Source organism: Dermacentor variabilis, chromosome 9 (assembly GCF_050947875.1).
Source record: "Dermacentor variabilis isolate Ectoservices chromosome 9, ASM5094787v1, whole genome shotgun sequence".
NCBI lineage: Eukaryota > Metazoa > Arthropoda > Arachnida > Ixodida > Ixodidae > Dermacentor > Dermacentor variabilis.
In genome coordinates, this window is record NC_134576.1 from 43,367,723 (window position 1) to 43,511,901 (window position 144,179).

The 144,179-nt window shown below is 47.1% G+C and overlaps 1 protein-coding gene and 1 non-coding gene across 2 annotated transcripts; both read right to left on the reverse strand.

Annotated features, from left to right (window-relative positions):
* Positions 1-57,525: 57,525 nt before the first annotated feature.
* TRNAS-GGA (transfer RNA serine (anticodon GGA)) lies at positions 57,526-57,600 on the reverse strand. Its single transcript has one exon. It is a non-coding gene; the product is annotated as a tRNA-Ser (tRNA).
* An 8,694-nt stretch (positions 57,601-66,294) lies between these two features.
* Positions 66,295-117,070, reverse strand: LOC142558318 (uncharacterized). Its single transcript, XM_075670467.1, has 6 exons — positions 116,739-117,070; positions 108,893-109,300; positions 100,086-100,311; positions 80,301-80,559; positions 68,544-68,685; positions 66,295-66,444 (listed from the first exon to the last, which is right to left on the reverse strand). The coding sequence occupies exons 1-6, from the start codon at positions 117,045-117,047 to the stop codon at positions 66,295-66,297; spliced, it is 1,494 nt and encodes a 497-aa protein (XP_075526582.1). The 5' UTR covers positions 117,048-117,070.
* Between the last annotated feature and the right edge of the window lie 27,109 nt (positions 117,071-144,179).

A 144,179-nucleotide genomic window follows, 5' to 3' on the forward strand; every position in this document is an offset into this window, starting at 1 on the left:
CAAAAGCTTTGCATACGTCGAGAAACAAAGCGCAGCTAAAAAGATTGTGTTCAAAAGTGGATTACAAATCATCTGCAAATTACTCCAGGAGCGAAATGGTACCCCGGCCTTGCATGAAACCAAATTGTCGGTCAGAGAAAATTGAAAACTTTTGAATGATAGAAGTCATAACCTCAAGCAAAACTTTTTTATAACCTGAGATAATGGGGGCAACATGGATATAGGCCGGTAGTTTTCAATAATAGATTTCTTTCCTGCCTTATGGAGTGGTCTAACTGACGCAGTTTTTAGATTGTGTGGCATAGTTCCAGTATCTATGAAGCCATTTAACATGAGAAGCACAATATCTGAAAGCGCCTCAAAGTTTCTTCTCAGCAAGCTTAAAGATATGCCATCTCCTCCAGGTGGTTTATTCGTTCGAAAACTGAAAATGATCCGGGCAAGGTCAGAATAAAGATGCTGTCAAAGAATCACCAAGCGTCACGCCATGCCGAGGCCTAGATAACGCCTCTGTTGAAGCCTGACTGAAGAAGTGATTGAACAAGTCAGCTGTTTCAACAGGGTTTCCGGGAAAATGTAGTATCAGAGATTTTAGACTCGGATTTCCCTCTGAGATGGTTTATCAGCGACCAAGTTTCGCTGGCACTTTTGGAGGATTGATTAAATTTTGTAAGAAAAAGCGTCGTTTTGCAGCGCGGAGAAGAGCAACTACTTCATTTCTCGCAATCTTATATTCTAATTGGAGGTCTTTATTGTTAGGAGTGCGTTTGCTTGTTTTCCAAAGCCAATCTCTGTGAGATATGGCTCGCATAATATCGGAATTATTGCATAGATAGCTTTTCCTGCATTTTTTATTTCTGAAAAATGTGCAACACCTTTCGAAATATGCTAGACGATAACAAAAGCTATCGTACACTGGGACTGGGGGCCTACCGTCAATCAAGGAAGACCAGCTAAAATTCACAACAGGATTGTCAAGTTTCTTTTGATCCACAAACTTAATCTGACATTCTGACGTGGTTCTGACCTTATCACTTGAATGCTGCGTGCAAACGAACGATACACTCAGGGATACACGGCTAGCAACAGCATAGTGGTCAGGTGATCTATGAGTGATAACGCAAGAAGTGGGTGAATGATTAGGCGCTCGAACCTCAATATGGTCTAAGCAAGACGTTACAAAACGGCTATTCAAAATTTCCTCTCTTGTCGGGGCAATCACCGTTGACGTGAAACCATAAGATTCTTAAACGGATAAATAATCTGACACTAAGGTGTTTGTCGGACATATAATGTTAATATTGAAATCCCCTGCAAGGCGAACTTGATCCACTGATGACCTGCTCTTCCATGCTTCTTCCAGTTCCAACACAAAACGAGTAGCACTATTACTGGGGGACTGGTACACCGCTAACAATAACAGGTAATTATTTATACAATGAACCTTTATGGCGAGGCATTCAGCATGCCTGAACGTAAAGTCTACCAGTGAAGTGTCAAATTTTGTATTTACAAATACAGGAATGCTACTGCCTCTACGGTTAGTCCGTGTTATACTGCAACCCCTGCAACCATTTACCGACAACATGTGTAGGAAATATTCTGACACGTTGGTTTCTGTGACCACAAAAGCATCTACAAAATCAAGCAAAGATTCAGGTAGCACTTTTATTTCCTCCCCGTATTTACGTAGACTCCTAATGTTTATGTTCACGAGTGTAAAATCGCGTGGTGACGTACGCCCAAACGATTTCTTGAAATAGGTGAAATCAGATAACTCACTGACAGTAGCTGCCATTCTCCTTAAGCGATCTTAACCAATAATAAGCAATATTATAAGCAATAATAATAATAATTCATGGCACGCACTGTCTGGAATAGCCTTGTTTGAGCTTCGTTTGTGATATGTTTGCGTAACCGCGATTGCAAGAGCTATCTTACAAATGCGTAAGGTTAGAATAACTGAATTGTTGGCTTTTGTAGGCATTCACATTTGCACGTTATGGCTGGCAGAGCTGTTGAATTTTACCAAGTGTGTCTTAAGGGCCGGTATATTGTTCCTGCCAAACAGTGCCGTGCTGTTGTGCCAATTGTTGTGCCGATTGTTCCTGCCAAACAGTGCCAATTGTTGTTACTGGTTTGTGGCACCGGTAACAACGATCGGCGATTGACCATCCCTTCCGCTCTCGCAATACTGCGTTTGGGCGAATCGGACCGCTCTCCTGCAAAATTGCCACTGTTCTTTGTGCTGTCGATCTGCATCGCTAAAATCCGCCATAAAGAAATTACAGATGCCGAAACTTTAGGACCGATAACTCCTCCTATGGTAGCCCACAGGAAGGGTCTTGTGGCTTTCTTGAACAGTGGCGAATAATAATAATAATAATAATAATAATAATAATAATAATAATAATAATAATAATAATAATAATAGTAATAATAATAATAATAATAATAATAATAATAATAATAATAATAATTCACGGTACGACCTGTCAGGAATAGCCTTGTTTCAGCTTCGTTTGTGATTTGTTTGCATAACCGCGATTGCAAGGGCAATCTTACAACTGCGTGGGGTTGGAATAACTGAATTTTGGCTTTTGTAGGCATTCCCACTTGCACGTTATGGCTGGCCTACCTGTGGAATTTTACCACGTGTGTCCTGAGCGCCGGTATATTGTTCCTGCCAAAGAGTGCCATGCACGTAATTTGGAAAAAAAATGGAATTTTGGAAAACTTTTGCGCGGCGTGTTTACTTCTTACTTCCACGCGATCGGATGCTGCTATGATGGTGACATTAACGTAACGTCTCAGCTGTCCGTAACGATAAAACGTTTGGGCTGACTTGTTTGTTACTTCGAACGTGGTCGTGTTTTTCTTATTAGGTAATAGCGAGTTTCTCTGACTTGACTGTTTCTCTCAAGCGCTCGTTGTGATTAACCATGTAGCTTAAGCTCCATATGCGTGTTCTTGGCGTTTTGTTCGCGTAATCTCGATTCGAAAGCGATCGTAAAACTGCGTAAGGTTAGAATAACTGAACTTCTCTAGCCGTTTGTATCATAATCAGACCACTAGCTGAACGTGATGGTCAATTGGCCGGCCACGTTGCTGAATTTTACCGCGCTTTTCTTTAAGGCTGGTAAAATCATCATCGTCGTCGTCGTCATCATCATCACAAGCTTGTTTTATGGCCACTGCAGGACAAAGGCCTTTCCATGCAAATTATTATCCCTGCCCTGCGCCAGGCGATTCCGAGTAGCGCTCATGAATTTCCTAATTTCATCGCTCTACCTAGATTTCTGCCGTCTTCGACTGCGTTTGGTACCCATTCTGTAGCCCTAATGGTCAAACGATTATCTAACAGGCGCATTACATGACCTGCCCAGCTCCGTTTTTTCTCTTAATGTCAATTAGAATATCGGCTATAGGTGTTTGCTGTCTGATCCAAACCGTTCTCTTCCTGTCGCTTAACGTTATGCATAGCAATATTCGTTCCATCGCTCTTTGCATGGTCGTTAACTTGTTCTCAAGCTTCCTTGTCAGCCTCTAAGTCTTTGCCCCATAGATCATCACTAGTAAAATGCACTGATTTTATATCTTCCTTTTCAATGATAATGGTAAGCTTGCACGGGGAGCTGACAATATCTGCCGTATGCGATCCAACCCATCTTTAGTTTTCTATTATTCCTTCTCATGATTAGGGTTCCCTGTGATTAATTGACCTAGGTTAACGTACTCCTTCACAGACTCTAAAGATTGAATGGCGATCTTGAACTCTTGTTCCCTTGCCAATCTATTCATGATTATCTTTGCATTCTGCATATTATTCTTCAACCCCATTCTCACATTCCCTCTGTTAAGGTCCTCAATCATTTGATGTAATTTCGTCTGCAGTGTTGCTGAATAGAACAATATCATCGGCCAACCGAAGGTTGCTGAGATATTCGCCATCGATCCTTGCTCTTAAGCCCTCCCGGTTTAATGGCTTGAATACTTCTAAGCACGCCATGAATAGCATTGGAGAGATTGTGTCTCCCTGTCTGTCCCCTTTCTTTATAGATATCTTCCCGCTTTTCTTGTGTAGAATTAAGGTAGCTTGGAACTTCTGTAGATATTTCCCAAGGCATTTACGTGAGTGCTCTAAACTCCTTGATTACGTAATTTCTCTATGACTGCTAACATCTCTACTGATTCAAATGCCTTTTCTTAATCGATGAAAACCATATAGAGAAGCTTATTGTACTCTGCCGCTTTCTCAATAGCCTGATTAATAACATAGACGCGATCCATTGTAGATTATCACTGAAGCCAGCCTGTTCCCTTGGTTGACTGAAGTTCAGTGTTGCCCTTATTATATTGGAGATTATTTGGGTAAATATTTGATATATTACTGGGAGTAAGCTAATGGGCCTATAACTTTTTAAATCTTTGCCGTCTCCCATTTTGTAAATTAGTATATTATTTGCATTCTCCTAGTTGTATGGGACCCTAGCAGTGGTCAGACACTTCGCATTAAGAACCGCCAGTTTTCCAAGCATTAGGTCTCCTCCACCTTTGATTAAATCGACTGTTATGCCCTCTTCTCCTGCCATTCTTCGACGTTTCATGTCTTGCAAGGCCCTTCTTACCTCATCGCTAGGTATAGTAGTTTCTGTGTCCTGTTCATTACTGTTTCTAATTGAGGTATCCTGACTCCTCTGAGCACTGTAAATGTAAGCGTACAATCTTTTCGCTGATTTACTGTATCTTCGAGATTGCTGATGATATTACCCTGCTACTCTTTCAGCGCACAAATCTTGGTTTGCCTATGCCAAGTTTCTTTCTCGCTGATTCCAGGATGCGTCCATTTTTAGGGCTTCTTCAGTCTTTCTAACGTCTGAATTTCGAATATCACTTATTTCCGCCTTGTTGATCAGTTTTGACTGTTCCACGTATTCTATTCGATTTCATGAGCTGGCCAGCTGGACACTTTCATTCTTTGTCGGTTCTTTATTAGGTCTGTAGTTAGTTATGAATGCTTGCCTACTGGTTGCCTTGGTGCCTTGCCTCCCACTTCAATTGCTGCCCCTGAAGCCAGTGTAGTTAGGGTTCCGTTCATTACCTTTATGTCATCTTCGTCTCTATGTTCTAAGGATGCATATTTTTTGCAAGTACCAGCCTGAATTTGTCTGCTTTTACCCTTACTGCCTCTAGGTTGACCTGTTTCTTCTTGACCAATTTTACTCCATCTCTCTTCAAATTGAGTTGAATCCTAGCACTTACTAACCTTTTATCACTGCCCTTTACCCTACCTAACACTTCTTAACCTTCACTACGCTGTGATCAGCAGAAAGTATCGAATGAATTTCATTTCTCGTTTCGCCCTTAGGGCTTTTCCAAGTGTACTTTCTGTTGCTACGCTTCCTGAAGAAGGTGCTCATTATACGAAGCTTATTCCTTTCTGCGAATTGTACCAGCATCACTCCTCTAGCGTTCCTAGAATTAGCACCGCAGTTGCCAATTGCTTGTTTACCAGCCTATTTCGGCCATCTTTTGCATTGAAGTCGCGGATTACTATAGTATACTGAGTTTGCCCTTTTCTCATCGCGAATTCAACATTTTCATAAAGCTGACCTACTTTATCATAATCGTGGCTGGATGGTGGAGCCTATGTTTGTACTACCCTTAATCTATGCCTCTCATTATGTTGATTACGACTACAGCTACCCTCTCATTAATGCTGTAGAATTCGTCAATGTTGCCCGATACGTCGTTATGGATTAGGAATGCTGCCGCGCATTGCTTCTTAACTGGGAGGCCTCTATAGCAGAGGACATGTGCATTCTTCAGCAATGTATAAGCCTAACCGGTTCTTGTAATCGCACTAAGGATGATATCTCAAACAATGTGTTATGGTTCCTCGAAATGCAGTGCTAAGCTAGCCTCACTCGACAGAGTTCGCCAATTCAAGGTTGACAGGGTCGGTTTCCATTGGCGGTCTGTCCGGACCCGGAGATATTTAGCACTCTCTGCAACGTTACAGGTCTGACCGCTACCTTGGTCAGGTGCTCCGCAGCTGCTGGGGGCTGAGGGCCATGGGTTAATTGTAGAAATCATTCGGCAGGTAGACGCCGAATACTTCACCAGGGAGGCAAATTCCTGTTCTGGTGAGGGAGTGTCTTTTTTGAAGCTTAGTGCAATTTCCTAATTTAGTTGTACCTGGGTTAGTATAACCCCACTGACTCTCGGCAGCTTTCGCCCGTGTCACGCGTCACTCCAAGCCTGCAGGCCTGACATATCGGTGTCAAAAGCGCCGTGCAAGCTTCATGCAATAACGAAACTATAGGGCGGCTTGTTATAGTGCTGCCTATTTGCACGTAGTCCGATGCATGCTATTGACACAATGATGTGGGGCTCCCGCACCGCGGGACGGCGCGCGCAAAGGCCGGCGCCATGAATGACGATGAAGCTCGTAAGCTGCACGCTCTTCTTCTGGCCCGCCATTAAAGCGAAGTGTCTATTTTGTAAGACTCCGCCTTCAATCTACGTTACATTTTTCTGGTGGAGGTGCGGGGTACATGCTACCACTCCCAGACCGAACGCCGCCTACAAGCCCAGTACGAAGTCCGGTCGAGCTGATTCCTGTTCACGTACGGACAAGCCGTCGACTTCGAGGACTGCCACCTGAGCACGAGCGTCTACCCAGTCGAGTCGGAAGGATGAGTACATCAGTTACGTCTTCTTCCTCAACGGCACCGACCGAGGTCGTCCTAAACCAGCCACGAATCCCCATATCCTTCCGTGGGGACACCTTCGAGGATGTTGAGGACTGGCTCGATCACTTTGAGCGTGTCGCAGAATTCAACGGCTGGGCTCCAGAGCACAAGCTACGCAACGCCCACTTTGCCCTCGAGGACTACGCGCGGACATGGTTTGAGAACCGTGAGGCGGCCTTATCGACATGGGACGAATTCCGACGCCAGCTAATCAACCCATACCAATACGCGCGCCTCGATCGCAAGGTGCGAGGTGAATCTGCAATTCAGGCGAGAGTACAGCGACCGAACGAAAGCGTCGCAATGTTTGTCGAAGATATGTGCCGACTTTTCAGACGCGTGGGTCCATCCATGCCGGAAGAAAAGAAGGTCAGGAGCTTGATGCGTGGTGTCTAGCAAGAGTTATTCGGTGGCCCAATACGCAACCCACCAAAGACCGTTGCAGAGTTTCTCGCGGAAGCCATATCAATGGAAAAGGCACTGCAGCAACGAACAAGGCAGTACAACCGCGACGTGTCGACCCTATCGCGTGACCCTCTCGCTGTACCCTTGGACAATACCGACGCCTTGCGGGAGCTCATTAGGCTTGTTGTTCCAGAAGAGTTCCAAAAACTTCAGGTGGCTCCGGCATCGGTACCGCCACTCGCTCTGGCTGAGGTCGTCCGGGAAGAAATCAGGTAGGCAGTACAAGTCCCGGAACGCAGCCAGACACCACAGTAGGACGTACGGCAGCCACAGCCTCGCATGTCGTATGCGGAAGCTGCGCGAAGTTCTTTGTCTCCGACTTTTCACGATGCGTGCTACGTCCCGAGCTATCATGGTGTGGGCGCCGTTGAACAAGCAACTGCCGACTTCAGGACTCGCCGCACGCCATTCATGGCTGATGATGATGATGAAAAACTTTATTTATCCCTCTTTAAAGGGAAGGGGGCAATGGAATAGAGGGTGGGGGGAGGAACTACTTGAAGTAGGCCTCCTTTATCCTCTCAGCCCACTCCAGGATGGCCTCTTGAAGATCGTGCCTGGAGCTGCGCAAGGCAGCCTCCCACTGCTCCTCACTAGATATTAATTGCTTGAGGAAAGCGGGAAGGGGGTGCTTAGGGCACCCCCACATGATATGGTTTAAGTCTGCTCTGGGAGATACACAGAATTTACAAGAGGGAGAAAGGTAAATGGCGGGATGAATGTGGTAGAGGAGGTAAGGGGACGGAAAGGTGCGAGTCTGCAGCTGTCGCCACAGAACTTCACACCTACGCGGGGATTTGCCCATGAGTGGCGGAAAGGTTAAGCGGTCTAATCGGTAGTGTGTGCAGATTTCGTGGTAAGTAATAAGTCGATCCCGCGCTGTAAACGGCGCCGCCTCCGTGGCGAGGTCCGACGCATCTGATGCCTGAGCCCGGACTGTAAATCCTCGGGCACTGGCATGAGCCGCCTCGTTTCCGGCAAGGCCCGCATGCGCGGGAGTCCAGAATAATGCCACAGTTTGATTGAAAGGATGAGCCAAGAGGAGAGAAAAAGCTGGCTTAGAGACCCTACCCGCTCCGAAGTTATATATGGCTGCTTTGGAGTCGCTAACGATAATTGATGAATTTGGAATTGTGAGGGCCAGGGCTATGGCCGCTTCCTCCGCCTCCTCCGAGGAAAAGCCAGGAATGGAGGCGGCCGCAGCGACCTGCCCGTGAGAGTTAATGACTGATATTGCGTAATGATTTCTGTTCCCATATTCGGCTGCATCAACATAGAGCACGTCTTTAGAGGTGGAGAATTGTTTTTGGAGGGCCTTTGCTCGCTGCCTCCTGCGCTGTTTGTGATGCACAGGGTGCATGTTTTTAGGAAGTGGGGGGATGCAGAGGTTCTCGTGTATGTGATGTGGAATGGTGTATTTAGTCTTGATGATGGGTGACGGAGTGATAGAAAGAGTTTGTAGAATGTGTCGACCTGTTGCGGTGTTAGAAAGTCTGCTATATTGGGATCTGAGGTGGGCTTCTGTGAGTTCAGAAAGTGTGTTGAAAGTTCCAGTAAGCATTAGCCTTTCAGTGGAGGTACGTATGGGGACCCCGAGAGCTAATTTATATATTTTGCGTAAAAGAGTGTCGATCTTATCTGATTCTGATTTAAGGAAATGTAGATATGGTGTTGCGAATGTAATCTTACTGATAACGAAGGCCTGAATCAAGCGGAGAAGTTCGGCCTCCTTTAGTCCGCCATGTTTATTGGAGACTCGCCCTAGAAGACGCAGGGTGTGATCGACTGTGGTCTGGAGTGTATGTAGAGTATATGTGTTGAGCCGGTTGCTTTGAATGTGTAAACCGAGCACCCGGAGCCTGTCCACTCTAGTAACGGGGATGTGGTTTAGGATTACCTCTATGCTAGACATGTGTTTTCCGCTCCCCCGGTGGGATGGCAGAAGTAGCAGCTCGGATTTTTGAGGGGAGCATGTGAGATTCATAGCCCCGGCATGAGCCACGACGGCGTCTGCTGCGGCCTGTAGAGTGTCTTGAATCTTTCCGTCGGAGCCGCCAGTCGTCCAAAGAGTGATGTCATCGGCGTAAAGTGAAAACTTGAGATCGGGAATAGACCGCAATGCTTGCGCCATCGGCATCATAGAAAGATTAAAAAGAAAAGGGGACAGCACTGAGCCTTGGGGCGCGCCGTAGCTACCTAAAGCGTATGAAAGGGATTGCTCTGTGCCTATGTGTATCGTTGCGGTACGGTTGGATAAGAAGGTACATATGTAGTCATATGTCTTTCCGCCAACCCCAATGAGATTAAGCTCCCGGAGGATGGCGGAATGTGAAACGTTATTGAAGGCGCCGTGGAGGTCCAGACTGAGAATTGCTTGCGTATCTAGACTGCTATTGGGTGTAATGATGTCATGCTTCATTCGAAGCATGATATCTTGGCATGAGAGAGATTTTCGAAAACCTACCATTTCTGAAGGATAAAGATTGTTGTCCTCCATGTATTTACTGAGTCGGTTGAGGATGACGTGCTCGAGTGTTTTACCTAGACAAGAGGTTAGGGATATAGGCCTGAGATTAGAAGTGTTGAGGGGTTTGTTTGGCTTTGGGATAAAAATTACCCTGGCATCTGTCCACGAACTAGGGAGGGTGCCAGTGTCAAAGCAGTGATTGAAGTATGCCGTGATGGCTGTGACAGAGTTGTCCTCTAGAGTGCGGAGTATTTTATTGTTAATAAGGTCGGGGCCTGGTGCTGACATTGTGCGCAGGGTGGCGAGGGCATGGCGAACCTCTGCTTCCGTGATAGCGGCGCTAAGTAGGTCGGTGGGTTCGCCAGTATATTTTGGCATGTCAGACTTCTGAGCGGGAGGCAGATGTTTATGGCGGAGGTCGTCGAAGAATCCGTTGAGATTGTTTTTGTGTGCATGTAGCAGTTTGTTTATGCTATGGTTGTGGTGTGTGCGCGATGTGGTAGGGTCTAATAAGTGTCGCAAGAGTTGCCATGTGCGCTTGTTATCGAGGTTGTCATGCATGCTTTCACATACCTGGCCCCACTGCTGGCAGGCCAGTTGTGTGGCGTACTCCTGGATCTGGAGGTCTAATTTGGCAATTCTGAGTCTTAGTTTTCGGTTGAACCGTTGCCTCTTCCACCGTTTGAGAAGAGACTGTTTGGCTTCCCACATGTGTAGAAGCTTGGAATCAACTGTAGTGAGAGCGGTTTCGGGGGGCAGAGTGGTAGTGTGCGTCTGGGCGTCAGCGTGTAGTTGCTGAACCCATTCGGAAATGTCTTGAATGTTTGTGGGAGCTGATATCTGGCGGGCCTCTCGAAAATTGTCCCAATTGGTAAGGCTGAGGCGTTTGGGTGCAAAGGGTTTGTGTTTGAATTGTAGTGTGATGGTAATGATGTAATGGTCGCTGCCGAGGTTAACTTGTGAGTTGTGCCATGTGACGTGTTGGATTCTGTGTGTAAGCGTAAGATCGGGGGAGGTGTCCTTAGCTACGCTATTGCCTAGCCTGGTTGGTGCATCGATGTCGTTATTTAATGTGAGTCTGTGGTCTTGTATGTGGATCCATAGGGCTCTGCCCTTAGGAGTAGAAACGGAGTGACCGCACAAATAGTTGGGTGCGTTGAAATCTCCAAGGATTAGGAGGGGGTGGTGGGTGGCAGCGGCAATAGCTTGAGCGAAAAGGGAGTCAAAGCGGTGATGTTTGTCTTGTGGACGACTATAGATATTGAGAATGTAAAGGCCAGGAGCATTATTTTTGCGAGGAATAATTTCTAGAAAATCGTGCTCTATATCGACGCTGTCAAATTGGGAGTGATTGGCAGTGAGGTGCGTTTGCATAAGAATTGCCGTATCGGGCCGGGAGACCTTATTGTTCTGATAGACATTATAACCTGGGAAGCTGATTAGTCCGTGAGTTTCCTGAAGCGCAATGACAGCTGGGAGATTAGAAGAGGAGGCTAGAAACTGCTGGAGGTGTGCTTTCTTTTTTCGAAACCCCCTACAGTTCCACTGCCACACTTCAAACTCGGAGCGGGTCGGGTTATTGGCCATTGTTAAGCGGAGCTGGTGGGGAGGCGGATCGAGCAGGTGCAACTATGTTAGGATGATTCGCGGTGACTCCAGCTATCCAACTTGTAGTTTGTTGGATGTGTGCTTGTACGAATTCAATAAATTTGTCGAGCTTTTCATTCCTGGCTGTGTAATCTGTATTGATTTTTTCAATTGCAGTGAGTAAATTATGGAATTTAGTCTCTAAAGCGGTTAGTCTGTCGTTATAATTTGAGATTGTCTCGTCTAGGGTGTCCTCTGATCGCGGAGTGCTCGGAGTTTTACGTTTGCTGGGGGGAGGGTGAGGTGGTTCCCGTTCAGTGGAGGGGCTAGTGTCCATGGGGCGGTGTGAAGAGGTTTCAGGTAGGGCTGATGGATGATGAGTCGAAAGGGTCGTGTTAGAGAGAGGGGCTTCAGAGGTTGAAGTAGAGGGGTGACGAGATTGGAGTTCTAATTTAAGTCTTTGAATTTCGGCTTTTAGAATTGTATTTTCTTCAAGGAGGGATTCGTTATTAGCAGTCTGGTTTGAGGAGCAGCTGGAAGAGGCTACCTTGGCGCAGCTTACCTGGGGTGGGTTGCGCGAGGAGTTGGCGAGAGTAGGGCTTGATGATAGAGCTGGCCAGGCGACGTCTTGGGTTGCATAGCCAGGCCCGCGGTCCTTGCTTTTGCTCCGACTTCTTCGCCGGCTTGAGTCGCGAGTGCGGTCGAGACTGGGAGTTCGGTTGGTGGTTGAAGTGTCTTGTTTATGCCTGGAACGTTTAGGACGCGGTTTGAACCTTTGTTTGCACAGTGAGGAGCCGGTTTGATGGTTTCCGTTGCACACAACACATATCGGGTCACATTCGTGGTCCATGGGTGCGTCTTTCATTCCACACTTGGGGCAGAGTGTGTCCGTGGCATTAGTGCAGACGTCCTGGCGATGGCCAATCCCGCGGCATCGGGTGCAGGCTTCTACCTTCTGCCTGAAGGGGCGGCATCGAAGTGAACAGCCGTCGTAGTTGACGTAGAAAGGGATGATTTCGCCTTGGAATATGACCATGATGGTTTCAGTATTGCCCAGGCGTCGTGCACCCCCAATAATCAATGTTGGGTTGCATCTGCGGAGGGTTGAGGCGATGTCATCGTCTGAGTAATCTGGGGGCAAGTGAATGCATCCTCTGCAGTTATCGATGGGATCGGCCACATGGGTGGCGACTTCGTAAGGGTTACCATTGAATTGCAGACTCTGGATGTTGTGGTAGAGATCTGCACGTCCCATGTCTGGTGTGCTGATTAGAACGGTATTGTTGATGGTGTTGACACGAATTTGGTCAGAACTGGTGCGGTCGGTGATGGGGAGCCCAGCAGCCTTGAGGATGACTTGTCTGAGGATGCATGCATGGATTCCAGCGCAGTTGAGGCCCCCACGAACTCTTAGGATGATTTTATAATCGCTGAGCGGCAGCGGCGGGGGCTTCGGTTCTGCTCTTGATTGAGTCCTATGAGCCACTGTGGGGTATGCTGGTGGCGAAGGATGCTGACGCTGTTTCGAGAGGTTATTGTGCATCTCGCGCCAGGTGCGCGCGCCATCGCGCTCCGTCCCTGCGCCCATGCTAGGCGAAGCTAGGCCCAGCAGCGAGACAGTCAGCCGAGAGCCCTAAAAAGGGCTGCGGCTCGCGTAAGGGACGTCGGAGTTGCTAAAGGAACTGTCAAGAACTGCCGATAACACTCACATAGGTCCAGGCAGGGCGTGTCCTTACCGGCAAGCTGGGCTCCGTGGATTTTCACTGAGTGCGCCGTGCCCGCACAATGGTGAACGCCCCCTTGAGATTGAAGCCTACCTCGCGGACGCCAGGGGCTCGTTTAGCCCCCGATTCCGTGACCCCCGGTCACCGTCACCTGCGCAATACAGGTCTTCCAGCCCCGTCTTCACGCGAGCGCAACAAGGCATCGCTCAGCCAGCTCTGCTTCCAGGGAAAACTGAGTCCAGCTACCTGCGGAGGTGAGGTCGCTGACGTTGCGAACGCTGAAGATCCTCCACTACGGCCACCGCGAAATGACGTAATTGAGACGCAGAGAAAGCAGTGTAGTTCGGTGTCAGTATCTTGCGACGTACCAGTTACCATATATGACCACGAAGTCACGACGTTAATCGACACGGGTGCGGACAAGTCTGTTATGAGCCAGAATCTCGCGCGTATACTGAACAAAGTTTTGACGCAATGGACCGAAAGGCAGATTCGTACTGCAGGAGGGCACGTCATAACTCCTATGGGCAGGTGCACAGCACGAGTCCATGTTGGGAGCTTCACGTATATTGGCGACTTCGTCATTATTCCTGAATGTTCAAAGTACCTTATACTCGGTATGGATTTCCTTCAGGCGAACGGTGCCATCATCGACCTGCAAGAGTCCAGAGTCAGCTTCGCTACTACGCAAGCCATAGCGAACAGTAATGACAACGACCGTGACATCGCGCTTCGCGTGGCTGACGATCACGTCACGTTGCCACCCAAGAGCAGCGTGCTTACCCTTGTCCGATGCGACATGGAAGACGACGCCGCAGGAATTGCTGAGGCCAACATCCCCCTGCTTCTTGAGCGCCACATTTGAATAGCCAGAGGGTTTCTTCAGGTGCGGAACAAATGATCAGTCGTTTTGCTAACAAACTTTAGCAACGAGTATCGGCATGTACCGCGAGGAACGACAATCGCATTTCTTCGCGAAATCATTGATGTCACTGACATTGCCACATTGGAAATCGCATCGTCTCAGCAATCGGAGTTACCAAGCCTAAAAGAACGGATTCACGTTAACGCTGCTCTGCCAGACCATCAGAAAGACCGCCTACTGAGTCTCGTCAATGAGTTTGCGGACTGTTTTTCAACGTCGTCCAAAGTACAGCGCACGTCCATCACAAAGCACCGCATTATTACGGATGAGTCTGCACGTCCTGTTCGTCCTCATCCTTACAGAGTGTCGCCAGTGGAAAGGGAAGCGATCAAGCATCAAGTGAAATAGATGCTCCAAGACGACGTGATACAGCCGTCCACAAGCCCGTGGGCCTCCCGTGTAGTGTTAGTCAGAAAAAAAGACAACACACTACGCTTCTGTGTAGATTATAGAAAGTTGAACCATGTCACCAAACGCGATGTTTATCCATTGCCACGCATCGACGACGCGTTTGCCAAGCTTTTCTTCGTTGGATCTTAAATCAAGGTATTGGCAAATCGAAGTTGATGAACAGGATCGTGAAAAAACAGCGTTTGTGACACCTGACGGGCTTTATGAGTTCAAAGTTCTCCCCTTCGGCCTGTGTTCCGCACCTGCCACCTTTCAGCGGATGATGGATACCGTGCTTGCTGAACTCAAATGGCAAACCTGCCTCGTATACTTGGACGACGTCGTCGTGTTCTCGAGCACGTTTGACGAACATCTCGCACGACTCGAGAGTGTCCTCGCTGCGATCCGTACCACCGGCCTTACCATCAAGCCTGAAAAATGCTACTTTGGGTTCCACGAGCTCAAATTTCTTGGCCATGTCGTCGGTTCTACAGGCGTCAGACCAGACCCCGACAAGTTAGCTGCCGTCGCCGAGTTTTCGCCACCCACAAACAAGAAGGCTTTCCAACGCTTCCTTGGTTTGTGCGCATATTATAGGCGCTTCGTCGAGGGATTCTCGAGAATCGCTGAGCCCCTGACACGGCTTACACGCGACGATGTGCCTTTCATTAGGGCGAACAAGCAGCAGCAGTCGTTCAATGAATTGCGCAAGCGTTTGCAAGCGGCCCCAATACTTGCTCATTTCGACGAAGAAGCTGACACTGAAATCCATACTGACGCCAGCAATACGGGTCTCGGTGCAGTTCTTGTGCAGTGGCAAGCTGTTGCGGAACGCCCCATTTCTCATGCAAGCCGCAGTCTCACCAAGGCTGAGAAAAACTGCTCAACCACTGAAAAAGAATGCTTGGCGGTTGTGTGGGCAATTGGTAAATTCCGACCCTACTTGTATGGTAGACCCTTTAAGGCTGTCAGCGATAACCACGCCCTATGCTGGCTTGCCAACCTCAAGGATCCTTCAGGCAGACTAGCCCGTCGGAGCCTGCGCTTACAAGAGTACGACATAACAGTTGTCTACCGATCTCTGGAGGAAGCACAGAGATGCTGACTGTCACGTGCACCAATGCCTACAACGTCATCGGACCCTAACCATGACTTGCCCTCTGTCGGCGTTATCGACGCCATAAAGATGGCTGAGCGCCCGTGCGCTGACCCTGAGCAGCTGCCGCTGATCGAGCACCTTCAAGGAGTTGAAGGTGTTTTACCCCGCTCGCTCGTGCGCGACTTATCATCGTACTACTTGTAGAACAACGTCCTTTACAAGAAAAACTACGTAGGCGGTCCCAATACGTACCTCCTTGTCGTGCCATGGGTGCTGCGCCAAGAGATTTTGCAAGCCTGCCATGATGAGCCATGCGCGGGGCACCTGGGATTCGCTAAGACATTAGCAAGGATACGACAGAAGTATTACTGGCCCCGGCTTTACTCTTCTGTCAAACGGTATGTGAAGACCTGCCGCGATTGTCAGCGCCGCAAGAAACCACCAGTTAAACCGGCTGGCTTTCTCCACCCTGTGGACCCTCCTCAAGCACCGTTCCAGCAAATAGGAATGGATCTACTTGGGCCATTCCCAGTGATCTAATCGCGCAAGACAGAGATAGTCGTCGCTACCGACTAATTAACCCGATACGCCGAAATCGAAGCTATTGCGCACGCAAACTCGTATGAAATGGCCAAGTTCATTGTACGCCACATCGTCCTACGACATGGTGCACCGTCTGTTGTCATCACCGACCGCGGTACAGCATGTAAAGCCGAACTTATGAAGCACGTCCTCCAGCTGACGCATTGCTCTCACCCTAGGAGCACTGCGTATCACCTTCAAACCAATGGGTTAACGAATCGTCTGAAAAGAACGCTGGCTGATATGCTCTCCATGTATATTGACGTAGAGCGCACTATGGTGGGACGATATTTTATCCTATCTGATCTTCGTGTATAACACTGCTGCACAGGAGACTACACAGTTTACGCCATTCGCACTTGTATACGGGCACCACGTCACGTCCACACTTCACGCCATGCTACCTCTGGCTGATAATAGCCCGACCAGCGAACACGTAGAAGAGTCTGTACAAAGAGCCGAAGAAGCAGGTCAGCTTGCTCGGCATCGTATCCGGAGCCAACAGCATACCGACACCCTTCGATACAATCAGGGTCGACGCGACGCCCATTACAATACCGGCGCCTTCGTGTGGGTCTGGAAGCCCATCCGTCGCCGCGGACTCTCAGAAAAGTTGCTCCGCCGTTATTTTGGTCCCTACAAGGTTACACGCCGCCTCAGTGACGTGACTTACGCAGTCGTCCCCTGCAGTTCTGACCCCGGTTCGCCCTGTCATCGTCCTCGCGCTGAAGTCGTTCATGTAGTGCGCATGAAACCATACTATGCGCGTACGTGAACGCCAAGATGCACCTGAGGAGCTCCATTTCTTGTCGTCGCTGAAAGAACTTTTTCATGCGACCGAGACGGTCGCTTTTCGCATAGGGGGCAATTGACACAATGATGTGAGGCTCCCGCACCGCGGGACGGCGCGCGCAAAGGCCGGCGCCATGAAAGACGACGGAGCGCGTAAGCTGCACGCTCTTCTTCTGGCCCGCCATTAAAGCGAAGTGTTTATTTTGTGAGACTCCGTCTTCAATCTACGTTACACCATTAAGGTGGTAAGATCAAAATTACCTCTCAGGTTCAGGTAATGATCGAAATATTTATGCTCGAAATATTTAGTAAGGAGGAACGTTTGTCTGTGTTGACTGTTGAATTTGTGCTTCGCATCCGGCCTCACTGCTTCACCATGCCGCTTAGGTATAGCCTGCGGTTTACGTTTTGTTTGGCGGACTGCCTTTTGCGATAGCCATTGTGAAACAGGATAAGGTTTGAATAACTAACCCTTTGTAGGCATTTCTATCACGATCGGAGCACTTGCTGCACGTGAAGGTTGGCTGGCCGCGCTGCACAATTTCCCACGCGTTTTAAGCGTGAAATGCTTTTAGCTCATGTTGTGGGCGACCTTCAAGTGGCATTGAGCCAAAAGCCCGTGCCGTTATCCAGGCCATCAAAAGAGAACATCCGGGCAAGTTGCGAGAACAAAACGAGATCATCCGTACAACTAGCGCGAACTTATGAAAACTCGGTCTGTGGCCCTTAACCCTTTGTACAGGCCCGCGTACCGTTACATACACTAGCTACTTCCAAAACAAATTACAAAAGAATATTGCTTCCTAGTCCTTCCTAATGTTTCTTCAGAATATCCTTCAAGCTGGAACGTGTAGTACGCTGAAATTTTATTCGTCATTTCCAATAGCGTTACTCAAAAGGCAGATACCATACATTTCATGATCATCTTTTGGCTCATTGTGATACTGTGCTCTGTGGAACGTCAGCGGTTCGTTCGTTCCGTGGCGTGGGTCTTGCGTTGCCTCGAGAGATGGCATCACGCTGCGTGGCGCCTCCTTCAGGCGGTTTTCTTCTAGCTGGACAGTGCGCTCTATCTCGCTGGCGTCTTTCACTTCCGGTCGTGCCGCCAACAGCGGGTTTTCTTCTAGCCGGGCAGTGTCTATATAGCCAAATGCACAGTATGGCCTAGTGCAATGTGATGGTGTATATCCTTGCGAACATGCACTACACCCATTTAAGATTTTGGCTAGTATCCTATGGAACTAATCTGTTTTCCCGGTTGCCATTTGATGCTTACATCTACCCTCGATAACGCGAGAGACAGCAATTTCTCTTAGGGTGGCGTATTCCTCGTGCCAAACAATGCTGTGCACGTGCATTTATCGGAATAACGAAACTTTAGGGCGGCGACTTGTTAAAGATCTGTTTATTCACATGTTGCAGGGTGCATGCTAGCATGGGGGTGAAGTCATGATTATGTCTGAACTGTCTGTAACGATCGCAACAGTTACGCTATTTGGTAGAGTATTGCTCGTTCGCAGGTTGTATATTTAGTAAATGGGAACGTTTGTTGCTGTTCACTTTTGATTACATATCTGTCACGTGCCTTCGGCAATTAAGCATGTCGCTTAAGCTTCGTCTGCGGTTTTCGTTTTCTTTGCGTAATTGTGATTGCAAGAATATTCGTAAAACACGTAAGGCTCCAACGACGGAACAATTGTACGCATATCTAACTGAATGGCAGTACCTGCCAAACATGGCGGACCCCAACAAGCTGCTACTGTGTTCTTTTTTGTCGTATCATTTGGGCCAGCGTATGTTCTGACATGTGTGCGCGACGTGCTGTACAAAATTACGAGATTCTTGCATCCCCATATCATGAGAAGCCAACAAACACTCATACCAGCGACAACACAGGTGAAACTACTTGTGCGTTAAAAATGAAATACAGCAACGATAAATCAATGGAAATGAAAGTGGGTGAAAAAAACTTGCCGCAGGTGGGGAACGATCGCGCAACCTTCGCATCTCTCGTGCGGTGCTCTACCAACTGAGCTACCGCGGCGCCGTTTGTCCATCCACTTTCTTGTCTATTCATGTTTCCTAGTAGAACCCTGGGGGTTATAATTAGCCAGTGCCACCACTCGCAGACCTTGGCGGTAGATGTGGAACATCCTTTCTGCCACAGGTGTCACGTACCTGCGACTTATGTACCTGTGAACCCTTCAGTTGTGTTTCTAGGCTACCCTAGGCGCATGATGATAAACGTTATTTTGCGTTCACGAAAGCTAAAGAACAGATTTCGTAGGTAATATTATAGTATATTACTAAAAGTAATAATTACGGACTATCTGTAATATAATAAAAACCGTATGATAGGCTTCAGAGAAAGTTTATTGGTGGCTAAATTTGTGCTTGATACGCGCCTCTAGTGGGTAATTGTGCGCTCACAACGGCAGGCCTGAGTAGTGTAGTTAGTTTTTTTTATAGCGGGCTCGATGTTTTTCGCCCTATGCAGCGATTCGCTGGAACTTAAGATTTTGCAGGACAAACAAGAAGGTGTTCTGTGTGCAAGCACCATGCAGCTACTGTTGGTGTCAAGGGCCGACCGTCATGGCGACACGTACATTTTGTTGCTGCGGGTTGTGCCAAAAAATTGCCCTAGTCGAACGAGAAAATGCATATTAACCTAAAGGAACAAATAAAAATTGCTAGATTTGGCTACAGTTTCTTTTTCCTCTTTTTTGTATTTGGCTACATTTGGGCTACAATTTCTCTAGCTTCGGGCTACGCCACCTAGTCAGACCTGGCAACACCGAGCCGAGCGCGCTCGTAGCAGCTTCTCTCCGGCTCAAAAAATGGGTAGGCCACGCATCATACGTGATCCTGAGGAGCAGGCAGCTTTCGATCGGCAAAGCGGCGTGCAGAAACGGGAAGGAGCTATTCTACGCCGTGCCGACGCTGCAGCCTTGGCACAAGAACATGCTCGTTCAGCCGAGCGCAAGCAGCAACTGTGTAGCGAGTATCCGACAGCCTACCAGCCTACATCGTACATGTCTCAGCAGCAAGTCATAATATGCTGGGTACCTGGACACAGGAGCATTGTGGGTAATATGCTGGCTGACCAAATTGCCACATCAATAGCTTCACAAGATATACATTCTACCACTGCACTACCTGCATTAGACCTAAAGCCTTTCATCTGAAAGAAACTCAGAAGCCACTGGCAGTGCTTATGGGAAGCTGAAACAAATAATAAGCTTCACTTGATTAAGCCAAAACTGGGTTATTGGCCCCCCGCACCAAAAACACGACGAACAGAAGTCCTATTCTGTCGTCTCAGAAAAGGGAACACATATGCCACACACAGTTTCCTGCTACCTGGAAATGAGCCACCATCCTGCGGTAGATGCGGTGAAAGGCTCACCGTCCTCCACGCCCTCCTGGAATGTCGGGAAGCCAAAACACTTTCTGCTAGCATACCGGCACCACATGCCCTTTCATGTCAACGTTTCTTGGTACAGAACCATTGTTTGACACCAGAGCAGTCCTAAGCTTCTTAAACGATGTTCCCTTACATTTTGTTAGCCCTACGAATTTGGAGCACATCCTCTCTCCAGAGGATGCCGCTGCGATAATTTATTTTTGTACAGCATATGCCTTCAGGCCCTTCCGTTTCAAGGGCTCTCTAAGGCATTAGTGCGTCTTGCAAACGTTTGCCTACATGTATTTTAAGATATGATCAATCTATCACAATGTATCTCTTGTATTCTTAGTAGTACTCACTAGTCATTGCCATAATTTTATTACATATAGCTTTTATGCACTTTACAGAGATCGCTTTTAGGCCCCTTTACAGCTACATCACAATAACTCACGGAACTCATCTACCCACTGCAAACTCATCAACACTGACCTGGCGCTCTTTGGCCATAATGGGCCCTTGCGCCATAAAACAACAAATTCATTCAGCCTACCAAGCCGTACTTAAATGAACCGTGGGGAGTCACCCGGTTATAAACACGGGGGCCGCATGTTTGAGCTTCGCTGGGTAACCATCTGTACGAAGTGCTTGACCCGTAAGTTTTTTTACTGTCAGCGTCTGCTTCTGTGCGAAAGGTTTCAAGGGTTGTCGCGATCACTGGCAATATACTTGTGTTGCACGTGACAACTAGACTGAAGGAACGGTGGGCGAGTCCCAAACATGTAAATATGAGTGTGAATTAGAAAGCAAGGAAGTGTAAAGCGCACACTAACTGAGACTTGGAGTACGAAGATGAGGGCGGTAGTTCATTTCACATGTAGAGTTCATAGTATGCGGTCTGTCAGATTAATAGGAATGGTATCAAGGAGCTGTCAAGTATGGCACGTGATTAAATCGTGCGATGAGGTTCAGTAATTACCGTGCATAACATAGAGCCTGCTTTTAATGGCAGGACAACCGATATTGCGTAATTAGACATCTGTCCTGCAGTTGACACATAATAGGATGAGAATGATAAAAAACACGATGACAGTAATAGTGCCAATACTTGCACGTAATTTTGTTTCTTATTGCAAATATGAATACCAACCCGCGTCTGGACATTGAAAGCGCAATTTAAGCTTAGCTATCCATTGCAGTCAGGATCAGTTAACTTGTGGTGAAAAGGAAAGGAACACACTAACAATAGTTCTTCGTGGAGAATAAGCACCAACGTAAAACAGCGCAGTTGATTGTTCAAGCAGAACTTTATGTTGGACTAGTTGGTGCATGCTACTGAAGTACTAAAGTGCCAAATAGACGACAAAAGAAGAGACACGGACGAGCGCTTACCAAGAACTGATGCTTTATTGTCAGAAACAGATGATCTTGTGTCGTGTGTTTGGCGATTTAGTGCTTCAGTAGCAGTTGATTATATTTACACCACGAAAGTATGAATTCTTCATCATCCTTGACAATCTAACAGAATACTCATATTGTAGATTATATGAATACCATGCTTGTTGTTGAATTCATTTAAAGCGCGTAAAGCGGCCAATGAAATTTTTGGCGTAACTTGTTCAAAATTCATAATGCCTGCTTTGTCTGTTGCGCAGTGGAGATTGGTTTCTTCTCTGGCTGAGCGATCCTGTTAGCTAGGACGACGGCGCTCTGCGTAGAGCCTTCTTTGTATTGTAGCAGAATCGCCGACAGCCCTTATTTACGGGGCGCCGCCGTTCGTCTACACTTTCTTTATTGCATAGCGCACACTTTCTTTATAAGGCTAGTCCACGCAGAGCAGGCGTGTGCAATAATTTTGCGATAATTCTATAGCTGCACCGGTAATTTTCCTTCACTGCCAGTGCTAAGACTTAGGGGAAATGTTACGATATCTAGAAAAACGAAGCACTCGGTCAATATATTGAAATATATTATTGCTATAGGAATTATATGGACACTGCTGGCGCATTTCTGCCGTAGCCGTTGCCGAAGCTGTCGCCGTGAGGTTCCGTGTAAAGTCCCAAGGCGATAAAATGATCGCCGCGCGTCGTATGTTTCATATGTTAGTTTAATCGTCGGAGGGTGAGCCGGCAAACGCAGCTCAATCTCGCGTGTACGAGAGAGGTAGGCCAGAACCAGCGACACTAGGAGAAGGCCTCGGCACTCCTCCCGCGACGTCACCACACTCAGCTCGTGAGCCTCGGCTTGAGGTGCCATCGAAAGAAATAGAAAAGCACAACACTGCAGCATATTCGAGGTTATACCTCGGGAATTTATTTACATCCAGTATAAATTGAGCACTGACGTGATTTAAGGAACTAATATAAGTTCTTTCCACTTCAACTTCGGCGTTTGCAGCAAAGCTGACAATGGCCCCCATACAACAAGACGCACTACACAATTTGGGTCTAGAAAGACGATGCGCCGGAAGGACACCTTTCTTTTTTCAGTCTGTCACCGACAGCTGTACAATTCATAACACAAATTTAATTTGGCATTGGTTTCCACTATCACAGAATGACATTCGAGCACACAACACTCACATCAATAATGATACCAATCCCACAAGCTTAATAAGAAAAATCTGCTGAACTTCACAATGCTGAATAATTTAAGAAAGTTTCTAGAACAGTAAAGAGAACATACCACACAATTCATATATTGTATGTATTGCAGAATACACATTTGCGAAAACCGCACACATAGTTTTCACATGTGGGTGATCAAGTTTCTCTTTTTCCCATTATTTTTTTCTTTACTTTTCTGGCCGTTCTTGAAGACTGCATAATTCTTCAGCAGAGTGTTTACTGCTGGATTAAGGATGTTCTTGAAGATTGACTCTTGACGGTGACCAGTTTCACCAGTGTCGAAACCTTCACTGTCACAGAGCAAATACTTCACCACACTTAGAAGTGCAGCTCTCTGATTACTCTCTGCATGAAACATGTTCTCATTTTCTTTGCCTGTAATATGGTCTAGCACAATCTTGGTGCACAGCATTACATGAACGACACATGGCTGTGAAAATGTCAAGTCGCCTCCGCTCATATTATCAAACAGCACATGCTCACTGGGTTCAAGCTCTCTCTCAGTAATTGTGAATAAATCACAGCAGTCATTGCAAGGCTGGTGCTTCAAAGAAGTATAGGCGCAGTAGCCAGCCATGTGCACCAATGTCGGCATGTCTTCCCGGGGCTTCTTTAGGTCACAGATTGTTAGCTTTATGTTATATTTGTGAATCAGCATTTCTGCACACGGATCTTTGCAAGTGTCACTGGATTATCGCATATCTGGGAAGATCAGTATTCCCAAAAAGAAGCCAAACAACAAATTAAAGCATGGTTACTTCATTCTCAAAATACTTGACAGGTATTGTGTGCTTGTTTATTGAACAGTTCCTATCATTATTTGCACTATTGTCGTGTAAACAAAAAGATTGTGATTATTATTTATGTGTTTCTTTACCTTTTCCCAAAGAAATAGAGGGAAATTTTATTTTTCAAATTAGTTTTTTTCTCATGCTACTAACACAGTAAAATATTCCAGTTCAGTGTTCTCTTCAAGCTGTTGCGATATGTAACATGTACGTCATACTTCTTTTGCTAACAGCGAGCTAACACCTCATGTCTGCTGTGACCCGCCCACAAGTGACTTGCGCTTATGCGGGCATGATATGTGTAATAAGTTGTGAGCGGCTGAAATAAAGATGTATGTATGTATGTATGTATGTATGTATATATGTATGTATGTATGTATGTATGTATGTATGTATGTATGTATGTATGTATGTATGTATGTATGTATGTATGTATGTATGTATGCATGTACGTACGTACGTACGTACGTACGTACGTATGTATGTATGTATTTGAGGAAATCCAACAAGGTCCGGGTATACGGCAGGAGTGACTATGACTACCTTGAGGGGCGGCTAGAGCAGTGCGGCTTTGCACTGTCCGGTGTGCTTCAACTGGCATGGACCGGGGCAATCCGACTCACCAATTAAAACAAAGCATTGCGAGGGCCGTTGACGATGACTAGAACAGTGCGGCTTTGCGCTCTTGCGTGGGCCGATCTTGTTACTGTTTCGAACTCTTAATCTTTCATTATGAGAATAGCTAACATAAAGGACATGAGCTGTCGGTGTTTTTTTATGACATTTGTTTGTGGGCTGCCGCTCTCAAGATTACGAGCAATAAGGTTGTAGTGAGTTAAAGACAAGGTGTGAGCAAGTTTGGTGGTAGATAAGTGGTTGCGTATGCGTGGTCCGGAATTTGGTTCATAATTCTGTTTGCCGAGGCCATGTCCAACGCTGTACGCGGGACGCCAGGTTTTCTGCGACACGGGCTCCTTAACGCTGTCGCGTCAGTATGTGACTAAGGAACTGCCATCGATCTTTCGCTCACCTTGTGACCAGACAGCTCGTAGTCACGTTAGATTTGCACTCAATAATAATTTCCGTCTACCTATAGTGCGTACTAACTATAGAAAACAACTGTAGAATGGTCCACGATATCGCTTTCGAAAACTCTACCACCCATAATGAAAAATGGAAAAAATGTATGCTAATTTAAAGGAGAACCTAAGATAATGATAAGAAATACCTACTGATATTGTCCGTTTTTTCTAATTTTGTTCAGTTTCTATACTGTCATGCTGTTAACAAATGTCATTATTCATATGCTGCAAACATGTTTTATAATTCCTCTTAGCCCTCATCTGTGCTACTGTTGCTTTAAGCATTGTATACCACCATAAGTATCTTTAAGATGAGGTCCCCATAAACTCTTCGACTATGGGACCTTTTTATCTGTAGTACGCACATGTAATGATTTGTATGTTTACCAACAAATAAGTTATGAAATGATGTTGCGACCTTCATTTTGATACTTGAGATTCGCTACGGACCTCTGAAGGCGCGAAAGTTCTTTTTTCTTTCGGAAGAGGTTAAAGACGCCCATACCGCAGATACGATTAACCCACGTGATGTCAGCTTAGAAGACCTTGTCTCCAAAAATTTTGCAAGCGTATTGATCGTTAGGTATCGTCAAGCAATCTATGTGTGCTTAAAATGTTCCCTCAAAAGGAGCTGTCGGCCTTTTTGTGGGGAGATTGAATATTCTGCGCCCAGCCGCATATCGAGGGAACACGCTAATTATGTGGCAAAATGTGTATAGAGTGTTTCAGTTTAATCTTCTGAAATCATTGGCGAGTGTAGGCGGCACCAGAATATTTTTCACTCACGTTAGAGCAGAACACGAATGAAAACATGTTTGAGAAACCGTTCCGAACCGTTTCGGCCAAAAGTTCAAGAAGGTGACATTGTTGCCGAAATTGTATCACATAGGCTGAAGCATCCTGCTTTTATTTCCCGCCAGATTGAGTGGAGTGGCCGCCTGACAGACACAGCTGGACAACGATAGTGTGGATCGTGTGGATGCCGCGTCGCGTTGGCTCCTATTTGCCTCTCGCTTACATGAGCGCCTACGGCGCGCACATCTTTAAGTATGTTCGGTGGTTGTATCGCAGTCCTCAATGGTAGTAGGCAATTTTTTTTATGAAGTGGAGACTAACTCTTCTTTGTGCTGTAGACTTTGAGCTGCAATTAAATTAGTGACGGAACATTTGCAGCGTGCGATGCATGTTGCCGCACTCTGAGTTCGTCACACTCATTTGAATTTTACGGCCGCATTCCGATTAAAGCAGTTCACTAAAAAATTACACGGCATAGTTTTAAATAAATCAAGTGATCGTTGGTATACCTCAACACAATAATCAGATATTACCTGCATCAATGTGTTGATTATTCCGCAATCTTTCTCATAATACGAAGTGTATCACACCGCAGTAAGGAAGAAAACCTGAAACGCTGATATGACGATGTAAGTTAGAATTAGTGTCAGGCATATGATTGCACTACTATCGCTTAGCGGTCATGCGACAATCCTTAGTTGTTTAACAGAGGGCGCTTTTATTATGTGAATATTCCACTGCGGAGAAATAATCTTGCTTCGCAAGTGAATTTTCACGCCTTGGAGCAACAAGATTATTTCTTGCTACAAAAGCGAAGAGTAAAGGAAGCATTAAAAGAGCATCACGCGCAATGCTTCAGTCGCTAAAAACAGGACCTCTTAAATCTGAATTGTTTGAGCCTAATAGGGGGAGGAAGAAGAAGTCGCCAGTGGTAGCGGAAGCTTCTCGGCTCCCTCGATTTATGAGTGTTTCCGCAGTTTTTGTGCGTCCTACACCCGAAAGCGGCATATCATCTGAAAGATCAAGTCATCGCGAACCCAGGGATACCAACTTTTTGGGTGAGCGTGAACTTTGCGAGTTTTTTCGGCACGAAAATCACACGAGTCCCGTGTGAGCGAGGCCAGGCCTAACGACAGTTGGGCCTGGCGCATCCTTCGTTGGACTCGGGGTTTGAACGAAATACCACCGAGATGGAGATAGACGAGGCAAGAACTGGGGAGACCCCGGATAACGGACCCAACGACGCAAAACGCGTTTCCGTGAGAGAAGACGCTGAAGGCGTTGCGGACGGTTGGATCGAAGTTACACACAGAAGAAGGCACCGCACGAACGCTGCCCAGATGGCGGGAAAGGACGACACCCGCTCGCGAAGCCCGATGCCCCGAGGCGGCCGAAGCATAGTGAACAAAGTTCTACGAGCAAGTAGGATGCCCAGACTACCCAGGGATGATATCAAGATAATTGTTCGACCGAAAGACGGGCTGAATATAAGGAACACGTGCGGAACGAGTCTCGACGAGGCGATACGCAAAGAAGCGGTAGTGGGCGACGACGAGATGATCACGATCTGTCCCAATGCCATGCAAAACATCCTGGTGATAAGCACACCGGACGAGACAACTGCGACGAAAATCGCTAAGATCAAGTCTGACGATTAACGGGAAGAGGCACGAGACCAACGCGTACGTTTCGGTGCCCGAGCGAATGGCAAAAGGGATTATCCGCAACATTCCCCTGAAGTATACGCAAGACCAGCTCATGCATGCTCTGGTGAACTCGAGAAACCCCTCTTTAACATACGCCAAGCGGCTTGGCAGTACGACCACCGTGATATTGCTGTATGAGGGAAACAGAGTCCCCACATGGGCTTACTTCAATAGCATCATGATAAGAGTATCATTGTATCGGAAACAGATTGACTTTTGCAAAGAGTGCGGCAGGCTCGGCCACAGACCCGACGTATGCCCTAGACCGGAGATCAAACTATGCCCGGCCTGCGGGTCGAAGAACCCGAGCATCGAACACGAGTGCACGCCCAAGTGCCGGACCTGCGGCGAGGCGCACCCAACGGCCGACCGAATGTGCAAGGCCAAATATAAGTTGCCACACATTGTGAAGGAGAGAAGGTGGCGGGCGAGAAGCAGAGAAGAAAAGGAACACACATTGGAAGAAGGAAAGACCCCTCAGCGGACCCTATCACCATCGGGGTACAGTATGGCGCAGGGAAAAGGCCAAAGTCGCTCGAGATCCGGATCCCTCTCGCCGATAAGAAGACGTAGCCGAAGTCGTAACAGACCTAAGAACAGAAGTCGAAGCCGGAGTCGGAGTGGAAGCCGCAACCGAAACCGAAACCGCCCCATGCCAGACGGCGTGCGGGCCACACATGGCGAGATACAGACAGGGCCGCACAAGGTCACCTGGTCCGACATAGTCGCGGAAAGAAATGGATCCTCTGTAGAGAGCACCCCACTTTCTGGCAGCACGAGGGAAGCCCCCGACTCCCTCCTGGCGGCGAGGATGGCGAAAATGGAGCGAGAGAATAAGGAACTTCGAGAAGAGCTGGGCAGGGCCAGAAAGCAGAACGAACAATCAGCGAGGAAAATCGACGAGCTACAACAGACGCTCAACGAAATCTTCAAGGGCATGAGAGAATCCCCTCATGAGAGGATCTCCTCCTTCACCTCCCGCGAGGCCGCCGAGCGAGGCGATGCGACCGCGACAGGAGGCGAAGTAGGCCAGATGGACATGTGTTGCGTCGAAGAAGAAGCGCCGGCAGCAGCGGGCTCCAAGCGCAAGGGCACAAGCGATACGCCACCTACGGAAGACACTTTGGACCACGCACAAGCACTGAAGAGACCCAGGTCAGGAGCCAGAAAGATAGACGCGATCGAAGAGATGGTGAACAAACTGACGGACAAGACGGAGCGAATGTTTGACATACTCCTGACAAGGCTGAACGAATCCGACGCGGGACGGAACGCGCAGTACGCAGTGGTTAACACCCAACTCGCGGCCATGAATAAGCGAATCGAAGATCTGGAACACGGGACGATGCAGCTGAGTCAACAGCAACATCACCATCACCTTCCTGGAAGGGCCGGGGTATCATCGTCAAAAGCGGTAAACGCACCGACCATCCTCGCCTGCGACAACAGCGCCAACGCCACCCGCACCGGGGCAGGAGGGACGCACGGACAGTTGTGTCCACCCAACACCTCTGCATAACCATCATGGCTGTGTCCCGCAAGTCCGACAATAGCCGCATAGTCTGGCAGTGGAATTGCAGGGGCTTCAAAAACAAGAAAGCAACGATGGTGCAATACATGAAAACGCTTGCCAATAACAAACTTCCTGTCGTGATTGCCTTGCAAGAACCTTTCGATCGGGCCCAGCTCCCGGGTTATGTGACGTGCGGTCCCCCCTACGAATCCATGGGGAGGGACGTCAGGGTGTGCACCCTGGTTAAGCGCGGGACGGCCTTCATCGAACACGAACTCGTGCTCCACGAGGAGTCGGGCATAGACCATGTACTGATCGAAATCGTGCCGAGTATTGGAAGCAGGAAAACCGGCCTTTTCGTGCTCAACGTATATAGCTCCCCCTCGCAAAGATACCGCACTCACACTTTCGACGCCCTCTTTCGCGAAGCGATGGCCAAGGCCGCCTCTAGTCCCTTGCTGATATGCGGAGACTTCAATGCGCCGCACACGCAATGGGGATACGGAGCCGACTCGACGAAAGGGATGAGGCTAGCCGGACTGATGGACGAGCTCGGCCTGACAGTACTCAATGAACCTGCTTCGCACACCAGGATCGGACAGGGAGTGTGCCGCGACACGTCCCCCGACCTCTCCGTCTGGTCAGGCGCGGGCGTGGTCACTTGGTCGAACTCCTTCGAGGACCTGGGGAGTGACCACAGGATCCTGTGCGTGACCGTGGGAGAGGATGAAAGCGAAGAGGGCGTCTGCCGAAAGGCGAGAATCGTAGACTGGGACAGATTCCGGAAACATAGAGAGCAAGACAAGAAGGAGGGCCCGATCGAAGACATCAGCGAATGGTGCCGAGTACTACTCGCAGACGTAGAGAAAGCAACCGATGAGGTCGAATGGACGGACTGGCGACAAGAACCACCCAAAGGAGAGGCAGACAGGTCCCGCGGAGCCGTGGGCGACGGCGCTGCCCAACCGTCCAGAGTGGACAGCCGGCTGGCACATCTTGTTGCGGCCAAGAAATCCATGCAACGGAGAGCGAGTAGGCAAAAACTCAACAGGAAGATACGCAAGAAGATCGCCGAAATCAACCGGGAGATTGAGGTGCATTGCGCCCGCCTGTGCGAGCAAGAATGGCAGGAGCTGTGCGACACGATGAACGGGAACATGAGCGCTGGACGCACCTGGAAGATTCTCAGGCACCTGCTCGACCCGGGAAGCACCAGAACGGCGACCCGTACAGAGATGGCCAAGCTGCGACACAAGTACAAGGACGACCCAGAGGCCTTCGCGGAAGAGATCGTGCAGGCGCACCTCGCACGCCCGGAAGGGCAGAGTCACCCAGAGTACTGCGGGGCTCCCAACGAGGAGCTGGACGCGGACTTTTCCGTGCAGGAAATTAGAACGGTCCTCCAGCTACTGAAGACCAACTCGGCGCCCGGTCCTGACAGGATCACCAACAAAATCTTGAGGAACCTGAACGACGACGCCATCGAGAAGCTCTGCGAGTACATCAACGCGTGCTGGAAGGAGGGCCAAATTCCGCAAGAGTGGAAGACCGCAGACGTTATACTGATACCAAAGGCGGGCAAACCGCTGGAGGTCCGAAACATGAGGCCGATCTCCCTCACGTCCTGCGTCGGGAAAGTGATGGAGCATGCCTGCCTTAACAGGGTGACGACGCTGCTCGAGAAGCAGGACGCCTTCGGCACCCACATCATCGGTTTCCGGAAGGGACTTTCAACGCAGGACGCCATGCTGCAGATCAAGGAACAGGTCGTGAACGCTCCGAGCACACACGTGCGCGCCCTCCTCGGGCTAGACCTCAAGAGCGCCTTCGACACTGTGAAGCACATGGCCATACTGGACAAGATCAGCCGACTTGATCTCGGGGCGAGGTTCCACCGATATGTCAGCAGCTTCCTGAATGGGCGCGAGGCGACAGTCAAGATCGACGGGGCCCCACCACGAACGGTCCGCATGGGTGGTGCGGGAACGCCGCAGGGCTCCGTACTTTCCCCCATGCTTTTCAACCTCGTCATGATCGGCCTGCCGGAACGTCTTGACGCGATAGAGGGCATCAATCATACGATATACGCAGATGACGTAACGGTGTGGACCACGGAGAACACGAGCGTCGGAGAAATGGAAGACCGACTGCAGCGGGCTGTACGGGAGGTGGAGCGGCACCTCGAAGACACGGGACTCGTCTGCTCACCCGACAAGTCGGAGATCCTGCTCCACAGGCCGCGCAAGAAAGGGCCCCTTCCGCAGGCCGTGCTGGACGCTCGTCGTTTGGGCGTCCGCGTCACGACGAGAGAGGGGACCCGAATACCGACGGTGTCCAAGTTGCGAGTGCTCGGCCTGTGGCTGGAAGATAACGGTGCCAACCGCGAGCTGGTTGCCCGACTGCAGAAGAAAGTGGCCGCCGCCACACACCTCGTGCGGCGGGTCGCGAACAAGAGGAAGGGAATGAAGGAACACAACGTAACGAGGCTGATACAGGCGTACGCGCTGAGCCACATAGCGTACGTCGCCGCATACGCCGACTGGAACAGGAGCGAAACCGACAAGCTGAACGTGGCCATCCGCAGGGCGTTCAAGACCGCCCTGGGAGTACCCCAGTACACGCCAACCCACAGGCTCCTCGAGTTGGGCGTACACAACACGCTCGAGGAGATCGCCGAGGCGCAGAGAATCGCGCAGCTGGAGAGGCTGTCGAGCACCGTAACCGGAAGACGAATACTAGACTTGCTCGGGATTCGATATCACGAGCTGCGTAGACTGAAAGAATCACTGCTACCGGAAGTTAGGGACGCCATACAGATGGAAAACATGCCGAAGAATATGCACCCGCTGCATGACGTGCAAAGACGTATACGCAGGGCGGTAGCAATTCTCGAGAAGCATGGAAGACAAGAAGGCGTTCTCTTCGTCGATGCAGCCAAGTACCCGCGGCCAGTCGGTGACTCTGATGGCGACGAGGAACGTCGAACACCACCGCCGCAACAAGGGAATGTGCGAGACGAACCGCAGTTACCAGCTCCACCACCACTACTGCTACTACGACAAAAACGGCAGCAGCAACAACGGCAACATCGACACGGCCGGCCGACGGCGGCGGCGCCCGCCTTCTCCATGGCAGTCGTAGATACAAAGGGAACGATCCGGGTCACGGCATCAGCGAGGCTGCCGTCGGCCGAAGCAGCGGAAGAGATGGCCATAGCCCTCGCGGTACTCCACGGAGGTGCGGAGGATAACCTGATCATCAGCGACTCCAAATCAGCGATTCGGAATTACACCAAAGGTTGGGTGTCCGCGGATGTGGCACGCATGCTCAACGCCCGGGCCGGGGACTTCGGATCCGGCACGATTACAAACAAGTCCCTCAAGTGGTTCCCCGCGCACGTCGGGGAGCTTGGCAGTACAAACAACAGCCACGACAATAATGACACCAACAATGCTAACGACCGAAGACGCAACGACACTCCACCCAACCACAACGAGCGCGCCCACCTCGTCGCGAGGCAGCTTACCCGCCGCGACGCGGTCACCCAGAGGGCAGCCGCTGCCGTTGTTGTGCGAGACCCCAGCGGAGGAGTGACGGCGACGGCGGCTGCCACCCCGTCTGGCGCGGCCGCTGTTGTTACCAATACAACACAAATCGCGGCGCACGGAGCTGGGGATCACGAGGACGCCGACTGCGCTGTCAAGGAGTTTCCGGCAACGTACCGGGAGGTGCTTGGTCACTACAGGAAAGAACGTAGAAAATATCCACAACCCCACGGGCGCCTAGACAGGTCCCAGGCGGTCGACCTGAGACGGTTGCAGACGGGCACTTTCACCAACCCCTACCACCTGCACCGCCTGTGGCCCGCGCTGCACCCGTCGCCCGGCTGCCCGTGGTGCGAGCACGAACGGGCCGATATGGCCCATGTGCTTTGGGAATGCCGACGCCACGTGGACCAAAGACAAAGAGGAAGGGGGAATACAACAGCAGAACCCTCTGAAGCGGGGCGCCTCGCTGAGAGATGGCAAGCCGCCCTCCTCAGCGAGGCACACGAAGACCAGGAGTGGGCCGTCCAGCGGGCCAGGGCCGTTGCCGAGGATCTCGAAAGATTTTCCTCGGGCGATGGAACTCTGGCAGCCTAGCCCCGGGCACCAACATCAACAACCGTTGGACAAATAAAGTTTATTCCTATCCTATCCTTGAGCCTAATATAATAAATTCTTTACCGGGGTGGTGTGAGCTTGGCGTAAGGCAACGGCCGATACTTAAAAAAAAATAGCACTACAGGGCTGCCACCAAATTAAATGAAAATTGTTCGCTTCATTCTCACGTTTCTAATTATTCAAAAGCAATATTGCTGCTAAAAGGCAGTATATTTAACGTTACCGCGTGGAGAAAGCTTTATGAAGCCGCCTGATGATACATACAGAGCGCACTCAGTTCCATAATTGCGCAGTTTGTAGAACGAAACGTAGTCAATAGCTTGTACTTTAGAGACAAATAAAAATTGCAGTAAAACGCTGCTATGCATGCGTACAAGTAGGTGTTGAAGCAGAATCACAAGAACTTACTCATAGAGCACCACTGCACAGCAATACAGGCATTTTCATAACCACTGCAAGAATAGCACAAAGTTGAGTAGCCTAATGGCTGTGCCAACGGAAAGGGCCGAACGCAAGCTGAACACAGAAAAAAAAATACAATATATGTAATAAAACAAACTTCCTTTAGCGCTCCGTTGTTGAGTAGTAGGTATTCTCCGTGCGATGGATGCAAAATAATGTTGCATTCAAGGCCAGCATCTGCACATTGACCGCATTCAGTGCGTTTCATAAAGAAAAAAAAGTTGGCCCAAATTGCGAACAGCGAAGCGCCGCCGTGTACATTTTAATGGGTGCCGCCGAGGGTCCGTCCAGACTAACGCAGCGATTGTTCTGCCACCTATAGCACGATCTGGTGGCCATTTCCGTGGAGCACGCGGCGTAATTACCTCAAGAATGATCGCATGGCTCACCACGTAAATCTCCCAGGCTGCGTCAACCGTACGCCAGACCGCCTTCCTTCTACACTGTCTGCATAGTCACCGATGTACGACGTCATCAGAGATACTTATTGTGCTCAGGTCATTTATTGCGTTTAGGCCAAGCGGTGCGCGGCGTGGGCTGTCCGCTACGCGGTTTTAAATTGGTAATGTACGTCCCGTAACTGTTGCAGCTTCTGCAGCACGATAAGCGTTTCGTGAGAGAGAGAATAAACATTTATTTCGTAAAGCGAGTAGAAAATTTCCTCGATGAGTGGGGCCCTCAGTCCAGGGCTCCATTGCCATGCGCGACTTCGCGAGCCCGCTGGATCAGCCGTTGCTGTTCCTGCTGGCTCGTGCTGAGCAGCGCAGACTCCCAAGAGGAAAGGGTAGGGTTGGGTATAGGAGGAACACCTGAAGGGTTAGGGCATTCCCATATGGAGTGATACACCGTGGGTTTGGCCCCACAGTGGGGACAATAGGAAGGGTACAGGGTGGGATGAAAGATATGTAGCATGTGGAGACAAGGAAATGAATTGGTCTGCAGTTGCCGCCAGACAGCGGCGTCTGCTCTATTAAGCGAAGGATGAGGAGGGGGATAGTTATGGCGACTTTGCCGGTAGTAGTCGAGCGTCTCAGTGTACTGTAGGGGCTCTGGCGGTGCGTCGTCTGGGTTGGACAGCACCATCGGAAGAGCTGTCCAATGAAATTCTCTTCGTCACAGCGTTGACGGCGGCAAACCAATATAGAAGTAAGGCGCAATTAGTTTTGCGGTACTCTGACATACATAAACGAATCGCAAATTTATGTAATTACAACCTCCCTCCGCAACTCATGTCGTTTCGATACCGTCTGCACTAGCTTTACTTTTCTCAGATGTTTTCTCTGACGTCTCTTGTTAAACTGTTTAGCAGACTGCCTGTGGGTCAACGATGTCAGGTTGCGCTCGTAACCAAAAAGATATAGAAATCTCTACACACTTTTTGAGATCATTTACCTTTTCTCATTTAGAAGAAACATTCGGTCCGAGCAATGTCAACGAATCCGCGCGACGAATTAAAGCGCGTCGTCGTCCTTATTACCTAGGCAAAACACATTTTGTGGGATAAGAGAGGCAATGATCCCTACGAAAATATCCTCTAAGGGGTGAAATTGCCCCCAGAAAGTAGACTCATTTACCTCTGGGGACATTTTTGTTGTAGAGCAAACGCGAGAAAGAAGCTCTCGTGGAAAAAGCGGTGCGCTGGCCTCAGAGATCTGTTTGCTCATTGGCCACACTCGTCGAAGCCCTAGCGTGAAGTGGTATCTCAGTATATGGGGGTTCGCAATGACAACATGCCTCCGCGTCGGTAGACGGCTGTCGACGCTGAAGAGATAAACCGGAAACCCGGAGGCTGCGTGGTTTCTTCAGGCAAACAAGACTTTCCACATCTGGTAAGGCAAAAATTACGCGCCAGCCATTTCATGAAGGCAGGCGAAGCTCCCGAGGCCCGCTAAGCAGGGAGGTTAAAAAATGAATTCCTTGCCGTCTCGTACAAATGCGTGATTTGTATTGTGCCCGCCAGGAGCCGCAGGACGCAGAGACACGTTTGTGGTTCGTGACGAAAGAGAGTCGCCCAGCGCGGATGCGTGGCTCTCGAGACTTCTCAGTTATACAACGAGCATATTCTACGTTGCAGAACGGTCAGGGGGACCCGATGGGGCCGATCGTAAGTGTAAATGCAATAAGATACTATTAAAGTACAAATTAGGCCACCAATAAAGAATAAAATATTGCGCCTCCATTCGACCCTGTGAAAGTGGATGTACAGAGAAGCTGTTGCCGATGTTACACAAACACATTGACCACAAGGTGCGACACCGTCGAGATCAGTGTGGCACCAGCGACTGCGTTCGCGCCTTTACCTCGGTGCTTCAACGTCACAGTGTTCGCTGTGAATGTTCCCGGCGTGCATATGCCTACGCGTAGCCGCGTTCACGAAGTAAAGTGTAAGCGTAACTTTTTAGCAATGTTTACCCTAATATCTGTTACGGTCGCCAAACATGATGTGCAACAGATGCAACTGGCAGAGCGCCAACGCATCAAGACAAATTTTGTGCATGCGTTCGTCACGTGCGCACGCAGGTTGGTGGAAGTGCTGCATATGTCCTCATTCTATTAGGCATTCCGCCTGACCCTAGTGCGTTCTTGAACTTATGACATTTTTCAAAGTTGGCGCTAAAGTTTGTATAGTGCGTCTGACACACAACCTGCAGACATGATAGCATACGACTGTAATTCGAATGTACGAAAAAACATTATTTTGTTTCCCGGAAACTCAAGAAGCCCTTTTTGAACTGCTGTCTCTTGTTCTGTGAGCACAGACCGAGAACTTCTCGCCAACTGGATGCTAACACCTTCACCACAGAGCAATAAATTTAACAAAAGCGGACTTTCGCGTGTAGCCCTCTGGCGCAATTGACTGCAGCCCACCAAGCGGATGGGATTAGCACCTTCCGATTTTGGAGACGCGTGTTTTGAACGATAGCTGGCACGCGCTACGCGCCGGCTACGTCACTCACAGCTTTTGTTTCCCCTTTTGCTTCTCAATCGCGTGTGGTCTTACTGCTGAATGATTTAGATAGCTAAAATGATTGAGAACGATGTTTACAAGCCTCTATCCAATCTTTGTCAAGTGCAATTTCATAAAGTAGACGCAAGACGCCTTGTAAATGAGGAAATAGTTATTTCGCTCTATATAATGCTCGTTCCGGGCTTTTTGTGCCTTCATCCAACGTTGCGGCATCAGGTTAGACACAGTACTTCCCGTACGAAGCTCCACCAGACGGCATCAGTTTCAAAATGGAAATTACAAGCATGTGTCATTTCGCTATTTAGACCTGATGGGAATAGTGCGTGTGGATGGAAAAATTGCGATACTGGTGAATTGGCGGCGTTACAAACGTAAGCAATTCGCTTTTACGTGCATGACGTCGAAAATTTGAAGAAATTATAAAGGACACATCTGATTTCCAAGCATTGCCCAATTCCGGGGCATTACTTCCTGCACTTTAAGAGCACAAATGCACGGGCGACTGCGCGTTTGCAAAACAAATTCGCTTCAGCCGGCGCTCTAGTACTGTGCATACACAGAGGTGGCCACAACACAGGCTCTCAGCCAGACAATGCTAGAAGCTCGCAGAATGTCTTCTATTCACGCGCAAGGAAAATGCGGGGATGCAAAGCCAGTTTTCAGTCACTCAGAAGAGAGAAATTTCGAGTTCTTGGTTTCTGCGCTCCCCGGTGTTATATTTTGCGCAGTGTGCCGGCGCATGCAACACAATCCAGCGCTGTCACTCTTGCTAATCGCTCGTCACGTCTTCGGCAACCATGGCTATCGAAAGAAGGTACAAGTGCGGGGCCGTAGGAAGCGTCACAAGTTTGTCTTACTAAGATTCAGTATACAACACACTTACTGTCACCACGGGCGGCTTGCTTTCTTGCTGAGTGTTGTTTTGTTTTTTTTGCTGAGTGTTTTTTTGCTATCGTGTTCTGGTTTATAGACCAGAACACGATAGCCTCGCACCCAGACTAACCGAACGCATACTCTCGCACCCGGGTTACCCGGTCGACCGGCGCCATTTTGTGCTGGGCTGCCAAAGTGTGTTCGCCGGCGACCGGTAGACATGGCAAGCGTAAGCTCTAGGACTCCAAAGTGCGGAAATGTGCCCGTTCACGCGGATCCAAAGTACAAGAAGTCATCTGGGCATCATTGCGTCGTGTTTGGATGCCAAAACAACCAGCGCAAAAGGAGCAGGTTGCTTAGCGCTGTTTGCGAAGAGCACAACACACGTAGGGAATTGTGCCGGTGCGGTGTTTTCAGCCTGCACCGATTTCCATCCGCAACGAAGAATGCCAAGCTACGCCACCGGTGGATAGCTGCAGTGAATAGGAAGAACTACCAACCCAGTGAAAACGCACGAGTGAGTATTCGATCTGTGTATATTTTGGTGCCACTTTCAACTTTGCGCCCTACGAACGTAATATGTGTAACACGCAGGTTTGCTCCGAGCACTTTCTGAACAACAAGCCTACAGCGAAGACTCCCGTGCCGGTGCTTCGCCTTGGCTATAACAAAAAGGCAAGCCTTTTCGTGTTTTCAGTCATACAGAGCTCCCGACTGTTAAGCGGAACAGTTGAGTTTGCGGTTAGCGATACTTGCAGCTGGTGCACGGCATGACCACTAAGCGTGAACGACAAGTTGTAGGCAATAGAATGTTGCCCTGCTGGTGAGCGTTATTGCTATCAAAGTAAACCGAAGTCTGCTCGTCACGTAGCATGCGTCCACAAAAACGTAAACGACGACAGCTCGTCGCCGAAGGTGTTCTTGCAGCGCGCCTGTCTTTAAGAGCTGGTGTTCCAGGTGTCATTCGTAACGAATTCATTTGAGCCTCCTGAGCTATAAACTGCTTGCGGGCTGTTATGCGGGACAAAGCGCAAGATTTTCCCGTTTTTACAGCGAGGAAAATAAGGTGGTTAATTAAATTATTGTTGTATTTTGTAACAAAATTTTTCACGTTGTCGCCAGTTTTCTTTTTTCTTTAGTGTTTTATTTTTTAAGGGAGCGCCAACAATCCGATATGGCCTCGTACAAGGGAAACAGGTCTGATACCAGGTAGCTGCAGTTGATGGGGCTAATTTCTTGGAATGCAGGTGCGGTTGTTGTCTTGTACCAAAGGGGTCCCTCATAATGCAGCTTTCAGTAGGGATGGTAATTTTATGTGCCCTGTCATGGTTTGTGCAATAACTGTACAGCACCTGCACCTGTCATGCTCACCCTATTATACGGGCTTTGACTGCACACGTAGTTTAACATTATAACTACTGTAGTTCCTCATTTTCCAGTGAGTGAAGGTTTAGCATCATATGCTGCTTGTTCGAGTGCTGTAAGCTTTTGTTCTGAATGTCGTACGATAAATTGCACGATACAATTGGCCTGGTGTATTTTCTATTTCAATTTGAGAGGACTTTATATCTTCGCAAAAGTGATGGCATGGGAAAGAACTACAGCCATTCTCACTATAATATATATTTTGTTTTCAATGTGCAGGTGGTGAAGGGCAGGCATCTGCTAATCAGGCAGGCTATAAGCCCAGTCAAACGACCTCGCCAGTTGGTTGCCAAACGCGGCCAACCCAGTAGTGACCATGACAAACAAGACCAAACTGAAAGTGCAGAAGACAACGTGCTGCGTGCTTTAATAATATATGACACCAACACAGTGCTCTATATTGCTTCACAGGTTACGTGCCAAAAATGCGGAGATATAACAGCTCACACGTGTTCTAGCTTATAGCGCGCGGTTTCTACAAACGTAAGAGCGTGCTTGCCCGATGTATTCGCTTCTGCAGTCTGCAGAGCACTCAGTGTGGCCATTGCGGACTTGCATGAGGCCTTGAAGTTTGATTGGATCGAGACAGCGAAAATGACAGGTTAGAAAAACCGCGAAACACGCCTTCCCCCCAGCTAAAAAGCCCAAGTTTCGCTTTTGCGACGGGTCGCATCTCCCGGCGTGGCAGCCCAGACCTGCTACTTCGCGGCGCTTGGGACAGATGGCGCGACCAGCGCTCATCAATATGGCGGCGCGCTGTGAATTCACGGTGTTCTGGTGTATACGCTCGATGCGCCCTCCTCGCGCATGCGCAGTGCCGCGCGGCGCCGCAATCGTAAAGGCGCAAAGGTCCGACGTTATCGGCGCGCGGGCGAGCGTCGTTAGACACCGTGGGCGTCGGAGCGCGTTGGCCTGGTTGGCCGCGTCTGGTTACGTTGGCGGCGGTCGAACCATGGGTCGAACTACAGGCGCTGTTGTTCTCGCCAACGTGACGTAAGGTGTGCGCGCGTTTACGCTACATCAGACTATATTTAGGCCTTAAATGCAGCAGCAGGCGCACACGGCGCCGGCGCGTCTGCGGAGGCTGCGAAGTCACACGTCTGGAATGCGCCACAGTCGGCGGCAGCGAGGGCGACGCAGCTGCGCCTCTGGTAACGTCCCGCGGCTCTCGCGCATGCGCAGTATGGCAGGCGCAGAAGCATGCGAAGCTCGGCTCCAACCCGCGTTGTGTAGCTTTACGCTACGCCCTCACTATGAAAAAAGGGACAGAAGAGATGCGCACAATCAGCATTCGTTTATCGAATCATCGGACCAACCCTGCACGTTGACCTTACCAGCCATTGCTTGGACACTTCGTTGACACTTTCCCTTTTATTGCGAAGCAATACTACTTTAGGTCGCACTTCAGCCCGTTCCGTGGCGAGGCGGTGGTAGGCACCATTGACCTTTAGCGTGACCTCGCTGCGTGACGTCACACCACGTGACCTAGAGTGACGTCACACCAGCTGTGTAAAAACGGGGCCCCATCTGACGCCGTTGCGAGGCGAGGCGGTAGCCACCAACGGCGGCCTAACTCCCGCTCCTCTCACCAGGGGCGCGGCGCGGCGCCCGAGTCTAGGGTGCCTCGATGCCAGCGCCGCCGTTCAGGGCGGAGACAACCTCAACGGCGCCGCCATATTGAAGCACACAGGATCGGCTGCGCTAGCGTTCGTAACGGCGCCGTTCATGCTCTCGGCGCGCTTCGAGTGCTTTGATTTGAACAATCTTTTTATCAATATTGCTCTGCGCATCTTTTTACTCATAATAGCCATTTTAACATCCGAGGGTCGAAGACGTAAAATTACGAATTAATTTTAGGGCCCCGAGTGGTCGAGGTTGAACAATTAATGTGCCGTCAGTTGACTATCATTTTAAACACGCTATCGTTTTAAAGATCCGTTGCCCAGCAGGTGCTACCGCTCCGTGCGAGTGGAAGAAATTGTTTGTTTTTCTACGTGGTTTTTGGTTTTTCAATTCCTGCGCTATGATAACAGCCGCGCGGCGGTTGGTTTCGCTTCTGTTGCGCGAGCTGTTTCCGTTTGTTTTGCTCGCAAAGACAACCTGTCTGCTTTTTAATCTTTCAAAGTCTAACTGCGAGTTCCTCGCCTGTTTATTGCCCGCAGGGGTGCAATCACATCTGTTTACAGGCTGGCGCTGGTACATACAAACGATGCCGCGTATACCAACGTTGCCACTGCGCCTGCGTTTTCTTTCACGAGGCCCATGAAAACTGATTGCACCTCATTGGCGGTAGGTTAAACCACTACTGCAAGTTTTCCACTCGTTTTATTTTTCTGACAGGCGCACAACCACCGAGCGTTCTTGCGTGCGCTCATATGCAGGCTTTGCTTGCGCTCTGGACACGGACACCGGTTCTTCTGCTACGATTACTCAGTTTGTGAAGCGCATTTCTGCATATATTTTTCATTGTATTTATTTTATTCATGCCCATCTGTACTCATATATAAATCATGCTTGTACACCTACACAAAAAACGGTGAATTTGAGGTCATTAAATAACTGCAGTAATTCTTTCCTAACAATTTTAAATCCGAAATAAAAGTAGCAGACTGAACATTTATGCTTTGTGAAAAACAATCGACGAGATAAGGTTTAGTAAAAAGCTGTAGTTTTGACGATGCCTGTGCATGCAATTCCCATTTTGCCTGCAAAATTGGGTGGTGATGGGCTAGGATGTTGAAAATAACTGCTCCCTAAAGGCTCAGCTTCTAGTGCTGCAGAACAATATGTAACCTATCTTGTCAACCTCACACCTTACAGACGGCAAAGGCAACAAAACAAAAAAGAACAGCGCAAATTATTTATTTAATGTCAAGTGCAGTCGACCATGAAAAAACGCAAACTACAATACAAGTAAGCAAGACAGAGGGACAGATAAGTGGGGTATGTAAAGGGGGGTTTAACCTTAAAAGGAAAGCATAAAAACAAAGTATGGAAAACGATGCAAATCTCCACATAAGCGAGCAAGACATAGGGGCAAAAAGTTGCTACGTGCACTGTGGTGTTACCTTTGCAACAAACATGAAAACAAAGCATGAAGAAAGATGCAAACTACAAAATAAGCCAGTAAGTCAGTAGTAAAAAGGCTATTTACGGAGTGGTGTAAGATTTAAAGCAAGGTACTCTACGACAAGTTCACGCCAGCCACAGTCTTGCTGCTATAACCGTCGTCTGAATAATCAGGCTCGTTCAGCCAGCGGAGGTAGATACGCAGTCGCATGACAACAAAACGGCACATCAGTTTTCTCATAACGCTTGGGTGGTCAGCGCATTCACTAGGTGGCAGAGAAACTGACCGCTCAATAAGGCTCGTCAATGTATTGATTGGGTGATCCAAATGACAAACATCATTTTCCTGTGAAAATTTCTTAGACACATTCACAGGAAGAAACAAAGCGCAGTACCGTATGGCTTAGATACACCAAATTTCTAGAACCTTGATTGTACTCCTTGAGCTGCACAAGAGCATGCTCATCGGACGCCTCATCAGCAATCAGGGTCTCAGTAGAGGTGGAGCATGGTTTGTTAGTAGATATAAAAGACTTCACCAAATACCCTGCCAAGTGAGCAATGATGTCATTTTCTACAAGAGACAATGGCTCGCCCTCTGTGCATTCATCATCGTACGAGGGTTCTTGAAATTCTTTCTGCACTTCTTGAATCTCTGCAGAGAAGAAATCCACTAAGTAGTTGCTGTCGTCAGCTTCATAACCAGAATTCTTAGGTAGCTTGAGGAACTGGCTAACTGACACAATTCTGAGCGCATTTTTGACATCATAAGCACTGGGCACAGGAGAAATCATCCTGATGACCGAAGACAACTTCACCAGGCAATCTTGGGCCAATCGTCCTGTCAATAAGAATGCATAGCCACATTTCTTTAGCAGAAATTCATGCAGTTGAAGCACTACAGCAGTGGACATTAGCACCCCTGCCTGGCATGGCTTCCAGACCTTTTTGATGCCAATGCCTAAGCTATCAATGACTTCAACAGCGAGTTTCAGCGTTGCAATAGCCTCTTCATATTTGCTTTCATTTGATAAGCTCAGAGCAACAACAGGGTGCCGTGCAGTCATGATTGTGTACCACTTGAAAATTACTTCACAAAACCAGGCTGTTGTTTCAGCCTCGGGCGGCAGCTTCATACGCTCTACAAAGTACCTTATAGCTGCAGGTGCTTCCCGGAATAACTGAACAGCTACCCCTACCTTCATCTTTGTGAAGTGGCCGTTGGAAATATGCACGGTACTCAGGTTAGGTACCACCTTCAGTTGTTCTGAGTCCATCTTTAGGACTGCTTCTATGCACTCAATCGACATGTCACTGCTGCGTAAATTGTACTTTGCCACTATTTGTTCACTAAGTTTCATGGGATCTTTTCGCACGAGGTGCCCTCTAATATTTTTTAGTACATGTGAAGGATCCGGCATAAAAAACAATGACATAGAATTGTCACATGGGTGGGGAACAGTGCATCTAGTGACAGTGTAGCGGGAGCTTGACAGGTTTAAGCTCCGCTACATAGCACGGTTGGAGCTCCCCATGTCGCATGTCACGCACAGCGCACGCAAAGAAATGTCTGCACAAAGGTTGATTAAATGGACGACAAAGTCTCTCAGCTTCTCTCCATTGACAAAAGCACCTGTGTAGTGATAAGCAATCACCTGCTTCCAGCGGGTGTTTAGGCCCCCAACCATAAAGACGAGTACATGGTTTGCTGCTCGGTCGGTTTCAGGGCGCGTCACCTTGCCAAGGAAGCCGTCACCACTGCGGTCTAGCTCGACACCCTTGCGAATCTACATTTCATCGAGAAATATGACGCAGTCTTTTTCAATGTTTGACATTGCGGCCACTTTCACTTTCATCATATTTACTAATCAATCAAGACGCCGGGCTTAAATGACAGGTGCTGCAGTCGTCTGCAAAGTGTTCTTCGTGAGGGAAGAGGATTGCCCTGTTCTAAAAGTAAGTCGTAGCCTGCAGAGCCACAAGCAAATTTGAGTTGCAGCGCTTTCTTTATGGTTTCTGCACTCCATACACTGCCTTTCCGGCTCTTTCTCTTCAAGGCAGCCTTCTGGTCCTCGTTCAAGAAATCCAGATTTTTTGTGAGCGTTGAGAGGTCTTTTTCTAACCGCTTTGTTTTCCTGGCAACAGTCTTTAACTTCTTTTTTGATGTCGACAAGTTTTCTTGCAAATCAGTGTTTTTCTTTTTCGCATCTTGCAGAGCCTTTCGTAGCTCACATACAGAGAGCGAGGAAATATCTTCATTGCTCTCATGCTCGACTGCATTTTCTTCGAAACAAGAGGTACTATCTCGACTCAGTTCTGCGGACTCTTCTTGGTCAGCGTCTGTAGCAAATGTGAGGAGGACTTGGTGCCTTCCTCGCCAGCAGGTCCACATTCGTCAGCCCGTCTCATAGGGAGTTCCCTTCGTTTAGGTTGAGCTGAATAATAAAAATAAAAAAGACATGTCACAATGCTTATTGAAATGACTGCAAATCGCGGAAATAATACGCTCCACTACAATTATTACTCACGTCTAAAGTCGAACAGCGTGGGCAGAGCTGTAGACTTTAACAGGCGGCGTCCATCCTGCCGATTTTTCTCAAACTGGTCCTCTTCAAAGTGGAGCTAAAAAAATAAATAAAACACCAACTGTGATTATTCACGTTTGTTTGGGCTGATACGAAAATACTTGTAAAAAATAACCAGTTATTTAAGGTGCTTAACAGAAAATGTTCATAAAAAATGTTGCTGTATTACCGAACCTCGCACGTTTCCAAACAACGCGCAAGCTACGACGGACGCCGAGCCAGAAAGCTCAGGAAAAATTTGACCCATAATGTGCGTTAGCTGCACGTTTACATGAGTGCATCCTGCTTAGGTATTTAGCTCCGTCACGGAATAGCAACCACGATCGGGAACGCACATGCAGCGATAAGGTCTGCTTACGAACAGCGTAGTGCAAATATGCCCGCGATCATAACATCGGCTACGTCGCTTTCGAATAGCACCCCCCCCCCCCCGATGCAATTATATACCAATAAAAAAATCCTGTATGCACTTTGACATGAGAGCCGCAATTATCTATTGAGATCTCAAAGAAAACCGCAGGGCTTCGAGTGGCACCAGCACAACAGCTGCACTCTCCAGATCAAGCAGTGTGTGCCTTCAGTAGCAAATAACGAGCACTTAACTTTTCGTTCGTCTATTTTCGCTTAACTTAAAAATAACTCTGCTGTCTAAACAATAGCGACGCGAACTTGGCAAAGGAGACGCCAGTGCTTTCTGTGAAAATATAAAACAGGTGTGTGACGTTACGATATTTTGCTAGTGTTAAATATTCCGCGAATCAAAATCCCCGTCGTCCGACTCTACAATCAGGGCATTACTCGCGTAGAAAAGCTAAGTTCAAAACGAAAAACACGCTCGCGCCCGTACGTATGCGCGTACCTATACGCTGCCTATGCAACAGCGGCTCACACGAGTTTGCTTTAATTGCAAAATACGGACCAATAAGACTTAACTGTTTTGGAACTCACCTCGCAGATATATGCGCTGTCAGTCGCGTTCCATCGATCCCGCTTTACTTGAGCTTCCCATTTCTTTCTTCGCTCCTAGTCCCGGGGGAAGCGAAAACAACGCAGGCCTTTACGTGTTGACCCGGAGCACATTGGCACACAACAGCCCGTCATGATGGCTCAGTGGACTTGACAAGCTTGTCAGTCATACAGTCGAACACTGTTAAACAAGTTGAACCACCAGCGAGTGCCTCCAACAACGCAAGCTCAGCTGTTAACACCGATCAACTACGACCACTCTGACTGCCCGCCGTGATTCAATATGGCGTCCCAGCGAGAAAGAGGCGGCGTGGGGGTGGTCAAAGAATGGCACCACCCTGAACGGCGGCGCTGGCATCTAGGCACCCTACCCGAGTCATCCTCGCGTGTCGCGACATCAGCAGCGGCCTCCTCGCAGCCGCCGACGTTCGGCGGGTGTCGAGCATCGAGAACGTCGTCATGCGCTACTTGGACCTCTCGTCCTTCAGCTCGATACGGGCGTTCGCCAACGGCGTGGTCAAGTCCGAGATGCACCTGGACGCGCTGGTGCTTAGATGATTCACTGTAAGCCGTAACACTAGCACAACCCAAGACTACCACCAGCCATACTACCAGCTGATCCGAGAATAACACACTATTGCTTCGCAATCACCAGGCTTAACCAAGCTAAGCCACGGCCGTCTTTTTTTTCGTTCTTGTTACAAAATATACTTGAATAAAAGAACTCTGTCGTATTCAAATTTTTTCGTAGCTTTTATACAAGTACCGACACATTATTCCTTTCTTAAAAATATTTTGCAGAAAACTGCCTCGGCTTCCAGAGTAAATTGTGAGGCTGTTAATTGTGTCGTACTGAATAGCTGTTAGTTTTCTAGACTCCATCCTCATTGATTTAGAGATCGTAATTTCGCTGCGTTCCAGCTATTGCCACGCGGGAAGAATATTACCATCATGGAGGAAGGAAACTGAGGAGAGGCCCTACCCCCTCCGCAAGCTAGGAGAAAAGTGTGGAGGAAGTGACGTAGTAGACTCCTCTTTTTTGCTGATTTTTTATTTCTTTGCTGTAGCGACGACGCCTTTCGGGCCCCAAAGGCGGCTCTCTTTTGGTTCTGTGCGCTCACACGTGTTGCTCCGTAGGTTTCGTACCGTGGCAAAGGCGCCGTGCGGGCAGATTTGCGTTGGTCTCCGCGTTTTGTTGCGCTGCGTTATCTGGACCGTGCTCTCCCAGATGTTGCTGTCGCCAGGCGGGACAGGAGGAACTAAAGTTCGTGAAATGAACGCGCATGCAACGCTGTACACAATGTACAGCGCCATGGGAATGGCAACGGAGGAAGGAATATCCGCGGGAAATTTTGCCCTCTTTGGCCGAATCATGCTAACGTGCTAACGATTGTTTAGTATTACTGCGGAGCGCGCGGGTACGAGAAGCACGGTTGCGCGCAGCACGGCGTGGTTTCGCGAGAATTGTAAATAAGAGAGGAGAGCCGGCCCGATAGGCGGAGCAACGCCATGAGTAACGCCAACTTCCGGTTTCACTTTAGCTTCACAAAGAGTGACGTCAGGGCCTCTCCTGAATTTCCTTCCTCCGTGATTACCACAGAGAAAGAAATTCAACAAGAGTGGACACTCAGCAAAAACTGGCAACAGGAAACACGTCACGCCTAGTTTCAACTCCATCCGTTAGTTGACGCGAGCATCAGAAAAAAAGAATGTGAAATGAACTTGCAGACAACGTTTTATATTTTTTATTCTTTCCCACTAAAACTAAAGAAAGTTTTGCGCGTAAATGAACTTATCATCATCATCATCATGATCAGCCTGGTTACGCCCACTGCAGGGCAAAGGCCTCTCCCATACTTCTCCAACAACCCCGGTCATGTACTAATTGTGGCCATGCCATGCCTGCAAACTTTTTAATCTCATCCGCCCACCTAACTTTCTGCCGCCCCCTGCTACGCTTCCCTTCCCTTGGGATCCAGTCCATAACCCTTAATGACCATCGGTTATCTTCCCTCCTCATTACATGTCCTGCCCATGCCCATTTCTTTTTCTTGATTTCAACTAAGATGTCATTAACTCGCGTTTGTTCCCTCACCCAATCTGCTCTTTTCTTATCCCTTAACGTTACACCTATCATTCTTCTTTCCATAGCTCGTTGCGTCGTCCTCAATTTGAGTAGAACCCTTTTCGTAAGCCTCCAAGTTTCTGCCCCGTAGGTGAGTACTGGTAAGACACAGGTATTATATACTTTTCTCTTGAGGGATAATGGCAACCTGCTGTTCATGATCTGAGAATGCCTGCCAAACGCACCCCAGCCCATTCTTATTCTTCTGATTATTTCCGTCTCATGATCCGGATCCGCCGTCACTACCTGTCCTAAGTAGATGTATTCCCTTACGACTTCCAGTGCCTCGCTGCCTGTTGTAAATTGCTGTTCTCTTCCGAGACTGTTAAGCATTGCTTTAGTTTTCTGCAGATTAATTTTTAGACCCACTCTCCTGCTTTGCCTCTCCAGGTCAGTGAGCATGCATTGCAATTGGTCCCCTGAGTTACTAAGCAAGGCAATATCATCAGCGAATCGCAAGTTACTAAGGTATTCTCCATTAACTTTTATCCCCAATTCTTCCCAATCCAGGTCTCTGAATACCTCCTGTAAACACGCTGTGAATAGCATTGGAGATATCGTATCTCCCTGCCTGAGGCCTTTCTTTATTGGTATTTTGTTGCTTGCTTTATGGAGGACTACGGTGGCTGTGGAGCCCCTATAGATATCTTTCAGTATTTTTACATACGGCTCGTCTACACCCTGATTCCGTAATGCCTCTATGAGTGCTGAGGTTTCGACAGAATCAAACGCTTTCTCGTAATCAATGAAAGCTATATCTAAGGGATGGTTATATTCCGCACATTTCTCTATCACCTGATTGATGGTGTGAATATGATCTATTGTTGAATAGCCTTTACGGAATCCTGCCTGGTCCTTTGCTTGACAGAAGTCTAAGGTGTTCCTGATTCTATTTGCAATTACCTTAGTAAATAGTTTGTAGGCAACGGACAGTAAGCTGATCGGTCTATAATTTTTCAAGTCTTTGGCGTCCCCTTTCTTATGGATTAGGATTATGTTAGGGTTCTTCCAAGATTCCGGTACGCTCGAGGTCATGAGGCATTGCGTATACAGGGTGGCCAGTTTCTCTAGAACAATCTGTCCACCATCCTTCAACAAATCTGTTGTTACCTGATCCTCCCCAGCTGCCTTCCCCCTTTGCATATCTCCCAAGGCTTTCTTTACTTCTTCCGGCGTTACCTTTGGGATTTCGAATTCCTCTGGACTAATTTTTCTTCCATTATCGTCGAGAGTGCCACTGGTACTGTATAAATCTCTATAGAAATCCTCAGCCACTTGAACTATCTCATCCATATTAGTAATGATATTGCCGGCTTTGTCTCTTAACGCATACATCTGATTCTTGCCAATTTCTAGTTTCTTCTTCACTGTTTTTAGGCTTCCTCCGTTCCTGAGAGCATGTTCAATTCTATCCATATTATACTTCCTTATGTCAGCTGTTTTACGCTTGTTGATTAACTTCGAAAGTTCTGCCAGTTCTATTCTAGCTGTAGGGTTAGATGCTTTCATACATTGGCGTTTCTTGATCAGATCTTTCGTCTCCTGCGATAGTTTGCTGGTATCCTGCCTAACGAAGTTACCACCGACTTCCATTGCACACTCTTTAATGATGCCCACAAGATTGTCGATCATTGCTTCAACACTAAGGTCCTCTTCCGGAGTTAAAGCCGAATACCTGTTCTGTAGCTTCATCTGGAATTCCTCTATTTTCCCTCTTACCGCTAACTAATTAATCGGCTTCTTATGTACCAGTTTCTTCCGTTCCCTCCTCAGGTCTAGGCTAATTCGAGTTCTTACCATCCTGTGGTCACTGCAGCGCACCTTGCCGACCACGTCCACATCTTGTATGATGCCAGGGTTAGCGCAGAGTATGAAGTCTATTTCATTTCTAGTCTCGCCGTTCGGGCTCCTCCAGGTCCACTTTCGGCTGTCCCGCTTGCGGAAGAAGGTATTCGTCATCCTCATATTATTCTGTTCCGCAAACTCTACGAATAACTCTCCCCTGCTATTTCTAGTGCCTATGCCATATTCCCCCACTGCCTTGTCTCCAGCCTGCTTCTTGCCTACCTTGGCATTAAAGTCGCCCATTAGTATAGCGTATTTAGTTTTCACTCTACCCATCGCCGATTCCACATCTTCATAGAAGCTTTCGACTTCCTGGTCATCATGACTGGATGTAGGGGCGTAGACCTGTACAATCGTCATTTTATACCTCATATATAGTTTCACAGCAAGACCTGCCACCCTCTCGTTAATGCTATAGAATTCCTGTATGTTACCAGCTATATTCTTATTAATCAGGAGTCCGACTCCTAGTTCTCTTCTCTCCGCTAAGCCCCGGTAGCACAGGACGTGCCCACTTTTTAGCACTGTATAGGCTTCTTTCGGCCTCCTAACTTCACTGAGCCCTATTATATCCCATTTACTGCCTTCTAATTCCTCCAATAGCACTGCTAGACTCGCCTCACTAGATAACGTTCTAACGTTAAACGTTGCCAGGTTCATATTCCAATGGCGGCCTGTCCGGAGCCAGTGATTCTTAGCACCCACTGCTGCGTCGCAGGTATGACCGCCGCCGGGGTCAGTTGCTTCGCAGCTGCTGGGGACTGAGGGCCGGGGTTTGATTGTTGTGTTCATATAGGATGTTGTGGCCAAGTACTGCACCAGGGTGGCCAATCCTGCTCTGGTGAGGGAGTGCGTTACCGGTTCTGGTCACCGGGATCAGGCGACACTCTAGGCCTGTTTGTGCAATTTTATCAACACGTGGATTTTTTTTTTAACCCGGTGGAAGATTGTCGGCACCGGGATTCGAACCACGGACCTCTTGCACGCGAGGCGGGTGTTCCACCTCTACGCCACCACTGCAATTTAAATGAACTTATGCTTTGCGAGTTATTTTTCTTGCGTTGCATAGCAACAAGCTAGCGGCACGCCAGACGCGCGTGCATACGTCATGCGCCAGACATGCCACAGCTAGGAGCGAGTGATGCCGCCAGCGCATGGGAAGCTCGCGTACTTGGCGACCCGTCTGTTTCGGATGTAGCTCGTTTTTTGGGCTCCTGGCGTTCCTTTGTGCTCGGTCTGCATTTCGACACGGCGCTGCTGCACTACTGGACTACAGCAATGTGAGCAATTTTGATTGACCTTCTGTGACGCACTTCAAGCAAATTTAGGCTTACCGCACAAAACGCAACCTATTTAGTGACGCAGTTATAGAAAAACAGCTTCGCCGTCCAAGCGTAGTTAATTTGAGTTAATTACTCGTACTGGGATATGTCTGCGACGCTTTCTATGTGCCCAATCATTATTATAACTTGTTTCGGTAGTTTTTGGGCGCGCTCGCCGCACCAGACTTTGTGACGAAAAGCACCTCGGCCGTGTGACGCAGGTTCGTTTGTACTGACTCTTACCAGGACAAGTTTTGGCGCTTTCTCTGACCTCAGACGTTATTGTAACTAATTTCGCTACTTTTTGGGATACTTTTTTTTTTGGATACTGGCGGAGACTTGAGTAGGTGACGAAGAGTCGTTAAGGCATCTCAGAGGCTTCCGACCAAGCAGAAAGTTCATTGTCGCCTTGGAGAAGTTCGTTAATTGGTGCGATCACAGTAGCGAAATTGCGAACGAAAAGTCGAAAGTAGGAGCATAGGCCAATGAAGCTGCGTAGTGATTTCAAGTTAGTGTGCTTCGGAAATTCGGATACGGCGCGAAGTTTATCAGGATCAGGAAGAATGCCTTCTTTGGAGACAACGTGCCCTAATATAGTCAGTTTTCGAGCTGCAAATCGGCACTTTTTTTAAGTTAAGCCAGAGACCAGCATTCCGGAGACAGGTCAAAACTTAATGTAAACGCCGAAGATGGGTCGGAAACCCAGGAGAAAAGACGACAACGTCGTCCAGGTAGCAGAGACAAGTATGCCACTTCAGGCCGCGTAGGATGCCGTCCATCATGCGTTCAAAGGTGGCGGGCGCACTGCACAGACCGAACGGCATTACAGTGAATTCATACAAGCCGTCTGGTGTTACAAACGCGGTTTTAGAACAGTCAGCGTCAGCCATGGGCACCTGCCAGTAGCCAGAGTGGAGATCTAAGGAGGAAAAAAACTCCGCTTCTTGCAAACAGTCAAGTGCGTCGTCAAAACGTGGCAACGGGTATACATCCTTTTGGGTGTCCTGTTAAGCCTGTTAAGCCTTCGATAATCGACGCGAAATCGTATGGTGCCGTCTTTTTTTATAACTAGGACGACTGGTGACGCCCAGGGACTACTAGAAGGCTGCATGACACCGCGATTGAGCATATCGTTGACGTGGTCATTGATAACGCGTCTCTCAGTCGCCGATACTCGGTAGGGACGCTGTCGGATTGGTGCATGGCTCTCAGTGTCGATGGTGTGCGAAACAGTCGTTGTGCGACCGAGTGATGTTGCTTGGGAATCAAAAGAGGAAGGGCCATGGAGCAAGCGAAGTTCGTCGCGCTGCGTCGTCGTAAGGTCACTGGCAATAGCTGGCGTAAAAGAACGCGGAGTGACTGAGGACACGATGCGTCGAAAGCAGCAATATAAGTGGAGTCGTCCATGGTGTCAAATATTGAAGATGAGGTCAGTGGCTCTGCTCTGCCAAGGCTTTCACGGCGGCATGCAGTAATTGGTTCAGCCGATGGGTTTGAGACGCACATGAGCGATGCGCCAGCTTTGAACTCGAGGATGGCGAACGGCAGTGGTAGTGAACGGCGGCGAACTAAGAGTTCAGACGGAGCGAAGAGTACTGTGCCGTCAAATACATAGTCACAAGAGATACTGACAAGAGTGGAAGACCAGGCAGGTATAACGGTGTCTTCTGAAACAGAGATTTTGCGACAATGGTCCTTATGGTAAGTGGTAATATCGATCGAAAACTGAAACAGCTCGATTTCGGCGCGGGCGCAGTCAATGATAGCGTGATGTGTGGAGAGAATCTCCCAACCTAATATGACGTCGTGTGAACATTATGGCAACACGACGAATTCTATGATATAGAGGACCTCCTGAATTACGACACGAGTAGTGCAGGCGCCGGAAGGCTCGACGTGCTGCGCGTTGGCAGTTGACAGTCCAGAAAGCGGCGCCGTCACTTTTCCTATCTTGCGGCAAATACGGGCATCTATCGCTGAAAGTGCAGCGCCGGTGTCGACAAGTGCTAGTGTCAATGTTCCTTCTATTGCGACTTCAATAACGTTCTTCGGGGAAGTGCGATGCTTTATACATTTCGCTGGCACCGCAGTTCTCGCCTCCTGAACTGCGATATTTAGTTTTCCTGGCGCAAAGGGCTCCGACGATGGTGCATCGGGGAAAGCGAGCGACGGCGAGCAGAAGGTGAATTGCGAGCGGCGGAGAATGCGGTGTCAACGACAGGAGGAGATTCAGAGGTGTCCGAATAGTTGCGGCGTTGTTGGAAACGTGGCGCATTGGACGCACATTGTTGGGGACGTTCGGTGTAAGGACGCAACAGTGACGTGCTATATGTCCAGCACGGCCCCAATAAAAACAAATAGGGCGGTTGTCTTCCGTGAGCCATTGATCTTGAGGCCGTGCATACTGCACCAGTGGCCGGACTGGAGCGGATAGGGGCGGCCGCAAAGGAGGGCGAAGGGGACCGTAGGTCTGTGGTGCAGGCCTCGAAGCGACTTCGGCGTACGTCAGGGGAGCGGCAACCGGAGCCTGCTGGAGAGAAGGCGGAATGTGGTCGGCTACCTGCTCCTTGATGACAGATTGGAGAGCGGGCGCCAACGGAGAATTTGACTGGCCGTGTGTAAGGGGAATCAGAGAAAGCTGACGAGCCACCTCTTCACGGACGTACTCCTTGATCTGTAGCAGTAGCGACGTGTTATCCGGGTAACAGCCAAGCTCGACATCGAAGTCGCCTGAGGAGGAGATTGGCGTGTGGCTATGCGTTGTTTGCGGAGTTCGTCGAAGCTTTGGCAGAGACTGACGAGTTCAGAGAGTGTAGCCGGATTTTTCGCCAACAGCATCTGGAATGCGTCGCCTTCAATGCCTTTTAAGATATGGCAGATCTTCTCGGCATCAGCTGTTGTGACGTCAACGCGGTTGCAGAGGTCGACAACATCTTCTATATAACTTGTAAATGTCTCCCCGCACTGTTGCGCACGACTGCGCAAACGTTGCTCGGCGCGAAGCTTGCGAACGGCGGGGCGCCCGAATACCTTCGTCACGTTAGTTTTGAAATCTGTCAACGTCGTGAGATCACGTTCATTGTTGCGGTGCCACACGCTGGCGACACCGCTCAAATAAAACGATACGTAATTCAGTTTTTTTTGGTGTCGTCCCAGTGGTTGTGGATGCTCACCCGGTCGTAGTCAGCGAACCAGTCTTCTACGTCATGATCTTTGGTACAGCTGAAGATGGGCGGGTCGCGTTGACGAAACGGGCCGGGGCAGTCCACGGTAGTCACCGGGGCTGCGGGTTGTGGTTGCGGTAGTCCTTCTTCCGGCATAATGAAGACAGGCTGCAGTGTCCGGTTGCGAAGTTCCAGAATTCCGTTTGTACCCAGCACCTCCACCAATTGTAAAGGTGGTTTATTCGGGTCGTGGAGGAGCACCGACCAACGCGGCAACAGCAGGTAGGGCGCAGCCAGCGAACGAACTGGGTACGAGCCGCGCGATGGCAACGGAGCTCTTCAGCCTGCCGATCTTCGTCACAACCTGTGTATTTTCTGTACAGACTATTGTATATATTACGCTTGTGTTACCCTACGAAAATCACCGCATAATGATTGCAGTATTAAAAAAATTGAAATAAAAAGCGACAAATATGCCTCTGCAATTCCACGCGTTCTCTCCCCTACCATTTGATAAGTTTATGGCCATTGGAATCCATAGCCTGTGGAAAACAAACATGTATGCGTTTGTATCAAATTAGTTTAGCGACAAAACGGATTGCCATCATCGGAACGCGTGTACTGCAGGCGGGTACTGCAGCGGGAGTACTGTTTTGCGTTTTCTTATTGACAGTTTTTGGCATCTAGCACAAAGGGTGGCGTCATCGAACCGGCGCGTGGTCTCAGAAGTGCACAAGATAAACAAAGTAAAAAGCGTGCACACATGCATACATAACAGCTGTAAAGTACATGAAGCACCCTAAAAATGCTAACGCATTAAAAGAATAGGGTGCAATTGTTAATTTGCCGAACCACCACATCAGACCGTGTTTGGAACGTTAACGTACAAACCTGGCCTCTGGGTCGCTGACGGGGCTTGGGAGAACCAACGGGCCAAATTATTTTCTTGTTGCGTGTCTTTGTCTGAAAAGACGGTCGTCATTTGCGCGGCACCAAACCCGTAACACCTTTTCCCACCCTACGTCACTCCTGCCCATATTAATACCTCGCACGTTGATCTGCTTGTGTTAATCTGCTCCTGTAAACAAAATGCTTCACCCGATCCTGGCAAAAGTAACCTGCACCGTAGAACATGCCATAAGTCATCTGCTTCTGAAGGAAGAAAAAAGGCCAACGAGCTTACCTGCCATAGTGTAACCCAGAAATCTCTCTGCTCCAGAATCTGAGTTTTTTCGGCTTGGCTTGGTCAGTGGCCACACTTTCATCCTTATGAAACAATGCATTAACAGGTTCAAACTCGGGTTAATGTTTTAATCTGTATGATTTTTCGGACAAAAACTGATGAAAGGAGAGCCACAGTGACTTGTGAACCTTTACAAGGGCCTGTGTCATCAAGAAGTTTGAAACCATTTGCATAGGCTAATGATCACAATGCACACTTGTGCTGTCGCTTGAAACAATACCATGCACTTCATCAAGGAATGGCATAAATCTTTTTGGCTGTATTCACCACCATGGATGTACGCTGCGCTTATAATTTTGGTTAAAGGTAAAGAAGGTAGGGCAGAATAGACAATTTAAAGCTGGTGGGAGTAATCTTGACTTTAGTAGATCGTTGCTCAAAACATTTGAGAATTTCTTGCTTTGGAAAGTATCAAATTATTGTATATTTAGCTGCATTCAGCTTATTTTCTATAAACATTTTATCTTATGAATGTAGTATTTGTATTTAAAAAATTTCAATCGTTGAGTTTTGCATGCTAAAGTCACAATATGATTACGAGGCATGCTGTAGCGGGGACTCTGTATTATACATTAGACACTTCTGAACTCAAACCCTGATATCTCGAGATATCAGTCAATTCAATTTTTTTCCTGGCCTCTTGTTAACTCTATGTACATTTCACTTCTTATTACAAAATTCGTTGGCACTGTGCTCCTGATATCTCGAAATCTAGACTTCGAGAATGTAGGGGAAAAGTCATCACCCAAAGGTTTCCATACTTTGTGCGCAATTGTGATATTGCCAAAAAGTGGCAATATTGCAAGTTCGTAGAAAATTCGACTTCATTCTACGCCACTCTTACCTACTGTTCACATGCGGCTGCGATATCATTGATAATCTTGGCGGAGTGTTCCTCTCACCCCTTAGAATGTGCGATGAGCACAAGAAGGCACACGTGACCTCCGAAACATTCATGCTCGCATGTGTGCGGCGAGTTGTCAGTTTGCTGTGCTCTGTGCGGACCGGCACACTACGGCATGCTTTGCGCTGCGCCAAATGATTGGTATGCTATAGGTATTTCCTTTATTAACGAGTTCAGGGCTGCAGTTTTGTTACAAAACATTTTTCGATGCCGTTTCTAATCGCACTTCGCAAATTGTCATAGCGATCTCCACCCTTGTTATCAGTACAAGATAAGCCAGCCAAAGCAGTGAAAGAAAGAGTGGCGCATAATCAAGCGAAAGGTATGGCTACAAAATCTCGGCCCTTGGGCAGTATTGCCAGTCGATAACTTTTTTGTCATACGAGCAGTCTCGTGATATTTTGTGTCACTAGGATTTGGACGTGTCAATACCTATGTGTAAGAGTGTTTGCTATGATCTGTGAAAGAATTGCTGCTGCCCGTAAATGCCCAACATGTCGGGTGCCAACTTGTTCAATACCTCGCAAAAGTGATCTACCGAAAGATACCGCTTCTGCTATACTGAGCATTTGCAAGAAATTTAGCGGCTGCTGGTACCTACCATGAAAGGCTTTATATGGTCTTCGCATGGCCAGCGCCTTCTACTTTTGTGAGTTTCCTTATCCCGATATTTCCTCCAGTTTTTATAACTTCAAGTTGACGGGATTCCTAGTCTTCTTTAACGTGTACCCAATGGAAGTTACATAGGGGTTTTTGCATTTCCCTGTCATCGAAATGCAGCCATTGTGGCCGGGATTCGATCCCATGCCCACTACTTTAGCAGCGCAATGCCAAAGCCAGTACACTACGGTATTTACTTTTCTGGCAGAAGGATTTAGTTTCTGAGTAATTTATTATCTCAACCTGTCGGTGTTGTTTTTAAAGGTATTTTATGCTTGTGTTTTGCTGCTTCAATAGTAGTAATCATTGTTAATCAGACAATATATCCATCTTTTTCCTATAACACTTGTTTCAGTAGCCTGCTAAATATGACAGCTAATTCTCCCACAATAATCCATGTTCCTTTGAAACACAGAAATTGCATGAAACTACATATTTTTCAATAAGATTTGTTCATTATCTCCTATGTTCGCAATGCTGACGCTTCCTTATCTTTATGAACATAAACAAATTTGACGCCTATGGTTTAACCTCTTGCATGAGTGAAGATAAATTATTGGCTTTACTTTTTTCAGATGCCCTGCTTGCTCTCACCGAAGCAACACATTCCAGCGGTCTTCTCTCGGCAGACTGGGTGCATCGAAGTACCATCAGAAGGTCCAATACAGTGCTTGTGACATGCTTTTGCTTAAACCGGGGTACTTCAGCCCTAATGAAAGCTCAAGTGGGTGTACAGAAATACCTACGCAAAGTATACGTTTCTTTTTCACGTACAAGTACATGCCAATACTTTGCCGACATTTTGCACCCCAAAATCACCCTTTATTGTACATGTGTGTACAAACCATTACAGCAACAAAGCACTGCAGTAAGACAAGTACACGTAATCAAACAAGTACTAAACTTGACGTAGTAGTTCTGCGGAAACCCGCAAGGTGGAGAGAAGTAATGAATAAAGGGAGAATCACACATCCACCCGTTCGTAGCAATTGCTACAAAGGAAACCCATACGGGTTCCTCGAAAGAAAAGCCTCATAGTTGAAGAAAAATTCGTCCTGGTCCGGGACTCGAACCCGGGACCACCGCCTTTCCGGGGCAGCCGCTCTACCATCTGAGCTAACCAGGCGGCTAGAAGAAGGCAGGGCGAAGTCGAATTTGTCGACAACACGAAGCAAAGGCAAGAGTCTTGACGTAGCAGTTCTGCAGAAACCCGCAAGGTGGAGAAAAGTAATGAATAAAGGGAAAATCAGACATCCACCCGTTCGTAGCAATTCCTACAAAGGAAACCCATACGGGTTCCTCGAAAGAAAAGAAAGGAAAAGAAAGGAAAAGAAAGCCGGCCCGATCACGGGCCCGCTGGACGGCCAGCATTTGGTCCTCAAAGACGGGACTTCCCAGGAGCGAGTACCACTCTTCTTTGGTGAACTTCGGGCCCAGGGACCCGCACTCCCTGAGCATATGAGGCAAACTAGCAACCTCACCACAGGCCACGCAAGAACAATTAGTATAATCTCGGGATATATGCTGCTAAGGGACGCCGGATTTGGGTAAGAGTTCGTTTGCTGTAGTCTGAGTGTGCCCACTTGCGGCCTGCTAAGCTTAAAGTGAGGCGGGGGAAAACCCTTCTCTCTAAGTAAAATAATTTAGTAAGCTCATTGTGCGTTATAGGAACGTCTCTGTGTGCGGGGAGATAGTCGCCCGATCCGAGCCCTTACGAAAATGGGTGTTGAATTTCCATTGTCGATTTGTTGTACTATAACTGAGTCAAGTCAAATTACATGGAATTTCAACACCAGTTGACTGACTACAGTGAGAGCTCAACAGAATTTACATTGTGCACTGCCAGTGATTTTTCCGTTGAATGAGTTCCCATTGATTTCTCGTTGTATTTGCACGTTGCAATTATACCGGTGCCACACGGTCACTTCAGTCGTGATCTTGCTCCATTAGGATAAAGAATGCGTGCATCAGGTTTGAGCATCTTTATCGCGATCGTAGGCTGATGACCATTTGTTTGATACAATGCATGCGTAACACTGGCTCGATGCTCAGCCAATGGTTAGTATGAATCCACGGAATATGAGTAGCATTGAATTTTTTTGAGGACACATGTTTACATACTGAAGACTACTGAAACCATAAATATACAAATGAACCAGAAAACTGAGAAAATTAAGGAATAGGATATTATTACACAAGTAAACAAGAGCGACTCGTAAAGAGAAGCAAGAATATGTCGGGAAGAGTTGTATACAAACAGCTGACGATAACGGCCCTATGCTCACAATGACAAACGAAATATTTTCCTTAAAGAGAAGATAAGTTTATATTGAAATTTTTACAGCACATTAGAAAAATTTGACAAGTACCTTGGACCTGCAACACCTGAAACTCCATCCAAGGATCGCTTAAGTCGACAGTGTTACCAGCTATCACTGTCGATTGCAATCAAGAAATGTGATCCGCATCAGGCTTGACTGCAATCAAAAGTGGCTTTGCGACACCAGTATTAGATGGAATGACGAAAGCCAGGCATTTTTCATAATTGTGGCTGTTTGGGCTTGCTGCTCGGCATGTGGACAAACTGAGCAGAGAAAACAGACCGAAAGAATTAGATGAGTGCTCGTTTGTCATCTGGTTTCTTTTCTTAATATTCCAGGTGTGAATTAGGATAATGTACAGACAGACTGCAACAAGGCAAAGGCAGCTATCTGCGAATTACTGACACTACGTGATCCATCGTGATCGTTGCCCGAGGATCAGCTAGGTCACACTCGTTACAATATGAGAGTATGCATCGTATCCTAAAGAGAGCCAGGACAGCCGTCTCCTACAGTATGAAAGAACATACAGCTCTCGCTCCATTGTACTGCTTGTTTCTTATTACATGTATGTGTCTACATGCAGATTTACAAGCAGCCAGCATGTATTGACACAAGTACAATGCTGTTTAATGACATTTGTTAGCATGCTGCAAGTGCACATTTCAATTACCCTATTTCACGCAGTGAGTGTTGAATGAGAAACTTGTTTTTGTCTTCAGAGGAAAAAGCTCATTCGAAATATGTCACACTGTTAGGGCTGAAAGTAGACTGGCTTGTAAGACTAATATATGCCCCAATAGACCTATAATTTGCAAGTTCAATCTGGCTTGCAATTGAAGACTGCTGTTGGTCGCACAGTGTTGCGGCACTAATTTCCAGATTTGTAGACGTGGATCAGCAAATGAAGAGAAAATGAAACATTGCATGTTTGGTGTCACCCCATGATTCCAATGTATTACTTGCGATAATATGAGGGGCCACTCGTGAAGCTGTATGCTAAGCCCCCAAGCAATGGTCACTCAAGGAACCAGTCATAAAATGCTCTTTATTATTTACAGGCATCATAAAACAGTGTACAAAAGCATACTATACATGAAATACATGAATACATGAAAAAATCTGTATCACTTTTTGCTCACAGCACACATCATACTAAAGCATAAAAATGTGGCACGACATCACTTAAAAGCAAACATGGATAAATAGGATGCGCTTAATGCAAAAGAGCCCATAAATCCTTCTAACTGAACTCTGTTGGAAGGTACCACGGTGTTGGAAAATCAAAACGCAGCTGCAGTAGTCATTTTGTAAGTGATGAAATTGACTTTAAAGGCTTGTGAGCAACTTCAAGACAATTAATGGCTAAAGCAAGCCTAAAGCCCTGTCACGGCATCTCATATTACTCATGTTTTAATATTTAAAGGAAAATGTTACTTCACCATGCCATTTGGACAACTATCACTCGCTTATCTAAAACGAAACACTACGCAAACATCTCACTTTGAACTAGTGCTCTATGTTTTATGACAAGGGCACAAGGTAGAATATACCGCATTTATTCGAATCTAGGCCGACAGGTCTTTTCAAATAATCATATAACAAATTCTAGGGTTCGCTTAGATTTGTAGTTTAAAAAATGCGCTGGCTTTTAATTGAAATTTATAAAATGGTGCGCAGCTAGTGCTACCTAGAAAAGTCAGTACTGCAGCCGCTACTGGCTATGCCAGTAGCGAGCTGAACTATACAAGCCTGTGTTTTGACGTGTGTCGTGGACCTGGTTCTTTATTCTGTGGTATCGGCGTGCAGCATGACATTATTGTAATGGCACTAAAACGTCGATGCTACTATAGTGCTGCTTTCAAATGAAAAGATGTGCTAGCCGCACAGGCACGATCAAATGTTTAAGCCGGGCGGGACTTCGGCATCGATGAGAAAAACGTCCGTTGATGGAGGGGGCAAAGGGAGATGTTTCTTTGCCTGCGCCGTAAAAAGGGTGACATTTACTGCTTGAATATAGTGCAGTGTTTGAAGATAACAGCAATAAGAATGACAGCAACGAGGCTACAGCGATGACAACGTAGAATGAGCTCGGCATGGTCATCATTCAATAAATTCTGTTTTCATTTTGTGAGCCCTGTCCTCGCTTTTTTATGCGGCCTACATTTGAGGTGTTTCTTTCTTTTCCTGGGTTCAGACTTCTAGGAGTCGGCTTCGAATCACGGCCAGCCTATGTTCAAGTAAATATGGTAGTTAGAAGTCTTACAAGCTAAGCTTGAAAGAGACAATGGTGCATCCATTGTAATTTCTCATCATGCACATCCTCTAAAGTGAAGTTTTCTGCAAACAATGACACCACACATATCGAACTGCTGTATTGAAAGTTAGCAAGGGACTATTTGGTACAGCACACTGTTAACGATTATGTTCACCTGCAGCTTTTCACAATGGGCAGTAGTCCCCTTCTAGCTGATGCAGTCATTATTAGCACACAACTGTCACAAAAGCACTTTTAGAGCTACTCTATGTACCAGCTTGTAGGACAGCTTTCATGAAAGGAGGAAATGCTGTGGAATGATACAGATATGGCTAGTGGGATGCAGCTACAGTTGTGCCTCAAACAACATGCAGCAAAGAAGTTGAGAGATAGTGGACAACAACCAAAATGCAGTCAGTTTTGTGAACAGTAGCCCTTTTTGAAGACATCTTTTGGGGATATACTTTTTAGAAAATGCTATGCTGACCACAAAATACTTTCACATTTGCCAAAAAAATATTTCACGACACCTTTATGACTTGCTTTAGACTTCTGGTTTCTCTTTCTTCCTCATTCTTATAGAACTTCCTGCAAGGCACACACTAGTGTCTCATAAAGGGCTTAGGGCTTTAGCACACCTATTTCTGCTAAAAAAATGTGCGTGCATGAATTTTTTATTCTCTGAAACACAGGTGCCTTAGGAAAAGCACATAGCAGCTCCCAAAGTGTGGCTCTCACTAACATGTCTAAAGCAGAACATGCTGATAAGATTACAGACACACAGCCTCCGACCATGGCAGAATAGCTAAGAGTGTGCACTATTTAAAAAGAAAGTCATTGACTGTGCCAATTAAAAATGTCCAATTATATACTGTACTAAACCCGAAAAGAAACTGGTTTTATTCTAGAGCAAGGCCGCATTACTCAAAACTTGCAAGGACCAAAGTCAAGTTCTCTCGGAGCCACACACCCGCACTTCAGTGAAAAACACTATACATCATGCTTGCAACAGAGCAGTTGCATGTTTAATGTCACAACACTTCCTGCTATTCTCAGCAAATTTTATGTGGCAAATACAGAAGGCTGCTCTTGTTTAGAGAGATTGAACAAAATATCTGGTCACTGATGTAGGTGCTCTCACAGAGATGAACTTAGGCAATTTTCTTTTTACAAATATAAATACGTGGCTGCTTGTGCAGCTCTAGCTGGCGAGAAAGGGCGCAAAAAGAGAGGGTCACTATATTTATAATCTTCAAACGAAGTAAGACGCTGTTGAAACTATACACGGATGTCTACACACTCTGAGGGCGAAAGCCATTCTCATTCAAGTTTTCCAAGATATGGACCAATGCCTTCAACCTTTCATTGTTACAATGGATGATAAGTGGCTATGTCTACATTTTAATCCTGACAAGTCAGGTTACAATGATGTCAATAGCCTTGGCCACTTATTATGCAGCTCACTGAAGTCTGTAGAGGGGGAGATTATTTGTATTGGCCTAGCACAAAGCCTTGAGTGATGTTTGCACCACTATTACTACATTAAAATAACCTTTATTTGAAGGTTAACCCTGGTGTGGTGATGTGTGAGCAATTATTCGGAAAGGCTGAAAAGAAAGCACATGTTGAATTATGGATGCTGTCAATAACAGTCTCGACGCTGGTAGTTTGAGCACCACTTCTGATGATTGCATGCCTTCCTTATGCGTTCCCGAAAGATTCAATACTCCCACATAATTTCTTTAAAATTTCATGGGCTCTGCCAGTGGTTTGTAACACATATCATGCCAAGAGGCAAAAGTATCATTTTTCTCATCATATGGCTTTGTTCTAATTGTGGCACCAGTACAACATAGAGTCTGAACTTAGGTGTAGGTTGCTAAAAATCTGTTCATGGACTCTAGGCGACCTAAGGGCCATATGTTGGGCAGCTATGTTCTAGAACAAAATATGTACAGTCAAACTCGGCCTATATCGAACTTGCAAAAAATGCCCATGAGTTCGATATAGGGCATAATTCGATATAGACATGCTAAACAATTGGATGCCATAAAAGCACATAAAATTTATAAAATCACTTTACTGATGAAACTAGCTTAGCTTTGCATAAAATAGTTCTGTATTTTCTTCTGCTTGGGCAATTTCGCTACCTGCGACGCACGTACTTCGCCACATTGTCTGAAGAGTCGGATCAGCTAAAGCCGCAATCTTCCGCATTCGCGCATAAGCACCGGACTAGTGCATGTGTACCAATCACCTCGCAGGATGTGGGCAAAGAACCATCGTTGCTTTCCCCATTGTGCCCACTTTCACTTGTGCTCGGTACAATGTCGGCAATGTAGTCTTCGTCTTTGAGCGGCTCTCCCGTGGTTGCTACACCATTATCTGCACTCAAAGACTGGTCGACTGTTGATTCGTCAACGGCTTCTGGAAATACGGACAGCTCGCTCCAAACTTCGGCGACATTGGCAACGGCTTCATCGCACTCATCAGTATTCAGAGTCATTAATGAGCACGCGGAAGCCATTCTGAAGCAATTTCGGATGAACCACTTGTACACAGCCGCGTGTACGCGTCGGGTGCCACGGGCACCGGGTCATGAGTTTGTACGCTTTAGCCCTAATCTCCCCCTCATTCTTCAAGATCGTGCTGAGAGTGCTCCTCAGAATCTTGCACGCTGTGGGGACATTCGACCTCTCACCGCGGTTGACCCAGTTTATGATTTCAAGCTTCACGGCGAAACGCAAATTCTGCCACTTCATCACGGCAACACTGCGGGAGAAGGCCTACAAGGCACAAACACGGTGAACCAGAAAAGTAGTGAGGCAACTCGCACTTGTGCCATCTTGCACGACGAGGGCGCAAGAGCCTCTCATTAGCTGTTCGAACAAGCGCTGCGGGCAAACCAAGATCATTTTTTCTAGGGGGGTGTCGACGGCTCGCCCCACGCTGCGCGGTCAGAGTGAAGAGAGTGGTTGGTTGGAACTGCGCCACTGGGGGGACAGCCAACTTCTGGAGGCACTATTGCGCCGCTTGTCCTTCGATATATCGGGAGCCACTGCAATTTTTGTTCGATGTAAGCATAATTTTTTATATATATGCTTACTTTAACTATATCGTGTTCGGAAATTTTTCGATATACAGAATAATTCAATGTAAACGGGTTCGATATAGTCGGGTTCGACTGTATACAGTACAGCATTTCAGTTTAGCATTTCCAAGCTTATGATCCTTCAGTTTGACGCCCCTACTACAAGCTTACACAGATTCTATAACCAAGTTTTCATGCATTGAACACAAGTAAACAGACTGTTTATCATTTAAGGCAATGCACTTCTTCAGGATTCTTGCGCTCATGACACAACGCTCCATAGCAGGAACCACCTCCACAAAATGCAGAAATTTGACTTCAAAAAGATTTGTTAACAATTCTGATTTCATTGTGAAAACCTCCATACAGACTTGTACGTCATGACTATTTCCACTTGTTGAGCAATTACGTCTTTAAAAAAATTCGATTATGCGACCAAAAATACCGTTAGCTTGTGCATAAGAGTTATTTCTCTTAGATTTATCAAGATGAGCTGTGCAGAACGTAAATGGCCCGACCATCATTTTTTGAAATTCTGTTCTGTCCGCTTTCTCAACCCCTTTGCCTATGAGCAGTACAGACCCTACAGAGCAAACATTTTTCCGTAGGGAGTAGCCTTTCATGAGAGTCTTAAAAGAAGACCCTAAAGTGCGATGGATGGGTTCCACACATCTTGACGCCCAAAGCTTTCAGAGAGCTTGCAAAATCGCAAACTTGTTGGCAATCTGAGACTGTGGCTATATGGTGCCATTGACATATCGTCCAAGTGTACCATTCATAGATTCAAATGGAAAAAGGGAGTAACCCCACAAAGGACCCCAATTTATGGCACTGTCAACAACATGCACAAGAAGGTGAGCATTATATGTCATGTACTCGATACCGTACAATTCCTGGTACTCAAGAAGAAATTTTTTCATCTCTCTCCTAATTGTGGCGAGCTGCTGAACGCAGATGCAAGGGCCAAGAAGGTAATGCATGATCTCAACAAATTTCAACCAATGATTGTAATGTCTTTCTGGAATGCGGCCTTTTAATACGACTGGGGACTAAAACAGCAGCCAGTTCCTCCAATCAGCAGCCTTCCATTCCTTTATGTCCATTAAAGACCTTGGCAGCCTCGAGTGCTCCCATGTGGGGGTGAGGCTCAGAAGACATTCGTCTGCATCAGCAAGATGTCGGTGTAGATGAAATCGGCGGCACTGTGTGGACTTCAGCCACATGTACATTGTTGTCCGAACAAAACCAGAACACACGGCATGCGTGTAGTCCACTACAAAGCCCTCACCAAATGAAAAATGTGAAAGAAATTTCAGCACACTTGCTCCTCTGATGCCACAAATAGGGGCCTGCATGGCCTTGGCCTTACGAGCATGGTGCAAAAATGACTCATGCGTTCTGAGCGTGTTTGTAGAAGCACTTGGCGGATATACACGACAAAATCCATTTCCTTTTGGAACAACCTGCCCAGAGTCCTCACACCATGCACAACCATGAGCACCGTTGAACTGTGTCATGCTAGCTAGTTCACATCTGGCAACACTGTCTACTGTACAGGGAGCAGGAAATGCTTTTGACGTGTGCGATATACCACTGCTGTCCCTCTAAACAACTCCAGTGGATGATAGTTCATTCATTGTTTTCACAAACGGTATTAAAAAGGTGTTCATTGATGGTTTCCCTGTGCCAAACCACAGCCCAGCCAAGAAAAGAGTTTGCACACGTTCTTTGTATGGAAGCTCATTCACCATCAAAAGAAGAGGCCACATGCTCGCATTAGAACTTTCAAAGAGGGGCACACCGTCAGTATTAAATGTCAGTGTAATGTCATTCGGTGTCACAGGCAACTCGTTGTACTGATAGCTTTTGTGATGTCGCACACATCAAAGGAAGTGCTTGTTCTACTGCACTGCAGCTTTCCTGACTCTAGCACATATTGAATTTGGCCCTTCAGGTCCATTACAAGAAAAAATGAGCTTTTCAGTAACCTGCCACTTGCATGGTTCACATTGCACAAACTGCAGACCACATCATTTCCTGGTAATTCTGGTAGTTCACCAATATACCAGAGCACACACTACAGTAGAAGTGCTTAGCATACTGCTTTTCGGCTCCTGCAAAGTGTCGAAAAAAAGTATACTTTGATGATGGCTATGCGACACCTTTTGGCAAGTGAGCACTAAAAAGCTGGAGTAGGTTCTCGGTGGCTTCTTTTGAGCAGCCATGGCTCAAGCTGTGGGCCATGACCATTAGGAGGCTTTCAGCTTTCGTAAGCTTGGCTCCAGGAAACAGGTCTTCATCCTAAGCAGAGAGGAATGGTAGTAAACATTGGTTGTGTTAGAAAAAGTACAACAGTACAATCATACACTTGTAGATGCCTGTTTTGTTGCCTACACAAAAAGTTGACAGAAAATCCTGCCATGACAAGGGCTTCATGAGTAATTTTCTGGCGCAGGCTTTATACTGGCTAACCTGTTACTTAACCTGGCAACCAACTTTAATGCACCATTTTAAGCTACCCCTTTTACATTGCGAACCTGCCTCAAGATAATGCAGATGCCAACTCTGCATGGTGAACACCAGATGGCCACCAAAGAAACCTCTTTAGAGTAGTCATTGTACTTGCAGCACAGTGAGACCAAGCGCTGTCTTGCCATGAAATGTGTGCTTTGGGACAGCAAATATTTTTAACATGTACTTTTGGAGCACTATTCATCATCATCAACCTGGATTTACCCACTGCAGGTCGAATGCCTCCCCCATATTTCTCCAACTACCCCGGTCAAGTGCCAATTGTGGCCATGTTGTCCCTGCAAACTTCTTAATCTCATCCAGCCACCTAACTTTCTGCTGCTCCCTGCTACGCTTCGCTTCTCTTGGATTTAAGTACATAACCCTTAGGCCCAAACAACGAAATGTTCCTTTCCTTCGAGCGCTTCCTAACCTTACGTGAGGCCTCCTTGCGCGAAAGACCGATGGAGGAAGCAAGCGTACTCTGAAAGCGCCCTTCACCCGCCCTCACGTAAGGAGCGGTTGCCGCATGCCTGGGTTCGAGATTATCTCTTAAAAGCTTTACGCGAACACCATTATTCAATAAGAATATGTCGTATCGTCGCACAATCTTTAAATTGAAGAGCTAATATAGAGACGCGTGGACGCTTTCTTTTAGTTTTGTTTACTAAACTTTAAAAAAGTAGCGCATTACGGTGCAAAACTTGATGTGCTCCATCAACGCTGGCACGCCGGCGTCGTGCAACGCCTAGCGACGACTAGCAACGCTTTCATGCCACACGCGTGACTGAAACGAACATGCCTGGCAAGACATACCGTGCTGGCGCTTCTCCGCAGGTGGGCGACAGCGCGCATGCGCAAGCAAACGTCACGTGGTTAAGCAGTGAGGTGAAGCGCTCGTTCAGGGCCAGGAGCGGAGTAAGGACGCATGAAGGTAGCTTTGGAGCTACCTTATGCTGAGGAAGCACCAAGGAAGCCTTTACCGAGGGCCCCTCAGTAAGGAAGCTTTCAGAGTGACATAAGGCAGCCTCACCGCAATGAAGGCTTCCTTACCTCAGTAAGGAAGATTTCATTGTTTGGCCTTTAGTGACCATCGGTTATGTTCCCTGCTCAATACATGCTCTGCCCATACGCATTTATTTTTCTTGATTTCAACTACGATGTCATTAACTCGCGTTTGTTCTCTCACCCAATCTGCTCTCTTCTTGTCCTTTAACGTTACACCCATAATTTTTCTTTCCATAGCTGATAGCGTCGTCCTCAGTTTAAGTAGAACCATTTTCGTAAGCCTCCAGGTTTGCCCCGTACGTGAGTACTGGTAAGACACAGCTGTTATACACTTTTCTCTTGAGGGATAACGGCAACCTGCTGTTCATGATCGGAGAATGCCTGCCAAATGCACCCCCGCCCATTTTTATTCTTCTGAAGTTTCCAGTCTCATGATCCGGATCCGCGGTCACTACCTGCCCTAAGTAGATGTATTCCCTTACCGCTTCCAGTGCCTCGCTACCTATCGTAATCTGCTATTCTCTTCCAAGACTGTTAAACAGTACTTTAGTTTTCTGCAGATTAATGTTTACACCCAGCCTTGTATTTGGCTGTCCAGGTCAGTTAGCATGCATTGCAATTGGTCCCTTGAGTTACTAAGCAAGGCAATATCATCAGCGAATCGCAAGTTACTAAGGTATTCTCGATTAACTCTTATCCCCAATTTTTCCCAATCCAGCAACTATTAGCACTATTAAGTTACAATAAATGTTCAAGGAAGATTTGTGAACTTCATTTGCAAATGACACAAAAAAGCTGGCTTTCGCCCAATCATACTGCGTTACAGCACAGGGTCTCACTCCTGTGTTTTGTTTCGATGTCGATGTCACAGGCGCCCTTACCTGCAGCAGCGGTTGGTGTTCGCGGCTGGAATCGAGCATCGTCTGCGCGCCGCCGTTGGCAGAGTGCGCCCGTGACGCCAGCAGAGACGAGGTGCCGTCTCGCCGCGGGCCCACGAATGCGGGGTGGCACTCTTCCGCACGACTGCAGGGGAGGCATTCACCAGCAGGGCTCGCCACAAGTGTCGCTCCATGAATGCCGGCGAATGTCCTAGACAGCGGTGCGGGCCGTTGGGTGCCATCAGCAGTTGACGGCGACGTTGGCCGCGGCTTAGACGTACGCAGGGGGCTTTGGAAGGACTCCGTCGCCATCTTGTCTTGTCTTGTGTCCCAGACAGTGGCGCGTACTCAGTATGGGGGATTGGCCAAGAAGCAGGCGGTTTTCCGTAAGGTTAGAAGTATACAGAAACTAGATTTGAATAGTGGAGCGTGGGACGATAGAACTGTAATTTAGACTTGCAGTGAAAATATTGTTAAGATTTTTGATAAAATATTTTAACGTAAAGATATGAAATAATAGACACTACGGATAATTGTACAAATTCCTGCAAGGTACTCTTTTTGTCCCTCTAATAAAATTGTAAACTGCAAGAAAAGCATCCCTGTGGCTGGATCCCAGTGAAGTCGCCCCAAAAGAAAGAATGTTTGTCGAGGTTAGCGATAGGCCAAGTTTGGTAAATGAGTATTCTAATATTTTTCTTTGTCTTAGAAAGCGGAGGCATGAGAGAAAATAATGTTCGATAGTTTCAGGTGCACTGCAAAAAGAACATAGAGGGGACATAGCGAGACCAGGCCTGTGTAAGTAAAAATTTAGAGGAGGTATACGACATCTCAGTTTTGTAAAAGATACTTCCAATTGCCTTGAAGGACACCAATTAATATTCCGTGGGAAGCCAAGATGGTGGAATTCAGAATACGGTGTTAGCATGGATATTGCAGAATTTTGAGATATAGCGAAATTTCTGTACCTAGCCGCGGTGACATAAGCTGATGTCGGCAAAACATATGATAGAGCCGTTCAGGGATGCTCGTGCGAGTGAATCGGCCATTTCATTCAAGTGCAAACCATGACTTCCCGGTACTCAAAGCCAACATACTTTTCGTAAGTACGGAGGCACCATCGAACGGAATGTTCTTTGAATTGCTGAATTTAAAGATGCAGTTAGTGCTGTGCATACAGATAGCGAGTCTGTCACGATAACAGCTAATGGGTCTTTTTGGAGGAGTTTTCGTAATGCTAATATAATCGCTAATAATTCTGCCTGAAATATCGGTGTGAAGTCGGGAAGGCGAAGGGAGTAGGACCATTGAAGAGATTCAGAGAAGATCCCCACTCATGCCTTCTCATTGCAAACAGAAGCGTCAGTAGCTATTACGTTGTCAGTGGTTAGCTGCTGTAGATGGCCGTGTAAGATATTAATTAAATCTCGCCTTGGTAATAGTTTAGCATTATTAGGAAATATGTCCTCGAACTCAATTTTGAGGTCTGTAATAGCATCATTTGAATGGTAAACTTGGCGTATGGATACATCCAATTTTTGCAACTGTGCTTGTACGAATACTATCTGGGGACTGTGGAATCTCGACCACGATACTCGGAAAAACTCAGCAGGTTTGGTGATAAAAGCATATTGCGTACGTCTTTTTAAATTGTCATAAATTTTTAAAAATGTCTGAACCGTAAGTAAACGGAATCTGCAATCCAGGGTGGGTATATGAGCTTCCTGATATAAAACAGCGTTGGCAACAAATCTAGGTAGCCCAAGGCATGACCGTAGAGCTTCTCTTTCTAAAAGTATAAGAGGTTTTATTTTGTAAGCGCGGCCACCGGAAAATATCACGCAGCCGAATTCCAATATGGGCCGAACATACATTTTATAGATCATGAGTAAGGTATGCCTGCGTAGTCCAGAGCGACGGTGGCTGAGCCGGCGGAGCATAGCTACGGCTCGTTCTGCCTTTGTTTTAATGTGTTCAATGTGGCTGCGCCAGGTGAGTTTGCCATCGCAAATGACATCAAGGTACTTGACTTCCTCAACTTGAGGAATGATTTCCTGTCGGTATTGTAAAGATATATGCACCTGTGCAGTTAATGGGAATACTAATACCGCACTTTTGCTAATATTTAACGACATGCATAACCCCTCTAGCCATGTCTCCAGCATTCCTAAGTAATTCTACAATGACTGTTGTAGTGAATGTATATTATTTGCGGACGTAAAAAATGCGATATCGTCCGCGTAAACATAAACATGTGCTTCCGGACATAAAGGAATTGTGCTTAGCAAAATGTTAAATTATATAGGGGAAAGAACGGAACCCTGCGGTACACCTCTTGTCTGCTTGTGTTTGGACGTCGAAATACCGTGTTGGTAACAATAAAACTCTCTATCTCTTATAAATTCAAAGATCCAAGCGGTTATATATTTTGGGAAATTCGTAGACCGAAGTTTATCGAATAGAATACAATGTTCTACAGAGTCGTATGCTTTTGTTACATCTAGCGCCGCCAAAGCTGCGTACTCTCGTTTGCGGCGAGCAAGTTGAACGCAGCTCTCTAAGTCTACGTGGGCGCACCATATGAAGTGGCCGGTACGAAATCCAATCTGGCAAGGACTGAGAAGGGTGTCACCCTGCATAAAATTTGTTATGCGGCCGTGAAGAACTCTTTCTATTAATTTGACGACATTGGAAGAAAGAGAAATTGGACTTATGTTGTCTAAGTCAAGTCCAGCTGATTTTTTCTTTAACAGTTGGATAATTTTAGCTACTCTCCACTCTTTTGGAACCCATGCATTCTTGAGAGAGAAATTTATTATGTTTAGGAGGTCCTGAGGTGCATAATCAAATAAAATTTTTAGCATTCCTGCTGTAATTCCATCTGGACCGGGGGCTGACGCTGGCAACCAACTAATGATGCGTTCAATCTCTGTTGCTGTTACTGTTTCAAAGTCGTCTGCCAAGGGAGGTTTCCTTGGGCCTAAGGGCAATTTATGTTTGAAACGTCGCGCAAGTCCTTGAGCAATTTTCTCAAGTGATTCTGATACTTCGTTTGTTGATAGAACGACAGAATCGACATTCACGGGCGCCGGTATAACTTTACGAGATCTAAGAAATTTAAACAGAGCCTTTTTATTGCAAGACTTCGAAAGGTATGTGTAGTGCTTGGAATCATAATCCTCCTTAGCTTTTGAGACTGTTCGTTTAAATGTAGTAGCTATATATGTATAATCAGCCCAATTAAGAGGACTTTGGTTGAATAAGAGTTTCTTCACGCTGCTTTTCTACGTCTAAAATCTCGCTCACAGTCAAAATTCCACCAGGGACAATATGATCCACCCTTAGTAGAATACACAACAAACTGAGCTTTCTTTGATGACTGTTTTAGAATGGAACATAGGCTCATTGCTTTAATATCCCTCTCCATGCCCTCCTGAGCGTGTAAAGTTTATTTTAATGCATTTTTAAATTTTTCGTAATTAACAAAATTCCGCACATTACTATCTAAACTAGTTAACGGGGTGAGCAGTTCAAAAAGTATAGGGAGGTGATCACTGTTAGCTCCGGAGTCTACAGTCTTCCAAGAGGTGACAGACATGCTCGAGGTAGCAAACGTAAGATCTAGGGCAGATCGCGACTGACCCCGAACGAAAGTATGTGCTCTCGAATTTAAGCAAGAGAACTGATTCGTTAAGACCCAATCGCACAAGCGTTTGCCACAAGTGTCCGTTTGGAAACACCACGATACATGATGAGAATTAAAATCTCCCACCAGTAGGATGTTCTTCTGACTGCGTGCAATAGAGGTATCCAGATAGCGGGTATCTTGTACTGCAGCGGGGAAGTACGTGTTAATTATATAAAAAGGTCTGCAACCAGGGAGGATTATATCCAGTGCTAAGATTTCACAGTCTGGGGACATTATCTGGTATGTTATAGTAGCTCTATGACAGATTTTTGATGAGACAAACAAAACTAAATCGCCGCCTCGGGAAAGGCGATCCAATCGAAAACATCAGAATATTTTTTGGATGAAAAGCCTGACCAGCATCAAGCCAAGTTTCCTGTAAAATAATAATATCTGGAGAATATTTAGAAATAAGATATAATAAATCTGTTGCAGGGGAAGTATGGAACGACAGTTCCACTGAATTACTGTTAAAGTTCCTATGGTGAATAAATCCGAGCAGTAGAAACTGCTTGGTCTAAAACGCTCTCTTTTAAGAAGTTCTTCTTAGCAGAAACCCCGCTATCTTACTTTTTTGCCTTGGACTTGGTGGGAGAGCTAGGTTTTTTCTCTGTCGGTGACCTTGTTAGTTTAAGAGATCGGGGGTCCATATCTACAACTTGATTTTTCATCCCATCTGTGTCAGAAAGACAGATTTGGTCGATTTTCCTAGAAGTTGATGGCTTTGGTGAATAATTATTTGTGGATGACTGCGCGGTCGATATTTCAATTGGTCGACTCCGCGGCAGATCTGACACCTGGTCCTCAATATTTGCTTTATTAGTTAGTTGAAACCATGGAGCTAGTTGTGAGGACAGCACCTGAACAAGGGAGTCGGTGAGATTTGTCATGATGCGCTCCATTGCTTTCTCCAGCGCCTTTTCTACGGAAGCTGCCACAGCCTCAGAAATAGAGCTTTCCATACACATCATTTGACGGGCCGTTATACCCGCATACCCCTGAGTCCTACTCTGAATTTCTCCAATGGCCTCACGACGAGAGCATCGACGTCTATCAATTATTTCAAGGATTTGAACTTCTCTTGACCTTGCAGGGCAATTAGGCTCATCTGCGGGGTGGGGACCACTGCAAAGGCAGCAGAACTCATTTCAGGAAGAACAGTCATTTGAGTGATGGCGTTCTCCACAAATTCGGCATCGTGTGTTGGATCTGCAGCCTTTTATGGAGTGCCCGAACAGCCAGCACTTTAGACACTGAAGTACGCGAGGTGATAGACGCTCAACTCGGTATATCAGTGGCCATGCCTTGATTTCCGATGGGCGGTTCATTCCAGCGAAAGTAGCAATGACTGTTTCAGTGGGCATGCGCTTATTATCAACGACACGGCTGCAACGATACACAGAAATCACACCTGCCGCTGAAAATATTTCCAAAATTTCTGCCGGACATAGACTTATGTCGACACCGCGGACTAGGCCTTTGGTACATGCAAGGTGATGAGGAATGAAACTGCTCACCGGATGTGTCGCGAAAACATTGCACTTCAGTAAATCTTGAACACAAGCCTGGTCTGACGAGCAGCAAAGAATCCCCCCTCGGCCGAACTGTCGAACCTCGGTGATTTGTTGAAAATTGGCCGAGACCATCCGGAGTTCGGTTTGAATTGCTTTGGGATTCTTCATCGAATCACAGTGCCATCACTCGGAACAAAAGCCACAGGTACGCTGCTCGTCCAACTGCATAAGAAAAGCTCCACCAGCAAATCAGAGTTAGGAACAGAAGCCGACGAGGAGGAAGCCTCCTGGCCTGGCGATGAGAGTGACGTTGCAAAGAAACAGGAAATTACTCTGGAAGGTTAGCAGATATTGAAAGAAAAGGTCAAAAACAAATACGTAAAAGACACAGATTAAATGAAAATTGGAGGACGCTTAAGCTTCGCCTTCAAGGGTGGAACGCGACAGCGTTCCCGTCGACCCGCCAAGGGGTATTGGGCTACGGCGCAGCGACTACGCGCCCCGCATCGGACGCGGTGAGCGTCGAGCAACGCAGCGTTCAACGCGACAACGAAATGTGCGCCTCAGCAAGCGACGCACGCCTGAGCCTTAGAAACAGCTCGTTTCTAAGGTAACACCGCGTTCACTAGAGGCGCTTTTGTACCGCTTTGAAGCATCGAACTCGTGGCTCAGTGGTAATAAAGAAAAAAAAAACTCGTGGCTCAGCGGTAACGTCTCCGTCTCACACTCCGGAGACCCTGGTTCGATTCCCACCCAGCCCATCTTGGAAGTTGCTTTTTATGTATGAAGTGTCTGCCGTGATTTATCGCTCACGGCCAACGCCGCGGACGCCGACACCGGCTTTTCTGCGACACGAGCTCCTTAACGCTATCGCGTTAAAACCGCCAGCTACTTGACCAGAACAAGTGTTCGGGAGCTCAGGAGCCAGGCCACCTCGAACTGCGTGACCACTTCTATGGCTCGCGGGCATGGGCGACACGAGCTTTGCCTTAAGCCCGATATTTTGCGGGTTCGTATAGTATTCGAATAGCGCGAGACACGGGACAAGGAAGCAGTAAATTAGTCGTCTGCTTTCTTGTCACGCGTGTCTGCTGCTGTTGAAGTACTATGAGTCTGCGCAACCTAGCCGAAATAAAACGGTACTTGCTGCATCGCAGTTTTGAATAATTTAATTTGAATGAACTGTAGCGTAATGAAGCCGTCGTACAAGTTAATGAAAAAGACGAAAGAATAATGTGGAGTTCATTTTCTCAAGTTGATTGTAACCTCTTCGACAGTTCACCTTTCAGTAATTCTCACTGCTCACTGACATACTAGTCTAGTTATTGCCAAATCTTCTGTGTTTTTTTACACTGCGGTTATCATATTTAAATAAGTTTCTATAGCTGCCTACGGGGGTTGCCCGATTCTTGGTCTATCCCCTTTACTGGCTAGGAAGAATGAAGAGGTTCGCCACCACCACCATCATCATCATAATCAACATCATCATCAAGATAACTACGTACAGCCCTCTCATTTTTAGGTCACTTTCCATTGTAGGTACGTGAGAAGTTTTAAAGCCGCATCATCATTATCATTGTCATAAGTAGTGCATGCCTCAGTATACAGACAGCGCAAATGATCTCAGCGTCAGCACATGCTCACGATGGATGCAAAGCTTATCAGCGCTTGCACGCAATCGTCTGATGCTGCATTCAAAGCGTGCGTTGAGTCAGCTCACCCACGAAGCAACTACCGAGTGCAAGAGTGCAAAGCGTGTCTTCAACACGGCTAATATATATCTGCACTTTTTTACGGAGTGCAGCATTTTTCATTCTCGGTTGGACTATTCAGCGTCCACCGCCTCCAGCACGCCCTTCATTTTCAATTTGTGCAGAAGTAAAATAACTGCTAGATTCCGTGTCTCCTGAAGTCGCATGGAGGCATGACGATAACTGTGGTATGACGCCGATGCAGTGACGATGTAATCAGCAAGAAGGAATGATATCGATAGAACGACAATTGCATATAACGACTATCCGATATGACTACGGCGCTTGCACCTTTTTTAAGTGCAAGCGCTGTGAGCAAATGGAAACTTGATTCGTGATGCGGCAATATAACTATTACCGCGTTGTTTGACGCGGGGTTTACTGATTGCTCAGACATAAAGCGGTTACAATTTACCTGCTTTATGCTTTGGCAAAGTGCTACAAATCATGTGGTTGTGACCGAAATAGCGGCTTCATTTCAACTTGTTGAGGATTCAAGTAAAATAGATTACATTTCTCCTAAACTCGCACATGGGCATGGAGGCATCACGAGAACCGTAGTATGATGCCGGTGCCGTGACGATGTACGGAAGAAGGAACTATATCGATGGAACGACAAAGGCATATAATATATTAATGGCAATATATTACATGACGACGGCATGGCGACAGCGCTAGCATATTATAAATACAAGCTCTGTGAGCAAACTGAAAGTCTATTCGTGATGCGGCAATGTAACTAACGCAGGTTTGCAAATTGCACGGACCTACGGCGGTTACAATTTACCTGCTTTATGCCTTGCCAAAGGGTTGCAAATCATGTGAATGGGACGGAAATAGCGGCTCACGCATGTTTTTTTGCTTTATTTAAGCCTAGGCTGCTTTGTATATTTTCCACGTTTCCTACGTAAGTGGGCTACCACGGATGTGAATCACGGTCTCGCAATTTATTTTATCCAGACTGCGCGCATAGCTTGTTCCGTAGCCTCACATTCACTCACCGCACGAGTCCTGCCATATTCATGGGCCACATTCCTGATAATATTGTTCCGTTGTAGTGATGGTGAGAACCCACAGTAGCACAGCGCAAATCCCGAAAAATGTTTATTGGGAGAACGTCTGCCCATGACAGCTATGTACGCACACACGTTGATCGTCGAAATATGATCTGCGGGTCAAGCGCGTCTATTTTTATACATAACTTGTTGAAGGTTCCAGCATAATCGTGGTGCTACCATGGCTCCCAGAAAGTACAACACTATTCGCCTCGCGCATACAATTTCATTACAAAAAGTTCGGTGCAAACATAGACAACAGGTAGCATCAAAAATGAGTTTCAAATCATGCAGCCACGCGTACTGCGCTGAGTTGTAACTTTATTTATTTATTTAATTATTTATTTATTTATTTATTTATTTATTTATTTATTTATTTATTTATTTATTTATTTAGCTTAATTATAAGGCCCGAAGGCTTTACAAGGAGTGGTAAATAAAAATAGTTGCAGATTAAAAGGGAGAAAGAATACAGTTATAACAAGTTAGGAAAGACATATTAGCAAAAGGCTTCATGAATGGCACTCTTGAAGCTGCCGATGTTTGTGAGCGGGAGTAATGCGGTCCCCGAAAATATGACAGACGAGTACACATGTCAATGCCCCCCTTTTAAAGAGCACTTTCCCGATGCTGCGAATAACTGAAGAGTTAAAAACCAGAGCCCTGGTGGTAAAAAGAAGAAAATGCGGGCTTTTCCGTAATCGAGAGTATATGTAGTCATGAAATGGCTACCGGGAAAGCAGATTGGTTCGAGTAATTATTACGATCACTCACGAACATTTACGGCGCACCGAACACTGCCGGCCTGGTCACGTAGCGTGGCGCCATCTCTCGAAGAGGCGGCGCAAAATCCACGCCGGGGCAACTTGCGGACTGCTGGCGTTGAAAAGGGCACAGGCAACACAGCGCCAAAAGATGACAATCAAATGTATGGTGCACTGTATCTGCATTCTGAACGTCGCTACTGGAAAGGACAAATTAAACTTCAACGTACAAGAAGTTAGAACTTGAGGGATTTTGTGAACTGCCATTAGGAAGAAATCGGAAACAGTATCTTTTTAACTTGTTTGGCAGTAACTAGCGTATGTAATGCGGTCCTGTAGAAGAGGTTGGGGGCGACAGACCGCGTTTTCCTCAGGTTATACTGGTTGCCCGGAGGCTTTCGTTTCGTTCTCGCCCAATTCTCGTCCCGTTCTCGTCATGGGTGCCCGGATAACGGCTCTGATTTTGGCTCAAGTTGTCTTGAAGGTTGCCGACAACTGGAACTAAGAGCATTTGATGCTTGAACTTACAAAGCAGTAAGAAAATGCAGTCGCAAATGTCTTAGCGTGCGTAGAATGGCTTTGGACGCACCACGTGGACATCACGACGCTCTCAGCGACCTCGTCATTGCGTATTGCCGACTGGCATTATTCATAAGCAGAACACTCTTCCGCAACCGAATTTCACGAAATTTCATATTGCGTTCGAAACACACTGTTTAAAATACGTACAAAGCTGGTTATTCTACAGCCATGCCTTGCCGTCATCAGATGCGTGAGCTAGGAGTCCGCTCAAACAAGAGGTAGCAGTACGTGCCATAGCCCCTTTCGAAGGCAATAAGCTCTAGCGAGGCGTACAGCGGTGGCGCATATGTGACGTCATGGTCCAGTTGCGGGCTAAATTACCCATCGCGACTTGCATTCTCCATCAGGTACTTTATGCGTTGCATATTGCAATCACTCAGTTCAGCCCTTGGGCGTGGCCGGGCAGCCACCATTGAGGGTATGAGCCATTGTTCATTGCAGCGCGTCCCATATGTGTGTCTATTCTCTTTTAAGTTTGCTATGTTTCTTATTAAGTTGCTTCAATTTTTATGCGTTGCATATTGCAATCACTCAGTTCAGCCCTTGGGCGCGGCCGGGCAGCCACCATTGACCTTTAGCGCAACCACGTGACGTGACGTCACGACAGCCGGAGGAAAAGCTGGGCCCCAACTCGCGCAATATGCAACGCATTCTTGGCTTAACCAAGCTAAGCCTGGCCATTTTTTCTTCCGCTTTTTCCTAAATAGTTTCTTCGAAAGTCTTTTAGACGAGCGAAAAACAATTTCGCCACTTCAATCTGATAGTTGCAAATGACTGCAAGCAACGCGTCCTCATGGCTGCTCGACAGGCACTTCTAACGCGCCGTAGGATCATTCGTATAAGGACATTTACTGCGCTGTTTTTTACGTGCGCTCTGCAGCACATCTAAGAACAGCGCAAGAAACTTAACGCGCTGCCGCGATTTTTTAACGCATGTGGCAGTGCGGCAGCAGTGATAACCCACTGTTTCCTGCCTTCTTGCCCTGTCAGAGGTAAGTGGAATAAGGGCTTTTGCCACGTAAGGCCAACTGCTGAAGGGGGGGAAAAGCTGAATTACTATGCTGCTCAACCATCCAGCACAGCAATCAGATTTTAGCGCAACGCTAACACTGCAGCCGACTTGCGAAAGTTTCTGTGCTTGTAGTTTTAACCAGTCCCTAAAAACTCTTCACTAAGCTTGCGTCCTTATGGTATTTTTTTTATTTCGGCTTTTCTAAAAGCCGATTCTTGCGCTACTTACGCACCTTGCATTCTAATTTTTACTGTATACCGTATGGAACATAAACTTCCACGGCTTCTTTCGTTGGAAAAGCAAGCCATCAGCCGCGTTGGCACTGTATACCACCACAGCGAGCTACTGCAAGTGACTGTAGACTAACTGCTTGTGCAGAAACCCGTGCATACAGCATTGAGTCCTTCAAGCAGACGAAACCGCACCAAAGCATTAGTGTGTATTTTCTAGTGACATGCCCGAAAATGCTCTTAAAGGCATGCAGAACCGACATGACTTATGTGACGCCCTGCATCGCGCTACCGATTTTTATGGTTTCTTGGCGGTCTGCCTGGGGATATAATAAATGAAATCTCCCGAAGAAGAGCCAAAAAAACTTCAAGAGACAAAGCCAGCGGTACGAGTGGGGTCACTCGCGCCAGTTGACGAGCGATAACCGAAGGCGACATAAGTCGTCAACGGAGTTAACTATAGGAAAAAAAGTTACGCGTCTCTGCTTTCGTTTGTTAAAGATTTTGTTAATTTGTGGATAACAGTTTCGAGTTCAACATATTTGTCAAACGCCGAAGCTCGAACGGATTTCCACCAATCGCTTAGTGGATAAATAGCGAAGGCTAACTGCAGCGTTACTCTATCTGCGATACGCACACATTGTCATTGTAGCCCGTGGAGGGACACAGAATTAAATGAAGTTTTCTTGCTGTGAAAGCGTGCAATCACGCAAAGGAAGAAGACGTAACAGTTGTCACAATGATGAGCACACCGATCTACGCGGGCTGCGCCCAAACAAGCATGCTGCACCATAACACACACACAGTAAGTTCTGACGCGGGGGAAAAATTATTGACCTGTTCAGTATACATATGCCCGACATAAACTAACGTGAAACCTAAATATACCAACCAGGATCGTCGGACGTACTTCTACAGAAATACTGCAGCCTCCGTATAACGTACCTGTATATCAAGTTGAAGGGAGGAGTCGGACATACCTGAAGAGATAGCCTTTTTTATTAACGTGTGTGAAAAATTTCGTCCTACACTAAACAGAATATTGCCCTAATATTTCGGCCTCAATATATCATTGGCCTCTACGCTGGCCGCGAGTGGGTGGAAAGGGGTGGATCCAACGAGGCAACGCCGGCAAAAAGTGTCACGGAAAAGGTGTTGACACACCTCGCCCTGCCTTGTGCCTGTGCACCCAAAAGAAAAGGACTTGGCAGGTGCTTCCGGCGGCATGCTTCGGCTTCCAGTATACTCCGGAACACTTGATGTCGAGGACCACGGCCAGACTCGATTCCTTCCCAACGAAGCGCGAATTCGTGGTACGTCTTGCAGACGCCACAATGTGTCCATGGGCTGTTCTCGGCGAGAGATGAATCGGGGCTGTCACGCGCCCCAGCCGAAGAACCACATGATGGTGGTGAGGTCTCGCCTGCAAAAGGAAGCGGGGCTTCTGTGTGTCCGGTTATAACTTACATCGACGTGTTTTGCTTGGCCGAATTCACAAGCCATGATGATTGAAGTATGATCTCGAACATCTTAGAGCACATAGTTCATGGTCTACAGCGGGAAGATGCACATTCTACAGAAAGGGGAAAAAACATTTATACGCCGAGCATGGCCCACAAGATCTGCACAGAGAAAGGACACGCAAACACATTTTCTCGCGTGCCACTGGACCTATGCTTACGATGAGGTTTTTTTCAAACCCTCTAAAGTAACTTCTCGTTTATCGCTGTTCGCACGTTATAAAAAAAAAAGAAAATTCGGGAGAGGAGCCCGGTTGGCGAATGTAGCGTTTCTCAGCTTTCGCACGTACCCTACGCGCCATGCATTTCGCAGGCCACGCGCCCGATTCGCAGTGGCTGCGCTAGAAGACGCCGCATGTTCATCGGGAAGCGCGAAAGAGAAAGCCCACTGTAGTACACGCCCAATACTTAACTCGTTTCGACAGTGGAAATACGTTGTGCTTCTGTGTTAATTTAATGCTATAGGCATTACCATTGATAGTAAACGTGAAATAGGTTTCACCACTGCCACGAAAGTGCGCATAATCAAAGCACGCGCAGCGTATCACCCAAGCCAGCAAAGCAACGCGTCGGCCCCGCGACAGCTTCGACAGAGGGAGACAGCGCATGCGCCACAGGCAGCTGAAGCGATCGTTCAATGGAGACTAGAAGCTTTGACAAGATACGCGATGGTTACGATCTCGAAACGGAGAGGAGAGAGAAGGAGCACGTCGAAACACCCTCTCACACCTCGACACACGGCTAGTAGAGGGAAAGGAGGTGACAGCCCCTGCGTGCTCGAACGGTTGAGTCAGCACCCCTCTCGGAGACGTTTCAGTGGTCGCGGCCAAAAACGCGAGAAATTTCTGGAAGATTCGCAGGCTTTGTTCATGCTTTGGGAGCACAACTCCATCAGAAAGTTCCAGAAACGCAGGTGAAGGCAATAAAAGCGCCGTGCTGGAATCAGTGGAGATCAGACCGCGCCGGTGAAAAGACGTAACGCGAAGGCCGGCCGTCTACAGAAGGAGATACCCCGGCAAGCTAGCCGATGAATTCATGCGGCGTCTGCATTTCTGGAATAAGTCCGTTCTTAGAGATCTGCCTCTAGTTACGCCGAGGACATCTAGCAGCACAGATAAATACGAGCGGACATTGCTACTCCTCTTCATTCTGCATTGTACGTGAACTCTCAGTGCTTGTCGTTGCTTATTTTCTATAGTTTTGTGAACACCCTACTGAATTGCATTCCGATGTGCCTATAGTCGAGGTGTGCATGTGCGAATGTAACCACCTCATTTCAAGAATGTATTTCCTTCAGTTTCGACAACTTTGGTTTGTGACTTGGTCTTTGGACTGCAACCAGCGTTTCCTGGTGCCCCAGAAGGCCTATTAAGCGTCCGTGCTTTGGTAGTGTTATTTTCGGATGCTGATATGACGGCATCTTAATTTGACCCCGCCTTGGCGCCTCGTTCACGGTGTGTATGACAACCACTTGTTACATTTCTTTTGTAAATGAGCTAAAACATTCAGGCCGTATGTGAGCGATTTAGGTAGTAGCCGTCATAAAGTTCCCTACGTAATTTACTTATGGGAACTCTGGCAATATGGGTCTCAGGGAGCAGCAATAATGGCTTTTCAGCCAGCACGAGTATCAACATTGGCAAATACATTTGCTAGAATTTCGTCCTTCTCGCTTGCAACGAATTTGTAAATGAGGAAATTAGTCATTAAACAAAATATTGCCTGATAGGTCCAACCATCTTCAATGATGACGTGGGCGCACTGACCCTTGTTGCCTGCTGCAATTAAAAAAGATAGCATTGCCCCAGATCTCAATCCAATAAATGCAGCACAAGTGTATAAAATACAGCCACAAGAACGTTTGAAGCGCCCAGCACACAATAACCACTTTACGTGCTATGCCTTACTCCCATGCTAGCTGAACGATCCCCGCGCCCGAGTTCTCTCTAATAATTAAGAAAAAAGTTACCGGCGATTACGATACTCCCTAAAACAAAATTTGAGCGCAACCCTCTGCGTGTTTTGATTCCGTGATTTCAAGTTTTCCAAGCTTCCAAAATCTTCTGGTACCACTGGGATCAGCGGAATATATTTCTAAACATCAAGGGGATTCTACGGGACCGAACTTCGGTGAGCCGCAGTTCTAAGACCAACGAGAGCCCTATTCGTTCGGCCACGCCGACGGTAGGGTTAGCCCTAACACCGAACGCTGGCGCGCGGGAGCTCGGAGACCCGCAAGCAGCCACAGTTTCTACGGTGAGCTGTGGGGGCGACCCAGCCCAGAACGCTACGATCGCGGGAAACCCAGGCACCATTGCCCACCAACCCACCGACACTGAAACCATGGAAGTCGTATCCGAGAGTCACCCGAGACCCCTGCCTGACCAGGCCTTGCCTGGGCCGTCTCCTGTCCTCTCGGAGCAGCTCCACAATCAAGAATCTCAGTGGCAAACGGTCGTTTCCCTTCATCGGAAACGCCATCTTCAAAAACAACAATCCACTGGTGAACAAGACCCAGTCGGGCAAACCCCGCCATCGAAAGCCACACCGTTAGGGCTAGCTCTAACCCAGGCGCCGCCGCCGCCTCGACAGCCACGTCGCAAGCTACCTGCGAAGAGCGCGGAGCCGGAACACCTATTTCTGAAGACGCGGCTGCAAGGAGCAGGCCTCGCCGACGCGCGCCTCCACTCCCGCGCACTGACATGAAAATCATTATCCGCCCGACCCCGGGCCTCACAGTTCGAAAACTACAGACCCACCAGGTGGCCAAGGCGATCGTCCAAGCCACCGGAGGTGCGCCGACCTGCAAGGGGGATGATTTCATCGTCCGCCTGCGACACGGCTCGAACATCATCATCGTGAGCACCCCTCACGAGGCCACGGCGGCCACCCTCATGAAAATTGTAAGCCTCACCTTTCACGGACGATCACACCCTGTGAAGGTGTATCTCTCAACACCCGAGGGCCTGCTTAAAGGTGTCGTACACGGCATCGACGCAGGCACCGGCGAAGAAGAGCTTATGGCGAATCTTCGGGTCCGCACACATGGAGTCCGCATCGTGCGGGCCCGTATGCTCGGACAATCCCAGACAGCCCTACTCCACTTCGAGGGACCTCAGGTGCCTAGATTTGTGTATTACTACGGAGGGGAGATGCCTTGCCGAGACTACCAGCCGACAAGGCAGTTCTGCTCCATCTGTACAATCACCGGACACCGACCAGACGTCTGCCCCAACCCAACGGTTCGTGCGTGCAACGTTTGCAACCACATTAACCCAGGCGCCGGACACACTTGAGTTCCGAAGTGCGCCCTGTGCGGAGGGGCCCATCTCACGGCCGCAACAGAGTGCAACAACAAGCTCAAGCGCATTCCACCCAGATGGAAGCCTACCTCCACGACCACACCCAAAACCCAACGACAGCCCCGCCCGGTCACTCAGTCGACCAAGGCGGCTGACCTTCGCCCGCGATGGTTCAGCTCCAAGCGGGAAGACTCCGACTACTCGGAGTCTCCGAGCATCTACGGATCCCGGTCCGGTTCCAACCCAAGGTCCAGGTCCCGCTCCTGCTCTCGCCCCCGGTCTCACTTTCGATCGCCCAGACGGCGATCTCGGTCGACGTCCAAACAAGGAGAGCAGGCAGCACCAGCCACCGCGGCACTCAAAGACAAGTGGTCCCAGCAGCACCACCGAAAGACCAAGGAAGCCTCACCCAAGAGGACTATCACCAAAGTACACGAGGTAAGCTGGGCAGCAGTAGCCTCCCCCTCGTATAAAAAACCACAGACGCCACTATCTGTTAAATTGGAACAGGAACTCGCCACCATGCGCGCACAGATACAAACACTCACACAAGAAAACAGACAACTCAAACAACAAGTGATACAGCTCACACAAATACCAGAAGAGATGGCTCCGCACAAGGACATCATCGACCTACAAACCCATGTCGATGCCATCCGCAACCAGATGCAAGCCTTCATGGACGCTACACGCGCCCAGTTGGAACAAATAACACAGACTGCAATACAACGCACAGATGCAGCAATAAAACACATGGAATCCACTGTAGATAGCAAGCTTAGGAACCAGCTTCACTCCATAAAACTACGAAAGACGCTACGACAGAACTTTTACAAGGCCACACCTGTAGCAGCACCGAACCAAATCGTAACGTCACCGACCACAACGTCCAACAATGCCTAGACCATACAGGCAAGTCAAAGAAAACTTAGAAATTTGGCAATGGAACTGCCGTGGGTTCCGGAGGAAGAAAGGGCTGCTGACACAATTGATCGCCCATTCCTCAAAGCCACCGGGGGTCATAGCCCTACAAGGGCCCGGTACCCGACCAACACTACATAGCTACGAAGAATACCACACAAGTCAAGACGACAAGTGGAAGGTAGCCACACTAGTAGACAGAAACATCACAACCATACAACACAAACCCATAGACGACGTGGACATACTACATGTACTTCTCGAAATAATATACAAAGGCAACCAGAAACAGAGCGCCTTCATCCTCAACATTTATTGCCCCCCCAGCCAAAGGCGGGCAAACATAGGAAAACTCTTTGGGGACACCCTCCGCATTGCTAAAGACAGTCCCCTGGTAATCATAGGCGACTTCAACGCTCAGAACACGCTATGGAGGTACCAGAGGCAGGATTGGAAGGGTCTCCAGCCAGAAACACTAATTGAGCAGTGTCACCTCACACTCATCACAGACCCGAACATACCAACGAGGGAAGGGAACAGCGTAACACGCTACACCACTCCCGACCTCGCCTTCATCACTCAAACCACGCGAGCCGAATGGCTCAACACACTCGAAAACCTAGGCAGCGATCACTACATACTAAACATAACACTACAGACTGGACGCCTACGCAGGCAGATCGGCACAGCTAAACTCACTGACTGGCGCAAAATCAGGGAAGCCCAAGAACAGGATGCCGACACAATCACGAACCTGGAAGACTGGTGCGACAATCTCCGTCGACATAAACAACGCCACGCAAAGGAAATCGCCAGAACGGCAAAGACCCCAGAGGTGGATCCCCACTTACTACACCTGTGGGATGCCAAAAGGGGCCTTACCCACCGCTGGAAAAAACAGAAATATAACAGGAAACTGAAGACGCGCATAGCACAAATAACACCGGAAGCAGAAGAATATGCCATGCAACTCGCCTCAGCGAACTGGTATAGATTCTGTGACTCCTTCTGTGGCACGCTGGACATGGCCAAGACGTGGCACATCCTCAAAGCCATCCTGGACCCCACCAAAACCAAAGGAGAAGGACACAGGGCTCTGGAACGGTTACTACACTCCTACCCAGGCAGCCAACAAGACCTCATCGATGCCATCAAGACCAAGTGCTATGTAGATCCCACTCCCACACAACCATGTAGAACACCCTACACAGGACAACCCAACCCACTAATGGACGAACCGATCACCGAAAACGAATTGAGAGCAGTCATCGCAGCCACCACCCGTAACACAGCGGCGGGCACGGACCAAATCACGAATTCGATTATCAGAAACCTGAGCGACCAGTCTATCTCCGCGCTCAAGGCCTTTCTCAACCAACACTGGGAACAAGGTACGGTACCGGCGATGTGGAAACACGCACGAATAATCATGATCCCTAATCCGGACAAGAAATTGGCAATTGAAAACCTTAGACCCATATCGCTCACGTCCTGCCTCGGCAAGGTGTACGAAAAAATTATAAACACGAGACTACAGAGACACTTGGAAGATAACAAACACCTACCAGACACCATGTTCGGTTTCCGCGCAGGCCTGTCCACGCAAGATGTGCTACTTCAAATCAAGGAAGAAGTCCTCAGTAACGTTTCCCGCAGCGGCGAGCACGTCATCCTAGCAATCGACATCAAAGGGGCTTTCGACAACGTCCGCCACCAAGGAATCCTAGAAGGGCTGGCCAACACCAAATGCGGCGAGCGAACGTACAAGTATGTTCAGAGCTTCCTGCGCCACCGCACGGCGGAGCTGAAGATGGGAGAGATCCAGACTCCAGTGTACCACCCTCCCAACAAGGGCACACCACAAGGTGCTGTCATCTCTCCCACGCTGTTCAACGTCGCCATGATCGGTCTCGCAAGCAAACTGCAGGACGTAGCAGGTCTTCGGCACGCAATCTACGCAGACGATATAACGCGCTGGACCACAACAGGGTCCCTCGTTGAAAAAGAAGAACGGCTGCAAACTGCAGCAAATCTCATCCAAGATTACGTCAGCCAACGGGGTCTACAATGCTCCCCCGAGAAATCTGAGCTTCTACGAGTCTGGCGAGGCCGGGGTAACCGCACAGTCCCCACAGACCCAACAAGGAGACTCGAGGTACGCCTCAACGGGGGCCTCATACCAGAGAAGCCATTGCTGAGGGTGCTGGGCATGTGGCTGCAGTCCAACCAGCGGGCCACACACACCCTTGCGCTCCTTAAAACCAGCGTCAAGGTGGTATCACGCATGATCTCCCGCGTAACATCCAAGAACAGACGCATGAAGAAAAGGGACACCCTCCGACTGGTCAGTAGCCTGGTGGTGAGCAGAATCACATACAGCCTGCCTTACTACCACCTCACACAGTCCGAGACAAAGCAGGCCGACACACTTTTAAGGATGGCTTTGAAGACCGCTCTCCGCCTGCCGATGAGTACATCGACTGAAATATTATTGGCGCTAGGGTTGCACAACACCCTCAGCGAACTGACAGCAGCCCATTACGTCTCGCAACAACAGAGACTTGCGCGGACTCGCACGGGCCGGCAGGTCCTACGAACCTTGTGGTTCCCAGCAATAACAACAGGAACCCAAGAAACCTGCTTGATACCTCGTCACGTCCAGGACAGGTTTCACGTTGCCCCGATACCACGCAACATGGACCCTAACCTACACTCCGGCAGGAGGAGAGCAAGGGCCCAGTACATGGAGAAAGCGTTCAGGTTCAGTACAACGGCCCGGTTTACGGACGCCGCCATGTATGGGACGAACAACAAGGGCGCAGTTGCAGTGGCATGCGACCACCGAGGCCACGTTACCTCCGCGTCATCGACCCGCCCCTGCACGATTACGGAAGCCGAAGAGCTGGCCATCGCGTTAGCCATCCGCGAGGGCCTACACGCAAATCAACCATTGACGATCCTCACGGATTCCCAGCAGGCCTGCCGCAACTTCCTACAGGGTAGAATTGGAAGACCTGCTGCACAAGTCCTAGCCGGAATACTCAAGGAGGACTCTGAGGACTTCGCCACCCAAACTATCATCTGGATACCGGGTCACACTGGCATCACGGGCAACCTGCAAGCCGACAGAGCAGCTCGAGGATTCGTACATAACCGAGCACTCATCACGCCGGCTGCAGAAGACCTGGACCCTGTCGACCTCGAGTATTCAGCCATCGTGAACTACCACAGAGGGCGTCGCTTGCGATATCCACCACCCCATCGAAACCTAAAGACAGAAGATGCCGCTGCCTGGCGTAGGCTCCGGACAGGCACTTACACGAACCTACACATATTAGATCGGATACACCCCACAGCCTACAGGGACGAATGCCCATGGTGTGGAGCCACACCAACCCTATACCACATTGCGTGGGAGTGCACACTACACAACATAGAACACCCAGACACGAACATAACGAGGGAGCAATGGTAGGCACTGCTGTCCAGCTCGGCCCTCGACGACCAGCTCAAGCTGATTAAGAGAGCTGAGAAGATGGCAAGAGCCAGCGGAGCCCTGTACTAAGGGCCCCGACCATTAGCCGTTTTTCTGATTATTCTTTTAATAAAGTTTATCTATCTATCTATCTATCTGCAAACGGAGTGAAGTGTGACGCGACTGCCTCACTAATCGGGAGATCACGACACGCAGCGAATGGGTGATGCGCTGCCTAAAACTGTGCACTATCGACGAGGACCACTCCATGGCCTCTTTCAACGTGAAATTTATGTTCGCATGCGTTGCTGCATATTTCGTGGTTCAGTGTTGTAAGGAAGCCCTGGAACAGGATCCCACTGTGCTCTCCCGTACACCTATTTGCATAGACGTCCTATGCCGCCTGCTGAAACTTTGCCTAAAAAACATGTACTTCTATAACAAATATTTCCAAAGGCAAGTCTTTGGAACGGCCATGGGTGCTTCTGTTTTCACTGCGTGCGCCAACATCGCCTTGTAGGCCACAGAAGGTTCAGCGTCGTTGTCACTCCACCCTGTCCTCAAATTCGTGCGATATGTTGGCGGCTGTTTTTGTATAATTCGCAGCAGAGACGTTGCAAGGTCACCTGAATTCATTCAAGCCGAGCATCCACTTCACAGTGGAGCATGCAGAAAGTAGCGGCATCGCATTCCTTGATGTTTTCGTGGAACGAACTGCCAAGCATCTGCGACACCGGATTATCGTAAGAATACAGGAACTGGAATACACTCCAATTATTCTTCCGTGCGCCCGATTGGATTCAAACACTCGCCTACTTCATTCCCATTCAACCGCGCTTTCCGGCTTTGCTCGAGTCCTTCAAGGAGGAAAGCACAGTTGATGGATGTATGGGAGGACATGACCTGTAATGACTACCCATTCAGTCAATTAAGTCAACGGCTAAGGGACCAAGAGTGTCACGCTTCAGCGCCCGACAATCACGGAGCATGCAAGAAAAACAAAAGCACTGTCATTCCGTATGCACGAGTCGTGAGAGTCGCTTTGCCCAGAGAGCTTAATGACTGTGGCGCTTGGATGGCACATGTCCTTGCCGCAAGTTACGTGGTCAACTGGTGCGCGGAATGGACCCCTTGAAAAGATCCAACTACCCGTGTGTCGTGTATAAAGCCCTGTGAAAAGAATGTGACGCAGCGTAAGTGGGCGAGGCTGGAAACTTCAAAAGGCGCCTAAAGCAGCATAAATACGACGTCGCGAAAGGGAGCTCTGTTTCCGAGTCATTTTCTGAACACCATGAGAAAACAGGGCATTCGATGAACGGGCAGTCGTCGTCCATTATCACCTCGGAGAGCTATTACCTTCGGGATTACTACTAGAATCACTCCACATTCAGACTCATATTCAGCTCTTTATTCTGTGTTGTCTCTTCGTACTCGTCTTTGTGCCCTTTTACAGTTTCGAGATGCAAGTAAACCAACTAGCCCAGTTGTCCATTCTGTTCCATATTCAGACGAAGCGCCAAGGGATTAACAGGACTAGTGGCAGTGTGCCCGAAATCTACGCACACGCACTTGTCCATCTCGCCTAAACTTAATGAAGAGTCATGGCGCTTGCTCTAATTGCGAAGGGACCCGTACGGGCCGCGAAACGCAAAGCTTTTGCATTGTTATTATGCACTTGGCGAGTATTTGTTTTAATTTCGTTACCTTGAGCAGAATGTCAACGCAATGAGGCCAACAGAAAACAACCGACATCATTTAAAAAAAAGAATCACTGACGGTTATGATACTTTGTAACGCAAAATATGAGCGCCGTTGTGCAGGTGTTTTGAAGTGGCGTTATACTCCGCCAAAGAATTTGAAATCTGTGCGGGTGGGTGCGCCTGGCGGCGGCACTGAGCCTCCGCTTTGGCAGCTTGTTCAGCAGTGGCGGCAGATGTAGGCCTTCCATTTGTTCCGCGGCTCATTATTCAGAAAGACTGAATACGGGTGGGCCTGGCGCGCGCAGTGCTCAATCTTTAGCGGTTGCAGCGGTGGCGAAGTATCGCATGCGCACTGGGTCGCCATCGCGGAGCATATATCGTGCGGCTCTCTCCTATCCTCCTAAGCCTTCGGCCATACTCTCCTCCTTCGCTTTTCTCATCATGGTAGCGCTGCACCCTCTTCCTTAGCTTTCCTCGTGGTGCCATCCTGGCTATCGCCTCTCTTTCATCCCCCGCTGCGCTCACTCTTTCATGCTTCGCTGCGCTCGTTCGCTCTCTTACGAGGGACGCCGAGACACTCCATCGCTCAACGCAGGAACGCGCGCCAAAGAGCTGCGGCCTGAAGATTCCGGTAGAAGTCATCCGCGCGCCAAAGAGCTGCGGCCTGAAGATTCCGGTAGAAGTCATCGTACGCTGAGTGCTCATGCTAATGCTACTAACACTGAAGGACTGTAGCAATATGCCTTACTGCCACCGCCAAAACGTGCCATATGTGAGGCCTGTATACAGCTGGGCTTCCCTCTCGCGTTTCCCACTGGACACGCGGAGCTATCTCGCAGGTAGGCCGTGAAGTACATGCGAGGCGTGTGCGTAGTTATATATTTTCACAGTGTCTCATTATTGTCTCATTATAAATGAGTGAGTTTGATTCCGCCTCGCACCATAAAATGTCAAAGCATTTTCATGGTCATTGAACAGCGGCACATATCCAGTAACCCAATTTGGCGTCGCTCGTTGAAAAGCGCCACATACCAAGTGGCACATAACCAGCGACCCAAGCTGAAGTTAAAAAAAAGGTTAATTGAAAAGCGGTAATACCCAGCTGGACATATCCAGTCACCATACCTAGTGGCACATGCCCAGTGACCGAAGAGTACGAAGTTCATATACGAACAGCTAATAGCCAAGTCATATATTAATTTCATTTAACTTCATTTATTATACCTCAAAGGACACATTTGGCGTATTACATGAGGGATGGGATTTAATTACAGGGACAATCTGATTCCAGTGCCGCCTTGAATTGATGTGGATCAGAGTGGTGCACGACAATTGCAGGTAAATTGTTCCAGTCTCATGCGGCCGTCAGAAAAAAGGAGTGAAGATGAGTGGTAGTTTGCTCTAGGGGAGGGTACACTGCTGTGGGATGGTTTGTGCCGCTGGACAAGCGATGAAATGTCAAGCTATCGGGAACTTCGAAGGGAGGATTCATTACCCAAGTTGGCAGGACGGTTAATTTCGAACATGGTTCCCTCATCACGGCAGACCGATTCTATACAGATTAGACCATGGACTGCCCTGTGACCTAAGTTGGCGGGACAACGGTTAGAGGCATAGATAGATAGCCAGCCCACGCAATATGCGTGAATAAGGATATCGATGGCATTAGAAATTGGTGGTGGTGTTAAAGTCAAGTCGCGCAGCACAAAAAAAAACGGTGGCTTAGATAGGCGAGTTTCTATGGCAGAAGGTCAGGGCTTCGTTCCCAACGAGGTCCCTAGCTCATTAAGCAGGAAACCCAGTAAAGTACTTAAGAGGCACGAAGCTTCCCGCAGCACTTGAACGTGTATTAGAGAAGGGCCCGAAGTGCAACTTCCTGCCATATTCCACGCGTCCAGCTCTTTTAGTTCATGTGCGACTTATTTAACTATGTTCGAAGGAACAAGACCAACAATGGGCTACCGGGGATGAAGTTGGCTACTTGGTGTGCACTGCAGAGGAGACGCCGGTTCCCAAGACTCCTTTATGTTTTGTTGTCCACGAATCTAAGAAAAAAAAGTATGATGGTTCTGACTTCACATGAGAAGAGCGGCTGAGCTGTTTCCCGACAAGGAATATTGTAGGGCAAGGTGCTAGAAGCCGTGCGGACCAAAATTCTTGCTTTCCCGTAGTCGAGAATAGATGCAAGCATGAAATGTATACCGGCAAAGTAGATTGGTTAGAGATGACACTAGGCACATTCTTAAAATGGGTGTAGTACATGTTCACCACGGTACTCCCTACCACAAAACACCACACCACATCTCACTGTGCCATACTGCACACTCGTCCATATGGACGCAATAGTTTCTTGTCACAGGCAGAACCTCATTGCAAGATTCGTCTCGGTCAAACAGCCATTCGCGCTGCGCCGGACGCTAGCGGCTTGGAGGCTGCCATACGCTACCGGCACTGCCGGCGTGCCAGAAGCGTTGCGGAACTCAAAGATCGCTGGTGTTCAAAAGATCACAGGCAACTGTGTCTCAGCCTCACAAGATGACTATCAAGTGTATAGTGCCCAATGTCGGCCTTTGGAACGTCCCTACTGAAATGACAAATAAAACACCAGCGTGCAAGAAGTTACAGCTTGAGTAATACTGTGAACAAACATTAGGAAGAATTTGGAAGCATTATTCTTTTGTAATTTATTTGGAAGGTAATTAGCGTATGTAACGCGGTCTTGACTGGTTGTCCGGATGATCTCGATTTGGTCTCGCAACTTGCCCGGATGTTCTCGTTCGAGTACCAGGATAACGGCTCTGGCTTTTGGCTCAAGGTGACTTGAAGGTCACCAACAACGGGAGCTAAATGCATTTCGTGCTCAAAAAGATGGACACAGGAAAACATAGGAGGAAACAGTAGGCCACGCAGCCAGCCTCGGTAAGCGCACGCTTCCTGAAGCTACAGTGGTGGCCCAACATGTGACCTCTTGTGTCGAGATCACGGAACAAGGATTGAGATCTGCTGAAACGATTTGTTCCCAGTAGCTATGCCAGTAGTCCTTGTTCGGTGCGCGTTTGTTCGCCTGCCCTGCCGTCGTTCTGCCTCACAAGTGGCAACACTAAAACCAACCGCGTACTTTGACGTACGATCATGTGTTAGGCCGACATGTTTGGCTTTAATTGCATTGCGGTATGCTCTCTCCTACCGTTTTCTTTCCTACATGCCTAAAACTCTGCATGAAAGTCAAACGATGCAACTACCCTTCAACGGCGCTTGAAAAACACTTGGTTCGGAAAAGGTTCGTTGTCGCTTGCCTGAGACGCCTCTCAGACCAGCTGTGCCGCTCCCCCGAAGGTCACTCTCAAAGCAGCTTGGACTCGAGCTCGTGAGTCCGAGGAAGCTCATAGGTAACACTCGCGCAGGCTACTTCTCAAGCCGCGATCAACATTGCTGCTACAAAAGGTCGAAAATTTCCTTCGCGACAGCGTATGTACACCACAACAGCTCACTCAATCGACGTGAAGTCAGAACGCTGCCAGCGCGAAGCTCAAATTTGTCCCTTCGGCGGTCGCGCGTTTCATGCACGATCTGAGTGCCCAGCACGGAACTCGGTCTGGAATTCTTGCGGTAGAAAAGGTCATTTCGCTAAACTTTGTCGTTCCAGAATATGTAAGCACACGGAACTCGGTGCCACCAAGCTGCACGCTATGGAGTCAGCTGCCAAAGCCATGTTCATGGATGTCAGTCGACAAATATACAAACAAATTCAAAGTTGATTTAGGAGTTGATGCAGTCCCAAGTCACTGGCTTCGAGTCCTGGCCGAGCTCGACAACGACAACAATGACGCAGTCTTGACGGGACTCCCAGGTCAACCGCTCGGTTCGCGGGGCTCGTATCTAGAACGTCCATATTGGCAAGGGAAAAGAAGCTCTCACCATCTTTTCGTCCTTGAATCTCTTTGCGCACCATTGCTTTGTACCATTGCTACCAGCTGTCCAGGCCCTTTAGGTCGTCAAATTCCTTAATGCCGTGAACACTCCTGAGTCAACTCTTCGTGCCAAACTGCTGTGTGGCCTCGGCACTGCGAGGTGAGTACACAACTATCTTAAAGCAAGATGCTCTAGTATTCTCACTCAATGCTCTTCGACGGATACCTATCCCTCTGAGTGAAGTTGTTCGACAATAACCGGAGAACCTTGAATGCGAAGGCGTCACTTGTCGGATTGATAAGTCAACTGTGTTGTCTACCGGTCTGGTAGTGTACCTAAGCAGAATGGGAAGTATCGTCTGAGTGATGACATCCCTTTACTGAATGAGGTGGTTCTCAGAGAGCGTGACATTCTGCCTACTGTTGAGCAAGTCTGCTCTCCTCGGCGATGCAGCTGGTTTTTCGAAGCTGCATGCGATCGCAGGGTTTCACCAAGTGAAGTTGTCGGTGGACTCTCATGAACTGACAAATTTCATCACACCTTTCGGTCACTGTTGTTTCTCACGACTGCACCTCGGTATCACGTGTCCTGGAGTACATTAAAAACAAATGGCACAGATTCTCGAAGGTCAGGGTAGTGTGGTTCATATGACTGATGATGTTCTTCTGTTTCAAAGTGATAAGCAGGAACATGGTGCAAGGCTTGAGCAAGTGCTGACTCTGCAGGCAGGCAGGCATCACTTTAAACCAGGAGAGGAGTTCCTTTGTGGTCTCCGAAGTCTCATTCCCAGACGTTATTGCCTCACCACAAGGCATCAAGCCAGATCCAGGCAAGGTTGAAGCAGTCCGTGCAAAGGCATCTGCCGCATGTCTTGAAGCTCTCAGACATCTACTCGGAATGGTAAATCATCTTGGCAGGTTTATACCACGTATCTGAAATCAGTCCACCTATGCCCAGCCTACTAAACAAAAATACTAGTTGGACTTGGCAGCACCAACATGAAGCAGCATTCACAAAAGTCAAGGCACTTCTGACGTAGGACCGCTGCTTGTCCTAGTACTAGTAATATGCTACCACAGTCTCGGCTGCTAACAGCTCTTTTCTACTTCGAGTAGTCCTGTTGCAATCACAACCATGTGGTGAGTGCAGGCCTGTAGCCTTTGCCTCAATATTAATGATCACCATAGCCTGGATCATCATACCGCGTGGATCATACAACATGGGCCATCCACAGGTTTGACGAGTTCATCAGGGGGATCACCTTCACTGTAAAAACTAATCACCTTCCTCTCGTGTCATTAACTGTTTTGCAAGATGGAAGTTGTGCTTCCTCCGTTGGTGCAAAGATTCAAGCTAAAGGCAATGCCTTATCTGTTCAGCTGATGCTCGTCCCAGGAAAATTGTGGCCTATGGCTGATTTACTGTCTCGCGCCCCTCGTAATGTAAATTCAGTAAACACTGCGGAATGCTTTGATACAGAATTCGTTACTTCTGCTACAGATGTGGTGCCTGTGAAGATACGGGATATCAGGAAAGGGCAGAGTTGTGATAGACAGTGCATCGCGCTGATTTCGTTCTGCCAGCGCGCCATGCCAAACAAGTCAACGATGCCTCCTCACGGATCAAAGTATTTGTCAGTGAAGGATGAACTTTCCTTTGTGATTGCCTTCTTCTCAAGGGCATTCGCCTCATTATCCATTCGTCACTGAGGCCAGCAGTCTTAATGCGTCTACACGAAGGACATCAAGACATAAGTCGCAACAAAGGCTCTCGATCGTGAGTCTGTATAGTGGCCGTGTATGGCGGCTGAGATCACTTCTCTCGTCGCCAATTATGAAAAATGCGCCCATAGGCGAGTAAATCCAGAGGAACAATTCCTCCCTACCAACTTGCCTGGCCGCCCCTGGGAACATCTCTGTGCCTGGACTTGTTTCACCTTAACGGCCAAATCTTCTTTATGGCACCATCTTAATGGCAGTTAAGAAGGCTTAAGAAGAACCTTCTTAAGGTCATGACGCTGATGAGCACAACGATTCTAGTGGTCATTTATCTGCCGAAGACCCTGTTTGCGCGACACGGGATACCGCAATAGATAATGTCGGCGAATGGTCCACCGTTCTCTTCACGCGAATTTGCCGCATTTGCTGCCACCGATGACTTCGACCACATCACCGTACCCCCTATTACCCACCGTCTATTGGGGAGGAAAAAAGGATGATGCGCACTGTGAAATACCTCCTCCGCAAGGCGTAAGATCTTCACATGACTCTTAGCTATAGGAACACACCCGGGGTGTTCGCACTGCTTAACTACTAATGGGAAGGCGATTATGAACTCGACTCCTAAAGATGGACGAGCAGCTTCGTCCGCCCTGACCAGTAAAGGAGGAGGTAGTAGTTAGAGACGAACCTTACGAAGAAAAAGACTGCTTAGGAGTTCGACCGACGTCATCTGGTAACAGATGTGCCATCACTGGAAGCGGGTGAAGAGGCCTGGACTTGTACATATCAGGTTCGTGCCACAGTTTTGAGCAGCGCTCAGCGTCCAAGGTCATTTGTAGTCGAAACAGAGCATGGAACAATTCCGCACCGAAATCACAGACATCTAGTTTCTTTCGAACTAATGTGAGTGGAGACTCCATTGCTTCAACCTCACCACCCAATACAAATGGCAGCAACACCTGAGCGAACCTCTCAGACGGCAGCACCTGCTCCTTCACGTGATGCTGGTGATAGTGTTGTGTGCACTCGTAGCGGCTATCGTGTGGTTTCACCCGACCACTTGAACTTGTGACTTGAGCGGGCAGATGTAGTGGTCCACACACCAGTGGTGACTGCCGGGCAGGAGCAACGGGGCACGCGCCAAATAAAGCACTTTGGAGTTCGGTTTTGAAAGGGTGTGCTTGTGGTCTCGCATGCTCCGCTGCGTCGTGGCTTTCCTGCACTGCCTGACAGGAACGCCACACGAAACGCTGGATATAATGCGCTATTACAGTGTGAAGGGTGCTGTGAAGGCTGCTTTAGATGCTTTCTTCAGGCATTCAAATCGCCAGAAATCGCCCATAATTTTCTTGTCACAAAAATTCAGTTCTTGGATTTGAGGCTTCGTTTCACCAAAATGCTTATCAGCTGCCTTCTGTACTTATACCTCAAGGACCAAGAAGAACCTGTTACGACAGGAAAGTGCCGATTCTACGTTCATAAGAATAAATATTGTTCTGACTACTCGTTTAAAATCCCTCCGAACATCCTCTCCGAACCAGACATCGGGGCCTAGGTGGATCGACTACGTGCAGTCAGATATCCCTTGCAGCTAGTCTTGAGTACCTCTGAGGGCCTACTACAAAAGTACAAGTAATATAAACCCAAAGCAGAAAGAAAGAGCTGAGTCGCTAATGCAGGTATCCCGTACATGCAATAAATCTCCCGCAGCGTGAATGAGGAAGTAATCTGGCACTGGGTGAACATCGTGTTCTGGCACTGGGGGAACATCGTGTTCTCGTGTTGGCAAGTTCTGACAAATTTAGTCACTATTATCCAAACAACAGAAGGCGTTGCGCACAGAAGAATGTAAAAATATATACGAAATCGGTCTCAATACAGTTTGCCGTGTTCTTTTACCTTGTGGGAGCTTGTACTACGCTAAACCCGTCGTTGCAATAATGATCGCGCAACAGAACGCCGTCTCACTGTAACAACGATGGGCATTAAGCCTTAACGGAACTAGGGCTGCTCAGTTGATTTAGATAAAATTGAGGTTATGACAAGAACACGGGATAAAGCACAGTGAGAAATTCTTAACAGTGTTGCCAAGAGCGACGAAGTCACATGAGCGAAAAAACAACACAAAACACTTGAGCGCACCTTAGCGCCCCTGTCCTGTCCCTTTGTCGTTCTGCGCAACGGTGTTAAATATGTCCAACCAACTAGCCCGCTGCGGAATTTTCCTGAATCGCAGTAAGAAATCATGGAAACATTAACAGACTGCCGCTGCTCACGGCATTTAGATGAAATTGAGGTCACGACAAGAACACGTGTTAAAGCACAGTTAGAACTTACCGAAACTTTATTTGTCCGGCGAAATATTGCCAAGTGCATAAGTAAGCCTTCAATTTACCATTTAGACAAGAAGTTGCCTTTTGCGATGGTATTGCACAAGTTCTTCCAGGCTTTCGATCCTCCTCCTGCGTGTTGTTTTCATGAAGATGTGTGGCTTGTTTTTATTGGTGTCGTTTTTTTATTGTCATCACCCCCACTTTTTTGCTTTGTTCTTTTCATTGTCGCTTGTTATTGCTGGGTTTTCTGCTTTGTTTTTGTAATGACGTAAACAATTATTGATGAAGCGTGTATGCGCTGTTCTTCCTCCACTCTAGGCGTCCGGAATGCACCGTCAGAGACAGCCTGCACATGTGGGCTAATGGGTGACTGCGGCAAGAAGGGCGCTGACGCTTATGTGTGGACGAAGAAAACTTGTATTTGCAAATAAATTACAAAAAATGCGTGGTTACAAGGTTCTATCGGACACAAAAAGTTACAGCGTTAGTTTGCATGACATGATCTAACCCCACCTCGGCAGAGCGGTCCACAGTGAGGTCCACGACAACGGTCGGAAAACTGGAGCCGCCCTTTTTTATACCCAATACCCCGCACCAATTACTTACTAATCAATTATCGTTGGTTGGATTTGTGACTGGAAAATCAACTCACCAATTAATATGTTTCTTAGAATTTCCTTGCGTAATGGTTTAGTCCACCAACCAAAGATTTTAGAAACTTTTTAAAGCATTCACAATGCAGAATCCGCACCAATTTTACACATTATACAACAGGAAAGTAGCAGGGGCCACCAAACACATTTTCTTCAGATGTTCGAAGAAACGACATATAAACGTAGCCTATGCAATAAAATACCCACAGGCCAAGCACATGTGGAGAATGCGGAGGCGGGGAACCGTCAGAATTATGTTTCCAGTCCTCTAACTCTTTCGCGAAGCGACGAAGAAGACGAATGCCGTGTGGCGCCATACACGAACACTGGTTTTAGAGTAAACCTGCCAGGGAGGTGCACGGGAGAACCGTTTCCCAGCAAAACGTCGACCATGACTCGGAAGCACAATAAGAAAAAAAAGAAAACATTCCCAGAGGCGCCGGAGATCCAACTGAAAACCGGTCGTTTCTCATGCGGCTCTATGAAACCTCGGCTCCATGAAATGCCAACACATATAAGTAATAGTGGCAGCGCATACGCCGGCATCGCGGAATTCACACCACCCGTGCAGAGACCCAAAGGACGCACATTCGAGTCTTACACGCCAGATCAGCGGTACAGAAGTCACACCCGGAAGAGATTCTTTTGCCACGCGTCCGGAGAGGCCACCTGTTAACTAATCGGCGCAACATAATGTTCTCAATCAGTTCACACCCGCCCTATTGCTGCGCGCGTGGAGAATAACTGCAGCGGTTCCAGGAACATGGCAACGCCGAAGGAGGCTTAAAGCCCCTCGCCACTGTTATGTGCGATCGCTCATGTGGCGCCGGTGGTTCCCTCCGCTCCCTGCGCTCTGTGGTATTTAGGGGAGCGCCAACTGCGTGTCTATTCGGCTTTCGTTGAGGGTCTCGGTCCGTGGGCGCCGTCGACGACGATTACTCAAGTGGCATCGGTGGCCAACGAGCTCGTCGAGACGAATGTACCCCGCCCAGATGGGCCATGCCACGCTTTTCAGTTTGTTTTACTAACGTCTGGCGCGGTGGGCTTACAATGGTCGTGTCATTAGCTTTCCCTTGTCCCATACTCGCATGTTCATTTGCTTACGAAATAAAAACGTGTGGTACATCTTATGTGATTGTGGTTGTAAAAGAACTGTGAAAGTTTTTGCGCTTTCGGGGGGGGGGGGGGAGGAATATGATTATTTTGTCTGTATATTGGATTTCTGGCGCTTCATGCAGTAAACTGTTGAAATTCCGGACTGTGTCCCGTCTCTCTTTCCGCCCTTATATTTTGCGCAGTGCGTCACTTGCTTGGTAGCCGTAAATTAGCCTCGCGTACAATGTTTCTGGGACCCTTTCTGGTACTGACAGAAAGAGCGTACACCGCAGAGTCGCAAAGTTGCGTTTGCTTACCCGGCGTACGGCTGCAGGAGGGCATTGTCAAAGAAAATGTCGTAGTTACGGTCGCGCTGCAGGCAGCTCTCCAGGCACGGTTGCCCGATGCCGAACAGGTTGGAGCCGTGGTTGCATAGCTGGCCGCTGTTGCTGGAACGCGCGCGCTCTCTTTTGTGTCGTAGTTGAACAACATCGCCCGGAGAGTGCAGTACGTGTAGTAGTGGCGAATGCACTCGGTCCACATCTGCGTAAAATTCGGCAATGTACGCCTTATTGTTTCGCACTGAAATATGGCTGTCATTGGATCGTATCTAAGGGTGCGTAGCAAAGAATGCATTTATATCTTGTAGTATATTTTTGCGAAATATTCAATCTGTAACAATATTTACTGAGAGACATGAAGTCGGTCGAAAGCGAGGACGCGGAAGCTGGAATTTACGTAAGTACGAGCTGAATTGCCACGGTCAGTTAAATTACAGGAGCGTCTGCTTCACTAACGAAGTAACGATCGAGTGTTTTATTTTAGCGGTAACAGAATTTTTAAATTCCTCCAGTGGCATATAGCACAAATGTACTTGTTAAGCGGGATTACTCAAATGCAAGCATTACTTACACTAATAATCAAGATGCATCATTGACGAACTAAATTTTATTAATGAAGATTAAAACTAATTACTTTCCTGATACATTGCAATATACGAAAGGAACTAAGTTAATTCAAAAGGCTCATTCATTTGTAAGTAATTTTGAATCCGGCACCAGCTTTCATATAAGCGCTGTGCAAGTAGCGTCAAAAACGCTCTGCGCATTCATTGAGTTTTCAGCAAAACTCATTGTTATGTATTCAAGCTCGAAAATTCTAAAATCAATGCACTTCGTCACCAAATTTGGTAACACAATTGCCGGAAGTGGTTTCATCCTCAGAGCTCGTTCAAGGTGGATATCCCTTTCGAAACGACGCGCTACAATTGGTAAATTGGAATATCTGTCATAAAGTACGTAGCTTGAATGCTTGTTAGCGAAAATTTCTAAATTTTGTTATCTTCGTTTTGATTTTCTGTGAATATAATGTCCGCCTCTGCGAGTAACCTATTTCAAGGCTGATTCATCTGAGGGAAAGGGCTGACTGCTAATAATTCTGTTCACGATAAAAGAATACCCGGCATATTTCGTCAAGGATAATATTAGTAGGCTGATGAACATATTTCGTGCACACTCACGGTTTGTTTACTCACCGCAATTCACTGTATATAGAAAATGAGACCAGTGGTTTAAGAGTGTCTGCGTTCCAGGTTAACAGACACGACAAATAAATTGCCCTTCGTGCAGGGTCACTGGGAAGGGACTTTTAAGCCATCTGAGCTATAGGAACTGCACCTCTGCCTACAGTCACTGTGAGGACTTTCAAAGCCATCCTGCGATTCAATACATCATTACATCACCTTTCTGCATAAAAAGACAATATTGCTCTCAATTTAAAAGTTTTAACACATACCCTAGCATTTCAAAAAGCTTTGGGGTCGCAGATTGTCGCGAATTTAAAGGTCCACCCCCAAGTCTACATAGAAGCATAGTCGATTTCAAACGACTGGAATGTGTGGTTCATACTACCAAAGTGCACCAAATGCGCATTAGTTTTTCACCTTTCTGCTATTAAGGCTTGAGAATTTCCGTCCAGTATGTTCTTTAATCTTTTCGTAGAAACCAGCTGGGTAGAATATGTGGAATACAAAAAAGCAATATACTCGACAGACACATTGCTTAGAGTCATTCTATCTATTCAGTGTTGAGTAAATCATGACGAATGCTAATTTATATTTGAATTCATTTCAATGCGGGCCAGCGACAACTAGTCACGTAGTCTTCTTAAGCTCGTTAGGTTTCGTTACATCTATTGCAGTCTGGCAGTTTTGCGCTCGCTCTCCTAGTTAGCTTGCGTATTTTAGCCAAGCAGCTTTTATTACACCTGTTACAGTGTAGGAATTTGCCTACATATCCTTGATCATTTCTCTCTTCGATAAAACATCAATCGATGATGTTCTAGATTCACCTAAGCCTGTAACGACCCTGGTTATATCGTTTTCCTCTCTTCTTTTTCAATAACTACTCCAAACACCTTAACTCGATAGAACCGTTCTGAATATCAATGCATCCGGAAAGTGGGCCTTCCCAACGGAGTTCTGGTTGGGTGATTATCTAGAGACTTTCAACATGGTGATGACAGCGGTTATGACTTATTGGCACCCCCGTTGAAACAGGGTGCTGAGAAACGGTCAACCAGCTTGCTTGAATTAATCTGCTATGTTATACGTGCCTTTTATTCTTGCATTTTACCCGCGTGGTTTACTAGTGGCTATGGTGTTGGGCTCCTGAGCACGAGGCCGCAGGACCGAATCCTGGCCATGGCCGCCGCATTTCGATGGAGGCCAAATGGGAAAACACTCGTGTACTTAGATCTAGGTGCACATTATTGAACCACAGGTGGTCCATATTTCTGGAGTCCCCCATTACACCGTGCCGCACAATTATATCGTGGTTATCACACGTAAACCCCATAATTTTAATTTTATGCTTGCACTTTTTCTACAACTCCTTAATTTTTGTTCCTCTTATTTTTTTGTCCTTCCTTAAAACTCTTATATCGACCTACTATCGCTTCCTATGCCTGACACAGATCTGGTCTTGTCAGAATATTGCCTGCTTTTTCTCCGCCAATATTTCAAGCATCTCCTGCTCATTTCGACTGCTGTCTGGTTGATCCTTCCATTCACTTTAGATCAAAGCGCTTTCGGAACGTGTACGTTGCCTACGGGTTCCAAGGCGTGCATAACTTCGCATTTCATTAGGATGTGCTGGATGGTTTCCAGATTTTAGCTGCAGCAGACGCATGCGTCATCTTGTTGCGAATATTTGCTGCTGTACGTTTTGTCCTCTCCGATTTACCCATGTATAAGCGTTGGAAGAGATGACACAAATGTCTTAAGCTCTCTGCAAAGCTTCACGACACTTTAGTATATGCCGCATTAGTCTGTAGCTGCCTTATCAGTGGCCATATGGCTATTTGTCGATTCTGTGTATATCTGGGCAATTTATAAGTTCTTCTAAAGCACCTATATAACCGGCGAAACGTTTTGGTCGTCGTAGGCAACGAGTACAAAACAGTTAAGAGGCAGTGGAATTGACATGGAAGAGTTGATAGAGAGCACAAAAAGGAATTGTGTTAAAAATATAATCCGCGGAGAACAGCCCGAGCAGGGTGGCAGTACCTAAATAATAGATAATTTTGTCTGTCTTTTTCTTCACTATAGCTTTAAGGGCCTCGTATCACACAAAATCCGGCGTTGCTGTCGGCGTCGGCGAAGTCGTCCAAAAGTGAAAGTTTCCGTATATATCTAGGTATATGTGTATGCCGCGCCTTGCGTTATGAAATGCGGTATGCGTTGGTTATCTTGCCACGTCATTCCATCGCTAAAGTAGCTCATACCTTGTCCTACATTCCTGACACAGTTATTTCTCGGCATTTTGAGAATGACAGCCCACACACAAAAAGATACCCTGATACAAAACACCCACAGCGCACGCCTTTTGTCTTAAATCTTCTCTGACTTAAATGTTAAAAGTGCGAAACAATAAGAAGCCTCCGGGCTCGGCCCACCTCAGAGGCCGCGTTTCGGCCAGAAAGCTCGCCTTTGTGCATAGGGTTTACAGCCAGCGTTTCTAGCTAAACACTACGGTTACATAGGCTCGAAATCGGAGTCAAAGAGTTTCTCAGAACAGTGGTGCCTACCCAGTCTATCGCCAAAAGTGACCAATGTGGGCGTGAAACACGTTCGATGAAGTACGGCACCTATTTACACATTCGCATAGACTCAGCCAATCGACTTGGTCAGAGTTTGTTTCTAACGCTGTTGCCTTCGCCTGGCCACCCCGTGACAACCATTGACAGCCCAGTGACACAGGAAGGCGTGACAGCGGTTAGGTACAAACATACAAACAAAGTTGCCTCGGTAGATTCCAGTCGGAAAGTGCTTAAATTGTCGATCGAATGCTAGGGCAATGAAAATGTTGACCGACAGTTTAGTGTACGTTAAAGGGGATGAGGACAAAAGCGTACGCGCATACGGGACAATAATGAATTTAACTTGACATTCTCATTCCACTGCGTCGTTACAGAGGTCGTTGTTTCGAGTGCCTTAATTAACTCTACCTTAAATAACTGTGCCTTAACAAACTCATTCTAACACCAAGCGTGATAGGAGTCGAATTCACAAACTTTGGTGTTAACGAGGACGAAGTTAATTAATGCGCAGTTAATTTAAAGGGAGTTACTTAAGGCACACGAAACCATGGCCTTTAGTGGGAGTCGACCCCATGACCTTTGGTTTTAATAAGTTCATTAACAGAGAGTTAGGTAACAGATAGTTCATTGCGGCATTCGAACAAACGACCTTTGGTGGGAGCCCAAACCACGAATTTAGGTGATAATTAAACCGAAGCAAGTTAAAGTCCATGTAATTTAGAGGTAAATAATGCACGCGAACCCACGATTTGGTGGGAGTCGAAACTGCGACATTTCGTATTAATCCGGGCGATGTTAACGAAGGCAAAGGCAACCAAGATATGGTGAATTAGATGACGCGAAGCCAAAACCTTTGGTGGGAACTCAAACCGCGACTTTAGGTGGCGATTAGGCCGAATGTCATTGAGGCACAGGTAGTCAAGATGGCGTTAATAACAAAATTTGAGCCGACGAGCTTTCTTGCCAGTCGTACCCTCGACCATTCGTGTTAATAAGGGCGAAGTAAATTAAGACATGGGTAATTGAGATAGAGGTAATTAATGCCCACGAACCAGTGACCTTTGGTTGGAGTCAAAACTGCGCCATTTGGTAATTATCCGGACGATGTTAACAAAGGCAAAGGTAACCAAGATATGGTTACTTAGATCACGTGCACCCAAGACCTTTGGCGAGAATCCAAACCGCGACCTTAAGTGTCGATTAAGCCGATGGTAATTAAGGGACAGGTAATCAAGATGGCGTTAATTAAAGTACGCGTACCCACGAACTTTCGTGGGAGTCGAAGCATCGACCATTATGGTTAATTAGGGTGAAGTAAATTAAAGCGCTGGTAATTGAGATAGCGGTGACTAGGCACCCGAACACACGACCTTTGGTGGGAGTCGAAACTACGACATTTGGTATTAATCCGGGCGATGTTAACGAAGGTAAAGGCAACAAGATATTGACACGTGTACTTATATTTATCGGGCGACTACGTTTCGCCGCCTAACAAATCTTATCGCACAGCACGAAACGCGCCTGCATTTACTGTGTTCTTTAACGTCACTACCACGTGACAATATAGTTTATTATATCACGCGAACCTTTGGTGGGAATCCGAACCGCGACCTTAGTATCGGTTAAACGGATGGTCATTACGGCAAACGCATTTAAGATGGCATTAATTAGAACACGCGAACTCATGAGCTTTCATGGGAGTCGGACCCTCGACCATTGGTGTTAATTAGGGCGAAGTAAATTAAGGCACACGTAATTGAGACAGAGGTGATTAAGGTACGCTAACCCACGACCTTCGGTGGGAGTCGAGACTACGACATTTGGTTTTAATGAAGGTTTAGTTAACACACAGTTACTGAAGTTAGTGTTAAGGCTCTTCGATAGATGAGCTTACGTCCGAGAAAACAGTAAGAAGAATTAACGCCGCGTTCAAACGAGAATTTGAAGTAAAGCAATGAATGTCTCTAGAGCAGGTAGGCTTTCGCCTTCATCCTCTGTGAGGTAGGTTAATGTGACTGTCGACACGCCTGATTACCAAGTTGGCATCGAGGGCGTTAATTGAAGAACGGCGCGTACCTTTTCACAATATACTCAGTGGCGAAGTTTGGCATCACAGATGTTCATTGCATAAGATAACGGATAGAATCCCAAAATGTGTAAAGATATAACCGCGCTTAAATCTAAGCTCACTCACCCGAGCCGAGGGCGCGTGCATAGAGCATCAGGCGTTGGCTCGGTATGTAGCACTTGCTAAGAAAAAAATAGCGCTCACCATTGGTGGCTTGTGTAGCCAACGTTGGCCGAAGTAAAGGTCAGGGCACGAGTTCCGCACAGGTTCGCAAAAGACAGGGTCAGTGGGTGAGCTTTACTCATCGGTCGCGTGGTTTAATTCGTTCGTACAGTGGGTTCGGGTCGAAACGATGCCACTTGTTTTCTTCCCTTTTCACAGCGTTTGTATGATCTAAATGCCAAAACAGTTGGCACACACAGCGTTGCTCGTTGTTGACCAAGTGGAGTGGTTTGGTCTTTATAATAAACACAACCTTAAGTTTACGTTGCATCAGATAACAGTGCCCATTATGCATTCTAAGGGCAGTGTCACTTTTAAAGGATGGCCGACATAACATCCTCGACCAGTTTTTCTTGCGGCAAATGATAGTCTTAGACCTGTAAACCCCAGAAAAAATACTGGCGCACCACAGACCCCCTACGCAATTTCATGTAATTGCTTTTTTATAGCCAGCTTCGGTATTGTTGCACGGGACCACTATCTGTGTCGTGACGTCACGACACAGATGGTGGTCACGTGGCTCCACGATATCCTGCCCTTCTGGCATTCGCTCTGACGCGTTCGGTCACCTGTTTTACAGGTCAATAGATTTTGGCAAAGTATAGCAGCATAGGAGGCAACGAGTGAGCCGGAGTGAGTTAGAATATCGCGATGACCCGCTCACGATTGACCATCTTCTCCAGCACGAACTCACAATTCAGTCAATTTCTGGAAAGTAAACCGAAAGTGGTTGTGGAAATGACTTTCTTTAATTATTCAAGGCGGTCTGAGCCCTGCCATAATTTTTTAATGATTTACATGAAACGGAATATTATAAAGAATAAAGAATATATGTCAGTGTTCTTTATCGCCTACATTGCATAATGTCTGGAAATTACGTGTAATATCCACATAAATGTGAGTAACAATGATTTGTAAGGCAGGGATTAGAATTTTACGAGCAGACGATAATTCGGTACCCACGTGCAGTTGGGACGAACGCCTGTTCCCTGAAGCAAGATCTAATACGCTCTTGTCCAGCCAATGCCAGAAGCATACATCCTGCAAGCAAATCTCAACATTCCTACTGCGTTTTAGAAGGTGTCATATTCTTTCCTTTTTTTCTTTTGAGCGCGAGCATTTTACAGTTGGTGTAGAGACATGCCCTCTGCTGTTACCTATCTGCTGTTGGCATTTTACCGCAAACACGCTTTATCCCCTGGTCTGCTCGTTTCACGCAAAGTACGTCAACGCAAATGATTGATCAACACAGGAATGTACACATATAACAAGTCGACGTACATGTATGGCCCTCTGTACTGTGACATCAGAGCGCCACTCACCGGCACTTTTTTCTGTGGCATTACGCCACGGAACAAGAAACTTTATATAAATCAATCGTCACTTATAGCGCATACATAGACGACTGACAAAAGGACGACGAAGACAAGCGCTGTTGTCATCCTTTTTATCCCTCGTCTATGTATGCGATGTAAGTGACGATTGATACCATGGGATACCAACTAGCCCGTACCCAAACCTTGCTTTATATAAATATCTTCACTGTTCAATGCCATATTCTTGCAAATGTATTTGGCATTGGTTTTGTTGTTGCTATATAATGCCGCAGCTTCGTTTGTAACATTGTTCGGACCCGCCATGGTTGCTTAGTGGCTATGGTGTTAGGCTGCTAAGCACGTGATCGGGGGATCTAATCCCGGCCACGGCGGCCGCATTCCGATGGGGGCGTAATGCGAGCTCACCCATGTACTTAGATTTAGGTGTACGTTAAAATACTCCAGGTGGTTTAAATTTCCGGGGTTCCCCACTACGGCGTACCTCAGTCAGAAAGGGGTTTTGGCATATAAAATCCTATAATTTAATTCAACATTGTTCGGTGCGAAAATCGGAAAGTAATATTTTTTTTTTCACTGCTCTAACCCTGCTCTAATATGAACTAGCAAAACCCAGGCGATTACGTTTGAGTGTTATACAGGGCGCACTTTAGGATTCCGCGAGTTGGCGTTCAAGTCAGCGTTTGTTTCATTTTTTTATCTGTGTAGCGACCAAAGAGCAAACTTGTTCCAAATTAAGGCATCTGCTACGGTAGAACGCTGTTTTTTTTTTTATAGCATTGGCATACGTTAGCTACTCTGGAGCGCGTTTCCATACGTGTCTTTGCCGCCTTATTTTTTCCGGCAAAAGATTAGCATAACTCGTAGATTTCTTGCAACGCAAAGTAAAGGCGATGTAAACAAGAAGACTTTTACCTACCAGGGAAACATTTTACTAGTGTTTTGGTTGTCCTAAATGTACAGTCTTTATCAATGGTACACAGGCTCTTTCGCGCCTGCATCATACATGCGGTTTGACAGTGTAGTGCGGTTAGCGCTGCGTTCCTGACACTCCTGGCGTCTGAATGAAGAGGATGAGAGTTTTATGCGTTCCCCAGTGCGTTTGAACTGATGACGTACAATTGGAACTCAATGAAAGAGCTGGTAGGCCGACAGAGCGCAGCGAAGCAGAACAAGTGCTGCATCGAGTAAAAACTACCGGAAACCGAACATTATCGGCCAGTACGCTGAGCGTCAGAGGTCCGGTGTCGGGCCAAATTTCACAGGAAAAAAAGAGAAGTAAATGGCTTCATGGACAGTTGGCTTGCAAATGCAGGCTTTATGACATAACGTCGACTCATATTCTATTTCCCTTCTCGATGACCGACAGCTGCATCACCGATAGGCCAAACAGATTGCTTACGGATCGCCGTGTCCCCGGTGAGTCAAACAAGGCCCAACTGTGCGCCCCATTGCTCCAGGCGATGGATCCTGCCGCAATATTCAGGCGTCCATCGCGAACATCGTCACCCGATGGTGCCGTAGCCACTGTGCGCGGCTGCTGGTCGCAGAAGCGCGGGTCTTCGATCAACACTCCTCCGTCCGAGACATCCGGAGGGGCGTTGTAGAGCGGCTCCGGTTGACGCCATCTAGACGATAGCTCCTGGTCCGGTAGGAGGTCGTGAGGAGCCAGGCGACCGCCTGCAGCGCCGACCATTGCTGGCACCGCCGCAGTTACGAGACCCGCGAACAGGACGCCGATGAGAGAAAGTTGCAATATGCTGGTCTTGCTGCATGGGCGGCTCCGAGTAGGTTCAGCACCGGCTTCCAGCTGGGAGTATGTAGAGTTGTCAACATTCGTGTGAAGGACGAACAGGGACTTTCAATTACGATGGTATAATTAATGAAATATGGTATTCGCGTAGAAATACTACATTTGTTGCCCAGAATTCACTACAAAAGCGTACGAAGGAAAGCTCCCAGCCATGTTATTATTGCGATAGCAATTATATGGACTCTCCAGGGGAATTGCAGCGACGGCGTGGTCATGAGGTTTCGTATAAAGTCCAAGGGTGATAATATCGTCCCCGCGCCGCATGCTTTATATACGTGTGAAAGCATGCGAGGGTAAGCCGGCGATCGCGACACAATCTCGCGCACAAAACGGAGGAAAGTGAGGGGAAAGCGTGTCGCCTTCCGTCGCGCGCATGGCTTCAAGGGGAGGGTGGGAAGGGGTGACGCGTTCTACTCCGCACACGCCCAGCTGGGCCGCTTTATATTGAAAGCTATCTGGGGCGGCTCCAGAGTCCACGGTGCCGCTCTGTTTTTCCAACATAGTTCGTATTTATGCGTGCGGCCGCACGAAGGACAATTCGCTCATAATTGCTGCCACGTTTCCTCAGTGCAGCATGTTGACAGCGAGTTTCCGCGGTAATCGATTAAGATGTGTTCATGTTTCTGTGTACACGCGTGACAGCATGGCTGGTAATTTAGTTCGTATGCCTATGCTTGTAAGGCCGATTGGTACTTCATATAGCTGTCTAATAATATGCAATCGGAATCCATGCTTCGCCTTTCGGGCGAAACTGACACTCATTTGTGAGTAACCGTAAGGCCAAAGTTACACGGTTATATTGCTGCTTACAAAAACTCACATGCCGCAATAAAGTTTATGTCGCTACACACCACACTTAAGTGATACCGCTTTCAATGCGAAATGACAACATTGCGGAAGATTATAGGAATACGAAAACCTCGAATTGATCATTTAGTGCCTCTATAGTACATAATAATTCTTATCTAGACATAGCAGCTCAGGCTGGCTCCAAGTACTTTATCGTCGTGAAGTGCGTCATGCTCAATTATATTTTCTTTACATTTATCTCATTCTATTTCACTGCGAGAATTATATGGGCGCTCCAGGCGCATGTCTGTCGTCGGCGTCGCCGTGATAATCCTTATAAAATCAAAGCGGGATAACACCGTTGCCGCGCTCCGTATGTTGTATATGTGAGTGAGAGCATGCGAGGTTGAGCTGACGATGGCGGCTCTCAATCTCGCGTGCGCAAGGGACGGATTGGTGAGGAGGGGCGCCGCCTTCCTACGTGCGCAGAGAACCGGAGGGAAGGGATGGAAGGGGAGTTTAAAAAGGCTGATACACTACTTGGGCTAGTTGGTAGGGTTTATTCATAATGGCAAATATGAATAAACTGTACCATCAAAAATTCATAATAGCGCAATTCAAGAAGCCAAGGACGTGACAGAGACACAGGACAGCGCTACTTCGGCGGTTGCTGCGTATTGCGCAGCCACGTGGGCCCTTTCTTGAAAGCTATCTGCAGTGGCAAGATGTTGCGCCGGGGGCTGACAGCTTCGTGTGCCCCCGTTTACACCCCTTAGTTTGCGCTGAAGCCGTCGCAGAACGAAGGTCAATTTTCTTGTTGCTGGAGCCCCGCTTCCTCACTCCAGCGTTTCGACCGCGAGTTTCTGCTGTCGAGTGAGAAGTTTCACGTTTGCTTGTGCGCACGTGACACCATGCTTGTTAATTTAGTTAGTAAGCGAAATTTCCTACCAAATCGACGTTTCGCCTTTCGGGCGAAACTGTGACGTTTCATTTTGTTTCAATTAATTGCCCCGAGGGGCTACCACGTAAGGGGTGGTCTAGTGCGAAGAAATAAAGGGTGGAATTGCCAAAAAGATTCAACGTGAAAACATCGTTGTTACGCTGTGCATGACGCTTTCCGGGCAGGTAATAGTAGCGGTGTTGTGGGAAAGGCCATTCGACTCTTTCTGTACTCTTCAAAAAATGAAGCAGAAGAATCACAATGAGTGCGTATCAGGTATTTTCATAGTGGCGCCCCGTTTTAAGCATGCACATAATCTTTCTATAACTGGTACAGCGCAACAGCGCAACATACAAAGGAAGAAACAAGCCGAGCCGGCCAGATAAAGCTGGCCAGGCTGGAAGTCAGCGCTCTGTTCCTCTATCTGGCCGGCTCGGCTTGTTTCTTCCTGTGTTGCGCTGTACCAGTTCTAGAGTGCAATACCAACTCGCCGAAGCCTCAACCCTAGTGAACCACGTAGTCTTTGTTGTAGCAAGTGGCCTAATACTGTCCTATATTATTCCTCAGGACAGCGCTGGCCTTGCATGCTTTTCTTTGTGTTGCTGTTATTTCTCACGCCGAAATATAGTGTGCAATAATTATAACAAGAGAAACTTCATATACTCCATATAGTAATGCTTGGCGTACTGGATTTATAGTCATGAGCAAAAGCTAGCAGACTGATGGTGCGAAGGAAATGTTTTCTTCTTCTTTTTTTGTAGCAGTTTGAACATGGCGCCTGAAACAACGTGCCACAGCCTACGTGTGCGTACGATACGAAATGCACTGAGGGCATTCTACGGTAGATGTTTGGGAAAGGAAAGAAAAAAAGCATTGAAAGAGCTACAAATGCGTTTGAACATAGGTCTTAGGGCAACATAGTAAACGATAAGAATGGGCACTCGAGCTAATTCGTAGCCGAGCATGCAGTTTGCTGATTCCGGCAGACGGCTCTACGTGTTTCCCAAGGTAGTGGCTCCGGCCATTGTCACGGCTGCGGCTATAGCTAGCAGCTTGACAAGCGGCACGATCCAGCACGTGCGAAGCCCATTAAAACCTTGTCGCCGGCATCCCGACGACCTTACTCTGTAAAATGCACCCGGGGATCGGTTTTTGGTTCCTTTGCCAGCATCTGACCCTACTGCTTTGTCGCCATTTCATAGTAAGGCCGCATGAAGTTCTTTTACACGTTGTTGAAGACTTATTCTCTTCGTATTTATTTATGTCGCCGTTAGCCGCGTGAACGAGTGATGGAGGGGGCATGACAGCCTTGAAGTCATAACGAGCTGCTGCCCCTTTTTAACGTAGAATTATATTTTGCGCGCTTTCCTTTTTTTTTTTTTACCTTTTTACCAGCGACAACAGCGATGCGGCAGCGTTTGACATGCGAGGCACGTTCGAAACAATGACGAAGCTCGAAAAGAAAGAAAAATGAAATCGCTCGTTAAGAAATGTGTCCTATGAACACATGGCGTTTGGTGCAGAGAGCTTTATGTTGATTTATTCAAGTCGGTTGTGCTCAGCAGCTTCTGAAACAGTAGAGTGCGGCAGTTTTGCAAAACATGCTATTTCTCAAACCGCGCATGTGCAATGTTTGCAGTTTGGATAATGTGCGCTTTATAAATCTTTCTACCATATGTGCGCTTGAGCTTTAACTATTTTGCATTGGGCTGAAGATACGTGTTTTCCTTTTTTAATTGCGTATGGAGTCCTTGCAGTAGAAAGCTTCTTGTTTCTTAGCATTTATAACAGTCCTTCCTTAATAGCAATTCTTTTTGATGACATGCCTTAATACCCGAGACATTTGCTTTGCTAGGTAAGAAAAATATGCATTGCACCAAGGAGCATCTATATTCAAAAGCTTTGAAGGTTCCATTATGACTCAACTTCTGGCATCCTACGAATTGCAGGAATATTCACTGTTCTTTTCTGACAATAGACTCTGCAGCCAAAGGACATCATGGATATTCAAGGGCAAATTTCTAAGTGCAAGAAGACGATTACATGGCTTCAAAGACAACAGGTGAACAACCCCCGCGAAGTCGCAGTGTATAATTGGCTAAGATCGCAATATCTTGCAGCTATTTAAGGAAGGACTCACTGGAGTGCACATTAGAGACGATCATGCTGGTGCGTAATCAATGGTTTATGCACAAAATTTATTTTGGCACGCAACCGGTTCCATAATCTTGATAGCTTTGTCGACCCTTCTTCGTAGAAGTGTCAGAAACAGCATCATATTTCTTCCTTCTAGCACAACCCTATTTTGAGTAAATTAAATGCTTGCTCGTTAATGTAGTTTTTTTCACCTGGATACCTGCAACTGGTTGCAGGTATCCAGGTATAGTGCTGGTTGTTAAGCTTGTGTGAAGTTTATTGCTATCACGATATTTATGTACCAGTGTTTTCTATTACTTGTATTTCGCAGTTTCTTCACGTTTTCCTGCGTCGGCCACTTTTCACACTATATTGCTTCAAAAAAATGATTGTCTAATATTTTCGTGTTCTTGGCTGTTCAGCCAGGTGACTGATAGTTAGATAACATGGCAAATCAATTTACAATACACCCTTTGGTGTCAGTTATTAGAAATATCATATCACAAACGATACAGTTCTATTGCGTCATTGACAGCTGGCATTATTGTTGCGCTAAGTTACACCTTGATAGATAAACAATGTGAATTTAAACAAAAGAGACAAACGAAACAAAAGCTTTGTGCGCTCATCGTCGCAATATATAAAGAGCGGCCCAAGCACCAGTATGAAATCACTCGATGATACATGTAATGTTACTGCAGTGGTCACAAAACAAAGAAAAGAAGCTGGAAAAAAATACGAAAATGAAGTCGTGACTTCCCAGGCTTGGAGGCGCGTGGCAGCCTCCGCGGTGGAGGACGCGTATCATCTAATCCGCTGGGTGCGCGAAGAGCCAAAGTCTGGCGCAAGAGCCTACGGGGGTGTCCTTTATTATCGTTTACTATATTACTCCATGGACAAGCTCATTAGGATCTAGAGATGGTAGCATTAAACCGAAACGAGCCAGAACGTTTTGGAGCACTACAACTTTACTGAGGCAATATCGAATGAACCTCGCGTGGCACGAGGCAGATGCAACTAAACGCACTAAGTCCTGTGGTTGGGTGCTCGGCAGGGATAACGCGAAACGTCCCACTGTGGAAGAAATGCAGTTTAGCAGAATACGTGTGAAGTCCAAGTTGGTGCCTGGCTTGCGATGTTAATGCTGCAGAAGTTAAGGAAAGGAAGGTCAGGAAGATTTATATTTGCAAGCCGTGCCATTCTTTTGCTCACGATTGTGATCTAGAGATCTTAATGAAAGAAAATATAAATGCCTAGCAAAGATGCCTGTCGGTGGCATGTTGTGCGGAAGAACCGTCACATAAGCGAATAAAGGGGGAGGCCGCTGCTCTGCCTTCTTGCACCCCTTCCTGTAAGTTGTCTTCTTGCTGTGTTGATAGGGTTTACGAGCGGAAAATAATGATTGACTTTAATGGGCGACCATGACACCAAATGGACTCACGGCTTACTGTGATAGTTTACGAAGGTGCCATAGGAATAATGAATCCATACCAAATTCGAATGAAACCTTTTTTGTTCGACCACGAGCAACAAGGAAAGCTGAGATGAAGAAACGTTGGTAGCTTGCCTGCAAGCGTAGAAAGCACTGATGTTCGTTTCTTCCTTTTTAACGCGACAACGTTAACGGCCCCGTCTTGCAGAAAATCCGAGGTCGACAGAGTTGTCCGTGTGCAAAAATCGCCGTATGTATTTAGGTATATGCATATGCCACGCCTCGCTATATGACACGCGGTATATGCCGGTTATATTGCCACAATATCCCATCACTAATGTCTCTCATACCGTGTCTTACATTATTGAAAAAAAATTGCTCGGAATATTGAGAAAGACAGCCTACAAACAAATATAATGAAACAAAACACCGAGAGCACATGCCTTTTATGCTAAGCCTTCTCCGACTTACATAAAAGTCTGAATCAATAAGAAAAACCTGAAAATGATGTAATTACATGGCGCGCTCTTCCGCGATCTCCGGGATTGGCCGACGTAAGAGGCCGCGTTTCTACGAGAAAGCCCGCCTTCGTGCATACCGTTCCACACCAGCGTTTACCGGTAAACATTACGGTTACCTAAGCTGCAGTTGCCGCGAGGCGCGAGAAAACACATTGGGATCTTTGAGTGCTATCGAGTTCCACTCTTAAAGGCGAAGCTTTAGCCTTTTATTTTCGCTTGTCGCAGCGGCACCGCGCAACTTGTTACCTACGGGGCTATTTGTGACGTGCTCACGTGTTTCATTTTATAAGTATTACGATAGTATGCCTCTTAACGCATGTGTTATAAATTATAACTTTTTTGTTGTTGTTGTTGTTGTTGACATACTTTATTGCTGCTCCCACTTCACTGCAGAGTGGGACAGAATAGAACACTGGCTGAAATGAATTACATAGATCGCGTCTCAGCATAAAGGCTACGCGCGGATACGCTTGTGCCGCCTCACTTTTCCGAGTACACGTCAGTTCTTCGCGCTGCTGCGCCGTGTATACTGGGCCCAGAGGCTTCATCAAGCAATGATTCATCAGTGTCCTCTCTATTTCCGTAAAAAAAAAAAGAAGAAGCAAATTTCGTTCTTCAAAGTTTGGTGAGACACGAAAGGGGGGTGCTGGCCTGGACATGGAAAAGCCACACTTTCGCAAAGCCAGCGGTTAAAATTTATGTAACGCATTCTAGGGCACTTGGCTTAGCAGGTCCTTCTTGTAAAAGACGCTCTTAATTAGACTAATTGTCAAAGTCGCCACATAGTATACTAACACATCGAATCCTAAACACCACCGTAGCCCCTCCAGAACTTTGCGGGCATCCTCCACGCATGTATTCCATCACCAAGAACGCGCCGGCCACAAATATCGCATGACAGCACGCGTATTTAATTTGCGACATTTTGGAACTGTGCGCGTCGGCAGCACTTGAGCTATGGAGAGATGTATCTGTCTCGTCGAAATCTATACCTCACAAGACGCCATCATCACAAGGCGCGTTCGCGATGACGAATTATTCACAGTATGCGGTGGACCTCAAAGTGTGCCAGCTACGCGGTTGTCTTGTCCAAGAAAGACAGTGCACTCCAAAGGGCACACAGGTTTTAATGGAGCAGCGAACGGCCGCATTTATCTTTCTGTGCGGCAGCCCGTGAGAAGCAATAAGATAATGAAGAATTTTCTGTTATGCGAATGAAAGGAGTTCGAACAACGTACGGTGAAGCATCGCTGCTTTGTTTAGGTCTAGTGAAGGTCAAATGCCTCTGTCGTCAATCCCTACTTAACGAACCCCTTTTATCAGCGCGGAGCTAATACTGAACTGCATTTCTCCAGAACCTCACTGCAGCAGAAATTCTGCCCATTTCCATGCCCTCTTCTTTAAGCCACCCGTTCTAATACCCGTAATCTAGTCTACGCAACAGATTACCTTTTAAGGCTTGACTTTCTCTAAATCTCCACGATATATTAGTTACCTGCATTTTCTATCTCCAGGCCGCATTTCTAACTGTTGACGCCACGCCTATCATATTCCGTTCCGGGGAACGGTGCATGATCCTGACCTTTCTTTCGTTGTCAATGTAGCAATCGCCCTTACCTGCAGCAGCGGTTGGGGTTCGCGGCTGGAATCGAGCGTCGTCTGCGCGCCGCCGTCGGCAGAGTGCGTCCGTGACGCCAGCAGAGACGAGGTGTCGTCTCGCCGTGGGTCGACGGATGCGGGGTGGCCCTCTTCCGCACGACTGCAGGGGAGGCATTCACCAGCAGGGCTCGCCACAAGCGTCGCTACACGAATGCCGGCGAATGTTCTGGACAGCGGCGCGGGCCGTTGGGTGCCGGCTGCAGGTGACGGCCACAATAGCCGGGGCTCAGACGCACGAAGGGGGCTTGGAAAGGACACCGTCGCCATCACTCTCGAACTGCGTGACCACGTCTTCTTCTATGGCTCGTGGGCACGGGCGACACGAGGCTTGCCTTAATCACGATATTTGGCATGAATAGCGCGAGACACGCGACAAGAAAGCAGCTGACAAGTCCTCTACATTGTGCAAGGGGCTACGTTAAGAACCTTGTTTACGTACCCCCACCCTACTACCGCAATCCTTAGTCGAGCTCAAATAACGCATCCGTGCTGCAGTGCAGACAATTGGCAAGACTATGGTACAAAATGTATGGAATGAGCTCATTATCGTCTGCACCTGTGTTGTGTCGCCAAAGGGGCAGACATTGATCATTTGTAGAGGGTGTACAAACTTGGTGAGTTTGTAGTTCTTTTAATATATTTTTCATGTGTTTATGACTAATACTTTTGAAGATATAGCCTTTTTCAAGACTAATGAATCATTTATGCTTCCCTGTACTATGAGTCTGCGCAATCTCGCCGAAATCAAAAGGTACTCGCTGCCTCGTAGTATTCAATAACTGAATTGAGGTAAATTATAGCGTATGGAAGCCGTCTTACGTGTTAACGAAACAGAAGACGAAATGATACAATGCAGGTAATTTTCTCAACTTTCCTGTAACCTCTTTGAAAGTTCAGCCTCCATTTAGTTTAGCTGCTTACCAGCTTACTTTTCTAGTTATTGCAAAGTCTTTTTTTTATTTGTTTCACCTTGGGTTCATGATATTAAATAAGGATTTTCTTTAGCTACTGCCACCGGCCGATTCTTGCCTATCCCCCTTAGAGGGTACAAACTATGATAGAGGCTCATCATCATTATCATCAGGACAACTATGTATAATCATCTGATCTTTAGGTCATCTACCATGATCGGCGCGGGAAAAGCTTTAAAGCGCATCATCATTATCATAAGTGGTGCATGTCTCGTTACAGACAGTGCAAATGGTATAAGTGTCAACACATACTCACGATGGACACTAAGCTTATCAGCTCTCGTTCAAGCGTGCGTTGAATCAGCACGCCAACGAAACAACTATCGAGTGCATACCTATCTTGAATTCGGCTGCTATATTTCCACTTGTTCACGGCGTACAGCATTTTTCATTCTCCATTTGACAATTCAGCGTCAACTGCATCCTACATGCCCTTCATATTCAAATTGTACAGGAGATAAAAAAATAGATTACATTTCTCCTGAACTCGCACACGAGCATGGAGGTATCACGAGAACTGTAGTATGACACCGGCGCAGTGACCATGTACGGAAGAAGGAACTATATCGACGGAGCGACAAAGGCATATAACGACTACGGCGTGGGGACAGCGCTAGCACATTATAAATGCAAGCTTTGTGAGCAAATTCAACGTTGATTCGCGATGCGGCAACGTAACTATCACCGCTTGGTTTTAGGCAGGTTTCCTAATTGCATGGACCTACGGCGGTTGCAATTTAGCTGCTTTATGTCTCACATGAGTGAAAAGGGTTGCAAATCTTGTAGGAGTGAGAGAAATAGCGGCTCACATATATATTAATTTTATTCGAGCCTTCGCTGGTTCGAATATTTGGAAGTTTCCTACTAGAGTGGCCTACCACGGATGTGAGTTCATGGCTTCGCAATTTATTTTATCCAGAGGGTTCTCATAGCTTGGGTGCTATGCGCAGTCTCATGTTCCGTAGCCTCCCATTTACTCGCAGCATGAGTCCTGCCAGATTGATGGGCCACATTCCTGATAATATTGTCCCGTTTTAGTGACGGCGAGCACCGACAGTGGCACAGGGCAAATCCCGAAAATAAATGTTTATTGAGCGAACCTCTGCCCACAACAGCAGTAAGCACACCCGTCGATCGTGGAAATATGATCTGCGGTTCTAGCGCGTCTGCCGTTATATATACCTCGTCGGAGGCTCCACTATAGTAGGTGGCTCTCCCATGGCTTCTAGAAAGTGCGACAATATTTGCCTCGCGCATAAAATTTGATTACAAAAAGCTCTGTGAGAGCATGGACAACAGATAGCATCAAAGATCAAGTTTCAATTCATGCAGCCGCGTACTGCACCGAGTTATCACTTGAGGTTGTGAGCGGGTGTCACGCGGCACCCGAAAAAAAATGATGAACAAGTATACGTGTCAACGTCCCCCTTTTAATGAGCACGTTCCCGATGCAGCGAATAACTGAAGAATTAAAACCCGAGAACTGGTGCTAAAGAAAATGGTGGCTCTGCCGTAATCGAGAGTAGATGTAAGCATGAGATAGCTGCCGCCAAAGCAGATTGGTTGTAGTAATTACGAGGATTACTAACAACCTTCATCGGCGCACCGGACGCTGCCGGTCTAATCACGCAGCGTGGCACCATCTGTCGAAGAAGGCGGTGGACAATCCGCGCCGCGCAACTCGCGGACCGCTGGCATTCAAAAGAGCACAGGAAACTCTGTCTCAGCGCAAAAAGGTGACAATCAAGCATATCGTGCACTGTGTCTGCCTTCTGAACGTCGCTATTGTAAATGACAAATTAAACGTCAGCGTGCAAGAAGTTACAACTTGAGTCATTTTGTGAACAGACACTATGAATCAATCAGAAACAGTATTTTTTGACTTGTTTGATAGCAACTAGCTTATGTAATGCGACCCTGTTCAACAGGCTGGGGACCAGAGTATGCATTTTCTTGCATTTTTACTGGTTGCCCAGATGTTTTCGTTTCGTTCTCACCCCATTCTCGTCCCTTTCTCGTCGTGATTGCCCGGATAACTGCTCTCAATTTTGTCTCAAGTTGTCTTGAAGGTCGCCCAGAACTGGAGCTAAGAGCATTTCATGCTTAACATTACAAAGCAGTAACAAAATAAAGTCACAAAGGTCGTTCGCGCGCGTAGAATGGCTTGAGACGCACCACATGAACATCAGAACGCGCGCAGCGACGTCGTGATTGCGTAATGCCGACTCCAGCACGCCAGTAGTTGAAGCATGCTGAGTGGTACGGAATAACGTCGAAGTAGCTTTCCACTATCCTCATTAGCGTATACACCGTTTTTTTTTTTCGTGGGTGACGCCATATTGTGAACTCAGTGGCGCCGCCTATGAGGAGCGCCATACTGGCTTGGGTGAAAGCGGTGTTTGGCATGGCAGGCATACGTGCGGCTACAGTTGCAAGCGTTTTTTTTTCGTACTGGTGTGCTGTATTTCGCATGACGTGCTGTGTTCTACAGCGGAAGTGATTCTTTGTGACGTCCTGAATTCATTTAACCGATTTAACCGGAGACTGCTGGAGTTTCTGCTGCCGGTGAAGGAAAGAATGCGCCCGTGTTGGAGCCTACGATCAGCCTCGGAGGTGAGTTGCTTATTTGTTTCTTTTTAAGAATTCGTCTATAGATTGCGTTGTTGCTACAGTTTCCCTTTATTTCTCGAACTTCCGCAGGAAATGACCAGTTGAAGAAACGCTAGACAATAGTGACAGCGTGTGCGCCGTTTTATTGTTCACTTCGACAAGCATTAACTATGTTATAGACACATTGCGCGACTGCTCGATTAGTTAGACGCCACTCTTGATCCCGCTTTTGATTGAGTAGTAACAGGATGTCGCACAAGGCACAGGCCGTTCTTAGGTTCACCTTCGTATCGCTGGTCGTCGCCCATGCGCCCACCTGTGTTACGGAAATCGCGTCCTGACAAGGAGCCACCGCATATTTTTTATGCAGTGTCCATTAGATATTACTTATTACTGGCCAGAATCAGAATCAGAATCGGTTTTTATTGAGATCATTAGAATGATTACAAGTTGTTAATATTCAGGAGGAGGTCCCGGAGTCAAAGACTGCAATGGGACCTCCTTTACAAAGTAGACATAATAAAACAAAAGTACAGCAGTTTTCAACAAATTGTTAACATAGAAAAATTACAAGTTTTAGTATGAATACCATGATTGAAGAATTACATATGCATAAATGTCATGAAAAAGAGCACTGTAACACAATCTAGTAGACAACTGATAAAGTCACTGCGTAGATGACGTTAAGAACACAGTAGAATTAGTTAACTCGAATGTATATGTGAGGCAGAAACAGAAACGTAACTGTATGGCATTGAAAATGAAATGAAGGCACCCTGAAAGAATGGTTATGAGTATGGACTAGGCATCAGTATTCGACAGAATGTAATCTTTTAGTTGCTTCTTGAATTCGTGAATTTTAAGTGTTTTTATGTATAATGGTAGTGTGTTCCAGAATGCGACATATTAAAAATGGACGCTCTGTTTGCCATAGTTAGTATGTATTTTAGGTAAAAGGAAGTTCCTATTTACTGCAAACCTGGTAATATTAGTATTTAATAGAGAAGATTGTGGTAACAAGCTATTGCATCGTTTGTAATTGATTTGACGGAACAAAAAGGTACCTAGATTATATTTAACGAGTTGTGTGACTGTAAGAATGTGATTAGTTCGTAAAAGATATGAGGCGTTGTTGTTATATGGGCTAAATGTAATTATCCAAATAGCCTGATTCTGTAGAATTTGCAATGAGTTTAAATGGGTTACGTAAGTGTTTCCCCAGCAAGTAACGCAGTAACTAATGTGGGAATGAATAAATGAAAAGTATAATGATAGTAATGTTTCATGGTCAAATATGTTTCGTGCTGTTAGAAGTACCCTAATCCCATAGGTAATCTTCTGTTTCAGTTTGGTTATGTGTTCAGTAAACTTAAGATGTTTGTCAACTTCTATGCCAAGATAATTGCATGGAAAACTTACAGGGATAGGACTTCCGCCCAATAAGATAGGAGGAATGGAGTGAAGTGTTCGTTGGTGAGAAGTGAATACAACAAATTTTGTTTTAGACGGGTTTATCTGTAGCTGGTTAGTATGGCACCACTCCAGCAGGCTGTGTAAGTCGCCATTAAGGTTAGATACTAAGGTTGTAATACATTTATTGGAATTAATAATAGTAGTATCATCTGCATGAAGTATACATTTCGAAAAGCACAGGCAGTTAGGCAGATCATTGACATATAATAAAGATAAAAGCGGACCCAATATGGAACCCTGGGGCACGCCAATATTAGTGAACATGGTTTTAGAATGAACGGCTGAAATGGTTACTACCTGCATTCGGTCTGTTAAGTAATTTTGTAGTAACAAGAGTGCTGGGCCGGTGATTCCCAATGATTCAAGCTTACGAAATAAAATGCGGTGATTGATTTTCTCAAACGCTTTGCTTAAGTCTACAAACACTGCAGCTGCATAATTCCCTTCATCGATAGCGAGTTTTAGTTGATCGGTTAGAGCAACGAGAGCCAGTTCGGTCGAGTAACCCGAGCGAAAGCCGTATTGGAATGGTGTGAGAATGTTAAATTTTGTAAGGTAATTAGTTAAACGTTTTTCTATTAGCTTTTCGATTACCTTACTAAAGAAAGGTAATACACAAATGGGGCGATAATTGGAAATTAAAGAGCGGTCACCTTTCTTAAAAATGGGTGTGATCTTGCCTTGTTTTAGTTCTTGTGGGAATGTGCCTGATTTAAACGTGACGTTGATTATGTCTGCAAGGACATCACTTATTAGGGGTGCAATTAATTTTATATGGGAAGGGTGTAATTTATCTATGCCGGCGCCGGTTATTTTCATGTTGTTTATAATGTTTAGAACTTCCTGAGATGTAGTTGGAAATAAAAAGAAAGAATGTGGCAGGCGCTGGGGCACGGGATTGTCATGCGCAGGTGGCTGTAGCTCGCTGCTAAAGAAGAAATCAGCAAACGCATCAGCTATTTCTTTGGCGGTCTTGTACACCATACCCTGATATGCAATTTCTTGTATAGCTTCGCGATTATTTGTCCTGTTTAAGAAGGTGTTAACAATCTCCCATTTCCTGTTTACGTTTTTACCGCATTCCAAAATTTTTCTTTCGTACCATGTTTTTTTAGCTTTTTTTAAAGTGGCAGAAAGCTGGTTAGAAAACTTTTTGTACCGAATGGCTAAATTCTTGTTAAATGGTTGTCGTTTGGTTTTCTTATAAAGATTATCCTTTTTGCGCATTGAAGCTAAGAGCTTATCTGTTATCCATGGATTTTGAGGCGACGCGTACTTCTTTTTGCATTTAACTTGAGCGGAATGACGATCAACACGACTTAAGCATAGAGATAAACAGTGCAAACGCTTTTTGTGGATCATTTGTAGAAAAGATGGGGGACCACTCAAGGTTCGACACGGCGTCCAGGAATGCTAGTTTGTCTAATATAAACTTCGTGTACGTGATTTTTTCGGAGCCATGAGTATAGTGAAAATTAAGAAATATAGGATAGTGATCAGTTATGTCGGTCATTATAACACCTGCGTCTGGTGGATATGCCAAATTTGATAATGCATGGTCAATTAATGTACCTATGGGGTGTTTAGCACATCGTGTCGGTATCTTAATTAAACATTCATAACCAAAGCTGTTAAAACAATTAGAATGATGTAAAGCATTAGTAGACGTACTATCAGCGAGGTTAATGTTGATGTCGCCTATAATTATTACATTTTTGTTTTCATCTGCTAGCAGTCCCATGACTTTATGGAGAGCAGTACAGAAGTCTGTTGCTGATGACGAGGGTGAACGATATATGCAACCAATTATTAGGTCTTTGTTGTCTATGTTGAGGAAGTCATTTTCAAGTTCGATCCAAACGTCTTCACAATTAGTTACATTAAGTTCAAGATCGTTCCTTCGGTTGTAATACCTGAATAGATATACAGCGCTGCGCCGCCATGGTTGCTGAACGGACGATTCGAGTGTTCAGGAACAAAACTAGAAAAACAGAAAAGGTGTTTATCGTGGTCGCTCAACCAAGTTTCAGATACTCCGATGATTGAAAGTGGGAAGGTGAATGAAGAAACGAGATCGGAGAATTCATCGAAGTGCTTGCGCAGACTGCGCGCATTGAAGTGCAAGGAACCGTTTCTGAAGCAAAACTCTTATGTAACATATCTGTTAGCAACTGCAGCGATCACCATGTTGAGCCAAGCCATCGGCCTCGTAGACGGCATCGGCCCAGTGTAGATGTAGCACCGTAGATTTGAGAAAAGCGAGAACAGTATCGTTGGTTTACGCAGGTATGCTCATGAGTAGCATTCAGATGTTTGACAGTTTTTCAGACAGGCCTTTCCTTCAGACTGAATTGAGTTCGCAGTACGCGAGTACTGTTATATTTCATCAATCCGGTCATACTTGATTGCCCGTTTGATCGACGAGAGTGCCGGTTACTGTGCAAATGTGGCGGCACTTGCATATTTGTAACGCGCACCAACACAAACACTGCTCAGCAAATTATGTTATTATTCGTCGACCGCAGTATGTGCATGCGTTCCATGGTTCCATGGTTCCATGGTGCATGGTTTCCTTGCCCCCTTTTTCTGTTTGATGAACACAGGCTTCAGTACTAACCGTAGCACTTGTATTCATAATTTCTGCTTTTGTCCCTGCCACACGACAGTGGTTTTGGCACCTAAAATCCCAGAATTTCATTTTTTAACACCCAGATAACGATATCATTGCAACTGTCATTGCTAAAGCTGGAAAACTAATCTACGTATAACAAAAGCATTTTGTAGACACACACTAACCCAGTGATCATGACTAAATCCTTTCTGACCCAGCACTGTGCCATGATCGCCTAAAAAGTGTTAGTTCTCAATGAGTTACATTCATGCCCTTTTACTAGTGTGTTAAGCCAGCAACTTCTGAAACGTATGCATGACAGTGCACAGTCATGCATAAACACGGGAGTACACAATAAACACCGGAAGAACCGCCTAATTTTGAGAAGCAGTTAAAGGAGCAAATGGTCCTGGTGTAACCTAAACTGCAATGTTAAGTCTTCGTGTTACTGCCGAGCGTTTCTGTTAGGAAATGCAAACATCTGATATTTTAATACGAACTACTCGTCGTGACCAAAGCTGTTTCAGCTGAATAAAGTCAAAGTAACTATTGTATAAATCATATGTAGCCAGCGTTTGTGACATATTTGTTGCACCGCGACAGGTATGGTATGATAACTGGATTCCTATGTGCTATGTTATGGCGGTTGTCGATCCGCGCATGAGAAACCTGCAATGGGCTGGTCTGCGCTACTTCAACTGGCACTGTAGCGTTGCCTTTGAGAACTCTATTGTCGTCTAAGGAATAAGCTTTTCGAATGAATTTTCGCCAACGAAGACGTCGCAAAAATATATTTGAGATGACCGCCATAAGTATACAAGCAGTGGGAACGCAAGCAAACAAACGAAAACACTGCAGAAGGCACCCGGACACCGCCCGAACTGCAGCAGACGACAGGTGCGAGTCCGTGCCCTTACGTCACGCGAGTGGCGTTCGCAGTGCCCCTGTAGTTCGTTCTCAGAGTCTTCGCTTGTCCCACGCCTCTCTACTAACGTCCAGCAGCAAGTAATCCGCCTGGCGGCTGTGGCCGTGAAGAAGCGACTTCACTAGTCCTTAATCTGCGGGGCAGTCCTTGACCCCCCTGGGCCTGCGTGCCGGGGCCGCGCCCAGACAGCCCCTTTTCGGTGGAAAGAAAAGTTCTTCATTCATTCATTCATTCATTTTTGACCTAATAGCCACCATCAGCTGCACTGACCATTTTAGATAGAGAATGGTTCGACCAAGCCATTTTTAAAAGCATCAGCGGGGAGCAGGCCACCACGCGAAAGAACAAAACAATAGTGACAGTGACAACTCGTCCTGACAAGAAGGGAGGAGGGGCAATTTTCCTCCGCTACAGCAGATCCCATGTCGCAGCGTCGCCACAGGGAAAGAGCGGAGCATGCTGCGAAGGCGAAGAGCACGTTTTTTATAGAAATGACTCTGATACCCAGAAAACACCTGGTTCACTAAATATGACCTTCAAGCCCAGCCGAGGTCAAACTGGGACTTAGCCTGCCACTATCGGCGGCTGCTACATGCGCCACACGGGCGCCTATGCCATGCAAGCGATCTGCGATCTGTACAAAGTGTGCTGAGTGCTGCTAGCTTCGTATGCACTGTGTTTGTGACGCTCAGTTCACGTTGAAACGAGACGCAGCGTGAAGGTCAATTGACCACTTACAGAAGTACGACTGCGCATGCGCCATATCCGGACGGGGCGCGTATTTGGAAAATCCAGAAGGGACAACGCATGGCAACCGCAGCGCCACGCTATTGGCTGCCGCCTGCGGGGACGCGCCGTGGCGTCATGCCTAACAACACGGAGGAAGGAAACTAAGGAGAGGCCCTACCCCCTTCGCGCGCTAGGAGAAAAGTGTGGCGGAAATGACGTAGTAGGTTCTCATTTTTCTGCTGCTTTTTTATTTTTTTTGCTGTATGGCCACGCCTTTTGGGCCACAATGGCGGCGTTGTTATGGTTTTGAGCGCTCACACGTGTTGCTCTGGTAGGTTTCGTGCCGTGCTGCGTGGGCGGGTTTGCGTTAGTCACCGTGTCTTGTTGCGCTGTGTTACCTGCACCGTGCTCTGCAGGATGTTGCGCGAGCGCGCGAAAGATGTAAACAAGAGAGGAGGGTGGCCCAAAAGGCGGAGCATCGCCATGAGCAACGCCAACTTCCGGCTTCACTTTTGCTTCACAAAGAGTGACGTCAGGGCCTCTCCTTAGTTTCCTTCCTCCGTGCCTAACAACGTACTCTCATCACCAGCAGTTTCGCGTAGCTTGTTGTGGGTCGTGGCCAACGCCGTGGCCAACGTTTTGTCGTGGCTGGCACGCAGACGCGGCTACGTGAAACTGGCGTAACTGTGTGCTGGCGCGGTCGCGAGCCGAGGGTGACGCGACTTTCCGTCCCATCCATCGAAGCGCCCTCTCCGCCCTGCCGATTGATAGGAATCGGGACCTACGCCGGTGCGACAGTTTACGCTGCGAAGATCGCTGGGCGAAACCCATGCCGACAAGATCGGAACCTGTGAGATGGAGTCGTATTCCACCACTACTACTAATGATACGCAGCGCGATGCCCTCAAGTGGAAACGAAACGCCCTTGCGATTACTGTGCTGCTCACGTCCTGTTAATGCAATTCGGCATGCATCGACACGGCGTGAAAGCACTGAATAGTTTTTTAAAGTACGTGCGCTGGCACAAAACGTTATAAACAGTCCCGAAAGAGCCTATATTGTGTTGGAAGTTAAAGTTCACTCTAGATATCAATAAATGTTGCAGGTATGTGCCAATTTCTTCACCTAATTGCAGAGAACTCTCTCTGGCCGTTATTGCATTTTTATGGCTTCCTCCATGTCCCAATATGCTGAATTTCAAGTACATTGAAGTTGTTGCAGATGCGAAATGCCACTTTTATAATGTATTTGGTTCGCCTGTTAAATATAATTTAAAAAGTTCTGTTCAAAAAGAAATTCCCATCTTTTTACAACTGGGATAAATAATGTTAGAGGTGGAAAGCTGTTATAATGGCATTGTGCAAGCTAATACTTTAATGTAAGAGCACTGCTTTAAGTGAATTTCTAAAGCACAGCAATTTTGCTTGCCTTTTTCTGTTTTATAAACTACAATGTACATCTTTGAAAGGCAGCCTGACCCTCTTTAAATTCGAAATATTGGACACAGACTGGGAACACTGCTTTCCAATACACTTGCTGAAACTGCCTTATCAGAACACCCTAGTAAACAATGCAGATTCATAAGGAAGTGACAAGACAGTTTGACAATTTTAATCATTGAAAGACTTAGCTAAACCTTTTTTGGGTTGTTTTTTCTTGCTTTCAGACACTGCACATTGCCTTTTAAGGCATGTTTTCAGTGTTTCTTTTTTTTATGGGGAGGGCATGTTAACATCTTTTACACCATGTCAATTATGTGGTGCCATAATGTGTTCTTGGATGGAGTCTTGCCCTTTCATTCAGTACAATATAATGTCGTTTATTGTGTCATAGGCCATTTTACATTTGAGTATAAGTGTAGCATTTTGCTAAGTTTTGCCTCTGTCACCCAAGCTTGCAAGTTCGCTACCCACTGCTGGTGACGTGTGACACATGTGACTTTTGTTCAATAAAAGGAAGTCTGTCACTTATCCTGTGCACAGGTTGTCTTTTTGGATTACAATTTGTTGCCTATATTAGTTCTTTTGTTGCATCTCAGATTAGGAATGGCTATCATAGTTGACATCATTTAACCATATTGCACACAATGTGGATATGTACTTGCAATATATGGCCACCATAAATATAAATAGAAGTTAATAATTCAAGAATAGTGCCTTTGCATGGTGGGATAGCCATGAATTGTAGCTACAAGGTACCAGCGCTGCAAGTAGCACTGTTTGTGCAGAATATAGTTCGACTCAAATACTTTCAAACATCATTGTTTTTGTCTGCATTTGTATAGCTCCAGTTCCTGTGAACAACACACATATGGTGGAAGAGTGGCTTGCACCTGCAGTTGGGCCCAATGAATAGCCAAATTTCTGCACGTTTTCATGTTATTAGCATATTAGTAGAGGCGGTCGTTCTTATAGTAGCCTGTTTGCCCAGTGTAGAAGCCACTGCGGGTGTCAGGATGTTGTACACATCTTCGGCTTTGCAGGGGACACAGCATCTGGCACATAGTTTGTCACAGGCCATGTCTTTGGGGCAAGTTGGGTTTACTCACTTGCAAAGGGAGAACCAAGCTTGTTGGATAAGAATTAAACCGCCTGTACACTCAGTGGCCTTCATTTTGTGTGACATATATGGTTATAGCTGCCCTTGCTTTATGCATTTCTTGTCCGGCAGCAGTCCTGCTTTTGAAACACTCGGGATAGCTTTTAGCAAGCTGGACAGGAATAGCAATGAAAAACCAGCAGATGTTAATTGTCACACTTGTCATGCGAAGCTTCATACAGTATGATGAGGGCGGAAATTAATGAGGGTGTTCCTCAAGGCCTTGTAGCACATGTCATGAGTTTGGAGCAACGTGATGTATAGCACTTTTCTGTTCGCATACTATGGGTTCAGCAGGTGTGGCCATGGTTTAAGTGCAGTGCAAGGTCAAGAAAACATATCTATGAGCAACACCCTGGTAAAGGAGACGCTGGGAAAACTAATGGGAAGCCTGTTGAACATCTAATTGACCAAGTTGCTGGCTTCATCAGGCAAAGTGTGATAAAGAGAAGAAAGTCATCAACACATCAGAATGTTTTTGCATATAGACACTGCTAAGGTTCTCAGGCACGCCAACAAGTCTTAGTGCGCAGGCTATGCAAGACCAACTACATATGCCTTCTGTTTGGACAAAGAACTGTTCATTGTAACTGGATGAAGATGGAGTGGACAGAAATAAACGGCAGCTCTATTAATCTGGTTTCACTGGCATTAACACTGATATGTAAGTGCGCATTGCCATACTCCGCAATGCCTTCTTGGGTGACATCAAGGACCAGCTTGAGGCAAAGGATAATAGACATCTTTACAAGCTAAAAATGCATGCATGGAGAGCACTTTGTGCCCAAAAAGTAGGCACTTCCACAGGGGCACTGGAAAAGGAACATATTATTGACAGTGGGCAAAGACAAGCTTCTCTGCTACTATACACCCAGCATTGTTGCCATGTAACGACATCTGAAACAATCCCTCTCAAAGAGGAAATCATCTTTGTGTATCCACAAAGAGGGCAGCAGGCAAAGCCCCTTCAGCAATGATGCCAGCTTCAAAAGACCCACTTGCACATCCTGAATGCTTTCTTCTTAGACTTTGCTGCGTGCAAGCATTCTACTGTCCAAAAGTTGTCATTGAGAGCACTGTTTGTTTGGTTGCAATACAGTTCTGAAGTGATTGCAACAAATTTCCCTTCCTAGTTGGTCTGGAGGCTCACGGTGCTCATGAAGCAATACCATGAGATAAGCAAGGTGACAGGATGCCTCCAAGCCCTTGTTTATTTATCACACTGTTTTGTTAGTAACAACCATGAGATCTGAGACCAACAAGCTCACGTTCGGCAATCTAATGGTTACTGTGGAGGATCCATAATAAAAAGCACAAAACAGAAAACTCAACAGGAAGGATAAGGCACCATTTAACACTTAGTATTGCTGCAGCCCACCCCGTTCTATTTTGTCTGGTCATGCTACATTTTTTTCTATAGATAGGCATGAACTTATCCTGTGCGCAGCTTACTGCAGAGAGCATAGGTGATGTTCCCAATCGGTGTCCGATTTTTATATACACTATGTGCTGGCTCAAAGAGGCTCGAAACACTGCAATGGAAGCTTCTAGTAGAAAAGGTACCTGGAAGAAAAAAACTGCTACAACCACCTTGGCAACATCTTGTCCCCTTAATAAAAATTGTGCTTCCATATCAACTTCAGCCCTCCAGTTTAAGTACCAGTGCACTTATGAACAATGAATCAATTCTCAAAGAGCACGTGCAGTCCAGCCAGAAGCATAGGCATGAATCCGCATTGTGCTCCTGCATTGAAGGTGAATAATGCATTACAAAATGGCGAATGTGCCTTAGTAAGCTTCCCGGCAATATGAATTTGTAATGTACAAAGAATTGTCAATAAAGCTTACCAAGAGCACAGATGCACTTGCAAATTATATCACAATTGAAAATAATGAGTAAACCTATGTGCCCTTTCCACTCTTAGTATGCTTTACTGCACGATGCTACACCCCTGTATTGCAGTGTAGCAAGCTACGAAAGAAACGTTGCATAATTGAGCTTTTTAAGATTACCTTTTTCGCAATACACCTGTGTACTGCGGTGAAGCATACTAAAAGTGGAAAGGGGTCACTGTCACTGGACATAAAAAGAGTTCTTTAATTATACACTCGCGCAACCGCCGCCTCTCAGGTCGCCTGAGTGGACATACTATGCTGGGTGATAGCGGTCCCCTCCCACTTTTAGTATCCTTCAGCGCGTAACTAAAATTTACTGCGGCGAAGAAGCAGTACATTTGTATTGGGTGAATAAACAAATGGTTTTTACAATAGTACAGAAATAAACGCGCACCATGCATCAGTCTACCACATGGAAGAGGGTCGCAACAAAAGGTAGCTGATTCACACAGGCTGTGTAGCCCGCTTATCAGTCGTAAAGGCTATTATAGGAAATTCAAAATTTCAGACACACAGAAATATGTTTATATGTTTACGTTCGCACTCCTTGCGTAATAAGACTGCCAGAACTTCCACAGTAGGAAGTAATTTACAACACACAAATGCGAACAACACAGACATATGCCTTGTTTTCAACTCGGTCGTCATGCAAATGACATATAGCACGGAAAAACGTGAACATGCTGTGTGTTAGCGTCGTAAACTTCATACTAGGCAAGGAGCACACCACAATCCCGCGACAGCCGCTAATGAGACCAAAACGGGAGCACATATCTGTGAACGTGCAAATGGAGACCCCTAAGCCATTCTGTTCTTCCACCACCCCTCGCTGCACGGCTGCACCACTCGTATCAAGCACAGCACACCTAACACACATTCAGCGCTGAACAGTGCATGGGCGGTCGACGCAGTCGCATTTACATGACTTGTAGCGAGCAGCACATCCCTCGATGTCCGTTAAGCAAAGTCGGACACGGCGACGCCACATCGCGGTTCGTAGAACTTCGCTGCCGAGGCGCTAGGCCAGTTCGACATTTCAATTGTCAAGGAAGCACGGATCACACAACGCAGATTATGTACTGCCAGAGCTCACCGAGGCGAAAGTCGCACTGCCGCACCACCACTACTCGCGGCTTTCCGCCAAGTAACACAGAACCTAACACCAACACACAAGCAACGCAAGCACGATCACATAAGCAACGTTGAACAACGCACCGTCCGCGCGAGCCGGAGAACGATCACGCCGAGAACGAACACACCACGGCGCCGCTCGGCGCCACCATCATGCCTTCTCAAAAATCCCTAAATGATCCTGTCCCTAGGCGCCTATGATCAGGTCACGTGAGGGATTTTTATACGGAGAGCACCGGGAACGAGAGTTATCGCTTGGCGCCGTTGCTAGGGGTGACATCACGGCGTCCCGCAGGCTCGTAAGCCAATAGCGTGGTGCTGCGGTTGCCATGCGTTGTACTTTCTGGGTATTCCAAATACGCGGACGGGGCGGCTCGTCATGAGCACAATTTCCGTGGTTGGAAAGCAAACGGCGCACGCAGCTCGGGTAGCCCTCGGTAGTGTCAGCAGTCAGTGTTACGTGCTCCACGAGGCCGAGAGCGCGACATGCCGGCGAACTGCGTCGCTTTCAGCTGCACGAGCTATTACTATGAAAAGGGAAACAGTAATTTCTTTAGATTTTCAACCGCGAAGGTTAATGCAGAGAGAAGTTTGTGGACGGCAGTGGTAAAGTGGTTGAAACCGGACGGCACGCCGCGGCAGCCAAGGGCGCATTCTAGGATCTGTAGCGCGCATTTCATCACAAGTGTGATAAAGCATTTATTGTTTGACTTTTGCGTAGTTATTGCATCTATAAATGCAGGCCGGCCGTCGAAATCCACTATGCACCCCGAATATGTGCCTAGCCTGTTCACGTACAGGAGAGCTGGCAGCGACGCCGATGTTCGGTGGCACAACCGTGCCGCACAAAGACGGGACAGCAAAGGTAAGTTTCCTCATTTCCTTTAGCAACACCTCGCATCGCTGTCGTGTGTGCGCATGCGTATGTGTCATTCGAAAGTAAGCCGTACTAACAGGAGGAAATGATGCCGAACGCCACTTAGCGAAACGGGCATTCGAGCAGGTTATTCATGACCGCTACAGTAAAGCTGCGCTACGCAGAGCTGCGTTTTTCAACGACCGCTCCAGCTGGCCGCATCTTGGTGCTCGGGAGGTTTTAGTTTGCCGTGATCTGCTTACGCAACGCCGGACTGCATGCGAATGTTGCTCGTGCACTCCCTGAAGTAAAACTCGGTGCCTCAGGTGCACACGCAGATTTGTACACATACCAGGCATTTACATTATCCTTCCTCTGAAGTAGTCGCATTATTGCTTATCTTTTTGAATGATGTTTATTGATTAATCTGGCATAACAAATTTTTTCAACTTGCTCCTACAATATGTTAAGCTTTGCACTGATAGGTCTGTGCTTGACATCTGTAGGGGCTGCTACTATAGCTTCTGAAAGGAGCAAGGTGGACCCCGCGACTATACCAGGAAACGCCCAGCCTGCTGTAGTCATTCAAGGTGAGCATGCTTCATTGACTATATTTAATACATGGAAATGGGAAGTTTCTATGGAATATTAAGCTCGAGTGCGCAAATAAGTGTATATTCACTGTATGTGGATACGTAGAGACGTCGCTTATATATTTGATATTTCACTTTTTGTGGGGTAAAGGTGTAGTGCTGTGTATCATTAAGGTACAATGTGTACCATGTCATGGCTAACCTAACGGTACAGAATGTTAACTTGGGTGGAAGTTGCGTCAAGCTGATAGATGATGATGATGTGTAGTGTTTTATGGCGCAAGGGCCAGGTATGGCCAAAGAGCGCCATGACAAATGGTAGTGTTAACGATGTATTATGGAAGATGTGACTTGGCTGTAAAGTGGCCTAAAAATAGTCGCTGTAAAGTGCGTAAAATCTACGTGCTATAAAATTATGGCAATGATTAATGACGAAGACTGTGAAGATTAAAATCCATCGTAAAAGAATGATGCATTGTTTAAAATATGCGAGACGTTAAATTGCTTACAGCACTACAGCCTCGCCAGAGCCCTTGAACCACAAGGGCCTAGAGGCATGTGCTTATTCAAAATAATTATCGCAGCGACATCCTCAGAAGAGAGGAAGCGCTACGAACGTGTGGGGCTAATAACATGCAACACAACATCTTTCAAAAAACCTAAGACGGCGTTGGTGTCAAAGAGTGGTTCTGGACCAAGTAACATAACAGGATGAAGGGGGATGTGGTGCCTGTATGCTAAGAGAAAATGTTTTTTTCTTTCGGGTTCGGCTTCCCGACACTCCAGTAGGACGTGGAGGACGGTCAGCCTCTCCCCGCATCTACCACAGGTTGGAGGCTCGTTTCCCGTGAGTAAAAAGTTATGTGTGCCAAAAGTGTGTCCTATTCTTAGGCGGCAGAATAGCACATCTGTCCGGCGGCATTTTGTTACAAGAGGCCAGAAACCTAATTGTGGCTTTATTACATGCAGTTTATTATTTATTTCTTCGTCCCACATGCGTTGCCAGTGGCTTCGTAGTTTCCTTCTTAAGAAAGGCTTCAAGTCTGTGACAGGGACCGAAGCAGTAGGATTAACTGCTTGCAATGAGATTGATGTGGCCATCTGGTCGGCTAGAACGTTTCCCTCGATGCCCCTATGTCCAGGCACCCAGCATATGATCACATGTTGGTTAGATATATATGCTTTGCACAGTGCGGAGTAGAGTTCAATAAATACTGGATTTTTGTGATTACAGAAAGACATCAAGGCCTTCACAACACTGAGGGAGTCCGTATATATAACTGATTTCGGGAGTTGTGATTTGTTTATATGCTTTACGGCCGAGAGCAGTGCGTAGGCCTCAGCCGTAAAGATACTAGTTTCCGGGTGCAGTACGTCGGATTCCGAGAAGGATGGACCGACGGCTGCATAGGATACCCCGTCGTGTGACTTTGATGCGTCTGCGTAGAACTCCGTGCAGGAGTATTTGTGCTGGAGTTCACGGAAATGCATCTTGATTTCAATCTCTGGAGCATGCTTTGTGACTTCCACGAAAGATATATCACATTGTATGAGCTGCCACTCCCAAGGAGGTAGCAGCTTGGCTGGATGCATTAGGCGAAGCTCGAGGAGTGGAACGTGCATTTCTTCGCTAAGCTCCCTCACACGCAGCGAGAAAGGCTGTCTTACGGACGGACGATTGCGAAAGAGTGTAGCACATGTCATGTCATTAATGGTACTAAAACAGGGATGTTGGGGGTTTGAGTGGACTTTCAGAAAATATGTATGGCTGATGTATGTTCTCTGCAGATGAAGTGACCACTCATTTGATTCTACATATAAACTTTGTATGGGACTCGTTCTGAAAGCGCCAGTGGCCAGTCGGATTCCTAGATGGTGGACTGGGTCTAGCATCCTTAGTGCGCTCGGGGCGGCAGAGTGGTAAATCACGGCGCCATAGTCTAGTCGTGATCGAATGAGGCTTTTATAGAGATTGATTAAGCACTTCCTGTCACTACCCCACGTAGTCTGGGATAGAAGTTTGATTATGTTCATTGTTTTTAGACACTTTTCTTTGAGATGTTTAATGTGGGGGACAAAGGTGAGTCTGTAGTCAAGTATGACACCTAGAAATTTGTGTTCTTTGTTTACAGGTATCTGTTGTCCACGCAGTTCTATGCAAGGATCTGGGATAAGTCCTCTCTTTCTTGTAAAAAGAACACAAGAGCTTTTGTTAGGATTGATCTTAAACCCATTCTTGTCTGCCCACATTGACACTTTGTTCAGGCCATGCTGTACCTGTCTCTCGCAGACTGTGAGGTTACAAGATTTGAAAGCTATTTGAATGTCGTCCACGTAGACAGAGTAAAAGATGGCGGGTGGTAGTGAAGCACGAAGCGTGTTCATCTTCACGATAAATAGCGTGCAGCTGAGCACGCCTCCTTGGGGTACACCCGTTTCTTGCGTAAAAGGACGTGAGAGTGCATTGCCGACTTTTACCCGGAAGGTACGATTTGACAGATAGCTTTTTATTATATTAAACATATTACCGTGGATGCCCATTTCTGACAGGTCTCTTAAGATTCCGTAACGCCAAGTTGTGTCATACGCCTTTTCCATATCGAGAAATATCGATAGGAAGAACTGTTTATGTATCAATGCGTCCCGGATATTCCCTTCAACACGCACGAGATGATCGGTTGTGGAGCGCCCTTCTCGGAAGCCGCACTGATAAGGATCAAGCATTTTGCTCTGTTCAAGGAAATGAATGAGTCGCCGATTTATCATTTTTTCGAACACCTTACAAATGCAACTTGTGAGGGCTATCGGGCGGTAACTTGCCACTGAGGAAGGGTCTTTGCCTTGTTTCAAAACAGGGACTACAGTGGCTTCCTTCCACGCGGTTGGAAGGTACCCTGCATCCCAGATGGTGTTGAAAAGTGTGAGTAGTGTACGTTGCGTGTCATTGTGTAAGTTTTTGAGCATTTCATACATGATTCTATCAGATCCTGGTGCGGAACTCTTGCATGCGCTCAAGGCAGCTTTCAACTCGGCAGCACTAAAAGGGCAATTGTACGGTTCATTCTGTCGGCATTTATTGATGAGTGGCTTGCATTCTTCTATTTGTTTATATTTTAGGAAGGATTGCGAATAATGATTTGAGCTTGATACACTCTCAAAGTGCTCCCCAAGTGAGTTGGCCTGGTCTTGCAGTGTATCGCCTTGTGTGTTTACCAGGGGGACTGAGTATGTTTGCCTACCTCTAATCCTATTAACTCTGTTCCAGGCTTTGGCCTCATCCCTAAACGAGTTAATACTCGATAGATACTTTTGCCAACTTTCTCGTCTGGCCTGTCGGCGGGTTCGCCTGCCTTCGGATTTTACTTTTTTAAAGTTAACTAGATTCTCTGCAGTGGGAGAAGCGCGTAGCAACCCCCACGCCCTGTTCTGTTTTTTACGAGCGATCCTACAATCGTCGTTCCACCATGGGACACGCCGTTTGCAGGCCAAGCCTTTTACTTCTGATATGCATTTAAATGCGACATCTATTATGAATGCTGTAAAAAACTCGACTGCAGCGTCAATTCCTAACGAAGACAGGTCAGCCCATGACATACTAGTTAGAGATCGAAATTTCTCTCAATCAGCTGTCTCAATCTTCCACTTAGGAGCGTATGGTGGATATTCGTTTTCTTTATATGATCTTAGCAGTATAGGGAAGTGGTCGCTACCGTAAGGGTTGTCGGTAACTTCCCATTCAAGTTCAGGCAGTACAGACGGGGAGACTATACTAAGATCTATTGACGAAAAGGATCGGTTTGCAAGAGAGTAATACGTGGGTTCTTTCTTGTTGAGAAGGCACGCTCCGGAAGAAAAAAGGAACTGTTCAATAAGGCGACCTCGCGCATCTATACGAGAGTCGCCCCACAGGGAGCTGTGCGCATTGAAATCGCCAAGAACAGCATAAGGTTCTGGCAATTGATCGATCAAGGAGTGAAATTCATGTTTGTTCAGTTGGTAATGCGGGTTTATGTAAAGGGAGCAAATGGTGATGAGTTTGTTTAATAAGACAACTCGAACCGCCACTGCTTCAAGGGGCGTTTGTAGCTGTAAAGGTTGACACGCAATACTTCTATGAGTAAGAATCGCAACACCACCCGATGATGCGACGGCATCATCGCGATCTTTGCGAAACGTAACATAAGTACGGAGAAAGTTTGTGTGTTTAGATTTTAAGTGTGTTTCCTGTAAACACAGCACTTTTGGATTATGTTTGTGGATGAGTTCTTGCAAATCATCAAGGTTTCTAAGGAGACCTCTGATGTTCCATTGAATTATTTGTGTATCCATGTTTAAGGTAAATTGGTGCTGTGTTTACGGAAACGGAGTGGATGCCTTATATTACAGAGCCCTTTCGAGGCCCTGTAATAGGTGTTTTGTTCTTTCTGAAGCGTTCGAGCGATTCTCGACGCTCCTTAGGCGTTTGGTGCGCCTTGGGGACAGGTGTAGTGTCCATTGCCTCGTGTGAGGCGCCGGACAAGCGCTCTTGCGAGCGAGAGGTTTTCAGAGGGAGTCCCGCCTTGGAGGGCAAGACCCCTGCGCCCACCAGCCCGGAGGTCGATGGGGCTCCCTGAGGGATTTGGCTGCGCTGGCCGTTGCCAGCGCTGGAAGGGGCCTCGGAGGTTGGGGCAGCCTCGGCTGCACCCACCTTCGGGGTGGATGGTCCCTTCTCCTCGGTTGACGGAGCAGCGCTAGCTGCAACTGTCGCGGGGGCAGATGGCGTAACTGCCGACTCACTTCCTGTGGGTCGGACAGCCGCCGGAGGCCGTTGTGACGCTGCCCCCTTACGCGCCACATCGGCAAAGCTGCTCTTAGACAGGTATGACACCCGCCTACGTGCCTCCTTGAAAGATATATTTTCTTTGACTTTGATTGTGACAATCTCTTTTTCTCTTTTCCAGGACGGGCAGGACCGCGAGTATGCGGCATGCTCGCCCTCACAGTTGACACAATGTGGAGTGTTCTGGCACGTTTCGGAGGAATGTTCTTTGTCACTGCACTTGGCACATGTCAGCCGGCCTCGACAGTTCTGTGAACTGTGGCCGAACCTTTGGCACTTAAAGCATCTGAGAGGATTGGGCACGTATGGCCTAACACGAAGTTTGATATAACCGGCCTCGACGGACTCGGGGAGGACACTTGAACCGAAAGTGAGTATCAGGTGTTTTGTATTGATATCTTTACCGTCTCGCCTGATCTTAAATCGCTTTACATTTATGACATTCTGTTCACTGAAACCCTCCAAGAGTTCAGCTTCAGTGAGCTCTAGCATGTCATCGTCCGATACAACGCCGCGTGTGGTGGTCATGGTTCGGTGCGGAGTAACTGTTATTTGGGTCTCCCCAAATGAGACAAGTTTCGGCAGTTTCTCGTACTGATTCTTATCGTGGAGCTCCAAGAGAAGATCACCACTTGTCATTCTCGACGCCTTATATCCTGTTCCAAAAACTTCAGTTAAAGACTTCGAAACAAGGAACGGTGAAATGTTACGCACTAGTTTGTCTGGGTTTTCTGAGTGGATTACATGATATCTAGGAAAGTTCTGGACTTGTCGTCCGAAAAACTGAAAGAGATCTTCGGTGCGCCCTCGTTTGTGAGGGCGATCAGGGAGTTTAGGAAAAGCGTTTTCCATGAGTACAGTAGGGTTTTCGGCCGCGATGCCGACCACCCACCATGGAGCCCAACAGGGGGACGTGACAGGAGTTCCTGCTAGAGAAACCCTGCCAACGCCAGCCGTACATCGCTGCTATAACCAAATACAGCATAACCAAGGCTGGCTAGCTACACAAGGTTAACCCTTGCCGCCGGGAGACTAGGAAGTTAGCAGAAGTGAAGAGAAGACAGGAAAGATGAAAAAGGCGAGAGAGAAAGACGAAGATTGGAGAGGAGGACAGGAAAAGGCGACTGCCGGTTTCCCCCGGGTGGGTCAGTCCGGGGGTGCCGTCTATGTGAAGCCGAGGCCGAAGAGGTGTGTTGCCTCCGCCGGGGGGCCTTAAAGGTCCAAACACCCAGCGTCGGCTCAACCCCCAGGATCCCCTTTTCCCCAGACACGGCTAAGCCGCGCACGGCTACACGCGGGGGGTCCAACCCTCGTGTGCTCGGGTACGTGGTGTCGCAACACACCAAACGCCTGCTTGCGCAGACGCCCCTGCGGGGTGCGTCAAGCTGATAGAAATAGTTAATAAAAGTGATCACTGGTATGGTTTGGCTGTGCATGCATCCAGCAGTTTCTGTTCCTTCATTTTATAGAGACTTAAGTATTTATTTGCAGAAGCTGAGGTGCCCATTCAAACCTCAGGTAGTGCAGCCCCGCCCGCGGACAACACGCCTGAACCGAAACCACTAGGAAGTGGTGAAGGTAAGGCTGCCGGCTTATAGCACGCCGTGCTTCACGTGGCATTTATAGGGTGCTTACTCGTATAGAAATCTGTAAAACAAAGTATTTTGCTATTTGTGGAAAAGTAAGAGACTGCAAGTATTAAGCCTGGCTATTCTAAATCAGGGAAATTACTCCAAAGCATATAGGGTGCGGCTAATGGGGTGCCTTTTAGAAATAAGGCTGTCGGCTGAATGCACAGCTGAATTTCTTCTCATCTCATTGGTATTGAAAGTTGTTTTATTCATGGCTGAGTCGAGTGTGATTGTTTTTGGTCCAGCTTGCAACTAATAGGAAAATATAATGGTGCTGTAAAAGTAATTTACCCCTGCACCGCTCAGCAAGGAGTTCTTATAAAAAAATACAGGCAAATATTGGGAAACACGAGGGAAACAGGAATACATGATTGTCAAGCACGGTTTTATTTTTTAATACAACTAAAATTAACCGCAACCAATGGAAGTGCTTTCTTGAGCAGTCATGTCAAAAAAATTCTGGGGTTCTGCGTTAAAAACACATTATGATTGAGGCACGCCGTATTATGGGACTCGGAATTATTTTTACCACCTGGTGTTCTATAAAGTGTACCCAATGAATGGTACACGGGCAGCAGTCAAAATATGTAATAATGCAAATTCCAGGACAGGGCTGAGATATTTGGTTTTTGGTATTTTATATAAAATTTCAATATCAGCACAACGATATGAATGACCTAAACTGGGCTATTTCTTCTTAGGTGACATGCAAACAAATCTTGCTGGAGAAGACACAGCTCCTGTGGCGCTACAAACATCAGGGATTGGTAAGTGACTTCAGTAATTTAATCATAAGGCTATACCTTCACTATCGTCGTGAATTTCTTTGAAGCAAAATTTAGCAGCTGTGATGTTTTACTCAGTTTAACATTCAGTGCATTGATTTGATCAACTTTCTAGGTGCTTCCCATGCTTCTTTGTAACTTACATCTGCATTGACAGCTTGCGTGAGGAAATGTAATCAAACCATCAGAAAATTGCATGTCAAGTGTCGTGTTCATAGTAAACAATGGTTTTAGCCTTGCGATTAGTCAACGTCGTTCATTCCAAACATCACTTCCAGCGAGTACATAGAGGGATCAAAATAACGATGAAGACAAGTGCTGTCGATGCCCGACGAAATAGAAATATACTGAAGCAGGGCTTGAGTACGGGCTAGTTGATATTTCACTGCATACAGCCCTTGCCTTCGTCATTCTTTCGGTCTCTGTCTGTGTACGAGCTGTAAGTGATGTTTGCAATGCAATAACAACTAGCTCGTACGCAAACCCTGCTTCAGTATCATTCATTGGACTGCACAACTGATTAAAAGTTATAGTAACCTGGCTGTTGTCCCACTGTGCGAATTTACTAGCAAAGCTGGCTTTTGTCAATTGATTGCTTACATTACTTAAGAAGTTTTATTATGTCTTTATATACCATTATCATAGGTTCCCAGGTGAGCACCAGCTACCCAAGTACTTTGACGAGCAGTGACGCACAGAGAGAAGCGGCGTTGCTGCACCAAAAAATTGCGTCTTCAGAAACAAGAAATATTTGTTTGAAATGAAGCTTGATGAAGCGAACTCAAGGATACTCACTTTAAATATCATTAAGCTCTCGGCTAACAAGTGCGCCTTCTATACGAGCCTGCCTAATTTAAGCGTGTTTCGAAGCCTCTTCGAATACGTTGAGCCCCAAGCCAGCAGAATGTCATACTGGGGGGCAGAAAAGAAGGTTAAAAGCAAAGTCCCTTGCCGGCCAAGGGAACGTGAACTCGAAGTGGAGTTTTTCATGGTGTTCGTGCGGTTAAAAACTGGCATGCCCGGAGAAGAGGTTGCTCGCAACTTTTTAATGTCCGCAAGCCATGTCAGCCGCATTTTGCTGCCTGGATTAATTTCCTTCAGCTTGAGTTGGAAGCGAGAATGCACATGCCGACGAGAGATGTGATAGCGCCATACCTGCCAGGATTTTTTCGAGGTTAAGATCTATATATATATATATATATATATATATATATATATATATATATATATATATATATATATATATATATATATATATATATATATATAGATGTTACTTTCTGTCTGGGTGGATGCTGCGGACGCTCCTGTGCCGAGGCTTCAGCGACTTCGTTCGTAGCTAAGCACTCTTTTCTTCTTATTAGGTGGTGTTTTTGAAGTGTTTTCTTTTGCATGGAGCAGGAGCGCAAATTTTGAATCCGTGTTAAGAGTATAGTAAAGGTACCGGCTTTGTATAGGTCTGGCGGTTTCCCCCGTTAGGCCTAGGTGCTAGGCGGGACCTATTTCATAGGCTTATTTAACTATCTCAGCTAGATCTTTGAAGTGATTTGGCTGACTTGCTCGTTGAGCCTAAGCACGTATGCCTAGCGATGAAACCAAAGAAAGGGAAGGCCGCGTGGGACGCGGAGCAAGTGCAGTGCGACGAGCGCCTGCGCTGGTGTTCCCTCGACGAGCCCAGTTCCCAGAGCTTAGCAGACGCGGAGGGGTCAAGCTTTACGTGCAGGCTGTGCGAAGGGGTGAGGGAAGCAGTCCAAAAACTGGAAAGAAATTGGGCAGCCAAGTTCGAAGGGCTGAAAGCAGACCTGAGGGAAGAGCGGGTAGCACTGCAGGCGAAAGTCGCCGAGTTGGTCAAGGTGGAAGCGGTGCAGGTCGTGCAATTAGTAAGGACCATGGCCGAGCTTGGAGAAGGGAGGGAAAGGAGAGCAGAACTGGATAGGCGGCTTGATGCGCTTGAGACCCGGGCAGCGGAAAACGATGGGTCGGGACACTAAGCCGGTGGCAAAAGCGCAGAAACTAGGGTAGACCGTACAGGCGAAGTGGGAGGCAGTGAGCCAGAGCAAGCGGTCGTCGGCTCGCCGCCGGTGAATCGGCATGGTTATAGTGAAGCAGCGCAACACGCCCCGAGTGAGGCGGCGCGGCAGCCACAGGGGCGCCAGCGAGCGCGAAGAGAGGAGGGGAACAAGCTAGCCCCAAGGAATGAGCTCATAGCCAATGAGAAGAGGCAGCATAACCTGGAAGTTAGGAGGGAGGGAGGGAATGCGCTAGTACTTATCGGTGGTGATTGAAATATGAGGAGGTGCAAAATAGCTATAATGGAGCGTGCAAAGGGTGATAAGCGGGTAGTAGTCGGGACGTTTCCAGGCAGGACAATGGACGCAGTACTGATAGAAAGAAAAAGCGAGCTTTCTGAGAATTTTTCAGAGCGCAATTTTGTAGTGGTAGCGGCGGGGCTAAACGATGTCTTGAATGGTGAAGCCGCAAAAGTAGTCGAAAGATTAGCGGAGGCAGTTGACGATTTAAGGGCGATAGCACAGCAAGTCCAGATCCGGGTATGCACAGTGCCGGAGGTGCAAGGACGGAACGGAGAAATTGCCAATGACGTTGCTGTTAATCGTGAGATAAGAAAGCTAAGCCAGGAGAAAGAATTTGAAGTGGCAGACATAAACAGAGAAGTGCATAGAGCAGGCTTTGGCGGAGGCTTTACACGAAATGTCATCCACTTTATTGGAAGGCTAGGAGCCGAGATCGGCTGGCGCATGGCAGGCCGGGCAGTAGCTTTTTAGGTGGTCCACTGCGGCTCAGGGCGTAGGGGTAGGTAGAAACAATGTAGAAAGTGCGACAATAGAGCCTGACGCCAATAAAATGGCCACTAGGAGGTCGAGGAAAAAAACTACAAAAAAGAAAATTTAACGCCCGGATCAGGTACATAAACATGCAAGGCGGTAGAAAGACAGCGAAGTGGCTAGAAATAGAACAGCAGTTGAAGGGTGAAGAAGTAGGTGTATACGCGCTATGCGAAACACATCTCAGGGATCTAGAAGACCCACCGTTTATTGAAGGCTACGTCTGGGAAGGGAGCAATAGAACTAAAACGGAGAGGAAGGGAGGAGGAGTAGCTATGCTGATACATCAAGGAACAAATTGGCAAAGAATAAAGTTAACTTGCAAGGAACATGTTTTGGTATCAGGTACAATTGCCGGTGAAAAGACACGGCTAGAAGTAGTTTATTTAGGGACAGGGGACAAATGCAGGCAAGAGAACAAGTATCTAGTGAAGTGTCTCGATGACGATATAAAGCAGTTTGGGGAACGTGCCGATATTTGTCTGCTGGGTGACGTGAATGGCTACATCGAGGATCTGGATGGATACACAGATAGTAATGGGAAGTCGATGCTAGACTTCTGTGAGCGACACAACCTAGTTATAGTAAATAGAGAAACTAAGTGTGAGGGACAAATCACGTGAGAGTCCCGTAACAGACAAACGACCATTAACTACTGCTTAATGTCGCAGGGGTTGTATAGCAAGCTCGCAATAATGGAAATAGATGAAGAGGGGAAGTACAGCCTCGGAAGTGGTCATAAGCGTATTCGTCTACAGTTGGGAGCCCTGCCCAAAAGAAATGCAGGGCAGTCAAAAAGAGTACGCAAAATTAAATGACGAACAAATAGCGCAAATAGCGGCCGGCATAGAGGAAGCAATAGAGAAACATTCCATGGACAGGTGGGATTATAATTAGTTAGAACTACTCATTAGTACAGAAATAAAAT

Excerpts from the sequence above, each read along its gene's own strand:
- LOC142558318 (XM_075670467.1), bottom strand. The coding sequence starts at position 117,047 with ATGGCGACGGTGTCCTTTCCAAGCCCCCTTCGTGCGTCTGAGCCCCGG. Across the intron at positions 100,312-108,892 it reads CACCGGGGACACGGCGATCC|ATGTGGACCGAGTGCATTCG; the intron begins GTAAGCAATCTG and ends AATTTTACGCAG. Across the intron at positions 66,445-68,543 it reads AACACCAACCGCTGCTGCAG|GATGAAGACCTGTTTCCTGG; the intron begins GTAAGGGCGCCT and ends CTCTCTGCTTAG.